The sequence below is a fragment of the Aricia agestis genome, chromosome 5 (assembly GCF_905147365.1).
Source record: "Aricia agestis chromosome 5, ilAriAges1.1, whole genome shotgun sequence".
In the NCBI taxonomy this organism is placed as follows: domain Eukaryota; kingdom Metazoa; phylum Arthropoda; class Insecta; order Lepidoptera; family Lycaenidae; genus Aricia; species Aricia agestis.
In genome coordinates this window covers 5042153-5145416 of record NC_056410.1, presented here as the reverse complement: position 1 = coordinate 5145416, position 103264 = coordinate 5042153, and the positions used below count along the sequence as shown (strand labels likewise).

The window sequence follows — 103264 nt, the reverse complement described above, 5'->3', positions numbered from 1 at the left end:
GGGTTACTAAAATTTGATTATTACTATAAAAAAGTTTGCTATTAGTAGCTATAGTAATTAAAAGAAGATTATTTTATTTTCTAAAAGGTGACAATCTTGATTTCGTCAGAAAGGGTACCTCTTACGCGATAGAAAGAGAGCGCATATGTAGGCAAATATAATTGTAGGCACCTAGCACTGCGCGGTCGGAATTTGAACTTTATAGTATCGCAGCAAGAGTTGTTATTTTTTTAAACGGGTTTCACGAGTTGGACTTCTGTTGGTACTACTAATATATATTCATTCTGTGCCGACAGATCACAATTAACGTTGAATTGACATGATCTGACCAAATGACGCTCGGTCTGTCAACTGCATAGGAATCAAATTCCTCGATGGTACATTCAAAACTTCATTAATGAAGCCTTTACCACAAACTGGGCAAGTGCGTGTCGGGCCACGAGCAATACAGGGTTCCGTAGTACCGCTAGTTACTGGTATTTTTTAATGGTCCTTAAAATATCCTTCATCATTGGATACATTTTTAGGGTTCCGTAGCCAAATGGCAAAAAACGGAACCCTTATAGATTCGTCATGTCTGTCTGTCTGTCTGTCCGTCCGTATGTCACAGCCACTTTTCTCCGAAAGTATAAGAGCTATACTATTAAAAATTGGCAAGTAGATGTAGTCTATAAACCGCATTAAGATTTTGATACAAAAATGGATTTTTTTTTTAAATTTTAGGGGTTCCCATAGGTACAACTGAAACAAAAAAAAATTTTTCATCTAACCTATGCGTGTGGGGTATCTATGGATAGATCTTTAAAAATCATATTGAGGCATATTAAGTCTATGTATTGAGGCCATTTGAGGCTTATAATATCATTTTTTTCTAACCTGAATAGTTTGCGAGAGAGAATCTTTCAAAGCGGTCAAATGTGTGCCCCCCCTCTCTTACTTCTAAAGTAGGGGCATGATAAGTCTAAAAATAATATATAATGTACATTACTATAAAAACTACCAACGAAATTTGGTTTGAACAATATCTAGCAAGTAGTTTTTTTTATACGTCGTAAATGGTAAACCTTAAACCAACAAAAAAAAAATTTCATCTAGCCTATGCGTGTGGGGTATCTATGGATACGTCTTTAAAAATCATATTAAATGTGTGTCCCCTCCCCCCCCTCTAACTTCTAAAGTAGGGGCATGTAAAGTCTAAAAATAATATATGATGTACAGTACTATAAAAACTACCAACGAAATTTGGTTTGAACGAGATCTAGCAAGTAGTTTTTTTACGTCATAAATAGTAAACCTTAAATTAATTTTCATTAAATCAACTGAAATATAGAAATAAATCCAAAACCTTTTAATTTCATTAAAATAAACCTTATTGCTGCTGCGGAACCCATCATGGGCGAGTCCAACTCGCACTTGGCCGCTTTTTATAAATATATTGTTTCACACACAATCAGCCGCTATAAGGCAAAATAAATGGCTTTAAATGCTTTGCACTTCCATACTCAGTTTACTTAGGTGCATCAGCTGTTTTAAACATAAAACCGGCCAAGTGCGTGTCGGGCCACGCGCAATATAGGGTTCCATATATTACCGCTAGTTTTTGATAATTTTTGTATGGTCAATGAATATACATATTTTATAACGTGTTTTACACTACTAACAACATCATCTCAGTTACGTGTTTGTGTGCGTTACGCTCTGGCGTTAAGATTGAATTTGTTATGTTCAAAAGTACAGCGCTATCTTTTAACAGAAGTTGGAACTAAATTTAGTACAATTTAAATGTTCTAATGAATGTTGAAACTAACTTAAACAGTAGTTTAAGCATTTTTTTAATGTTCAGCTGATGTTTCCATGCGCAAGTACTATAATAGAACGAAAGTCACAGAACTGACCTCTTATAGAGCCTAGATAGGTGTTTAAACATTTCATTTTCAGCATTGCTTCATAAACTCTAAGCATATTGAACTTTCATATAATAATGAGTTTTCATATTAGAAAGGTGTATCCTATGACCTATCCTGGATCCAAAGTCACTAAGCAGAACACATTAGTCTTTACAGAAAGCCTTATATATTATATACCTATCTAAAAAGAGTGAAATTATTATTTTTAACAAAAAATTAAAACCGACTTCCAAGTGAAAACAATAACATTAATTATTCTTAAATAAACTAAAAAGTACCTATTAAATAATTCTCAATCTTTAGTAGTGCCTCTTCTACTTTTCATTCTTTCAGAATTTGCCTAAACCTCAAATATTTCTGTACACAATCTTTATTATTTTGAACTCGGTACCAGTCTCAAAAATTGAAAATATTTTGTCATAGAATTCAAGATTCTGAGCTGGTAATTTTACACTATAGGGAGTAGTAACAAAATTAATTATCGAGTGTTACAAATCTAATGTTAAATGTATACCTATAATTTACTCAGGGCACCACTGCCACCTAGCTTAGCTAAAAGGATAATAAACAAAGGGAAGATTTACGAATCACAATACCTACCCTACTACCCCGGAGGTGAGTGGGTGTATTACAGGTAAGCGAATTTATTTTATACATCGATGCTTTAGTTTATACTAATTATAGTCTGGTACCATATTATAAGTTACTCTATGGTCTGGTAAAGCCCGGACATTGCATACATACAATGTACAAATTTTGCAGGGGAGCGCAAGTTCTACAATGTCAATAATATGGCATCTTAATATTCTAATAATTTTTATGTTGGGTGAATGGTGATATATATAATATTGTATATCAAATTGTTTAGTCTACATTTATTTTCAGAAACGCCTCGACAAACTTTCCACGACCAAATATCATACTCAATGACACAGAACCCGCATATAGAGATTGTAATCAAATCTGCATTAAAGCTTATTTAAAGTAAGTATGATTTAGCCTTTAATTAATTCTACTTATATGCAAGTTTAAAAACAATGCGTAACTATTATACTGTACTAGCTGTTGCCCGCGACTTCGTCCGCGTGGACTTCAGTTTATAGCGCGCGGTGTCAATAAAATTGGTGCCAAAAGCTTTTTAAGACCCTGGTACCCCTTAAATCAAAATACCCAAAACAGCCGTGTAGCGTGCACATAATATGTTTTTTTTTAATTAAACTTTTTTATACCTAAAGCTTATTTAGCGTTACACAACTTAGCTGCATAATGCATTACACAACTTTAGCTTTGCCCAACACCCATAAACTATTTAGTATTTATTATTGGTAGACTGTTGTTTCTGATATCTATGTTGGTACGTGAGTTAATTAATAACATGTATAACAATCGAAATATTAACTCAAGATGGTACCACCTTTTATAGAAATACATATGAGCAAGCGATAGCGCGATCTAGGCAACTCTTGGAGCCATATGTTCCAGTTTTTGGAACTAACTTAATTTGAACAAATTTACGCATAAACACCCCCTTACAACCCCTTTTTCCAGTAAGAAGTAGCCTATGTCCTTTCTTAGGCTTTAGACTATCTGTGAACAAAATTTCATTACAATCGGTTCAGTAGTTTTGGCGCTGTTGTTTTTGAGTTTGATATCTAAGTTGGTAGGTGAGTTATTAGTTATTATCGTGTATAACAATCGAAAGAATCGTAAAATCTAGCTCAACATGGTACCACCTCTTATAGAAATACGCATGAGCAAGCAATAGCGCGATCTAGAGGACTTTTGGCGCCATCTGTTTTGAGTTTTTGGAACTAAGTTAATTTGACCAAATTTACGCATTTTCACCCCCTTATAATCCCTTTTTTCAGTTAAAAAGTAGCCCATGTCCTTTCTCAGGCTTTAGACTATCTGTGTACAAAATTTCATTACTATCGGTTCAGTAGTTTTGGCGTGAAAGCGAGACAGACAGACAGACAGACAGACAGACAGACAGACAGACAGACAGACAGAGATACTTTCGCATTTATAATAATAGTATAGATAACTATTATACTGTACTCGGCGAAACATGGCGGTACCGGTCATTGACTCCTTGTCCTGTCAAAAACTTGTAATTTTCTATACAAAGCCACGATTGACAACATCTGACACTTCATTGTCAATCGCGGTTTATATAGAAAATGACAAGTTTTTGACAGGGAGTCAATGACCGCTTCGCCATGTTTCGAGTACTGTTGTATAATAAAAAAAAATGGTACTAATATCGGATTGCGTCTGACAGAGAAATTCGGTCATTGATCGAGTGCTACCTCGTTCCTACAGTAACGCAATATTAGTGCGATAGCAATAGTTTCCTATACGAGTAAAAGAGACAGCAGGCGCTCTGTCAGATAATATAAATATTACAGTTACGGGCAAATCTGCGCCAAAAGGTTGAATAGACACGACTGGGTTTACGAGTACAAGGAGTTTGACGATATATGCCAAATGGAGCTCGAGAACTGTAGGAGTGTTGGCAAACGTATGTCCTAGTCGTTAATATTATCTTAATTTTTAAATAATATAACCACGACAAGTATGAAGATCACTCTTAAGGAATATGTATTAGAACTTAGAAGCCTGGGAAGTCTGCTTACTTGGTACCAAATATCTATCCAATGTTATACCATTCAATCCAATGTTACGCGTAAACCGCTACCATTTTGAGGTCAGCTCATTTACTTGTCAGAACCTAACTTTTAATTCGTATAAGTAATTGATTACAACAGTTTCATGTGTTTTATTTTATTTCAGGATATGGTAAGTGAAAGTGTGGCGGCTGCGTTCTTAACTACTAGGTACTGTTGTTATTTTACAAAATTATATGTGGTTACCTGTTTTACGTCATTTTCAGATTGGTACCCGCTCCGTCAGGGACCATGTGCCACAACAGACTTCCCCATACAACCGAGCGATGGGGACGCAGCGCTCAAACGACTGGAGGAATGGGAGAAAAGATTTCTCGAGAACCCCGCCAACGATCACGTCAATCCGTTCATTATAACAACAACCACGATGCCCACTGCTAAACCTAAAAAGACTCCGAAGGAAAGATGAAGTCGGTTATAAAGTGCTACAAGTTATAACCCACATAACATGTTCTTTAATAATAATTAATCGTTATAAAAGTTGCACATAAACTTTAAAATCGCTTGAGGGAAGTAGGTGAATGTGTGCAGGTTACCAATAACCACGTGTACCAATAGATTGTATTTAGAATATTAATAATGCCCCTTCTTATATGCCTCGCCCACTCTACGCATCATCCTCAGACCAAATTTTTTATTTGGCCTGAGGCCCAGGGGCGGATCTACTTTATGGCTTTTTGGGCTGCAGCCCAGGGCCCCGCGAATACAGAGGGCCCCCAACCGAACTGAAACCAATAGACGATATTATCAATTAAAAATTATTAAAAATTATCTAGAATTTAAAAAAATCCGATCATAAGGTTGGCGCATTATCCAAATGCCGTAGACGAACATTTAGTAAATGAGTGCATTCAGTTAAAATCTTACTTACTGCAGTCAGAGACAGAGTCTTACACCTCTTGCAGTGAATTTTTTTAGCTAATTTATGAAAAGAAACTTGATGTTTTCCCAAACTGCTATACCATCTTAAAGATCTTTTAACGATGCCGATCACTAGCTGTGAAGCAGAGCCATAGAGAAATATAATACACGGGGAGCAGAGCGTTCTTTCTCCAGGATGTCGTATATAGAAAACAAATACAGGACAACAATGTCATCATCAATTATTATCAGTTATTTAACAAAGGACCTACAGTGCGATGACCAAATAAAAGAATTTGCAGTTTGTTTGTTTGTTTGAACGCGCTAATCTCAGGAACTACTGGTCCGATTTGAAAAATTCTTTCAGAGTTAGATATATTATTTGCTGAGGAAGGCTATAGGTTATATTTTATCACGCTAAGAATAGGAGAATATGGAAAAACGGGGGAAATTATTTGAAAGGGCTTATCTCACGAACTACTCGAGCAATTTTTATGTTATTTGGCACAGATAAGAAGTAGACCACGTGGAGGATCATAGGCTATTTTTTGTGGACTAATTTGTCTGTGAAATATCTAATTTACGTGGGCCGAATAACAGAAAAATTCCTCCAGTAGTTCGTGAGATGAGCCCTTTCAAATAATTTCCCCCGTTTTTTCCACATATCCCTCTATTTCTTCGCTCCTCCTTCGTAGCGTGACAAAATATAGCTCATAGGCTTTTGCAATAAATGGACTATCTAACACTGAAAAATTTTTTCAAATCGGACTAGTAGTTCCTGAGACAGCGTTGCCAGATTTTTTTTATGCCAAGTCGGGAGTTTGCAACTTTTTGAGTGAAAAAGCGGGATTTTTCAGTCAAAAGAGGGACAAAGTAAAAAAAGGTACAAAATCAAAAGATTTTTGAATTTTTATCTTTTTATTTGCGTTAAAATACCGTTTACGTGACAATAGATACCTAAAGTAGCCAAAGAAAATCCACCCCTCTACCTCCCATACTCTTATCTTCATCACGCACCTTTCTTTTTCAGCACGCTGCACGTAGGTTCGTACTTTACCCGAAAAGCGGGACTGAGCCTGTCCCGCGCGGGACATTTAATTTTGGTGACAAAAATCGGGACTTCCCACCAAAATCGGGATATCTGGCAACGCTGTCCTGAGTTTAGCGCGTTCAAATAAGCCCTTTCAAATAATTTCCTCCCGTTTTTTCAACATTTTCCTCTCTTTCTTCGCTTTTATTAGTCGTAGCGTGATAAAATATAGCCTTTCTCGATAAATGAGCTATCAAACACTGAAATAATTTTTTAAATCGGACCAGTAGTTCCTGAGATTAGCGCGTTCAAATAAGCCCTGTCAAATAATTGATCCCCGTTTTTTCTACATTTTCCTCTATTTCTTCGCTCTTATTACTGAAAGAATTTTTCAAATCGGATCAGTAGTTCCTGAGATTAGCGCGTTCAAACAAACAAGCAAACAAACTAACACACTCTTCCGCTTTATAATATTAGTATAGAATATAGACATACCTAAATCACTACAGAAAACTGTTTTTTGTCAAAATGGCAATTAGTTGAGTAATTAGGTAGGGCCCCTAAGCAGTATTTGCCCAGGGCCCCACAAATTCAAGATCCGCCCCTGCCAAAGATATTTAAAAATCGAACACTCCTGTTCCATTTTTCGATTGATCTTTAAGTGTCGGCAAATTTTTTAGTATGATGATTTAGCATCAGACCATATAAATAGTTTTATTTAGTCTGAGGATGTAGCAGATAGAAAAATACATCAATCTAAAAAATTCAACTGCCTACAGTTATCGCAATTCTTAAGACACCCTGGTAACACTTAACTTTTGTGTAAGTACTGAAAACTAGCCGGCTACTAATGAAAAACGTTTTTAAAATAAAACGAATATAAACACTGTATTGCACATTTAATAAATAATAAAAAAGTGTACAATTAAATTACCTAAAATAAGTAATAATTTCTTTAACTATAGGTATTTACATTTTCAGATAAGAAACGTACATAAAACATATATTTTTACTTACTACAAATTGTATGAGCGTCATAAAAACTATGTAATATAAGCATTATATTTTATTCTAAAAACTACAGAAATTTATACTAGGTAGACTAACTGGGACCGTACTACACTCGTAACTACAATATGAGATTATCTTCTTTTTCTTATTGGCTACTCAATATTATCAATGACTATTTTCGAAAAAGAATATTTTAAAATCAATTTTGAAATGTCAAAGATTTTAGTTTTTTTTAATCGGGCCCCTAGACGAGCAATTTTTTTGCGCAATATCACGTTATAATATTAATTGACCGTCTAGGGTTGATTTTGATTTTTGAACATCGCGCGCCTTCAATCTAATGTCGGCTGTACACTCTCGCCGAGACACAGCGAGGCGGCCCGAGTGCGAGATTGTAAATGGCTGCGCTCGCCTCGTCTCGCCTGTCTCGGACCCTCTCGGTCCGGTGTCGTTATTTGCGCCCGAGACAAAGGGTCTCGCGAGGAAAGCGAGCGCATTACTGTACACTCTCGCGTTTTTCACTACTAGTCGCGCCGCTAGACAGTGCAGAACAGAAAAATAACAATAATAAACGTCATTATCAGTCATTATCTGTGAGAAATAAAATTAAAGGCAAGGGGCTCTCGCACGAGACTCTCGCCCGAGAGCTCTCGGCGAGAGTGTGCAGCCGACATAATAGTGTACTCGGGAAATCGAGACAGTTGCGGCACAATAGACACAACTACCAGTAGTTCGACTGCAAAGAAACGGACAGGTTTCAATATCTGTCAAATTCGTCAGGTTTCACTAGGATAATGAACGGAATGTGCCTCGCGCTGGCTGATATAATTTATTTTTAAATATTTAGAATAAAGGTTTGAAACCGTTATTCTAAATATTTAAATTGGATTCTGACAATTTTAATCGCATGTGCCAATACACAAACAACAATACGACCAAAGACCGAAGACGAATACGTCCAGCGAATATGTCATAGTTTTAAATTCGTAGGTAACAAGTTAACAACCCTAGCGACGATTTTCGTCATAATACGTCAAATTTAAAAATTTCAACATCAGTTCTAAGTCGGCATACTCCTAGTTGCGGTCATTGCCCCCTGTCAAAAAACTTGTCATTTTCTATATCATAAACCATTGCATTGATATTTAAACCGCGATTGACAATGAAGTGTCAGATATTATGTACCTTGTCTAAGGGCGATATCGTATTTTGCATACTCGATGTGAACTGAATATGAAGCATATCACTTCGAACTTGAAGATTAATGATTATCATTCTAAGAGTTACCAAGAGGTTTTCCGATGAATCTGTAATAATCTCTGTCTTAATAAGAGGTCAATTTTATTCTTAAACGAGCTTTTGCCCGCGGCTTCGCTCGCGTTAAGAAGTATTATTATATACAAACTTTCATCCCCTATTTGAACCCCTTGGGGTTGGAACTCATCAAAATCCTACGTCATATATATAATATAGATATTCTAAATACAGTGCGAGCATATTTCATTTTTATTTTAGACTAAAAAGGTCAATGACCGCTACCGCCATGTTTCACCGAGTACAGTTTAATTGTCAAAATATAAACTATTCAATAAAATTGAAGCGTGATATTGCACGATACAATTAGGGTTGCCACCTTTTTTTTTGCAAATAAAGTACATCGGCTACTTTAGGTGAGAAAAAAAACGTACACAGTATAAAAATAAAGTACAATTTATAAAATTATCAGTAAGCATAAATAAAAATCAATTCTGTACTTTGTTAGTTTCTTTAAAACTCGAGAACGGATGAACCGCTTTGGCTTATTTTGGTTTTGAAACATTCGTCGAAGCCCAGGGAGGGTATATGTTGGGAGATAGGTGATAAGAGGTTCATCGGGTCATCTAGTTTGAAATAAAGTATTTTTGCGTACTTTATTATTTTCGTAAAGTACAAAGTACAATTGCCTGAAATAACGTACAATACTTTATAATAAAGTACGGGTGGCAACCCTAGATACAATTGTTCGTCTGGGGGCCGGCTGAGACAATAGAGGCTTTATCGATTTAAAACTGATTTCAAATTTGAATCTAGATTTACAATGAAATTTATTAAAAGTTTCAATTGTATTTCCTTTTAGAATTTCAAAATTACTTTCAACTACATACAAATTAATTTTTAGGGTAAAAAGTACCCAACTACCTACGCAATTTTAAGACTTGTTTTTGGTGTTTCAATTATTATAATGATTATTATTTGTCGAATTTACTCTACTTTAGAATAAAATTTTCGAACTATGCAGTTCTAACACATACATTAAGGGCCTGTATTCACTTTCATTAGTGCAAGTGTAGGTGATAAGTAATCAGGAGAAAGCAAGTGTGGATAGCGACTAGTGGCGCGCGATTAGTGCAAGTTCTTTATTTTCTCCTAATCACTAATTACCTGCACTCGCACTAATCAAAGTGAATATAGACCCTAAGACACCATTTACAATAACATTAATTGTTTCACAACATTCGCCTATACTCCGTTTCGACACATTTTGATCTAAATATAAACACAACTAAGTACAAGTACTTCCAAATTAATAATGCCCATGAAAATCTTCGCTAACTGTCGTATTCACGAATACACCCGAGTCTATGAAACATAAGAGCACCAAACCATGGTAACGTATGAGCAAAGTCAGACGCCTCTACGTCGCTGCAAAGCGCTGTTTTTCTTAAAGTTAAGTTTAAAACAGCGCTTGCAGCGACGTCTTCCGACCAGGGATGTTGCGAATATCCGCATCCGCATCCGTAAATGCGGAGCATCCGCATAGATTTGGAAATCCGCATCTGCATCCGCATCCGCATTAAATCAATGCGGATTTTTATGCGGATGCGAATGTTTTACACTACTACCAACATCATCTCAGTTACATTCAAAGGAATTTGAACGAAAAATTCCTTTATACTTCTCAATAACTTATGAAGTCTTTTTAGCCGTGATTTTTAAATTTAGCATATTTTCTAATCCCGTGAATTTTTCCACATATTTTTCAGAATCAACCGTTTAGCTAATAGCTGGTAAAAGGGGGAGACATGGACAGTAACGATTTCTTCCAATTCAAAACTTTGCATATTTCACAAATGGATCCCTAAATCGGAAAATGATCTTGGAATACTCGTAATATTTTTAAAAACCCTATCCAACGCACCCACTCCACCATATGTGGTGTACATATGGTGGAGTGGGTGCGAAATAAAAATAATTATCCCCGCTTGATGTGTAAGGGAGGTCCCATAATTTTTTTTAAAGGTTTTATATACCACGAGCTTTTGCCCGCGGCTTTGCTCGCGTTAAGAAGTATTATTATATACAAACTTTTATCCCCTATTTTAACCCCTTGGGGTTAGAATTTATCAAAATCCTTTCTTAGCGGATGCCTTTGTTATAACATCTATCTGCATGCAAAGTTTCAGCCCGACCCGTCCAGTGGTTTGGGCTGTGCTGACCATGGTAGTCAGATAGATTTTGTCGACATCGTTTATATGTGACATGAATGTGCATTCATGGCGAATTTCGGCTTTGTAGGCTATTCTCAGAGCGAAACAGCGGAGAAACAGACAGACAGACGGACAGATAGACAAAAAATATAAGGGTTCCTAGTTGATTACGAAACCCTAAAAATGGTGACAGGATCCCACGCGTTTATTGTCAATTAATCACTACGTGTTTGTTTGTGCTTCATACTTAATAAAAAGCGGCATTATTGTATTTAATAATTTAAGTATAATGCTTGATGCTCCTATTTATAACTTCGTGTATTTACTAACAAAAAAATTGTAGAGGTTAATACAGGGGAATTAATGTAATTTTCATTTACAAATTATTATCGCTTTAATACAAAAGTATTATTATAGTGATGGTAGGCATCTATTATATTAAAGAACATTTTTTTTATTACTATCAAGGTAATTTTTCGTAAGCAGCTTAATTTTGATAAAACGAACAACAATTTCCTCTGCGAAAGTGGTAGCTAACAGAGATAGGTAAATATGATTTAATATTTCGATTTGATCGTCCTAAAATATGGATTGTTCTTTAGAAAATACGCTTCAAAATGAAGCTACTCACGAAAAATTAGCTGGATATTAATAAAAAAATTGTTATAGGAAACCTGTACTATTATTTGAAAACACATTAAAAAAATTAAAATAATACTTTTTCATTTTATAAACATTAATTATGTAGGATCCGAAACATCCGCATCCGCGGATGTGAACCCCGAAAAATCCGCATCCGCATTCGCATCCGCGGATGTGAAAAAATCGGGATCCGCAACATCCCTGCTTCCGACGCTCGGGAAATACGATCGTTGCCGAAAAATTACGAAAATAAAAAAAAAAAACTTTTTGATATAAAAACGCCTTAGCGCCTGGGCACTTTTGTATAAAACAGATATTTTTATCTTTATGTGTATATCATAATATCTCTCCTACAAGTTTAGTGTTTAAAAGTTTTCCTGTATACTATGCTTTATGCCATGAGTTTAAATTTAACCTACAATACTTACTACAATACTACAATGACATAATATTAATTTGGTTGACTTTCATTGTTTTGTTATTTTTACATCAATATGAATTGAAAATTGAAACTTAATATAGTACCTAGTACAATGACATAATATTAATTTGGTTGACTTTCATTGTTTTGTTATTTTTACATCAATATGAATTGAAAATTATAACTTAATATAGTACCTAGTACCTACTATGCACTACAATGACTAAACATATTTTATTATAGTCCTGATTGCGAGTAGATTTAGTTATGAACAGCAGCTCCAACACAGATTCTTTTGGCGGTAGCTGGAGTCATTGAAGTTACTACGACTAGGAGTTATTTTATAGTGCCAAGTACATATAGCGCACAAATCACAATAAACGGTAGTATATTTTAAAACAACCAAAAGATTCAGGTGGGTGATTCCCACAATCGTTATGAACTTATAATACAGAAAATTCGATTAGTAAACTGTAAACTATAAATGAGATAAATAGTTAAAAGTTAGTAAGTAATTAGCAAACTAATATGCCTATTGCCTAACCACGACATGGTAGTCAATAGATAAATAAATGCATATTCTAAAATGTTGGCAACTTATCCGATATATAATTTACATACCTACTTATTAATGATTATTATAAATAAGCAAATGAAATCAGTCTGTTTCCTAGCATTCCATAAAGTACTTCAGTCCTATAATTTAAAATAACAGCTTTAAATATCTGCTGCAATATAATTATAATTTATTTTTTTATTATAAAATCGGGACATCATAACAACCGATGTGGCTTCATTCTTGTAATAGCGCTCGACAATTCTTTTAGAATCAGACGATGAATAAAAAATTGTCACCAATATCAAAAGAGTTTTATTGTACTCAAATATTGAGGCGAGACCGCACACCGCACATAAGCGAAATTACGCAGCAGCGGAGCACTTCACGTTTAATATTAGTTTTAACCGCTACCGCGAATTGCGACATCAGCTAAGTCAACAAATTACGTAAGGTATTTTTACAAATTTTAAATTTTGTCGACGGCCCCTAATACTATTTCATACCAAGAATATCTAGCCGTGACGTATCGCATTGCTGCAGCGTAGTGTTGCCTAGTGCGGCCTCATCTTTATTATAACAATTCGTACGAAACGAAATATACGTTAAATGCGTACACGACGCGTATCTATACGCACGCTCTACGTACAATGGCAGTTTTTAATGTTCGCTACATATATTTGTAATTGATTAACCCCCACGCTAAAAACATACGCACCGTTATAGTTATACAATGTTACGTCCATAAAGTTAATATACCTAGCGGAATAGAGCAACAATCTCGAGCTGTCAAACGAAACCGAAATTGGTTTACATCTGTGTGTTGCACTTACACCAGCATGATTGACCATGAATTCTATGAGATTAAATTGTCATCGTGCCGACTGGACGTCAAAAAAAGAGTTCTGCTGTCATGTATCACACGTCTCTTTTTACCACGCAGTGTTACTGATAGTGACATCTCGCTTGCTCAGGCCTTTGTCTCTATTCCGCTAGGTATATTAACTTTATGGTTACGTCCTTGTCTGATATTGAATCAGTGGCTTGACAGAAAAGGAAGAACATTGTGTAACTATAGCGTTCGTATATGCAGATATTTTTAAGGATTTGACTGCAATCCTTAAGAATACTTTCTATAGATACTCTAACAATATAGTTTATCAGTAAGGGGGTTAATATAAAACTACTACAGTCTACAGTCGGCTACAGTCCATTAATGACGTTGTCAATATAAACATTTTCGTACATTTCGTTGCTTTGTTATGAAAAACAACACGTTATAGTTCACTTTTATAAAATTAAAATTCTAATCAACGATTTCGTAGTCCATATCACCGCAGTAGTCCGCCAGAAAGTCCAAAAATAATGTAAACTTGCCTGTGCTAGCTCGAGACCACTTTGATGATACCGTCTTCATACACGTAGACAGATTTTTCAGGATGTTCTGAAAAATTTAATCATTTATCACTTAAAGCTATTGCCCGCGGCTTTGCTCGCGTTAAGAAGTATTATTATATACAATCTTTTATCCCCTATTTTATCCTCTTAGGGGTGGAATTTATAAAAATCCTTTCTTAGGGGATTCCTACATACAAACTTTCATCCCCTATTTTAACCCCTTGGGAGTAAAATTATTGATCAACATCCTTTCTTAGCAGATGCCTACATCATAACATCTACCTGCATGCCAAATTTCAGGTTAATCCGTCCAGTGGTTTGGGCTGTGCGTTGATAGATCTCTATGTCAGTCAGTCAGTCAGTCAGTCATCTTTGAGTTATATTTAATATATTCACTTATAACATAGTCCAAGTGCTAATATTATAAATGCTGAAGTGTTTCTGTCTGCCTGCCTGTCAGTCTGTTATACTTCTTCACGCCTAAACTGCTGAACTGATTGAAGATGAAATTTGGTAAGAAGGTATAGGTATATATTTAGTGACTGAAAACTACATAGGGCAGCTGTTTTCAGAAAAATGTTCGGTTTCTACGCTATAAGTATATCTTATTTAAACGAATTTCGGGGCAAAGAAGGAGTGAGCGTCATGTTTCATTATATACTTAATTTCACTTTACTTATCATTATGAAGTTACATACTTTATAATACCATACCTGCGGCCAGTCTTGTCTATACACGGCCAAGCATTGTTCAGTTAACGAGTCTTCACTCAGATAGTTATGTTTCAGTAGAAACACCATCAAAACCGACACAGCATCCCATACATCCGTGTCCTTGCATTTCGTCTCGCTGAGCAACACAATGTTGCGTGGACACAGTATTCGGTCAAAATATTCCAACAGTTCACTAGATTCTCCTTCTGATTTCGCTATTGGAGTGTCAGGAGCTAAAAGAGAAGGAGAAATTGTAACATTGGTTTTAGGAAAAATCTTCTAAAGAAGCTTCCCAATTACGGGGTACGGTACCCTAGAAAGTTGAGCTTGTTCTGCGGTGTTTGGAATAACATTCCAAATACCGCAGCTGAACACGCGCACGTCTGAACGCGCCCATATCGTATCCAACCGAAAGACGTTGACTTTGGTCGATTACTGATCCCAGCAATCGACAAACACAACAAGCTAAAGTTTTTTTAAAATCCCTTCGGATTGTCATTTATCGCCATGAGAAAGAAGTTGGAAAACTGTTTACCATGATTTTAATACTTACGTTTAACATCCTGTAGTCTCTGCTCATCATCAGACACGGGCGTGGGGGCTCGGTCGTCGACGCCGAAGTCTCGCTCGGGCTCCGGCTCTTCCCGTCTCTTTCGCTCCGGGCAGCACGTGTTCCACACCACGTGGAGTTTGTTCAGAAACCCTTCGTTTACTTCAGAGGGTTTGCGGCTCACTATCATAAATACCAGGATTTATATGCATGATTATTCCGAACCAGATTATGCCTGCAACTCCGTTGCGCCAAAACTCGTTTATCAGTTATCGCGTGGGAACCGTACATTTTTCCAGGACAAAAAGTATCCTATGTCCTTTCCCGGGACTCAAAGTATCTCCATGCCAAATTTTAGCAAAATCGGTCCAGCGGTTTGGGCGTGAAGAGGTAATAGGCTACTTGATCTAATTTTTTTCTTCATGCTAATCGCTTCATAAACATTCATTATTACAAAAAAGCTAATATTTTAATATTTTACACAGTAGTAACCCATAAAAATGTTAATTGAAAAATATGCCTTATAAATGTCACTTCCGAACACTGTCCGCCATAGTGTGACGTCATACGTTTTGTATTTTAAGCTCTCTTTATTGAACATTTTTTTATATGCTAAATGTACGCTAAAAGTGCCCAAAAATTATAAAAGAATTAAATAAGAAATTAGAAATTGATTTGTAATGTTGAAAACTTTTGGAGAAAAGTTTTGGCCATTTCATTTCCCAGCTACAATCAACGGAGAAAATATTTAAAACTGATGTTTTATTTGAATTATTCAAGAAAATATATTTTACAAATCTTTCTAGGCTTATTTTTATTATTTATGTACAAATAAACTTACATATAACGAGCGCGATAAATAAAAGATATTAAATTACGAATAGAATGACGTCACATCCAATTAGGAAGTACCGCAAAAGCGTTTTCGTCAGTACAAATCCTATTTTCATAAAATCATATTTTCAAATCGACTTTATTTATCAATCTTAAGCTTTCATTTGATGATAAGGGTGAAATACGGTTTCCTAGGCCAAGTTCTACTAGAAATATGTATTTGTTCAATGAAATTTAATATAGGTCAAGTAGCCTATTATGTGTCCATGTTTATTGAGGTTTAGGGTTTTCTTAGCGCGAAGACTATTCTAAAATACTCTCACGTGGTAAACACACAATATATTTTTTTATGCAAAGATAGGTTTAGACTTCAGAGGTTAATCTTTATAACACACTCACAGAACACCAGACAGAAGTCAATAGACAGTTGCAGCAACACCCTCTGTGCCGGCGGGCGCGTGAACACGTTGCGTGCGGCGCAGCAGTTCGCGCACGCCTCCAGCAGGACGCTCGGCTCGGGGATGTCCGCGTACTCCAGTAGCAGGCAGATTTGCTCCTGGAATAGAAGATACAAGGAAATTTATTTTTATGTTAATTAAATTTATATTGAAGCTCCTGGAATAATCTAGGAACCTTTTTTGAAGGAATAAGTGGCTTTCCTTTCATTTTCTACCGACATAATTGGTCTAACGACTCATGCCGTCGCTGCTTATAAAAGCTAGTGGCGTAGAGTAAAACCTATGTCATAAAATGGCATTTTATTTGATTTTTTTTTTGGTCGCGGTTACTCACGGCTGTGTTTCGCCGAGTGAGTTTACCGGAGGCCCAATCCCCTACCCTATTCCCTTCCCTACCCTCCCTTATTCCGTTCCCTTTCCATCCCTACCTTCCCCTATTACCCTATTCCCTCTTAAAAGGCCGGCAACGCACCTGCAGCTCTTCTGATGCTGCGAGTGTCCATGGGCGACGGAAGTTGCTTTCCATCAGGTGACCCGTTTGCTCGTTTGCCCCCTTATTTCATTAAAAAAAAAAACAGCAAATTCTTTACATCTACTACAATATAAAAGTCGTGTACTCAGTACTCACAAAACAATAATGACCAAAAATTACCTTTAGACTAATAATAGTCTCAGCCGGGCTACAGAACGTATGAAACTCATCAGTGGACAGTGCGGCGATACTCTCTGCTGTTTGCCCGGTAACACCCTCGCCAACTTCGAGAAGCATGATTAGTTCTGTATGTACGTTCTTGCACAGAACCGCTGGAAGTAAGTGGAGGAATCAGGGTATTTACGGTTACAGTCTGTATCTGATTAATGATTATACAGGGAACGGACAATAATTAAAGTTGACTTTAAGCAAGTACGGTATTTTGTTCTCCTAGTACCTAGTAGTCACCCTGCAGGTGAGACACGCCATTTTGTTGTGCAATAGCGCACATCAGTGTCAATGACAGATTAAATAGGATTTTTTTAATCATCTAGGTAACTTTACAGATGAAGTATGGAAAATCTGTCAAAAAGGTTGTGAATAGCCTATTCGGCACTTTATAAGAAAGTGGTGAAACAGGCCCTTAGTCAATATCCAAATTAAAGGTACAGTTACACATGCTCAAAACCAGCATTCTTATTAGCATACCTTAAAACAAGCATGCTGTTCGAACTCGATACAATATTTGCTTCTATTAAGCATGCTTATTATATAAGAGAAACACTGATCGATGCTACCACAAACCTGTCAACATGTACTTAAACCACGCCCCCCGCCCCGCGCCGCAGGTAGCATGCTCGAAAATCGCACGCCGGTCGATTTTTGAGCATGCTCGAAATAAGCATGCTTATTTTGAGCAGTGCATGGACACATACTCGTAATCAGCATTTGCTCGGTTTAAGCATGCTGCGTGCTTGAAATAAACATATTGTGTAACTGTAGCTTTATATTACTTACACTTGCGTAAAAAAAGTAACATGCACTGTACACAAAAACTGTTAAATATAATATTATTATATATTATACTAGATGTCCCGACTCCCGGCAAACGTTGTTTTGCCGTATAAAGTATTTTTATTTTCGCCCATATTATTTTATTGCAGTGACTAAATAAGTGGCACCATCACCACTATCACCATGGCAACATCCATCGCTATCCCGTCAGTCTCGAGTTGTAATAATTTACTATTATTTATTCAACAAATGCACTTATCAATATAAAAACTAAAAAGTAGATGTTGTCCAATTCTTAACCCTAGCCGATACGCTCGCTAAGATTCACGAAAATCGGTCGAGCCGTTTCAGAGGAGTTCAACCACGCACTCCGTGACACGAGAATTTTATATATTATAGAATTATCGACCATTTTAAATCATACATCATTTAACAAGGAAAATACTCACAACTGGATCTCCAATGGTGTTTCAGCCAGGCGGTCAGGCGCGTCCTACAAGCCCTCACCGCAGCGGCGCTTAGGGCTCCGCCCCCGGACCCTACTAGCGCAGATAGGGCTCCATCCACTCTGCCCTTCATAGTCGAAGTATACTTCTCCAGTGACTCAGTCCTCAATTGCTCCAAGAACTCTAAATACATGGTTTCCAGTGCTTGAACCAAGTTGGTCTAAAAAAAATGTCTAATTACTTAGGGACCATACAAAGTAATCTACCATCACAGAAATAGATTCATAGGTTGATTACGAATCTAAGTTATTTAGCCTGGTTATGTCAGGTCAATTTTAGTTGTTATCTGTGGGCTGAGCTGAACATAATACGATCTTATTATGGAATTCTACAGTGTGTTAGTGTAAACACCGTCATTTTTTTAGTTCCCAGCATTGTTCTCATAGAAAAAGACGGGCTCATTTGATGTTTTCAAGGATAACGGTGTTTACACTAACACACTGTATAATTCGCACATAAATTTCTGTTAGTACACATGTTACATAACATGCACAGTATAAATAGGTCTAGAAAAGCAGGTTGGAAAGTATTAACTTTTCAACCTAATACAAAATTATGGCTAATGGGCTTTAAATATCCTATTTTACTAGAGATATCAATATTAAGACTAGTGTCATTAAAGCGTGTCCTAAACATATTTCTGGACTGTTAAGTGATTTAATTAATCTTTCCATTGAAGAGGGTGTTTTTCCGGATATGCTTAAAAAGTTTATTATAAAACCCTTATTTAAAAAAGGTGACAGTAACGATGTAAATAACTATCGACCAGTAGCCTTAATACCAGTTCTGTCTAAAATATTTGAGAAGGTCATGCTTAAGAGACTGTATGATTTCGTCATTAATAACGGGGTACTAAAATCAGAACAATTTGGGTATAAGAAAACAGTAGCACGTCCCTTGCATGTTTTCACTTAATAAAACATGTTACAGAAGCAATTAACCGAAAGCTACCAGTAGCAGCAATCTTTTTAGACATGAGCATGACCAAAGCCTTTGACTTTGTCGATCACAAACTACTTCTCCATAAGTTGTACAAATACGGCATACGAGGAAAAGCTTACGAGTGGATCAAAAGTTATCTTAATGGTCGGGCTCAATGTGTAAAGATTGCTAAGATTGAAAAGGGTTCGAAAGTTATATATCGATCTATATTCAAAATTAATAAATACGGAGTCCCTCAGGGAAGTATACTAGGACCTTTTATATTTCTGTTATATATTAACGACCTTCTAAACGTCACAATGTATAAAACTATATTATTCGTAGATGATACAACCCTAATAATTGAATGTAATGACCAAAAAGCATACCAAAATGAAATTAATAAAAATCTTGACAAAATTCTAAAATGTCTGCATGATAATAATTTAAAAATAAACTTAAGTAAGACTAAAATGATACAATTTAAAAATCCTAGGCAGAAAACTATCGATCTTGACATTAATTATAACAATAATAAAATTGAAGAAGTAGACTCAATAAAATTCTTAGGTTTAATGGTAGACAAATATTGTGACTGGAAAGCGCACGTAGAATACATATGTAATAAACTGGACAGCTTCGTATTTGCTATTAAAAAAATACGTCTGACGGTATCCACTGAAGCTGCATTAAATGCTTATCACGGGTATGTCGCTTCAACACTTTCATACGGTCTCATATTATGGGGTAACTCCGTGGATTTTATTAAAGCTTTTCGTTGGATAGCTGTAAACCTTTATTCATAAAATCTAACATTCTACCGTTGGTTTGCATGTACTATCAGAGAAGTTGATTCCTATGCAAATCGGGGACCTAAGTAGTTTGGTTGCGTTACGTCAAACCCAGCTGACAGATCACAATTAACATTGAATTGACATATTGGACCAAATAACGTTGGTCTGTCAATTGCATAGGAATCAAGTTCCTCGATAGTACATAAAAGACATCTGTACTTTCGTGAAACAAAACTCTGAATTTTTTCCACTAAATTGTAATATGATTAACAGAACTGTCACTCCACGGAATAAATTCAAACTTTTTCTACCTCAAAGTAAAATGGTCATTTTCAAGCGAAATGCTTACGTAAATGCTATAAAAATATATATAATAAACTGCCTAATCGATTTAAGGAATTGCCTTTAAAAGAGAGATATCCAAATGGTTGCTAAAAAATTGTTTTTATTGTTTAAATGAATACATGTCTCATGCGTCAGAGCCAATGTAATGTACCAAAAATGTATCTATACTAATATTATAATTCTGCAGAGTTTGTTTGTTTGTTTGAACGCGCTAATCTCAGGAACTACTGGTCCGATTTGAAAAATTATTTTACTGTTGGATAGCCCATTTATTGAGGAAGGCTATAGGCTACATTTTATCACGCTAAGACTAATAGGAGCGAAGAAATAGAGGAAAATGTGGAAAAAACGGGGGAAATTGTATGAAAGGGCTTATTTGAACGCGCTAATTTCAGGAACTACTGGTCCGATTTGAAAAATTCTTTCAGTGTTAGATAGCCCATTGATTGAGAAAGGCTATAGGCTATATTTTATTACGCTAAGACTAATGATAGCGAATAAATAGAGGAAAATGTGGAAAAAACGGGGAAAATTATATGAAAGGGCTTATTTGAACGCGCTAATCTCAGGGACTATTGGTCCGATTTAAAAAATTCTTTCAGTGTTAGATAGCCCATTTATCGAGAAAGGCTATAGGCTATATTTTATCTCGCTAAGACTTATAGGAGCTAAGAAATAGAGGACAATATGGAAAAAACGTGGGAAATTATATGAAAGGACTTATTTGAACGCGCTAATCTCAGGAACTACTGATCCGATTTGAAAAATTCTTTCAGTGTTAGATAGCCCATTTATCGAGGAAGGCTATAGGCTATACTTTATCACGCTAAGACTAATAGGAGCAAAGAAATAGAGGAAAATGTGGAAAAAACTGAGGAAAATTATTTGAAATTGCTTATAATCTTAAGAACTACTGGAGCAATTTTTATGTTAATTGGCAAACATGAAGAATAGACCACGTGAAGGAACAAAGGCTATTTTTTTGCGGAAAAATGTACGGTAACTACGGTTACGTTAGGTACTTGCGCATGTGATGCGCTTGCGCAAGGAACTTGGGATGTGATCTAATATGCTAACGCGGACGAAGTCGCGGGCAACAGCTAGTTTATTATTTATTATAATATTATATTACGGAATTTAATAATTAACTTAAGACTTCCATTTTGACTTGCGCATTTTACTATTACTAACACTAAATTATATTTAACTAGCTGTCCCGGCAAACATTGTTTTGCCGTATATATATATATTCATGAGAATCGGTCAAGCCGTTTCGGAGGAGTATAGCAACGAAAACTGTGACACGAGAATTTTATATATTAGACGAGTATTCTAGGTGATGCTAATATGAGGGAGAACCAGGATCTGTTAAATGATCTGCTAGGGCGCAAATGATATAGGGCCTTGAATAGGGACAGTGGTTCCCTTGTTAATAGTGTTGATTGGAATTATGGAATTGATGCTTTATGAATTTAGAAGTTACTAGCTGTCCCGGCAAACGTTGTTTTGCCATATATATATTTTTTTTTTGTATGAAAAATAGATGTTGGCCGATTCTCAGACCTACTCAACATGCTCACAAAATTTCATGAGAATCGGTCAAGCCGTTTCAGAGGAGTATGGCAACGAAAACTGTGACACGAGAATTTTATATATTAGATTAATTAACTTTCTGACATTACCTTGACATTGTTATACTAATTTTGATAAAATAATAACATACTTAATTGAATCCTATTGTATTCAGTAGCTGATATTTTCGATGTTCAATTGCACGCCATTTGTATGGCAGAATGTATAAGAACAATATATTAATTAATGCTAAGACCTATGTAACACTACATTCTTGCAATATTATTAAAACAAAAAAGAAAACAAAAAATATGAATCTAATCTATCTAAATAATTTTAGTAGAACAAGCTGCTTTCGCCGTAGTAGGTTTATATATTATACCTTATCTTTAGTGTTGTTGATAAGCGCCAGCGCGTTGTTTCTCGCTCTAACTCTGGCGTCAGGCAGCACAACAGCAGTCAGCTCTTTCACCGCGGCCGAGGTCACTCTCTCTATCACCAGCTCCAGAACCCTCCTAGTAGACGACGGTTGACTCTTGATGAATTCTTCCTCTAAACGAAGCTTTAAAAAATTTAAGTACATTACAGTTTAACTAGATCGAAATAAACGTTTTAAAAATATTCTTCGTAAAATTTTTAGGAGTCAAATTAAGAAGATAGGCGTAACGCCCATAGACGACTTATGTTTACATTCAAATAACTCTCCCTCAGCAGGGATGTGGCGTAGTGACTATCTATATTATATTTAATTAATACGTGAGCCAAAAACTTTGTATCCCTTTTGACGAAAAATGGGAAAACATAGGTGAATGCACAGTTTTTGCATGAAATTTTGCGCAATTATAGTTTGTATGGTGAAGGAGTGCATCGAACTAATATTATTTTCAAATTATGCTTTTATCATACATTTTTGAACAAAATTTGTTTCGTAAAACAGTGTCTGAAACGAATTATAATTATATTCTTAAATAATATAACCACTAAACCGCTAAAAAAGTATTAAATTGACAGAGAAACCGGTTTTTGCCTCTACGGAAAATTTGTCCCGTGTGGAGTTGGCGGCTATTGGAACTATATGACTCAAATAAAACATTACACACACTACAACACAGATACTAAGAAAAATTACAGACACACACAAATACTAAGAAAAATTACAGATTTTTGAGTGACAAGCCTATACATACGAATTTTACGCTTTTATATTTTATGGTTAAGTCTGGTGACAAATTGGAAATGGATTATAGTTTTTTACACGGCCAGTCTGAGATCAGCTGAGTCCCAGAGACAAGAGTTGAAAAAATATGATAAAGTCAATATTTTTATACAAAATACAGGTAGTAGTCCTAATGTTGTTGAAATTAAGGTCGAATTTCGACCATTGGGCGATCTCTAGTAAGTAATAAGTGTACGTTAACATATACAATGTATTAGTATAAGAACCCATGTATTAGGTTTAAGTGAGGATTAATAAAATTTTATACGTGGGAGAGCCATGCTTCGGCACGAATGGGCAACGACCGGAGAAATACCACGTTCTCACAGAAAACCGGCGTGAAACAGCGCTTGCGCTGTGTTTCGCCGAGTGAGTGAGTTTACCGGAGGCCCAATCCCCTACCCTATTCCCTTCCCTACCCTCCCCTATTCCCTTCCCTTCCCATCCCTACCCTCCCCTATTCCCTCTTAAAAGGCCGGCAACGCACCTGCAGCTCTTCTGAAGCTGCGAGTGTCCATGGGCGACGGAAGTTGCTTTCCATCAGGTGAAGCGTTTGCTCGTATGCCCCCTTATTACATTAGTCTTCTTTGTCCCAACGTCATATGGCGACCCTGCCACTTGAGGGTGCCTGCCACACACACTGCTTTCTTAGAGATGATAAAAACATTTAAGTTGAAGAAGAGAGGGGGTTTTGTTCATGTCATCAAATTTTTTATTGTAAATGGCCTTATAATTTAATAACTTATAAGTACAAGAATTATTATATTAAAGTTGTTTTACCTGTAATTCCCTTTCTTTATTTTTCATTCGCTCCTCAGTATTTAGGTTCAAACTAACAGGAGTAATATGTCTGAAACTGCCCGAATCCTTCTGATCTCCGCCCACTTTCGACGTCGTTAGCAACACGTTCAAGTCTTTTAGACACGGACACAACTCTAGCAGCATTGTTTCATCGATAAAATCACTAGAATCAAGTACATCACTAGTCTCATTGACGTTAAATATAAACTTCTGGTAGAACAACTCTTGCGGCACATGAGGCAGATCAAATAACCAGCCAAGAATGGACTTTAGGTATACGATCATTATTCTTTTGTTATTAATCTTCAATTTATTTGCGTATATGTGGAAGAGTATCTGCAGAATCTCCTTGTAGTAGTGTATCCGAAGGCTGGTGAAATCTAACATGGACAAATAGTGGACTATCCAGGGAATAGTGACGCAGAGGCGTCCATTCTCATACGCAGATAACAGCATTCCTTTGATATTGATGTACGGTTGACTCTGAAATTATTTCAAACAATGTAAATTAAAACCTAATATTACCCCCCTCTACATATACAATGCTATGTTATTGTCTATCAAGCTTATTTTTTATGTAACAGGCAAGGACCAAACAATTTTATAAGTAAGGAAGAATGAAGTTGTAGCTATCTCATACTTACATAATTTCTAAGAGCGATATTATTTTCCAATACTTTGTCTTTTGGAGCTATGAAATTGTCTTCCTTCTGAGAGCCCATGTTGAGTGTTCCAGTTTTGAGGGCTAGATCTGGGGACACTTGGCAATACGGCAGGGCCGTCAAGTAGCCCAAAAACTTTGAAAACAATCCCAACTTCTTGGATAACTGAAGGAATTCCTTGCCCACATCAGCACTGTTTGCTACAAAAATTGACAGATGATTTATGGTGTAGACAAAAATCTCTATTCTATTTTTAAAATATCATTTATAAATTGTAGAACTTTGTTAATTGCAGAATTGTTATTTGTACAGTAGTGATTGTATAATGCTTATCCTGAATTAATATTATGGTTTGTATATTATATTCGTCATAAAAAGGGACATTACCATATGCTTAATTTTTTTTTTAAAATCCATACTAATATTATAAATGCGAAAGTATCTCTGTCTGTCTGTCTCGCTTTCACGCCAAAACTACTGAACCGATTGTAATTAAATTTTGTACACAGAAAGTCTAAAGCCTGAGAAAGGACATACAGGACAGGCTACTTTTTAAGTGGAAAAAGGGGTTGTAATGGGGTGTTTATGCGTAAATTTGTTCAAATTAAGTTAGTTCCAAAAATTCATAACAGATGGCGATAAGAGCCGCTTAAATCGCGCTAGCGCGATAAATAAAGTTTAATTTAAAATAATTAAATATTATGTACACACTGCACAGTGACAGCTGTGGGTGTTGGGTATTTTGATTTAAGTGGTACCAGGGCTTTAGAAAGCTTTAGAAAAAAACCAACCAGCTCTATTCTAATAAATATTAAGTTAACTAGATTAACTATTTTACAACTTGCCCCAGTGCGGCTACGCCCATGCACGCGGACGAAGTAGCGGGCAACAGCGAGTAAATAGTAATACATAAATATTTTTTTTATAAAAGTGACTTACATGTATCCCCTCCTATAGGTGTATTGTCCAAAATAATAATTTCAGAAGCCAATGCGTCACGCAGGTGCACTCGAAAACTTTCATTCTCCGCGTACATAATAAATTCCCTGGAAAGTAATGACCATAATATTTACATTACAATTTAAAGACAAGGACTATATTGTAGATAAGATTTTAGATTATTATAATATTGCAACGATCAATATCATAATAATCTAAAATCTTATCTATGTCTGTTATTTAGTCAATTAATGTCTAGCCCAGCTGACAGGCTGAGTTAGACATTACTTGGTGGTTCAGCAGTTTAGGCGTGAGGAGTGCAAGCTTTGGGAAACATATAAAAAAGAAGAGACATAGCACATATTTTCGCACTTATAATATTAGTAAGGATCGCAGTGTTTACTGTAAAAGGAATCGCACATTCATTATCACGCACGCGCCGAACGCGTCGCATTTTAGAATTCGTTGTATAAAATAAATAAATAAAAATTTGTTTATTTACCTCACCATACAAGATGTTTTACACACTCTACAAAGTTAGCTCAATTTATGTGGGAGTCACCGATCTCGCTCGTTTCGAGCTTGTTTTTCCAGCTAGTCGCACAGTATCAAATGATGTGAAACCTCGCACATTCGTCCGCACCGTACGAGCCGCATATTTTCGTGTACTATGCGGTGCATTCGACGTGTACGGCGCGTACAGTGCGGTCGAATATGCGATCAGCTTTAAGTAATGGTACTTACTTATAAAATATTTCTTTGTCATTAAAATATGGAAGACGATGAGACTCGGGCGCAGCTGGACACGTCAATCTTCGTTGCAGTTTACTCATTTTCGATTCCTACAAAAATAAAAATAAACTTATATGCTGTCCTTATTTGAGCTAGCCAGAACATTATCATGTCGCTCATAACTTAGAATAATAAACTAGTATGCAGGGGTAGCCCTGCATACTAGTTTATTATTCTGTTTACATCGTAATACAAATAATACATTAAAAAAAACAGAATAGATAAATTTTTTAACTAAGAAAGTTGACTGCATACTATGTTGCTTATTTAATAGGTATACTAGCTATTTGACCGAGCTTTGCTCGGTATTCGATAAAAAACGAATAAAATGATTCCTAGCTAGATCGATTTATCGCCCCCAAAACCCCCTAATAAAATCGTTGGGGCCGATTCCGAGATTCCAATATATATATACAAGAATTGCTCGTTTAAAGATATAAGATTCACTTCTTAAAGTTTCTTAAGAATCTTGTTTAAAAGAACATCCTGTATTACACCCCAATTTTTCTTCAGTAGGTACTACCAAATTACCTGTTCATTCGGAGGTATACAGTTGGCTAGCATTTGAGTAAAAAGTGCAGCTAGATGTGCATGGTTGGCAGCAGTTTGACCACAAGTTAGTAAAGCTTTTATCCTGGCTCGGAATGTCGATCTTGGGACACCAGTTGATTGTGTATCCTGGTACCACCTGTAAAGTTCAATAGACATGAAAAGTACTTTTATATCCAAAAAACCAAGTTTTCTTCCCTACTTATTACAGTACATAATATAGTAAAATAAGCAGTCTTTAGAAAAATAAATGCTTCAAAATATTGTTTTTGTATTTATCTACTACTGCAAAAGTTTATTTCTTTTTTTTTCACTTTACTTTAAGAGTCTAAACCTACGAATAATAAAAACGAAGGAATCGTAACTCCCATACTTTTACCGTTTTAAATTTGGTTCCTTTTGATCTGTCATGTAACGTCAGCCTAGTACTGCTCAAGGTCACCTAAATATTGCAAATGTATTGAAATGTGTACCTAAGGTACACTTTTATGACAAGTATTGTGGAGCATGTTTTTTGACGGAGTTACTTTCCTTCGTTTTTATTATTTTTAGAAAATATGCAATAATTTCATAAGAATTCTGACTCAATCTCTAGTACCGTCAAATTGACCGCTGCGGTCTTTGAAGGTATAGAATGAAGCCCGACCCTTCTAGTGTTAAGAGTGTTAAGAGTACGAACACATGAATGAGTTACAAGGACTGTATACACAATAAAAAAAGCTTGCCAAAAGAATAACATACCTTAATATTTCATAAAACATATCTCTTTGTTTTTTAAAATTCTGAAAACTCAAAAGTGATGGAAAATTATCAGCATTATCTGTTTCAAAGTTGAAGCATACTATTCCATTAGAAAATCTTTCGCTTCCAGTTTTTGTTTTCTCAGAATTTGCTTCAGCCTCACATTTCAATCCATAAGAGTTAAGTAGAAATTTCGCTAGTTCTGGAAAGAAGCCTCTAACTTTTTTATTTTCTCCCAAAATTTTCAAAGAATTCTTGTCCAATATTACTTCTAATGTTGTTCGTAAATGCCACAGTGATTTAACAGCAAAATAAGTGCAATTGTGTATACTCCTAAGTATAAAATTGTAAATATTACTTTCTACATTCTTCTCAAATAAATTATAGTCATCTTCGATTTGTTTCGATAAAAGAATCGTTATTAGAAAATAAATTTCTGTATTTATACTCAATATTAAATTGTTTCTCAGTAAAATGTCATATATTTGAATTAACATATCTAGTTTATCTTTAAACACTACTTTCGTACTATCAGCATCAATGTATACTATGTTTTTTTCTACTTTATCTCTTTGTAGTATTTTTATTTGTGGTACTGTCACAGTTTTTGGAGACAAAGATGTGTTTAAAATATTAAATTTTTCCATTAACTTATGTCTTTCTTCTCTTAAGATATTCCTCTCTGCTTCAAAATTTGTAGTAGATTCAAACACTTTTGGTTTAAACACAGAATTTTCCTCCATAGCCAGTGGGGATTGTTGAAATGTTTCTTGTGTGAAACTGTTCAATGAAAGGCTCTTTTTACTTTTATCAATACTAGTAGGTTTAATTCTCCTGCATTCAGATCTCAATGAGCTAGACTTTCTAGCACCAATTTCTGGAAACATTTCAGAGTTGCTGCAATCTAATTCAGATTTTGTTTCATCTCCATTAGATGAATTCCTTGATTGCCGTTTCTTTTTGTTGGAGCTCTTAGGTTGAACATTTACAAAATAATCTCCGAGACTAATGCTTTTATCATGAGATCTTGGATTTCTGCTCAGCCTTGGCGTATCACATCTCTCAACATCTTTGAACGACCTCGACTGAGGAGTAACAGGGCTGCTAAAGGATGGATATTCAGACTTAAGTCCATTTTTCATTGGTGTACTTGTTAAGGCAATTCTTTCTAAACCTACACTAATTCTAGACTCATCAGATGAATGGGACTGATTGATACTCTTCTCTTCGTGGAACAGCTTTGTTTTGACCTTTCGTCCTGTCTTTTTTTTATCATGGTATGGTGACTCCTGAATTTTCTTGTCATTCTTATTTGCATGTGAATGCTCTATGGATCTATCATTCTCATATGTTGGGTCACTGATAGACCTGTGATGTATTCTACCGATAGATTTCTCTGGTGTACATTGATGTTGTGGTATAGGTACTACATTACTATTTGTTTGTAAAATACTGAAAGTACAAAAAATATTGAATACTTGTTTTTTAAATTCATAATTTCCTTAAAAAAGAACTTACCTATCAGTGTGGTTCCTCAAAAACGATAAGAAATATGCAACAAATTCGTTCCGATTATAGCACTGTAAAATACTGTCTTCCGAAGTTCCCTGAAAATGTACAAAAACAATGAACGAAACATTGATCATCAATGAAATAATACATATACATAGGTAGGTTATATACCTCAATAGAGTGACCATTTAGCCACTGAATCATTAATTTAGAATCAATTTTTCCAGACAGAACACATTCTATTATTGTATCAGGCATTTTCACTACATTTAGACAAAAATTATAAGGTTTTTGGATCGATTGTTGATACTTGCAGGGTTGCCAGATGCAATTTTACGATTTCCCCCAAACTGATTTTAATATTTCCCCAAAATGATACGTTTTAAAAAAAAATCCCCAATCGCTTTGTTACAGAAAAAAAAAATCGAATATAAAATTGAAACTACTTTTATTCGATTTAGTAGTTTCGATCATTTGACAGTTAAACAGATACATAATTACATAGGGTCGCTCGCTCGACCAAAGAGAATTTTTTAAAGGGGGTGACAGACGTGCGAGTAAGTACGTGGACTTATGGCTCGACGATCTTAATCGCCTGTGTGCCGAGAGAGCCGCGAGCCGCAAGCCGCGAGCCTGGGGGCATGGTAATCCAGTGTGAGCGATTCTCGTGTGTCACGGGTCACCACTCACCACTCACCGACGATGCGAGCCGAGTAAGTTCGCAAACTTAAAACCCGCGTGATTTAAGTTCGTACGTCTATCAGGCCTTTTAAGCACTCGACCAAACAAACTAAAACAAACAACAAACCCAGTCAGAGACAGTCACAGACAAGACAGAATCAGTCATAGACTAGCTAGACATTTTTTTAATGGCTCTGAATTCTTGCATATTTGCCAGGATGTTAATCGAATGAAAAGCACGTTCGTTTCATTAATTGTTTGTTGTGTTTTTTAGAAGTGCTAACCCCAAAAAATCCCCATAGTGTATTTATTTTCCCCAAACATTTCCCCAAAAATACTGTTTCTCCAAATTTTCGCCTATATTCAAAGTTTTCCCCAGAATTGCGAAAAAAACCCCCAATCTGGCAGCCCTGGATACTTGATTGACGTAGCTGCGCGCTAATTGCAAGTTGACACTGACATTTCATTTTTCAATTTTTGACATTTGACATTTTTATTTTTTATTGTTCAACAATGTAGCATACTGCATAAAAAAGCCATTGTCAGGCTCATGGACTTGTCAGGCCGCAGGGGTCAGCCTCAAAAATATATGTATACTAGATGTCCCGCGCGGCTTCGCCCGCGTAAATTAGGAATTTTACAGAATCCGTACATTTTCCCATAAAAATATTTCCCCCGTTTTTCCCACATTTTCCTGAGTTTCTTCGGTCGTATTAGTCTTAGCGTGATAATATGATAATAGCCTATAGTCTTACTCGATAAATAATCTATCTAACACTGAGATAAGTTTGTAAATCGGACCTGTAGTTCTGAGATAGACGCGTTCAAGCAAACATACTCTTCAGGTTTATAATATTAGGTAGAGTATAGATTTTTTTTAATTATCACTTGACAAACTCGAGTCTCGATTTAAAAGACTATGAAATGGTATAATATGGTAGTGATGATGATGATGATGATGATGATGATGAATGTAATTTGCATAGTAGTATTGCTTTCTGTTCTTAAAACAACGCTGAAACTCCCAAACTTGTATCTATAAAGAATCAGGAGTTCTCTCAGCACCTTCCGAACCACGGTATACAAGGTATGTCTCGGTGCAAAATCATACTTGTTGGTAGCATATGCTTAGAATACTTCTCACGAAACCGAAGTCACCACATGTTTCCCTATAAGTTTTGAGGAGTTCCCTCGATTACTTATGGATCCTTCATCAGATCACCACTTTTGTGAATATAATACCAAATTGGGATGATACCCTATATACCAAAAGAAAAATTTTGAAAATCGGTTAACAAACGGCGGAGTAATCGTTGAATATAAGAAAACGAACATAACAACTCCCCCATTTTGAAAGTCGGTAAAAATTGGAGCCTATGTGTTATTCTGATGTATAAGCTATATTATTGTAAAGTTTCATTAAAATCCGTTCAGTAGTTTTTGCGTGAAAGAGTAACAAACATCCATACATCCACACATCTATACATCCATACATCCAAACAAACTTTCGCCTTTATAATATTAGTAGGAAGTAGGATATAATATTAGTAGGATAGGTAGGAAGTAGGAAGTAGGATTCGACTCCTGCCCCCCGATGCACGATCGTCGGAAAGATCTCACGTGAAAAGATTTCATCTGTCAGTATCACAGCGATTCACAAACTTTCCGTCGCCGAAATGAATCCGAAACCAAAGAGAATAATTGACACTAGTTTTTTTTTTGGCAATAAGTGCTACGGTATAACATTATATAGCCTTGGTTATTTCATCGCTGTCAGTATCAAGATCAAAGATGGGAAAATAATTATTGTCTCCAAATTTTCCTGCACCTCTTAATTTAATGAACAAAATTTTTAAGACTAAGACTAGTCTTACCATACAAAAAATATATATTTCAGCTGAGTTTTAATCAACGAATGATTTTGAGTATTTCATTGAATATTAAAAATTTGCTACTCATTAAAAAAATTAATACAAAACACTATTTACTATTAAGAATGTAGCCAATACATCTTCTAATCTCCAAAGATCTTACCTAATGAAACTTCTTTTAAATACAAAAGTACTCTGTAAGTCAGCGAAATACGTTACATCTTCTATACTTATAAAATTACATGGCCTGACTGACTGATTCATCATCGCTGAGCAAAAACTGTAAAAGTTACAGCCACGAAATTTGGTGAGTAGGGTTGTTTTATTAAGTAGACACCCACTAAGGAAGGAATTTTGAAAATTTTACCCCGAAGGGGGTGAAATAAGGGTTGAAAGTTTTAATGAAAGTCCGTCATTACTTGAGTTAGAAACATGAAACTTTATTTTTGGGTTACTGATTAAAAATGAATGGATACGTATAATTAAGCGTTTTTGGAAATTCTACCCCCAAGGGGGTGAAATTGGGGTTGAAAGTTTGAATGAAACTCGGTTATTTTTTTAGAAATTCTACGTGCACTCACAGCGTGCACTATAATTTCTGCACGGTCCCTATAGGTAATACATAATTATATTACAATTATATTATATTGGTAAATCTTGTTGTGTGAGAACACTTTTTATTTATGTGTAAAACAAACTTATTACTATTTATATTTGTTTTAAATTTGTTTTTCATTTAATATAAGTTTATATTAGATACTATGGAAGCTCCCGGGTAGTGAGTATGAACTTGGAATTATAATATTTACATAAATAACTATTGAAAATTATTGTAAAAGCACAATAATGTTTTAACATAATATACATATTACACAAGTATTAATACAAAATTTAAAAAATATTATATTTCTAAACCTTTAAGTACCAAATATTAACACAAATACTGCATTTTTAAATAAAAAATATTTATTGTTCAATGAACACTTCCTAAAGATTTAACACATAATAATTATTACAGTACGACATTTATTCAAAATGGTAAAAAGGTATACAAGACACGACTAAGTATTAATAATTGCTTTGTTTTATTCTTATCATTACTTAAATAATTCCATCTAACAATATCCGCCATGGCCCATGACACGGTTCTCGAAGTGAAAAGATTTCACGAGTCTCGGAGGTGCCAGGAAGATTCCGTAAAAACGGCTCTAATCCTCGGATAATTTTCCGACGTCGGTTGTCAAACTCCCTTCCGCGGTGAGATCTTCTCGAATCCGTGGCGGAAACTATTTCACTCATACAAAAGAAATGTCACTACTGTCAAAATGACAGCAAAATCGGAAAGTATTCACTTGACATTTGCTTGAAAGTGAAATAGATTCCTACATCACAAAAATTCCGCGCGGAAACGCTTAGTGAATCACCCAGTTAGACTCTATATAATATAATCCATACTCCATACTAATATTATAAATGCGAAAGTATCTCTGTCTGTCTGTCTCGCTTTCACGCCAAAACTACTGAACCGATTGCAATGAAATTTTGTACACAGTTATTCTAGAGTCTGAGAAAGGACATAGGCTACAATATGGGCGTACCGAGGGGGTGGCAGGGGGCAGCTGCCCCCCCCCCCCCCCCCCCCCCTGGATCATGTTGACGTTCCTACTAAGTATATTTTCAAGTACTTTTATCTATAAAAATTAAAAATTAAGAACGAATTTTTGCCATTTGTTTGCAATACAATATTTTTACAACTAACAATTATTAATTTTTTATTCTTTATAAACACCTAGCTTATGAAAAATCTGATTTGCCCCCCCCCCTGGCCCAGAACCTGGGTGATTTGCCCCCCCCCCTGGCACCAGAACCTGGGTAATTTGCCCCCCCCTGGCCCAGAACCTAGGTACGCCCATGGGCTACATTTTGATGTGGGAAAATATCTTATTTCCATGAAAATATCGATGAAAATTAATTCGCATTGCGCGTGGGCAGCGCTCATCCCGGGGGTCCTGGGTTCGAGTCCCGCAGGCGGAACAAAAAGTTTTCAATGTTCCTGGGTCTTGGATGTGTATTAAAATAATATTTCAAAAATCTTAAATATATTAATTTATGTATAATATTGTGTAATATTGTGTGGCAGTGCTCACTGAGACCCGGCCGTGCCGGGGACGGCTCGTCTCAGCGTGCCGGGGCTCATCACAAAAATCCGCCTCCATACAATCCGGGAGTTGACAGTATATTTAAAATTTTAAAATAATTACTAAATTTTATAGATTTATTGACAAAAACTCTAAAACAATACAAATAACGAAAAAAATATTATTCATTTTATTTTACATTGAACAAAATTGGATTTTTTAACTGTAAGTCACGTGATTGGAAACGCCAATCTGAAGCAGTGACGTCATCGTTCAGTGTCAAACAAAATTGACAGTTGTTAGTACTCACTTTTGCTCAGTGTGCCGAGCATCGATAAAGTATTATAGTATAGATGTAGTCTTATCCCGTCATCGCGTGGCCATTTTGTGCTTATTTTCATACAAGTAGTGTGCGTTTGTTTTCTTGAATATTTCTATTTGTCGATTATTTCGAAGCACAATATGATATAGGAAAGAAAGTCAATTAGTTCATAATATCGATTAACAATAGTTCAAGTGATGAGAATCCGTAAACACACGTAAAAAGCTATGCAATTTTTATAGCCAAACTATTAATTGATGTGACATTTTAGCACTAATGCCTTATACAGGAATACGAATAAGGGATTAATAAACTTATAAATTATCTTTTTAGCTTACAAAAATACCGATTAAAAAGCCCAAAAAACGTTGTTCAAAACTTACGTATTTAATGTTAAAATCAAAACTCAACAATATCTAGCATTAAATGATCACTAAAAACCTTTATTAACACTTTTATTACATGAAATATGCAGACCGACTCCTTTGTTATGTCCTAGTAAGTAGGGCATAACATTACACGCTTTTGACGCTTATACACTGATATAAGGCTCTCTCCAGTCTCCAGTCTTTAGTACCTCCCGTGTAAGCTTGTTTTGTTTCATGAACAATGACGTCACACACCATCACGTGTGACGTGACCATAATACCGCGTTTTTGTAACATATTTTGAATTCAGTATTAAAAATAATTTTTAACTCATTCTAGGGCATAATATTATTGAATAAAATATTAATTTACAGTGAAGCGCTTAAAACTATTTTTAAAAAGTTGTCAACTCCCCTATTTGTATCATAAACTTATAATATAAGTTTATGATTTGTATCATAAACTTATAATATACTGTCATATAAGTTTATGATTTGTATGGAAGCGGATACGCGTATCGCACACTGTGTCGGGGCGCAGCGGATTTCCGCTTCGATACAAATTGTATGGAGGCGGATTTTTGCGATGAGCCCCGGCACGCTGAGCCCCGGCACGGCCCGTCTCAGTGTGCTCACTCCTTAACCTTTAACGTCACGGGCGTGGTCTACGCCACAATAGACATTCTCAATAGACATTGACGGTATTTTTTTAAATTGGCAAGTTACGATCGAATATTTTGCTCTCAATGCAACGCGAGGTTTTTCAGTGAGTAAAAGTCCGTCGCTCCTCGGATAAGAGAAGTTACATTTTTGCTTATGTGGGGATACCTGCAGACCCCACCCGTGATTTAACGTATATACTTTTTTCACATTGGTTATGTGTTTATTTTGTTTGTTTTTTTGAATTGTCTATGTATAAATGGAAAATTTGTTGCCGACTAACAGAAAATCATATCGCTCAAATCATATTATACAATTTATTGTCTCTGTTTTTGGAAACATTTTGAAAGAGTTAGAGATAGCTAGACCTAGTGCACCAAAAATGAGGCGAAGATTGTCCCAGAACTAATTATTATTGTACGTAAGCCTTACTATAAAACTATTTGCAAGTCTCATTTATTACTTACCTAGCTTACTCAAGGAATTATTTTAGTTTAGGGTCGTACTTTTCACGGATTGTCAATTTTTTTCTGTAATGTTTAGTGTTAATTTTTATTTTGATTATTTCTTTCTAAGGCTTATTTTATTAGAAAAAAACAATGAATTAGTCAGAAGTAGACATTTTTGTTGGATTTTAGTACATTAAACATGTGCCCTACAAATTCTATGCACGAGATTGGTTAGTTCATAAAAATGTTCTTTACTGTCTAAATAATGGTTAGTTTATTATTAATAAATGCTTTTCATAAATAAAATATTATCTATTCTTATAATATAAAACGGGTTTTAAAAATTATTAGATCATTCTGAATTTATATGTATATTTATATTGGGGTACCTCTAGACCCCACGCGTGACGGAACGTTACCCAAAACAACTAAAATCTATGGTTTGCCCCATTGAGATTTGCCCCTTATTTAAAAAAATATATATTTTAAAGTAACGAATAAGACGAAGTCTGTAATCTTAAATTGTATTGTCGGCTGTACACTCTCGCCGAGAGCTCTCGGGCGAGAGTCTCGTGCGAGAGCCCCTTGCCCGAGTGCGATCATGTACATTCTCGCTTAGTTCAATTGCAGTTATGAACTCAGAGAAGATGGACCATTATTTTTCTCTATGCATCGAAAGATATCATTGTAATCCAAAGATCTATAATCATATTTAATTTTATTTCTCACAGATAATGACTGATAATGACGTTTATTATTGTTATTTTTCTGTTCTGCACTGTCTAGCGGCGCCACTAGTAGTGAAAAACGCGAGAGTGTACAGTAATGCGCTCGCTTTCCTCGCGAGACCCTTTGTCTCGGGCGCAAAATACCGATACCGGCCCGAGAGGGTCCGAGACAGGCGAGACGAGGCGAGCGCACCCATTTACACTCTCGCACTCGGGCCGCCTCGCTGTGTCTCGACAAGAGTGTACAGCCGACATAATGTCGGTTGTACACTCTCGCAAAATACCGACACCGGACCGAGAGGGTCCGAGACAGGCGAGACGAGGCGAGCGCACCCATTTACACTCTCGCACTCGGGCCGCCTCGGTGTGTCATTATCAGTCATTATCTGTGAGAAATAAAATAGAATTTGATTATAGATCTTTGGATTACAATGATATCTTTCGATGCATAGAGAAAAATAATGATCCATCTTCTCTGAGTTCATAACTGCGATTGAACTAAGCGAGAATGTACATGATCGCACTCGGGCAAGGGGCTCTCGCACAAGACTCTCGCCCGAGAGCTCTCGGCGAGAGTATACAGCCGACATAAGGTGTATAAGACTAACCCTAAATGTTTGTGTTTGTTTTAAATTTTTCAACAGACACCGTACGCGTCTCATCATACCGTAACCTTGTTTCTTCATAAAGCCATCTCATAAAGTAAAGTCTTTGCCAAAACACTCTGATACATATAATAAAGTACTCTGTGCTCTGATACTGGCGACTCACAAAGGAGCCATAATAAAAAAAAAGAAGTCTGTAATCTGTTGTTATTTTTGTTTGTGTTTTGGCTTTTGGTTTAATTTTTGATGAATGAATGTTTGTAATGAATTAAATTTTTTAGGGTATTATAAACTACGAATTTATTAGTATATGATTGATAATATGGAAGGAATATGCCGTTGTTGTCACAGTCAAGGAAATTTCAGAAGCCTTTACGATCAGATTGAATACGAAGGGCGCACACTAATTTACATAACTATGATAAAGGAAACTTATAATATTGCTGTAAGTTTATTATTACCCAGGAATTAACTTAGCACCTTTTCCCAGGACTTTTATAGAACGAAGTACCTACCCTTTCTCTTATCACATATCACAAAGAAACCTCTTGAACATATTATATAGTTCTGTTTTAATGTTTACTTTAGTTTCATCCAACGAAAGAAGTACCTGGAATACATGCAATATGTGAAATATGTATACCGAGACTACATGATGCTGCTAGATTCAAAAATCAAATTGCTAACTGTGAAAACTTATTTTACCAGTATTATAATCATCTTCTTGTTAAAGGTATTGTATTATGCACTATTTGTTTTGTACCTATGTGGCTTTTTCAATAATTTAAAAGGATGTAAAATTTTGTGTTTTGGTTATGAACACTAGAAATTAGTAGTTTTGCTTGTACCATTGAGAAAATTGATTCCTAGGGCCTAGGCAGTTAACGGACCTACATCATTTGGTTGGCTTATGTCAATTCAATGCTAGCTGTGATTGGTCAGATGGGTTTGACTTACCAAATTACTTAGGTCCGCCATCTGCCTAGGAATCAACTTCTCTGATAGTACACAAACTTTTAATTACATGTCTTGTTATAATGAATATTATTTTGTACTTTAGGAGAAAACACCTCTGACAAGCCAGTGAAAGAGGAAACACCAGAATACCTTTGTGGTGAGCTTAGTAATTTTTTATTTATTTATATTAGTTATTATGTTACAACCCTAATGTTCTTAAAGTCTTTATTTATTTCAGAGCTCAAAAAGGAACTCACAAATGATGAGAAAAGTGCGGATTGCCTAAATTATGCTGATAGTATTGGTAAGATATTCCCATGTCTTAATTACAATGAATGTCTTTTTGTTCTATGGTGGCCCTAATAATAATTTCAATTTACACAGAAAATGATTCATCACAAATAGGAATTGGGTTAGATATTGATGACCAACCACTATCAAAACTTAAATGTTTTGATGGAATGTGGACAAATGAACCCTCAGGCAGTGATGGTAATTGTTTTCATATTCCTTTATCTTATATCTTTAAACGAGCGATTCTTGTATATCTATATATATATATATATATATATATATATATATATATATCTCGGAATCGGCTCCAACGATTTTCATGAAATTTAGTTTATAGGGGGTTTCGGGGGCGATAAATCGATCTAGCTAGGAATCATTTCTAGAAAATGTCATTTTCATCGGATACCGAGCAAAGCTCGGTCAAACAGCTAGTTTCTAAATTATAGCTAATAGCTATTAAGCATATTAACACTTTGTAACATGGTTCTGATATCTTGCTTTTTTTAGAAGAAGACACAAAGCCAACAAAACAAAGAGACAAAAAACATACTTGTACAGTATGCAGGAGGAAATTTTCATATCTAGGCTCCCTCGAAGTTCACATGCAAGTACATACCGGGCAGAAGAACCATCACTGTCTTCTGTGCGAAAGTAAGTTTATTTCAAATAAAGACTTCATAAAACACATAGAAGAGAGCCACATTGTTGGTGATCAATTCCCATGCACAATATGCAAGAAAGCTTTTGAAAAGCCGAGACTCCTGAAAAACCATTTAAATACACACTTTGTAGACCAAAAATTCAAATGTTTACAATGCAATAAAGAATATCAGAAGAGAAAAAGTCTGAGGGAGCACATGAAGACGCACACCAAAGAGAAGAAGTATGTATGTACAATTTGTAATAAATCATTCGGCCATAATCAATCTTTGAAATCACATATGCTAATTCACACGGGTGAGAAACCTTATATCTGCGATATCTGCGGGAGGAGGTTTCTACAGCGTACACATCTCAAGAGGCATATATCTATAATACACACGGGCGCCAAACCCCACACTTGTACAGTGTGCAACAAAAATTTCTCAAGTAAAAGTTACTTGACGATTCACGAACGTCAACACACAGGGGAGAGACCATACACTTGCGAGGTTTGCAAAGAAAATTTCACAGCGTACACCACGCTGAAGGTTCACATGAGAATACACACGGGTTTGAAACTGTACGAGTGCTCGTTTTGTGATCGGCAGTTCGCGCAAATGGCTAGTTTCAAACTGCACGAGCGAACACACACTGGCGAGCGACCGTACAGTTGTAAGGTTTGCAAGAAATCGTTTTCGGATAACGGATACTTAAAGATTCATATGCGCGTCCACTCCGGGGAGAAGCCTTTCAGCTGTGAGATATGCAAGCGGCCGTTCCGGGAGACGGGGCAGCTGAAGCGTCACATGCGCGTCCACACCGGCGTCAAACCGTACACGTGTAAAGTGTGCAACAAGCAGGTCGGCAACCTCAGCAAGCACATGAAGGTGCACACGGAGGATAGGCCGTACAACTGCCACGTGTGCAACAAGCAGTTCTCGATCAACGGCAACCTCAAGCTGCATATGCGAATACATACAGGCGAGAGGCCCTACACTTGCGACCACTGCGACAGTCACTTCGCACAGAGTAGCGGCCTAAAGCGACACAAGTGTGCTCACGATAAGAATGATACTTGATGCTAGTTTTAAGAGTTACAGCTTTACTACATGATCAACAAATAATTTAGAAGGCTCTCAAACAATAAACTTGACTTTTAGGGTCATAGGCCACAGCACACATATCAACTCGGAAAGAAATCGTCACCGTTTCGCCTCGAGCCGTTTAATATTGTTTGTATGAAATTCCCTACTGCAACACACACTAAGCGGAATCGTAACGTAATTCGCCTCGCAACATGATCCAAACCGCAATGCAATGCGTGGTCAACTTCCGGTTCCCGCGCTTACGGCTCGTCGTCCGCGCGCTTACGTCTTTCCGTACCCAAGCTTACGATTCTTCGTCCACCCTCGCTTCAAACTGATCTTGGGCCAGCGGTCGGCGTGCCGTAAGCGCGGTGTCGCCAAGCCGTAGCAGAGTTGACGTACAGGATCGACGCCTGGTTGACGGCGTGGCGAAAGGCGATACGGTGACGATCCCTTTCCGAGTTGATATTATGTGTGCTGTGACCCTTAGTACCATGCCACACGATGCGGTGCGGCGTCTGACCGGTGCCGCTCCGGTTTCCTACATATAAAAATGTATGGTATGGCACACGGCGCCGTCCGGTGTGCTCCGGCGCTGCACCGCACGCGCACCGGAATCGAGACGAAGCGGGGAGGGCCGAAGGGTGTATGTATTGGTAGAGCTCGAGTTCGTCGCCGCTACAGTACTGCAAAACGTTGCGGCGTCGCACTCACCGTGTGGCCGGTAGTCCGGCGAGATAACCTCCGGTGCGGCACCGCACCGAGTCGTGTGGCATGGCTGTTAGTCTGCTGTCTATTCTGAGCCCCATCTGTTATATTAGGTTTATATAGATCCCAGAGGTAGTACATTTGTGAAAGTGTAACGGGGACCGGGGTACCGTTAATAAAATAGCTTTTCCCTTTATTAGTATAAAAGTAATATACTAATTCAGCTGTAAAATTTTCGAGCCAAAAGTTATTTTATTCCTTTCCTTAATTCCACATTCGAAACTTTATTATCATAAATCTCCGAATATATTTGTGATAATTTTTCAAGTAAATAAATTGGCCTACTCTCATAAAAAATAAAAATTCGGCACTGTCACGAAGTCACTGGAGAGTTGCAAATTCACACGCGGTACGTGTGACTCCGAAACCAGCCATAGAAATTATACCTTTCGTCAGAAATTATACAAACAAAAGACTGTTCTTCTAAAAGCTTCTATTTTCTGTCCTTGTATGTTTAATAAAGATTTATTTTATTTTATTTATTTATTTATTTTTTGTTTGTGTAATAAAATCCGTTACAATTTGATAAACTTATGTATGACATTAATAAGTACCTAGATCTCAACAATTTTTGTATATTTATAGTCTGTCAAAAAAAGTGAAGAAATTAACAAGTGGCAACATCGTAGATCATCCCTGTTTTCAGATTGATTTCACTACGATGTTGCCACTTTTTAATTTCTTCACTTTTTTGGCAGAGCCTGTATTCACTTTTTTAGTGCGATTAGTGATTAGGAGAAATAAAGGACTTGCACTAATCAGTCGCTGTCCACACTTGCTTTTTCCCAATTTGTAATCACCTGAACACTAATCAAGAGAAATTTTATTTGAGTTGCTCTGTATATACGTACATAACTTTTTTCAAAAACACTCCCTCACGAAACTCCCCCTCCCCCTGCTATATTTCTTCCAAGTGCCTTTTACTCCTCTCTCTATTTCTAATTCATTGTCGTTCCGTGTCAAAGAAATTTGTTTCCCGAGATATATTATATATGAGTCGACATGCTCTACAGTTTTAGATTTTTATTTCGTTTTTGGTTGCGTTTGTCATCACCTTGGTTTTATTAAAATTGATTTCCTGACCTGACTGTCTACTCAGTGTCAATAATTTATTATTTAGTTAACATACGTTCTAGCTCTTTGCTGTTTTCAGACAATAGGACTAGATCATCTACAAATCTTAGGCGGCTGATATATTTACCGTTGATATTAAGACCATTTCTAATCCAATTAGCTTTTCTTATTATGAATTCTAGCACAGCTATAAATATTCTAGGGAAGAGCGGGTCCCCCTGTATCACACCTTTTTTGATTGGAAATGGAGGACCAGTATTCTCCAGTCTAACTCTGCTAATATTGTTTTTTTACAAGTATTTTAGCAGCCTGATGTATTTAGTATCTACATTTTGTGTTTCTAGGGCTTCCCATATTGATTGGTACAGTTGCAGTACAGTATCAAATGCTTTTTGTAGTGTATGAAGGCCGCCTTCATACACTACAAAAAGCATTTGATAGAGTGGTCTTTGAAATTCTTGGTACATCCCGAAGATGATTTCTAATGAATATATGTGATCCACTGTAGAGTAGCCATAGCTGGGCATTAACTCGTTAATCCGTTAATTAACGAAGTTAACATTTTGATTAACGGATTAACTTTTATAAAAATATTAACGGACTCGTTAACTTTCGTTAATATGCAGAAGTCCGTTAATCGTTAATCCGATGCCTGCTATTAACTGCACGGAATCGCTGCGCGGCGCAAAAACAGGTTCAGACAGTATGAAATGACAAATCCTTCCAACTACAGACCAATCGCTATAACCTCTCTCTTCTCGAAGATAATGGAATCCATTATCAATAGCCAGCTTCTTCGATACTTGGACGGCCAGGGATTGCTAAGCGACAAACAATACGGGTTCCGTAAGGGTCGCTCGGCTGGTGATCTCTTGGCATACCTGACTCATCGTTGGGCTCAGGCAATTGAGTCGAAGGGAGAGGCATTGGCTGTTAGTTTGGACATTGCGAAGGCCTTCGATCGGGTTTGGCATAAAGCGCTACTATCAAAGCTTCCATCATACGGGCTGCCCGAGAAATTACGTAAGTGGGTCACTAGTTTCTTAGCAGACAGAAGCATAAAGGTCGTAGTTGACGGCGAATGCTCGGAAACTCAGTCTGTTAATGCTGGTGTCCCTCAGGGCTGTGTGCTATCGCCTACTCTATTCATACTGCATATCAATGACATGTTACAAACCAAAGGCATTGAACCATTTCGGCTCAATCGTCATGGCGAATCAGTTAACAGGCGCCAACGATGTCATCCTCATTGGAGATATTAACCAACTTCCGTTTATAGAGCGTGAAAACCTCTTTAAACTTAATTACACTCGTCCAAACCTGGTAACCAGCATCACCCAGGAGTTGTCTTGCACACACAGGAGCCCTATGGATGTGGCATACGCCTTAAAGTCTCCCATAATTACCATTTTTTCGTCTGCAAATTTAATGGCTCTACCAATGGTGTTGTAAAAGTACTCTATTTCTTCGTCAGGGGCTGCATCTGTCGGAGCATAAACTTGTATAAAGCTTGTTTTGAAGTTGTTTATATTTAGTTTTAATAGTGCCACCCTTTCTGATAGGCCGACGAAACTTGCTATATAGTTTTTTAACGATTTCTTTACAATAAATCCGACAGGGAGGGAACTAGCGCTGTTTTCATACAAAAACGTCATTTTTGACAGTTCTTTACCAGCAGCGCCCATTCCAAAATGATTGATTATAGTTTCCTTTATAAGGTAGTTGTTTAGGCTGTTACTTTTGTTGATTTTTGATGGCTGTTTTTTATATGTAGAGGTGCCCCGTGCCAATATAGTCTGGTGAGTCTGATATGTTTCGTCTTTTGTTTGTATATTTCCCTTCCTCAGGCTATGACTGGGTGGTTTGAGTCTTATTTTTTGTTTCCAGTTGTCCGTTGTTAGGTCAATCACAATTTAGTATGTTTTTGGTTCACTGTCCTTTGAATTAATGCAGATTTGGAGAAGTTTAAACACTTTTGACTATTTTTTCGATTTTTTGAACGCGGAGCCGATGTGAACCGTGGCACAGTGGCGCCCTCTCCTCCATATACTATACTAATAGTTTGTATACTCATCAAAATGAAAAGAAACTTCTTAACTATACCATACTAATATATATATAACTCAAAGGTGACTGACTGATCTATCAACGCACAGCCCAAACCACTGGACGGATCGGGGCTAAAATTTGGCATGCAGGTAGATGATATGACGTAGGCATCCGCTAAGAAAGGATTTTGATCAATTCTACCTCCAAGGGGTTAAAATAGGGTTTGAAAGTTTGTATATAATAATACTTCTTAACGCGAGCGAAGCCGCGGGCAAAAGCTCGTCATGAATATAAATGATAATCTATTTTAACGCATTTGTCGCTTTTTCACTAATTTTCAATTCTACAAACAAAAATTGTGATATCCTAATCGCTACCTAAGTAATTTTTTTTGTAACCAAGTAGTTAGTCGCCCATTTAGATTTTTAGTCGCCGCAAAAATAATTTACCTTTTAGAAATACAACCAATATAAAGTCAGTGATGGTAACCTGCATATCATTTCAGATCGGTGGGGAATCAATAGAAAATCTAGAAGTATCTATCGTTACGCCATCTGTTGCAGATTCCAAAAATTAAAAGAAAGAAAATGCCCTATTGAATGGTGAAATTCAATGACAGCGCGAGTCATTCAATCAAATCGCAGATTGAACCGGATGACTGCGAGTAGACATACAAAAGTAGATGAAATATTATGTTATTGAAATACAACATCAACAATCATTTTAAGGGGTACAGAATGATTATGTAGGGCAAAAATTGCGTAGTGTGCGCATGAATGCCCCCGCCAAGACGAACCAAGCAAAGCGTAAAGGGCACTACTTACCTTTTCTTGAAGTGTTACTTCGTTTTTTTTTAACATTTGAAGATGTAAGTTGATGAAGTTGATAACTATCACTAGTAGGGCAATTACTAAATTTTCCCTTATAATTTGTAGAAACCTTGTAACTTACATACTTCGTCATGTGGCTAATACAATTTCAATATATAAAATCCATTTTCTTTGTGTAGCGGTTTGACGCTCGGAATACAATAGCTTTGTCCACACTGTGTCTTTGCCTTTTTCTATTCGTCAAGGGTATGCGTTATAGCGCAGTCAACAGCGAACGTGAGGCATGCCCGCGACGCATGCCCTCTGACTCTGTATCCAAAACTTAAAAAAATGACAATATTGGCGTTGCGTTCCTTGACGCATTTAATTATTAAATGGGTCAATATGAAAGTTGATGACGAGAATTAAAGATGAAAGTGCACAGTGTGGACATAGCTATTGAATATTTAGTTTTGAGGATGTGTGCAGTGGCCTAATCCGCAGCAGTCGACTATATGCGGGTTTTCTGATTTCTCGCATTATTTTCCTTCATCGTCCAAATCCACTAAGCACTTGAGATCCGATAAAACCTCATATTTTGGTACACGCCAAGATCGGGGTAAATACTGCACTCAGGTCAGGGAGGTCTATATTAATGTAATTATTGCAGTTTCAATAAATTATTCCTACACTTGAGGTTATGCCTCAGTAAACCTTTCTTGGTGGTATATCTTTTACCACAAACGTCGCAACCGTATAATTTGTAACCACTGTGAACTTCCTTAAAGTGTCTCGTTAAATGGGCACGTTCCGAGTACAACTTGTCACACATGGCACACCTAAATCGCCTGTTATGTGTGTGGAGATGCTGCTTTAAACGGACGACGAGTTTTCCACACACTTTACACTCTGATTTTTCAACTGTTTTCAGGTGACTTTTAACGTGTTTCGCTAGCTGCATTTTGTACTTGAATTTCCTACCGCACGTATCGCAGGTGAATCGAGGTTGAGCGTGAGTTAGTCTGTGTCGCGCCAGAGACCTGTCGCAGAGCACCAAACCGCATTGATCGCAGACGGACGATGCCTCATGGTGAGTTTTTAAGTGGTCCATATAAAGACCTTTGTGGTCAAACTTTACACTACAGATCTTGCACTTGTATTCCATTACGCCTCCTATAACTTTCTTAATACCTGTCAATGAATGCCTCCTACTTTTATGCTTCTTGAGACCATCCAAAACGCTAAAACTCTTAGGGCATAATTTACATTTATAAGGACGCTCGTTCGTATGAGTTCTAAAATGTACTGTCAAATTTTTCTTGCTTGCGAAGGTCATCGCGCATGATGTGCAAGGGTAATTCCTGATACGCTCGTGCACGGCTTTAATGTGATTAATTAAATTTGTTTTCTCGGCGAATCTCCAGGAACACTGTGGGCACTCGTGGATTTTATCTAGTCGGTCTGGATCGTGTGTTGCAATGTGTTTAACCATTTTAGACTTGTATTTTAGTCTGCTGTGACATATATCGCAATCGAAAACCTTCTGACGAGTGTGTCTGTCGAGGTGACTGAAAAGACTCTTCTCTGTCTTGCAAGATTGTTGACAGAAATTGCACGTATACAATTTTTTAATCTGATTCTGTTTATGCTCCCTTTTGATATGACATGCTAAGGTATCATATTTTTTAAATTCCTTTTGACAATGTTTACACCTAAAAGACCCTTTGTGGGTTTCGAGGTGTTTGGGCATTTCTATTTTTGACAGATTTTTAAAACAAACACAACATGTTATGTTACTCTTAACTGCGTTTTTATTCTCTTTCTTTATGATCTTCTTTTTCATTGAATTCGTAATCGAATTTTTCTGACCTGTAAAAATAAATTGGTGATTAAGCTTTGTAGTCCATTGAACAGTTACAATTTATGATTACGTCCCCTAATAAATGCAATATTCGGTATATCTCTACTTAGTCTGGCCATAAATACTGTTACTAGCGATATTGAAATGGAGTGGGGTGATCAAAAGAACCAAATCACTGTGATTGCATCACACAAAGTAGGTATGGAGTCCAATGTCATTTTTAAATACGCTTGGTATTAGTAAAATGTTTGTGTACCGGGCCATTAATAAGTACAATGAGACCTCCTCTGCTTGTGGCAAAAAAAGATCTGGCCGTCCACGTAGTGTTCGTACGAAAAAGGTGGTTAAAGCAGTAAGGGAAAGAGTTTGAAAAAAATCGGTTCGTAAGTAAAAGATTTTATCTCACGAGATAAAGATAGCACCTAGAACCATGTCATGTATTTTAAATGATGACTAAGGACTTTCAGCCTACAAGAGACGTACTGGTTATTTCCTAACTGATAATTCAAAAAGAAAGGGGGGTCAAATTTAAACAAACTACTGAAGCGGTACGCAAATGGAGGTCACAAAAAATGTTTGTTTACGGATGAGATTTTTTTACAATAATTAAGCAATATTTTAACAAACAAAATGGTTTTATTTATGCTTGAAGTTCTAAGGTTCAATATCAAGTTCAATAATCAAGAATGGTCCTTCCAACCAGGCTCGGCGCCGGTTTATAAAGCTCGGTCGGTTTGGTCTTGGTTGGAAACGAAGGTTTCGGACTTCATCAGAGCTGACTGGTCGTCATCTAGTCCCGATCTTAATCCACTGGATTATGATTTTTGGTCGGTTTTAGAGAGTATGGCTTGCTGTAAATGCCGTGATAATTTGGAGTCACTAAAACAATCCATACGACTGGCAGTGAAGAATTTTCCCATGGAAAGAGTCCGTGTTTCTAATGATAACTGGCCACAATGTAAAGGACGTTATTGTAATTTTTTTCGCATTTTCGTACTGAAAATGCGATTTTTTTTTTAACAAAAAATTAAAACCGACTTCCAAGGTAAAAAGTAAAAACAATAATAACATCCTTATAATATGAACTAAAAAGTATTAAATAATTTTTCCTATCTAATAGTGCCTTTTTCCGAATTCGGCTAAACTTCAACTATTTCTGTACTCAATCTTCATCATTTTGAAGTCGGTACCAGATAGCTGAATCTTTAGTTCTCTGACAGAATATTTGAAACTTTTGGAACTGGCACCGACTTCAAAATTATGAAGGTTGAGTACAGAAATAGTTGAGGTTTAGCCGAATTCGGAAAAAAGCACAATTAGATAGGAAAAATTATTTAATACTTTTTACTTTTTACCTTGGAAGTCGGTTTTAATTTTTTGTTAAAAATAATAATTTCACTCTTTTTAGTTACCTACTAACCATCGCGTCAGAAAATACTTCAACCCCTTAATATTATCTTAATCTTGGTAAATGTTTACAAACCTTGGGGTAGGTTTGACAAACTACTACAAAAGAAAGTCGACGGATATATTCTGGACGGTATATCTATATCTGAGTGTTGTGGTCTAAGTTCCAACCTAACCTAACCTACTTTTGGATTTCTAGATTGTGTTTGTTTTTGTTTTCCTTCGGTATCCGTAGCTGAGTAGTTAAGTAAGACCCACTCATCACAGCCTTGAGATGCCTTAAAAATACTTCGTAAACATCAGAAAACAGATGATCTTATCTGAAGATTACGAAAGTCTAAAATGCAAATTTCTTCTAAACGGAGTTTACTGGCGGTGGAAACGGAAAGTAGGAGTTTTTCTCACCCAAAACAATCCTCCTTAACCCATGTCACCAACATTTAATTGACGTAGGTTCCTAAACCTTAGCCAAACTTTTCTAAGTATTTTCGCCATACTAACATATCTGCATACTGGCTGGCGTCCCCCAGGGCAGCTGCATCTCCCCAAGCCTGTACAATTTATAGGGGGCGAACATTCCGTGTCACAAAGACACCATATTCGCCATGTACCCGGACGACACCGCCTACATCGCTCTACCTCTCTAAACTGCAAAAATGCGGCTGTTAAAATCCAGAGATCTCTAGACCTCCTCCCCGGCTGGTTGCAGAAATGGCGTTTGTCCGCCAACCCAGCCAAGAATAATCTTCCCCCTGAACGCCAGCCAGCCCCCCCCCCCCCGCTCACGCTCGTAATATCATCCGCAAACTCGGCCCTCTACCTTTTGCGGCCAGTCATGGCGTCCCCCTCGCTACCCACCTCCACTAGGCTCTCCCTCTACAAAACTTTCATCCGGTCGCGGCTCACATACGCCGCCCCGGCTTGGTACCAACTAATTTCAAACACCAACAAGGACAGACTCCAAATGCTCCAAAATAAAAGCATGCGCCTCGCCGCCGGGGCCCCGCGCTCATCCGGAACGACGTAAAATAGCCCGCGACCTAAAGGTAGAGAGCCTAAAGGACTTCGTTGGCCGCCTGGCCCTAAAACTCTTTACGAAGGCAGACGCCTCCAGCCTGGACTCCTCCACAGCCTGGCCCCATGGCATGCCCGCCCCCTCAACTCCACTTTTTCTAGTCTTCGGCCAAATAAAATAAAAATACCGACTTAGTGGCGCATCATTTTTGTACGGCACTGCGGGCTCTCTTATTATTTTTCATGTGTCTATCGATGGTAAAAATGCCGTACAGGAACATATTATGACCAAAATGTACTCACCCTACATGCACTTTTGGATTCTCACCAGCACTCAGTTGGACAGCTTACAAGTGACGGCATAGTGCTAAATCTTAATATTTTATGCTCTAATATCGTCCTATATAGGTACGTCACCAGGTGGTTCATATGACCCTCCCATTTTCGACATGGGCCTGTAGTCTAATACTGAAGCGCGCGTGCGCCTGCGCGAGTTTTAGCGTTGGTCCATAAAGTATTGTAAACAAAAGTGCAAGGGTACAAGCGCACCAAGTATTCAAAATTAATTGTTTAATGTTTTGTATTCAGTGTTCATTCAATAAGTGTAAAAACTTGATAAAAACGAGGTATAGGTAGATAGAAGAAAGTTAGGGATTAGAACAATTTATAAGAAACGTGATTTTTTGTGTGTTGCAAGTTGCAATTTTTTCATGTATCGTACCCGTGAGTCGGGACTCTAGCGGCTTTTTTTACAGTGATTTAGCATTTTACTTTCGGTAAAAATTAAAACAGTACATTAATTAGGGTAAGTATATATTTAAGTAAATAAGTACAAAATCATATAAAATAGTAGCTTTTCGTTTGACATTAAAAGTTGTAGGCGTACGCCGAGGCTGTAATCGAAGCTGTAGGCTGTTGAGCTTAGAGAATAGGAATTTCGTATCAAACGTCAAAAAGTGATTCCATATCACCCCGCTTTCAGCCACACGGCGCTAGTGTCGAACAGCCCAGAAAACATAAGCAAGTGAACACCAATCTCGCTCTCACGGCTGTGACAGCCGATGCGATTACGGCTGTTTTGATATATTTTTCTCTAAGGCTGGTATAAATAGTAAGTACTCAAGATGCATCTCGGTCTCAAGACACGGTTCAGGCTCTGTGATTGGTTGGCTGTCAAAATTTGGACCAATCACAGAGCCGAACCGCGTCTTGAGACCGAGATGCATCTTGAGTACTGACTATTTATACCGGCCTTAGAGAATAGCACTGCAGCTTGTAGGTCTCTATATCGATTTCATTATTGCAGTTTTAGTTAATTATTTCTACACTTGAGGTTGTGTCTTACTAAACCTTTTTTGTGGGTATATCTTTTGCCACAAAAGTCGCAACCGTACAATTTGTAATCACTGTGAACGTCCCTCATGTGTCTCGTTAAATGCGCACGTTCCGAGTACGACTTGTAACACATGTCACACCTGAATCGCCTGTTATGTGTGTGGAGATGCTGCTTCAGACAGATGACGAATTTTCCACACACTTCACACTCTGATTTTCCAACTTTTTTAAGGTGACCTTTAACGTGTGTCGCTAATTGCATTTTGTACCTGAATTTCCTACCGCACATATCGCAGGTGAATCGAGGTTGAGCGTGGGTTAGTCTGTGTCGCGCCAGAGACCTGTCGCACGAGAGTACCAAACCGCATTGATCGCAGACGGACGATGCCTCATGGTGAGTTTTTAAGTGGTCTATATACAGACCTTTGTGGTCAAACTTTACACTACAGGTTTTGCACTTGTATTCCATTTCGCCTCCTATAACTCGTGTGAATGAATGGCTGCAACTTTCATGCTTCTTAAGTGCAGCCAAAACTCTAAAACTCTTGGGGCATATTTCACATTGATAAGGACGCTCCTTTGTATGAGTTCTAAAATGTGACTCCAAATTTTTCTTACTTCCGAAGGTCCTAGCGCATGATGTGCAAGGGTAGTTCCTGATCCGCTCGTGCACGATTTTTATGTGATTATTTAAGTTTGTTTTATTGGCAAACCTCCAGGAACACTGTGGGCACTCGTGGATTTTATCTAGTCGGTCTGGATCGTGTGTTCGTATGTGTCTAATCATACAAGACCTGTCTTTCATTCTGCTGTGACATATATCGCAATCGAAAACCTTCAGTCTAGTGTGCCTGTCTAGGTGTTTGAAAAGAATCTTCTCTGTCTTACAAGATTCTTGACAGAAATTGCATGTGTAATTTTTTTTAATATGTTTATGCTCCTTTTTCATATGAAATGATAAAGTACCATATTTGTTAAATTTCTTTTGACAATATTTACACCTATACGGGCCTTTGTGGGTTTCGAGGTGTTTGGGCAATTCTATTTTTGACAGATTTTGGAAACAAACGCAACATGACGTTATGTTACTCTTAACTGTGTTTTTATTATCTCTCTTTCTGATCTTCTTTTTCATTGAATTGGTAATCATCAAGTTTTTCAGATCTGTAAAAATAAATTGTTGATTAGATAAGATAATAAAGGCAAAGGTAAAAAGTAAAAAATATATTTTTTTACATTAACATTTTAAACTTTAATAATTTTATTTCATTGTTGGTTCCAGATTATGCCAAGTAATCATATCTCAGCAATCTCTTCACCAGTTGTTTGGTAGGTCATCTTCCCACCTTTTAAGTTGCCTTCATTGTCTCCGCTTTCCGTCTCTTGTTTACCATTTAGTTAAATTTTTGGTTTACTTTTCATGTCCCTGTCCGGGCACAGGTGACATGATGAGATCTACATGATGTGTCCAGTCCAGCGCCATTTAAGGGTGATAGCTTTTTCCATTACATAATTTAATTTGTTGCCTTTCGTAAAGTCAATCATTTTTTATTTATCCTTCAGTTTTACGTCCTAACATACTTTATTCCACAACTTTTAGTTTATTGATGTTCCCTTTGATTATTTACACCTCTAGATAGAGAGTTCGATCGGCTAAAGACAAAAAAAAAAATCAGCCAACTATTGGCTCATAAGCGCGACCCGTGAAACACGTATTCTCTGAGATTTAAAAAAGAGGATTTGCGGGAGTAATAGAAAAAGGCAACAAAAATACAGTAAAACATATCAAAATCAACTTTTTAATTTTAATATATTTTAGTCAAAACAAAATGAGACATTTTCTTATTTTTTTAATTTGATTGTCAAGCAGTTTTCATTTCAGTAACTAGATGGCGTATTTGTAGACAACTATCGGTGATACCATCATTGATTACCACAAAGTAGAGGAAAAGAATGTAAAACTTGATGCATTTAAATTTGATGAGACGCAATAATATTCCAATGAATAGGGTAATATAGCTGTTATGATAACTATGTTTTTGTTGAAAGTCATATAAGAAATCGCTCTATTTAAAGTCATTCACACCAAAATTTTAATGTCAGGGGAGTTTAAAATTTTAATTTTGACAACATCTTGCCTGCATTTGTGCACGATAACGAATATTTAATGGCTAATATTTTACCAATATTGCACATCAAAAACCCAAATAACACAATTTGGGGAAAAAAAAACCACACCATCAATAAAAAGTAGAAGAAGTATTAAAGTGACATGCCCGCCAAAACTCTTTCAGTTGTCAATTTTCAGTTTGACAAGTATCATATTATGTTAGTGGCTTCCTAAACTGTATACTGGCTTATGCGATTTGAACATTTTACATAAAATTTGCCACTACTTTTCAAAATTGATCAAAATAGAAAAAGTATGAATAAATTAAATTTGAAAGCGATGTTCGGTTTAATATATTATATTACAATAAATACTGATAAAAAACCAAAACAACATCATTTTTAAAGTATGAAAAAATTAATGTCCCATTTTAAAATAGTTACGTAACTTTTTATTCAATTTATTCATATAACTTACTGTCTCGTGTGTTGTTTCCTATTATTGTGTGACTGCTTTTACTAGTAAAGTCTAATTAATTACTAACATTTTACTTTTTTATATCCTACATAATATTATTATGAACAGGTTAATACCAAATATTGGACAGTTTTGCTAAAAAACGGTGGTATTTGGGTGTTGGGTTTTTAATCTTTCTCGATACCTTTTCATTTTTTCGGCTGCGGACATTGCCATTTTTCTAGCCTGTTGACAATATAAACTAGCCTTTAGTTTCTTTTATGTATACGTTACCACGAAAAAGTAACACAGTAAGAAGTAACACAACACGTCGTTAATGTTTTGTATGTTTGTTTTTAGGTTATTTTTTAGCAAAACTATTAAAAATTTGGTATTAAACTGTTCATAATAATATTATCTAGGATACAAAAAAGTAAAATTTTAGTAATTAATTAGACTTACCTAGTAAAAGCAGTCACACAATAGGAAACAAAACACGCGTCAGTATTGAAGACCCGTGCACTCGTGTATTTTGCCGAATGAAAACTAACGAAATAAACACTGGCCGCATAAACAGTGATAGCTGCTAGTTTTACCAGCGCAAATAATGCCAGTCTTTGTAGTTTTTATTTCTTGAAGTGTACTAAAATGGGTAACACAAGAGGAAATTCCTTTTTGGAACTTTTTCTGGGACACGGTTTATTTATTAATTTTACCGCTATTTACTGGTTTTATATTAACAAAGCAGTCGAAAATTGAATCTTATTAATATTGAGCAAAGATCAAATACAAAAATTGGGGTTGGTGGGTTATATGAATCAATTTAAAAATATTGCAATTCAAAGTTACGTATTTTAAAATGGGACATTCATTTTTCATACATTAAAAATGATTATGTTTTACTTTTTTATTTAATTTTCCATGAAGGGTTCCGCAGCAGCAATAAGGTTTATTTTTATGAAATGGCACTTTTTAGGCGATAGTGCATATTTCGGTATTTTATGACCTCGTAGTCTCCAAACTAGCTGTCATAAACTCATGAGTCATGAGTCATGACACACACCGAGGCCACATAACAGAGTGCAGAGGTATGATAGATTACTTCAAATAAGTGGCTCTATCCCCATTTAAAGAATACAATACACCCGATAGGTACAATATCTTTCTAGAAATAACATTTTTCTTTGTAGTTAGCAACATTAGTAAAAAAAAGTTATTAACGATTTAATAAACTTCCACAGGCATTATAGTACGATCCCCAATACCAAAAAAGTAAACTTCCGTTGAACTCATCTCCACCATACGAATTATTGGTATGTACTTATTTGGCATATTTTCCTGAACACGAAAAGTGCGGACAAAAACGACCGGCACTGGAAGACGAGATCCCTCTAATTACAGCGAAGAATATAAGCTAAAAAATTAAGCTTTACTCTTTTTCGAAGAAGAAAAATATTTTTTTGAAATTAGGTTTTTCGAAATATTTCCCTTGGTATTAATTCACATTGATATTTATTAGGAATAAAATGATGCTTATTTAATAACCTTTCGTTTGACATCCTATTTAAGTAAATCGGTTCAGTAGATATTAAATAATCCGCACAATAGAATAGGCCCGGCGGCCATCTTTGTGACGTTATAGCTACCCCCTCCATACACTTAGGAAGTGACTACCGCACTTTTAGTGTACAGGAAAATGTGCCAAATAAGTACGTACCAATGATTCGTATGGCGGAGATGAGTTGAACCAAAATCGTTATTTGAAGACTTTTTTGCAAATGGGTCTCGTACATTACTGCACAATAGACATAACTACCAGTAGTTCGACTGCAAAGAAACGAACAGGTTTCAATATCTGTCAAATTCGTCGGGTTTCACTAGGATTATGAACGGAATGTGCCTCGCGCTGGCTGATATAATTTATTATTAAATATTTACAATAAAGATTTCAAAATTGGATTCTGTCAATTTTAATCGCATGTGCCAAAACACAAACAACAATACGACCAAAGAGGAACACGTCCAGCGAATATGTCATAGTTTTAAATTCGTAGGTAACAAGTTAACAACCCTGGCGACGATTTTCGTCATAATACGTCAAATTTAAAAATTGCAACATCAGTTCTAATTCGGCATACTCTATCATTCTGTCTACTCTGATTACTGCGTTTCCAGCAGATATGTGTTGCGAGGAATGTGTTTTTAAGAATGCACCTGACCCTAACTTGACTACATACTTAAACCTAGATCACAAAATCAGTAAGGTCTAGAAAACTGATTTTTTTACACAAGTAACCTTAGTTCATGAAGATTAAATGCTCAAGACGATTACTAAAAAAATGCTCGATAGTTTATTTTTACAAAAAAACCTTGTTTTAGACACATTTTTGCTTGGATTTTCGAAGTCTTTTCTTTAATATTAATATTTTTTTCATGATCATTATAGTTCGTCTTTTAATCATAGTAAAACTATAGTTTGTGCGTTCTAAGATGATATGGGTGACAGTTTTCACGTTCCTTGCTACGGGTTTTTTTTTACAAGAAAATAAAAAAAATCAAAATGTAATAAATTATATTCCATCCACAAAAACAAATGTTTCCTATAATTGTAAATGAATAAAAATGAAAAGATGCTAAATGCTAACTTATTAATAAAAATTATAAATATTAACTGTGAAATAGGAGTGTTACGAAAACATTTGAAAAATGTCATATGCATGAAACGGAACTTATGTCAATGGAGATTGACTCTTTTGAATCGAAATCAAATCGATAAAAAAGGGCGGCCATCTTAAATCGCCGGCACCACTGAAATGTCAATACGAAATCGATAATTTCGATTGCAATTCCTTTACGAAGTGATGCGATATTTTTAAACTATCGATTAATTTTTGTTAGGTAACTTCCCTACTATTGTCAATTATAATGTGTCACGCATATCATCATAAAACGCACAAACTATAACTTGGCGATGATTCCGCGTCGTCCTTTTTCACTTGTCATATGAAAGAGGGTTTTGAGTGTGAAGAGAGAAGGACGATTTGATTTTTTGGGTCAGTAGCCCTGTTATGATCCAATAGCATCACCGCGCTGAGCGATGTCATGGCAAGCTCTGCGGGGCTAAAATGGTCGCTTTCTAGAATCATGATATGAATCATAATGTGATTCCTTTTTTTTTAAATCGCAAAATGCAACTCTGCTTGCAATTCAATTCTGCATTTTTTGTACTGATTTGACATTTGTCAGTTTGACAATTTATTTGCTCAATTGATTGAGAGGAATTGCTAAATGTGACCATCAACACATGTGTGTGTGTGTGTGTGTGTGTGTGTTTGTGTGTGTGTTGCTGCTCACGTCAATGAAGCGATTCTTTTTCTTCATCTCTGGTAGAAACGCAGTCTTAAGCTTAGGACAAACCTATGCGTCCAAAGTGACTGCGAAGCGGTAGCGTCTACCGCGCGGCGGACGCTGCCCATGTAATTTTATGGCGCCGTGCACACCTACGCGACCGCGACGCGAAATGTTCGCGTCGGCAAAGCGAAACATGCGCGTCAAGTTGTCAGACGCGTGTTTTGAAGTACATAACTAGACTTCTTTTTTAAAACCTTTTTTATATATTATTTTGTACAACTCTTTAGTTTATGATTTTTTGATTTGTTTACATTTTGATAGATTTTGTCATGAAATTAAGGCACCTACCACATGTGCATGCTTGAACACAGTTTTGCTAGCGCCTGCTTCTCGAATGAAAAGATGTAAGACTGACATATCTACCACATGAATGCGCAAGCCACATTCTTGCCAAGATGATCGGCGTATAAACAATGTTTCTCAATGAAGAGCTATTTCTTCTGCTTTAATTTTTCCAGTGTTTGCTAGTGACAAAATTGATAATGCATAAATAAAATATATTTTTTTCAGTGTATTTTTTTTTATTCCTGTCAGAATAATCTTTCGATTTGATCTTCCACAGAGCGAGCAGAGATTTTTATAATTCAATGAATTCCGTTGCAAACTGACGTTTATAATATGTACGTAAATCTGCCATTTTATAGCCTGCGCGCATTTTAACACCATATTTTGACTGACAAAGAGCGGTTTGAACACTGAACTTCCAACCACACGCGCAGACAAGTCTACATGAAGGCATGCCTGAATTTCAAGCAAGTTTAAAAAACAACAAGACAAACTTTGGGGCTTGCGCGTACTACAGTTTTACCAACTACACGCATAATGTTCAGTGTTCAAGCCGGCTAGCGCAAGCAAATCTGTAGCCAAGCATGTACGTGTGGTAGACGCCTAAATTAATTCAACTTGACCATTGTGGACGTGTTTTATTCTTCTGCACCTTCCAAATCAAAAGCAAGCTTAGCATCTCGCAACCCTCATGTCCGTCCGTCCGACGCATCGGACTCTGATATTAAGTATGAGGATGTCATTACCACAACAGTTAGCTTACACCAGATAAAGTCGCGCGTCTTCAGTAACTTTTCATTAACAAATGAAGTTTGACGGTTCGCGCCGTAGTCGCGCAGGTGTGCAAGGCCAGTTTCGCGTTGCAGACGCTCCCGTCTCGCGTACCGCGTCTCCTGTCACTGACGCGTAGGTTTGTTCTAAGCTTTAAGGTTGCAATCGGAAAATGTTGGTAGAAAATTATTATAGGTGCTGTATAAGAAATGAAAAATCCTAGATTCATTAACGGCACTACCGGAAAACTCTTAAAAAAATAATAAATTCTAATAATAAGTGACTTTGATTGTGCATATTTTGTGCATGTTCCGGCCATTTCTCCTGCATATTTGCATGGCTTCAAGAACGGTGATAGGTTGAAATTTTCAGATGATATGTACATAATATTGCGTTTCCCGCTATACCCACAAATACTAAAAACATAATATTAAATTTAATATTTGATGGGGCTCCCAATATAACAAACAGGATTTAAGAACCTACTGTCAAAACGCCTACACACACCGCTATCCTTCAATCGTGATACAATGATTCCATGAATCGTGCTCCCGGGCAAACTGCAGCGGGCTTGACGCTGCAGCTAATAGTGAACAATATCGCGTAACAACGGTTCTCGCATTATAGCACGAAAATAAAGGTCGTAAGTCCCAATACTGTTTTTTGATGATTACTTAAAAACTAATTAACATAAGTACAAATATTTCCTTTACCTATTATTTTACATAGTGTGTGATTGTAGTAGTGCAAGTTATTTAATGATAGTAACTCAATAAGTGTAACAGATATTTGTTGAAAAGCCCAGAAAGATTCATAATTATTGCGAAAAATAAAACTGTCGACTCAAAATAACTGAATCGTGTTTTCGGTTAGCCAAATATCAGACAAATAATTATACAATGATTAAATAAATCTCAATTTCATTTGAGTCAATCGTCTTCCTGGATCGTAATAAGTACTTATTAGAAAACACAGCAAAATTTGACAGCCCGCTCTTAAGTGGCCTTCTTTGCTCTTTATCAAAAATAGCAGCACTAAGACACTTAAAATATACATAAAATATTTAATTGTATTTGTACTTTAATAATTAATAAAAAAATTAAAACATAATAAATATTTTGGGGGGGCTCCTATACAAAAAAAATTGTCTATCTTTGCCTTATAATGGTACGGAACCCTTCGTGCGCGAGTTCAACTTGCACTTGGCCGATTATTATTATTATTATATTTACTTGTATGTTTCTATCGCATTAGGGTAAACCTGTAATGGTAGAAATAAGTATGGAAATAAATAAATAAATTATTTGTAGATCTTAATTCTTAACTAGGCATTTTTACAACTTTTTTGTTTTTGATTGTTATACGTCTGGCGAGCAGAAGAGCTAGCGTGCGACTAAGTGCGTTGCGGGCTACGGCCCAACAGGCCGCAGTTGAATGGGACAAAGCATTGCGTTGCGGTGTGAACTCTAGTAGGTATTTAACTGTACTTAAATCTCAATGAAGTTAGGGCAGTTTGAAACTCAAAGCAACGCGCCGACGGTGGCGCGGGCGGCTGGCGAGAGTGTGTAATGATTTTTTTTCAAGTCGAACGACCGGCTGAGAAACGTATTAGGAAGATCTCATCGAGTTCTTCAAATTTTTTTTTCAAAAGACAAATTTTTCCTATGTTTCTAGTAAAAAGTGGGCCCCGTGCGAGTTTCTTATGCCGGTTCTTTTCGCCTGGTTAGTTCCCCAACCGGTGGTGGGCATCATTGTAGACTTTCAGAGAATATTTGATTTTTTTTATTCTGAATTAAAAAAAATATTGATTGACTATGAACACCCTCTGCCCCTACAGCGCAGGAACTAATAAAAATGTGTCGTAACAACTTTTTCCGTCTAGCCTCCTTTCGCAACGCGCGATAAGGAACTTCGTTGGTTTCGAAAGCATTGAGTTTTCAACTAGAAATATAAAGAACAACAGCATACCTTTCTTGATTTCTTTTTCTTGAGGTGTAAGATCTAATTCAACAGTCATAATATTTTCATCAGGTGTGTAGCCTTCATCGTTATTATCTTGATCAAATGTATCATCTGCGTAAAAATGGGGGCAAATTAATTCGACGCAATAAAATTTACTTAACAGATTTCACAAGAATAAAAAAACCAACAAACAATTCTTATACAAACATTACTGACCTTCATCTTCTTCACAGATTGATGATTTTTCAATTTTTACTAACGAAGTTTCATCAAATTCACATTCTGAAATAAAAAAAGGTTAAATCAGTGGGATTGGTTATCTATACTAATATTATAAATGCGAAAGTATCTCTGTCTGTCTGTCTGTCTCGCTTTCACGCCAAAACTACCGAACCGATTGTAATGAAGATTGAGTACAGAAATAGTTGAGGTTTAGGCGAAGTCTGAAGACGGCACTATAATAAGGAATAGTAATTATTTGATTATTTTTAAGAATATTACTTTTGTTTTTAACTTGGAAGTCGGTTTTAATTTTTTGTTAAAAAATAATAATGAAAAAATATTATTCACATTCGACACCTCCCACAGGTATGTCATTATCAGCTTTCTATTTATGATCATACAGAGAACTGTTAAAAAAAGTTTCAGGGTGGTACAAATCGTTTGGCGAAAAAAAAATACACCTTTGCAGTGGTATGGCGGCCATTGCGACCTGTCGGCTGTAAGGGGGGGAATGAATCATATGTCTATATTACATTATCCAATATCATTGACTCAATGATCTCGGATCCAATTTATATGATAATCTAATATCCCCCTAAGCCGCACCCGACAAGTATGGCATTACGCTTTCGCCTACTTATTTTTTTTCGACTATCTGAAAATACAAGCATTTTTGTGGAACAAATCGTTCGACACTCGTTATTTATCCGACACGTCCGATTAACGCCCACGCGTTCGGGCTGCCAGTGCGAGCGCTATGACCATCATTTTTCCTTTTTGCCTTTACGTAATAATACCCCTGTAGAACCGCCAGCCTGGTACAAATGACCAAGAATTTTGTGTTAGTATCTCCAGGCCTAACTGTGTGGCGGCACGCGTAAGGGTTGATTCAGACCGCAACGCGACGCGTAGATGCATTTCTAAATTAGTATAGATTTGACAGATTCGCAAGACGTCTGACGCAATTGAAATCTGTCAAATCCATACAAATTTAGAAATGCATCTACGCGTCGCGTTGCGGTCTGAATCAACCCTAAGGCCGTTGATTTAGACCGCAACGCGACATACACTAAGATTTCAGATTCTAAGTACTTGATAGCAGGACTTTTTTGTAAAAATGTCTGGCCAAGCTGGTTGCTTTGTTTGGCTTTTCGGTTTAGCGACCTGGCAACCCTAGACGTGGCTAGTGTCTTAAAAAAACTGTGTGTTAAAACATACCTAATTTTACTCCTGTTTGATTATTTTCATCATTGTTTTCAACTTTGATACCTGAAACAAAATAAAAAATCGAACTACCTTACTAATAAAGACAAGCTAAATCCGTTACATACTTATGCAGATATTAATATGTGAACATAATTAAACATAATATAAACAAATAATTGAAGACATGAGTGGAAGAACACAATATATATACAGTAACATTTTGTAATGCACAGCTTTTTTATTTTAAAGAAAGAATGTTTGGGGCTCTAAAGCCTTCATTTAAGCCAAAAAACTGCAATTTTTTTACTGTTACTTATCATGTTCATCTATGTTCAGACATTCAATTATTTCAAATAATGTATCGTTTTTATGACGTGGGAACGCCATGCATGCAGGCACCACCAGCACACATGGGCTGGCTCGACCGGAGAAATACCACGGTCTCACGGAATACCGGGGTCAAACAGCACTTGCGCTGTGTTTCGCCGAGTGAGTGAGTGTATCGGAGGCCCAATCCCTTACCCTTTTCCCTTCCCTACCCTCTTCCATATTCCCTTCTCTACCCTCCCATATTCCCTTCCCAACCCTCCCCTATTACCCTATTTCCACTTAAAAGGCCGGCAACGCACCTGCAGCTCTTCTGATGCTGCGAGTGTCCATAGGCCACAGAAGTTGCTTTCCATCAGGACACCTGTTTACTTGTTTGCCCCTTATTTCATTAAAAAAAAAAGTGTATGTAAGCATGCATAAATAAATACCTAGGGGGAAAGAATCCTTGACATCAGAATCCAGTGTAAAGAATTCATCTGAAATCAAATAAATGGAAGTATAATATATAATTAAAATAACTTTTTATATCTATGTAACAAAAATATTGTATTTGCACATCATCATCCATACTAAGTTGCAAAAACTAAACTTATAATAATTAGTTATAACAGCAAATATTTTTCTTTTAAAATAAAATACCAAAATGAAAAGGTAAGTAGGGCTGTAAGTTTGTCAATATCAAATCTACATGTTAGATGCAGAAATTAGCAGAGAGACTAGAATGGACAAGGGTAGAAGAATAAACTAGGGCAGCGATCTTCACACTTTACTGGCCAAGGGCCACAATGACAATGTGAGTGCCAACAGCCACACATGACAATGTGAGTGCCAACAGCCACAGAGTGAGTGAGCGGAGGAGGGAGAGATGAGTGAGGCGCTCCAAGTGATGCTTTTCCACACTAATGCTTTGTTTTACACCTACCGAATAGAGTGGCTAGACAGTACTCTTGGCAAGTTTTAATGGTAGAGAACATTATCTCGTCACTCTACTGGGTATGAGTAATGAGGCCCTACCGAGTACCGAGTTATACCACACCCATGGGCATAGCCACACTGGGGCAAGCTGGGGCGCTTGCTCCACCCTGGCTCTGCCCTATATTATAAAACAAAAAAAAAAATTTTTTCAACTAACTACAATCATAATATCCGTAAGAAAGTTAAACAAAAAATACTGGACATGAAAAAAAGTGGGATCAAAACAAAAAGTCCGCACGATTGACGCACGCATCACAGCAGATTCATAAATGAAACTATAATATCAGCCCATGGCTGGCTACGTCCATGACCACACCATATAACAACTGGATTAAGTTATTATTATGACATATTTTGTTAACTAAATGTAACAATAACCGGCCATAATTGGGCGGTTTAACATTAATTATCGTTAAATGTGGTGTAATTTTAATCATTGTGTACTGTAGTTCACCATTGAATTTTGAATTTACTTTGTCATGGGCCACACAAATAACGGCCTCAGGCCGCAATTTGACGACCACCGGACTAGGGCAATTCAAAGTTCTTTTAGTACTAAAAAGGCAAAAAGATTCTTTCTTACTTTTAACATACTCCCGAAATTTGTTCTCACAAGCCAGAACCTTGTCTTTGAATTTGGCAGCGTCTGTTAGGCTCGATATACAGTCATCACATATCATGTTACTGGTATTCACCGCCTCAGGTATAATCATCTGAAAATTCAAGTTATTTTTATGTTAACTTTTAAAACAATATAGAGGTAGGTACCTAATAAAATCAAACAGAATATAATCACTATGTTTTAAATTAAATAAACGTAGACGTAATATCTAATGAGTAATGACACACTTTGTCATCCTTACTAATTAATATTATAAATGCCTGTCTGTCTGTTACCTCTTCACGCCCAAACTGCATAATAGATTTTGCTGAAATTTGGCATGGAGATACTTTGAGTCCCGGGAAAGGATATAGGATACTTTTTATCCCGGGAATACGTACGGTTCCCACGCGATAAACGCATTTTGGCGTAACAGAGTTGGAGGCGTCATCTAGTTTAACATAATTCAGGAGTCAGAACTATTTACTTTTGCCAGAATGAACTAAGTATAACACTTACAGTAATATTGAAAGTTTTTTGTAATATTTCTCCGTACGATTCGATTATTCCATTGTGAATATTTGGTAAAGTAAAACTCCTAAAGTTTCCATCGGTGTGACAGAATCGACAAATAGAACTTAAATTCAATATACCACCAGACATTATGTAAACTGAATAAATAACACTAGCTTGTGCAAGTATCGGTTTAAACCTTTGGTTTTAAGTAGTTTATAACCATTTAAACTATGTAAAGAAGAATAGGAAAACCGAAAAAGTAAAAACACTGCTAAATCAATTTTTTTCTTTGAGAGCTTTTTTTTTTCTTCTTCTTCTTTTTTTCTTTTTCTTATAATGGCACTTCGGCTATAACCATGGCCAGTGTCGAGTTTAAATAATATTAAGGCGGGAAAACAATATTCTTTATTACAATTTTTCTATATTATCGTCAGGTCAGTCAGGTCTAAAGTCTAGTCAAAGTCTAAGTCACAGAGTACTTTAATATATACTGGAAGTCTAAGTGTCACCGCAGACTTACAATTTAAAGTTGGCCGACTATCGTACAAACCACAGAAATAGATCAAGATAGAAACGCCATGTCGCTCCAATTTGTATTCAGAACACGAGCGTATGGCGCTTCTATCTTAATCTATTTCTGTGGTTTGTACGATAGTCGGCCAACTTTAAATTGTAAGTCTGCGGTGACACTTAGACTTCCAGTATATAATAAAGTACTCTGTGACTTAGACTTTGACTAGACTTTAGACCTGACTGACCTTTAAATTGTAAGTCTGCAGGGACCCTAAGTATAAAGTCTTGATAAGTCAAGTCGGTCGATTCAGTAAAGTGGTAGACGCTTTTTGAAACTTTCGGTGGAGTTTTGGAGGGAACACAAAAGAGCACGTTTCTGGTTATTACATCACTTTCCCACACTTGTGTACGATAACGAATATCTAATGGTTAATATCCTACCAATATTACACATTAAAAACCCAGTTAACACAATTTTAGGAAAATAATATGAAAACACAACATCACCATTTCACATTCCCGGCAAAACTCCTTCTTCTTCTTTTATTATGGCGATTGGCGGCCTCAGTAGGTATATAGCCGTGTTCGTTTCATTTTTTCGCAGTTTGGCAGCTGACAGTCAACTTCATGAAGTGTCATCTATCAATTATATTATATATTATTATATTAAACTAACTTATAATAAAATCGTAGAGGTAAAATTTTTGTACATTGAAAACAAACTTGAAAAAACGAGTCAGGGGCATGTAAGAAGAGTAGTAGAACACATTTTAACTGTTTTTGAAATTTTTGTTTCTCTGTCTGTTTGTCGGTATGTCTGTTTGTACAGGCTAATCTCTGAATCCACTGAACCGATTTCAATGAAATTTGGCATGATGATACCTTACATCCCTGGTTAACATCTTAGATACTTTTTAACCGACTTTCAAAAAAGGAGAAGTTAATGTTTACTTTGCTGTTTGTGGTCAGATTTTCAAAATTATTTTTTTGTTGTATAGAGTGCCCGAATTTGATACCATGTTTACTATAAAATCGGCCGAGTGCGAGTCGGGCTCGCGCACGAAGGGTTCCGTACCGCTATAGAGAAAAAATAGGCCAAAAGTTGTGTTTTTGTATGGAGCCCCCCTTAAATTTTAATTCTATTCTAATTTTATTATTAATTATTAAAGTACACATATAATTTATAATTCTGTGAAAATTTCAACTGCCTGCCTGTTGTCATTATTGATATCGAGCAAAAAAGGCCAAAAAAATCATGTTTGTTGTATGGAAGCCCCCTTAAATATTTATTTTATTTATTTTCAGAATTGTTTGTTATAGCGGCAATAGATATACACAATCTGTAAAAATTTCAGAACTCTAGCTATAACGGTTCTTGAGATACAGCCTGGAGCTAGACAACGGAGTCTTAGTAATAGGGTTTTTACCCTTTGGGTACGGAACCCTAGAAACGGTGACATGATAAATAAAATTAACAACGTCAACCAAAGTGATTACCAATTCTAGCAAAGGTCGATCTTTAAAACTTTTCCTAATATTCGTAAACGATGATCCAAACCCTGGATGGATAATGGATATTGACCACTGCGTATCTCAATTCGTTACTGGTCATGGAAATTTTTAAATCAAACTTTACGGATCTAAGTCACTAGCATCAGTCGAGCACATATTAGGTAGAAATGGTAGAATATGTACGACCGAAGGCAGTATGTTTGAATAAACCTCTCATCATGTTCTCTGGGAGAGTTTTTTCTGCCAAGACGAAATAACTACAATGCTAGACAACCTACAGTGTAAATCTGATGTCACTAACTACGGTGATATCGTGGACAGCGCTATAAGAACTTAATCCGTGCTTTCAAGCGTTTTTGTCACAATAATTATTATTGGCAACAGTCCACAACAAATTCCAATATTAATTTAGCTATACCTACTGTGGCCCCCATCCCCTGTCCACGCCAAGCGGTCTTCAAAGAAAGGATTTTTCAAAACGATAAGTACCTATCTGAGGTTCAAGTTTCCTGGGTCTTTGATGTAAATTAACAATTTCGTGTGTAATATAGATATAACTAAAATAGTCGTAGATAGGTGTTCAATTTTCTAAATCTCGATTTTAATAACATACATTCACGCGGACGAAGTTGCGGGCAACAGCTAGTGTTCGATAACATCCTAACAGTTCTGACCATAGACTATATCAGAAATTGTTAGGATTTCATTGAACATGACACTCAATGAGGGATTTTCCTATTTTTTTAATTTGATTGTCAAACAGTTTCCATTTTAGTAACTAGATGGCGTATGGATAGACAACTATCGGTAATACCAGGGAATACCATCAATAATTGCTACAAAACTGGGCAAAGAATGTAAAACTTGATACATTTCAATTTGAAAAAATGCAATAATATTCCAATGAATAGGATAATAAAGTTATTATAACGATGTTTTAGCTAAAATTCATGGAAGAAATAGCCCTATTTACCTTTTTGGTTTTGACAACATCTTACCTGCACTTGTGCAACATAACGGATATTTAATGGCTAATATTTTACCAATAATGAATATCAAAAACCCAAATAACACAATTTGGGAAAAAATTATAAAAACCACACCAGCAATAAAAAGTAGAAGAAGTTTGAAAGTGACATGCCCGCCAAAACTCTTTCGGTTGTCAAGTTTCAGTTTGACACATTGACTTTTATAAGTGGACGCGGCATAATGATCTCTACCAAATCAAAATACTGTGGCCAGCGTTGCCAGAATGTTACTTTTGTAACATTTTACGTTACTTTTGACCCTTGCATGTTACATTCATGTGACATGACTAAAGATGTTACTTTTACGTTCCTTTTGGTACTTAATTGAAAAAAAAAGATGTTTGAAACCAAAAATGCGAAAACGGAACTCACTAAGTTTTATTGAGTTTTGTCGTTACAGCTGACAAGGCTTTAAATGAACGTGGCAAAAAAGGAACTAACGCTGCCATCATACAAAAACGCCATTTTTGACAGTTCTCCTTTATCAGCAACGCCCCCGCCCACGTTTATTTAATTAAAGCCTTGTCGCACCTTGTTTCAGTTCATCTCTATATTTTTTATAGTATGTTTTCGTGCATTCTGGATCACCCTCAACCCCGCCCCCCCCCTCGGCATTTTATTATATATAAGTAATACGAAATGTTACTTTTCCCCTCAATATGTTACTTTTCGCATGACAATATGTAACTTTCGAACATACAGCTCTGGCAACATTGACTGTGGCCGGTCCGCCATTTTATGTTCCGGTTCTCCGAGGTACATAAACTGTCAAAGTGTCGTATTATAGGGATGTCGAAATTGAAAGAAAATATCGATATATCGATACATCGATATTTGAAAAAATATCAACATGGGTCTCGATATATCGCGAAAAAAATATCGATATATCGGTCAAATTTTTCGACCAATTTGCTTTTTTTTAAATTAATTTATAGTCCGTCAAAAAAGTGAAGAAATTTAAAAAAGTTTGTCCTTGGATCGGTACGTTTATATTTTTACTAAAATGTTTGTTATTTTACCGATGGCTTGACTTCGTATGTGCTAATTTAGTTAAAATACGTGGGAGAGCCATGCTTCGGTACGAATGGGCCGGCTCAACCGGAGAAATACGACGTTCTCACAGAAAACCGGCGTGAAACAGCTCTTGCGCTGTGTTTCGCCGAGTGAGTGAGTTTACCGGAGGCCCAATCCCCTACCCTATTCCCTTCCCTTCCCTATTACCCTATTCCCTCTTAAAAGGCCGGCAACGCACTTGCAGCTCTTTTGATCCTGCGAGTGTCCATGGGCGACAGAAGTTGCTTTCCATCAGGTCACCCGTTTGCTCGTTTGCCCCCTTATTTCATAAAATAATAATAATTAGACAGTAAATAAGATTTGTGATAGAATAGTAATATAACATAGCATGATTTTCCATATTATTTAATCAACATAGAAATTAGTAGATTTGACGTTTAGTGATGTACTATTTTATCGAATTTAAAAAATATAAGGTGAAGAATCTGATCATTTATTTAAAAGATTTTAACCTTAAGATGAAGTGGTAGGGTGCGCATCGCGTTTCTGAGGGGGTGAGGTATGAAGCGTGGCGGGAGCATGCGCGGGGCAACCATCTTCCGCCCCGCGCTTTCTATGCGCACGCCTGGTAGTAGGTGCGTAGCGTAGAGGCAGCGGCGACCGGGCATGCGAGTTCAATATTTTACCCTCTTATTATCTTGTTTTAGACAAAATTTTTCCTTAGTAGGCATAAATGAGAATAAGGGTCGTCGCACACTTGACCGGGTATAGTTTTTTTTTTTTTTAAATTAAATAAGGGGGCAAACGAGCAAACGGGTCACCTGATGGTAAGCAACTACCGTCGCCCATGGACACTCACAACATCAGAAGAGCTGCAGGTGCGTTGCCGGCCTTTTAAGAGGGAATACGCTCTTTTCTTGAAGGTTTGCAGGTCGTATAGGTAAGGAAATACTGCTGGTGACAGTTCATTCCAGAGTTTTACAGTGCGCGGCAGAAAGTTATGCGAAAAACGCACTGTGGAAGACTGCCACTCATCAAGGTGATGAGGATGGTATGTTTTTCGCGTGGGACGATGGCGAAAAGTTGCAGGTGGTATGATTCCGAACAATTCCTCAGAGCACTCCCCGTGATACAACCGATAGAGGATGCAGAGTGAAGCTACATCTCGGCGTAATTCCAAGGGGTCCAAGCTGTTTGAAACACTTTTACTTGTTATTGGTATTATATTGTTTTTGAAAAAAAAATTCCTTAGTTGGTATTGCATGAATAGAAATAAGGGTCACCGTACACTTGACCGGGTATCGGTATCGGTATTATCTTGTTTGAAACACTTTTTAACCTCAGTAGGTATGAATGAGTAAAAATGAGAATAAAGTTTGATGTACACACTTATCGGTTGATTGTACAAGAGAATACCGATACTTACCTCATTAGTTACCGATTCCAAATTGTCTCGAATGCTTCCGTACGCTCACAGATGCTCTTTAGTGCTGGGCCCAGACCCGTAGCCGTAGCCCATACCTATCCCTAATTCCCGACTTAAAGTCTATGCTAGTATGTATAGGCCGCGCATTGAACGTGAGTAAACTAATCCCTGGCTAACTTCAGGCAGATTCTTTTTACAAACAAACAAACATAAATAAATGAATGAATGATATTCAAGTACAAGCCTACTTGACATACGTTATGAGATATTATGTCATATTTATTAGGTTATTATGTCAGAGTATACAATAGTCAATTTATTTATAAAAATATAAACATTCCACGTATTTGTCGCGAGTCTAGTAAATGACTGTTGTTGCATTTAAATAATGATTCATGATCCATTTCTTTCAATTGCTTGAAAAAATAACCGATGTCCACGATTCTCCTGCCACTGCATTCCTCAAATTTTTGTCCCTCCTCAGGAAGTATGACAAAATCATCGTCAAAATTATCCGTGGACCTGAAAGGTAAATTCACCATATATATTTTAAATAAGTCAACAATAAAATATTATTGACTTGAGCATTTATATCTAGCTATTTTAATAATTATTAGTAAGACTAAATTGAACGTACAACACATACAATAAACTCCCACCTTTATCCCGTCGGGTTAGGCAAAGGATTCAAGGAATAACTACCGATATTTATAATATAAACAGGCTTTGACACTCACTCCAGAGGAGTTGCTGGACGTAAGGCATTTGAAATGGATGATAGTAGGTACTCAGGATCAGGATGAAGTTCCATTGGTGTTGTTTGGTCAGGTAATGTTTGATTTCTGCAATGTAAGTACATAAAGTCATCATTTATTTTAGTTAGCATCATAATATAATACATAATACCATCATTTATTTTAGCCATTGAAGCCTAGATTCATGAATTTATTGTAGTTTGTTGTGTACAATTTTCCGACGTTTCGGGTTCTTTGCAGACCCCATGGTCGCGGTAGTTCTGCAAAGTACCCGAAACGTCGGAAAATTGTAAAATGTTAAAATAAACGAGTAAATATCCGTGTAAAATATAGTAATAAAACATAATATTATCTCACCATCGACACCTATACTCATGCATTCTATGTTTTGATAAATGAGTTATTCTTACCCTGTTGAATGTATGCTAGACGTGGATGGAACTTGAACATGGTCCTCTGAACTCATTTTTGTAATTGCTCTGTTCCGATCGCAAGACGTGGATGGCATTAGGTTAGCACACTCGGGAGTAAGTTCCATTGGTGTTGTAAACGTTGTAATCAATATTATAAACGTTGTAATCAATGTTTTCTTTCTTTGTATATAATTATTATTATTTATTTATACACTATTTTTATTTGAATTTATTCGCCGTCGACACCTATATTAATACATAATAAATTATGTGTAAGTCTCACCCTTCTAAAACTTGAACAGAATTATCTGAACATTTTTTTAAATATTTTGTTGCACAACCATAGCTCGATATCTGTAAGAAACATAATAACATTCTTCTTCATTCTATCTCTTCGGTCTTCAAAAGCAAAAGACAAAGCAAAATACACATTACCATCCTATTTGTTAGGAGTCCCTAAATACTCATTCATACCTACTAAGGAAACAATTGTGTCAAAAAAATATTATACGTACCGATACCCAGTCACGTGTACGGTGACCCTTATTTCTACTCATTCATACCTACTGAGGAAAAAAATAGTCTAAAACAAGATAATACCGATACCGATACCAGATCAAGTGTGCGGTGATGCTTATTCTTATTTCTACTAATTCATGCCTACAGAGGAAAAGAATAGTCAAAACAAGATACCCAATACCCATACCGGTACCCGGTCAAATATGCGGTGACCCTTATTCTTATGCCTACTGAGGAAAAAAATAACGTCAAAAAAAAAGATAATACCGATACTCAGTCAAGTGTACGGTGACCCTTATTTCTACAAATTCATACCTACTGAGGAAAAAAATAGTCTAAAACAAGATAATACCGATACCGATACCAGATCAAGTGTGTGGTGATGCTTATTCTTATTTCTACTAATTCATGCCTACAGAGGAAAAGAATAGTCAAAACAAGATACCCAATACCCATACCGGTACCCGGTCAAATATGCGGTGACCCTTATTCTTATGCCTACTGAGGAAAAAAATAACGTCAAAAAAAAAGATAATACCGATACTCAGTCAAGTGTACGGTGACCCTTATTTCTACTCATTCGTATCTAATGAGGAAAAAAACTAACTAAAAAAAGATAATACTGATAAGTGCTCTGTTATTTTGAGTTATTCTTCTTTTCCGCAAAAGGGATATTTTTTTTCCTCTGCAGTTTTTATTTCCCATTTTCACATCAAAGTCTCGTAAAGAGCGGGTCGACGAGTAGTACGTGTCTGCTTGCGACGAGGCTCCGCGGCCGACTGAATCGCCACCCCGCATCCCCGCCGCGCTCATACAGTGCGAGCGTTATAGGTATTATTTTAATTTGAATGACTAACTATCATTTTAGTGAAAACCATAAATACTACCTTATGGGATTTGATAAAAGGTTTATGAAAACATAATTTTTTTACTAGAATTGTATCTAAATTCGCCGTAAAATCGAAAAATTGCAATAAAATGGCAATTTATGATGATTTTCACGATTTTTTTCTATCGAGACAAATTACTATAATCGTGTTTCGAAGAATATAACGTTATTAGGCATATCTTCACCCTTACGCCGGTATGAATAACATTGTATGAATTTTAGCGGTTGATATCTAAAAACAGGTTCAAAGATACCCTAGATCGCGATATTATACGCTTCTGGCCCTACCACTTCATCTTAATAGCTCACTTATAACATCTTACTTATCGATATCCTCGACAAATATCAACCGAGTGTCCCACCACTATAGACCGCCATGTTTAGTTCTTGGCAAAATGGCGCCGGCCACACTTTTTTGTAGTTATGTCGCTTCCATCTGTTTCCTTCATAGACTTAATATATACTGTCGTATTATAGGTTTATGGTTTCCTTATTCATTGGTTCGACAAGTTTTTATAATGTCAGCGTGTTCCTAAACTATTACCCGTGTACTGGTCTAATCGCTTAGGCCAATGATCGTTTAGGTTTAAAATATTTTGAGCTTAGTAATCTTAGGACTTAGGTACTAAACCCAACAATAGATGACATATTTTTAAGTACTAATGGCTGGTTTACACGTATTAAGTTGATAAGTAGTTAACTAAATTATAAATTCGGAAATTGTAAACACAAAATTTAGTATTAAATAGCAAGTTCAAATTTAGTTAAGTAAGTATAAAGTCATAAGTTCTTTAGTTGACCACTTAATATCTACTTAAGACGTGTAAACCAGCCATAAGTGAATGCGGTGTCGTCGTCGTCACTCGTGTGAAAACGTTCAAACGACAGACTGTGTGACGTCTGTCGTGCAATTTATATTTGTCTATGAATCGTGTCGTGTCGTGTCTCGTGTGAAAACGCCGTCATAGATTAAGACTGGGTTGCACCAGTAGTGCTAGCACGGCGACCAGCGGAAATGCGAAAGTATGGACAAACTGTGGAAATAAACCTAAGGTGCCGTTCCGATCTTTTTTCGTTCCGAAAAATTCAATTAAAATGCCACTTTATGACAGACTATAGTCACAAACTGTGGAGATAAACTTAAGGTGCCGTTCCGATCTTTTTTAGTTCCGAATAATTCAATTAAAAAGCCACTTTATGACAGACTATAGTTCTAAAAATTCAAATAATATCCTACATTATGACATATACTATAGTGTGTCATAAAGTGGCATTTTAATTGAATTTTTCGGAACGAAAAAAGATCGGAACGGCACCTTAGGTTTATTTCCACAGTTTGTCCATACTTTCGCATTTCCGCTGGTCGCCGTGCTACCGCTACTGAGGCGTCGGTAAAGTCATAGTTATAGTTAAGGTAAATTTAACTTTAACTTTACCCTTAACTTTGCCCGGAGAAATTGATAGATGACAGCTGATCCAACAAGGTTATAGCGCGTGGGCGGGGGCACTGCTGGTAAAGGACAACTGTCAAAAATTGCGGTTTTTGTATGATGACAGCGTTAGTTCCTTTTTTCGCCACATGCATTTAAAACCTTGTCGAGCTCTATGGTTATAGTTAAATATGGCGTCTTGATGGCGTCTATTTTTACTTTACCCAAAGATTTGACATTTTGCACTGTAGTCAAAGTTAAAGTTAAAGTTAGTTGGTGCAATCCAGTCTAAGTATAGCATTATGATATAAACGTTTAGTTCCTTTTCTTGCCACGTTCATATAAAGCCTTGTCGAACTGTATTTAATGTCATTATTGCAGTTTCAATAAATTATTCCTACACTTGAGTTTATGAGTTACTAAACCTTTTTTGTGGGTATATCTTTTGCCACAAGCGTCACAACCGTACAATTTGTAATCACTGTGAACGTCCCTCAAGTGTCTCCTTAAATGCGCACGTTCCGAGTACGACTTGTAACACATGTCACACCTGAATCGCCTGTTATGTGTGTGGAGGTGCTGCTTCAGATGGACGACGAGTTTCCCACACACTTCACATTCTAATTTTTCAACTGATTTTAGGTGACTTTTAACGTGTCTCGCTAATTGCATTTTGTGCTTGAATTTCCTACCGCACGTATCGCAGGTGAATCGAGGTTGAGCGTGAGTTAGTCTGTGTCGCGCCAGAGACCTGTCGCACGAGAGCACCAAACCGCATTGATCGCAGACCGACGATGCCTCATGGTGAGTTTTTAAGTGGTCCATATACAGACCTTTGTGGTCAAACTTTACACTACAGATCTTGCACTTGTATTCCATTACGCCTCCTATAACTGTCTGAATACGTGTCAATGAATGCCTCCTACTTTCATGCATCTTAAGACCATCCAAAACTCTAAAACTCTTAGGGCATAATTCACATTTATAAGGACGCTCGTTCGTATGAATTCTAAAATGTTTTTCCAAATTTTTCTTTGCTGCAAAGGCCTTGGGGCATATCGTGCATTGGTAATCCCTGATACGCTCGTGCACGGCTTTAATGTGATTAATTAAATTTGTTTTCTCGGCGAATCTCCAGGAACACAGTGGGCACTCGTGGGTTTTATCTAGTCGGTCTGGATCGTGTGTTCGCATGTGTTTAAGCATTTTAGACCTGTATTTCTGTCTGCTGTGACATATATCGCAATCGAAAACCTTCTGTCGAGTGTGTCTGTCTAGGTGATAGAAAAGACTCTTCTCTGTCTTGCAAGATGTTTGACAGAAATTGCACGTATACATTTTTTTAATCTGATTCTGTTTATGCTCCCTTTTGATATGACACGATAAGGTATCATATTTGTCAAATTCCTTTTGACAATGTTTACACCTATAGGGCCCTTCGTGGGTTTCTAGGTGTTTGGGCAATTCTATTTTTGACAGATTTTCAAAACAAACACAACATGTTATGTGACTCTTAACTGCGTTTTTATCATCTTTCTTTCTGATCTTCTTTTTCATTGAATTGGTAATTATAGAGTTTTTCTGATCTGTAAAAATAAATTGTTGATTAAACTTTAATAACCAGAGATTGATGCGCCCGAAACCAGTAGCAGGGCAAGACCTTTTGATGTAGGCAAGATATACTTTGTGAGGGAATCTAAATAGAATTTATTAGAGGACGGTCTATGCTAACTTGAAATTTTTAAATTTTTTCTTGCCATTTTTAGGTTTCCGTACCCAAAGGGTTTTACCCTTTGGGTACGGAAACCTATACCTCATCCCCATAGCTCGGTATCATTTCTAGTATCCATTTTCTGCAATAGTCCTACACTGGCCGCTGGCTCTCCTTGGGCGTACTCTCATAGTGCGGAGTGCGGACAGGGAGAGTCGCCGGGTGTCACGTTACATTTAGATTAAAACTATGTTACGGGGCATCTACGTATTGGCTTCAGCCCCACGGATGCCTTCCAAAGGTCTGGGATTTAATTGCACGTGAGCAAGGAGTGCTTAACACAAACATAGTAATAATAATGTCTATGGACGCTTCACACCACGTCAGTCTGGTCCCGTGCTAAGTACCCGAAGAACTTGTGTTACAGGTACCAGACAACGGAAATATACTTAATACTATACATATATTTAAGAATATATGTGTATGATGATATATTTAATAAATATACCAACATCAACAAAACTTGGTTGACTACTGAACCCTAAATCGGAACCCTTAGGGTTCCGATTTTAAGGGTTCCGCAGTCAACAAGGAACAATTATAGTTTCGGTCTGTCCGTCCATCTGTCTGTCAGACGGACAGACCCGTCTGTCTGTCCGCGGTTTTACTCAGAGACTGTAGGACCCACAAAGCTGTAATTCGGCATGAATGCAGTTATTAGTGATGCCGACAAAATCAATATCCATACTAATATTATCAATGCGAAAGTGTATCTGTCTGTCTGTTACCTCTTCACGCCTAAACCGCTGAATCGATTTTACTGAAATTTGGTATGGAGATACATTGAGTCCCGGGAAAGGACATAAAATACTTTTTATCGCGGAAAAATGTACGATTCCCGCGCGATAAACGAATTTTGGCGCAACGGAGTTGCGGGCATCATCTAGTGGTTTATAATATCTTAAAAAATTCCATGAATCGTGCCCCCGAGCGTTGTGCTTTGCATTGGAGCTAATAGTAAACAATATCGCGTAACAACGGTTCCCGCATTATAGCACGAAAGTAAAGGTCGTAAGTCCCAAAACTGTTTATGACGATTATCTACTTTAAAATTAAATACAATAATATTTCCTTTAGCTATTATTTTATAAAGTGTGTGATTGTAGTAGTGCAAGTTATTTAATGATAGTAACTCAATAAGTGTAACAGATATTTGTTGAAAAGCCCAGAAAGATTCATAATTTCGAAAAATATAACTATCGAGTCAAAGTAAGTGAATCGTGTTTTCCGTAAGGCAAATATGATAAATATACAATCCATACTAATATTATAAATGCGAAAGTATCTCTGTCTGTCTGTCTGTCTGTCTCGCTTTCACGCCAAAACTACTGAACCGATTGCAATGAAATTTTGTACACAGTTATTCTAGAGTCTGAGAAAGGACATAGGCTACATTTTGATGTGGGAAAATATCTTATTTCCATGAAAATATCGATGAAAATGAATTCGCATTGCGCGTGGTCAGCGCTCATCCCGGGGGTCCTGGGTTCGAGTCCCGCAGGCGGAACAAAAAGTTTTCAATGTTCCTGGGTCTTGGATGTGTATTAAAATAAAATTTCAAAAATCTTAAATATATTTTATGTATAATATTATAAAAAATCCAGAAATATATCGATGCAATGAACATTTTAGTTCTAATACGATTCAACAGATGGCGTTTTATTTTTTACTTCATTGTAACATAGAACTAATCATACTTATTAGTTACTAGCTGTTGCCCGCGACTTCGTCCGCGTGGACTTCAGTTTATAGCGCGCGATGTCAACAAAATTGGTGTCAAAAGCTTTTATAAAAAAAACCCTGGTACCCCTTAAATCAATACAGCTTTGCAGTGTGCACACAATAAGTATTTCATTTTTTTATATTAAACTTTATATTTTATGCCAAATTTTAAAGCTTATTTAGCCCCCCAATTACACAACTTTACCCATAAACTATTTATCATTGATAGGTTTAAAGTTACGTCACTGCACAGATAAAGTATTGAGTTATTTAATACAGACAGACAGAGATACTTTCGCATTTATAATATTAGTATAGATTATGTGCACACTGCACAGCTGTTTTTGGGTATTTTAATTAATAAAGGGCCGCGCTACACCGGAATGGCAGCGGCGAGGCGAGCACTTTCAGCGCTGCCATTCCGGTGTAGCGCGGCCCTAAGAGGGGTACCACTTACCAGGGTTTTTAAAAGTTTTTAAATTTGACACAAATTTTGTTGACACCGCGCGCTATAAACTAAAGTCCACGCGGACGAAGTCGCGGGCAACAGCTAGTGATTAAATAAAGGGGTATGAAGATTTTTGTATGGAGCCTGGCCGACCTACTTTCCGCCATTGTGTTTTTCCGCGTTCACGAATATTTTTTTAAAAAATGGAACGCGATAAAACACAATAGCGGTACGGTAGGTCGGCCAAAATCTTCGGACCCCTTTCAATTTCATTTAAGTCAATCGTCTTGCGGGATTCCTACCAATATAAAAAAAATCTGCTGGTTAGGGTTCCGTAGTACTATTTTCTTCAAACAAACATTTAAGTACCAAATTTGTTCCTAATTACTAACGTATAAAATAACTTTATAGTACCAACTGCTAATATAATATTTTGTAGTTTGTTTAATTTATAACCACCACACCTGTGAATAGGACTGTATCGCAGCATTGCACAAACCTCATTGGTTTTTAATGCTGTTTAAATTTAGTTTAATAACTGTATGTCTAATTTGATAAATAAATAATAATAAAAAAAATAAAAAAGACGTCGCACCAGTCCGATTGCATACGCCTACCTATCGGGACATCGTGTACAATCAAGCTCGTCAAGCGAAAAGCGCCCGTTTGCGCACAGTCAATTCGGGCGAAAATCGTACTAAAGAGAACGATGCACCGCAAACTTCTACGTCATCATCGCCTGATGATACCGATTTTGAAATCGTTGAACGTAAGAAGCGTAAATTCAAAAATATGAATATGAGGGGAACTTCAGTGGCGCAGTGTAAGATACAAGTTGCAGACCCTGTTTGTGCCATTTACGTCTCGCGAGTCTTAAAGTCGTCGACAGAATCCAATATCGAGGAGCATATTAAGGACATGGGGGAAGAATGCATCAGTGTCGAACGTCTTACACAAAATAGGGAGACCGATTTTAATTCGTTTAAAGTTAAAATACGCGCAAGTCAAATTAATACTTTCCTGGATGCAAAGTTTTGGCCCGCAGGACTTGTTTATCGACGTTTTAAAGAGCGCTATTCAAGAACCGTTGCAAATGAAAATATAACACAATAATATCATGGATACTGCAGATATACTAGTCACATTAGGCACTTTTAATTGCCGATCAGTTAAGCGTTCGGCGGAACAAATACGCGCGCTAACGGAGCATGTTGACATTTTAGCTCTACAAGAGACGTGGCTCCTTCCGCATGATTTGGGGTTTGTAAGTGAGCTGAATATAAAATTTGGCAGTTATGCAAAATCTGCGGTAGATACGTCGCAAGGTATTTTGACAGGCCGACCGTATGGAGGCGTCGCGCTCATGTGGCGTAAAACTCTGTTCCCCAACGTATCTATCATTGACTGTGCCAGTGATAGACTGGCAGCTATAATTATTAAGTTGGAGGGCCGTAACTTGCTTATCATGAGTGCCTATTTACCGTATGATGAAGGGACTGATGAAAGCCTAGCGGACTTTATAAGCTGTCTGGGTGACATCGAAGCGATCGTGAGTGATCACGACAGCGAGGCAGTTTTTGTGCTAGGCGACTTTAACGCCCACTGCGACTCCAGATTTGGACAAGAGCTATGCGCTTTCTGCTCGGATCATTCTCTTAAGTCCATCGACGTTCAGCTGCTGCCCTCAAACTCTTTTACGCACATCAACGATGGTAGTGGGGCGAGGCGTTGGTTGGATCACTGCATCGTGACGGCGGCCGCCCAGACGTCGGTGACATCAGCTGTTATCGACTACGGAGTATACTGGTCGGACCATTTTCCCCTATTGATTAAGTGTAAGCTACATAACATACAAAATAAACTCAGTCATACAAAAGTAAATAACCTTCTTTCTAGAGTGTATTGGGGTAATAGATCCATTTTTTTTTTATGAAATAAGGGGGCAAACGAGCAAACGGGTCACCTGATGGAAAGCAACTTCCGTCGCCCATGGACACTCGCAGCATCAGAAGAGCTGCAAGTGCGTTGCCGACCTTTTAAGAGGGAATAGGGTAATAGGGGAGGGTAAGGAAGGGAAGGGAAGGGAATAGTTGAGGGTAGGGAAGGGAATAGGGTAGGGGTTAGGGGATTGGGCCTCCGGTAAACTCACTCACTCGGCGAAACACAGCGCAAGCGCTTTTCACGCCGGTTTTCTGTGAGAACGTGGTATTTATCCGGTCGGGCCGGCCCATTCGTGCCGAAGCATGGCTCTCCCACGTTTGAGGAAATTAGTCTGTACAAGAAGTTATGCTGTGATAATTTAAGTAAAATTAGTTTGAATTCTAGTCATTGTATTGTAAATTGCACTGAATGTGATATTTTAAAATTTTATATTTGTAAGGAACATGTTTTAGAAATAGATAAATTGTATGATTATATAGTTAAAAGTTTACAAGATGCTGCAATACAAAGTGTTTCAAGTCGTGATGTACCGGCTAGGAGTAAAAAAGTTGTAGAGTGGAACCACCATGTCCGTGAATTTCACAAAAAGGCCAGATTTGATTTTAACTGTTGGATGTGGAATGGGAAGCCAAAATCTGGTACTTTGTACAATAATATGGTGAGTAGTCGGAGAAATTTTAAGAATAAGCTAAAATGGTGTCAACGCAATGAAGAGAAAATAAAGATGGACATCATTGCCACACACCGGTCGGACGGAAACTTTTCCAAATTTTGGAAAGCGACAAAACGCCTTAACTTTGAGCAGGGTCTTCCGGTCTGTGTCAATAATGTTCAGGACCAAAGTCAGATAGCCGAATTATTTGCACACCATTTCAAAGTAAGTCCCTTGCCCGTGCCACTAAAGTTAGTGTCGATAGGAATAACTTTGCTTGTAGTGGCTTCTCTCTTAAAGAGATATCAGAAGTTATTCTTAAAATGAAGAAAGGCAAAGCGCCTGGTTTCGATGGACTTAGTTCAGAGCATATTTCACACGCGAAGGAATTTGTGATGCCTATGTTGGCAGATCTCTTTACAATCTGCGCCAACATAGGCTACTTGCCGAAAAACCTAATGAGAACAATGGTGGTTCCCGTACCCAAAAATAGAACTGGCGATCTCTCGAATCCCAAAAACTATAGACCGATCTCTTTAGGAACCATTATAGGAAAAATTTTTGAAACATTAATCTACCCTAGCATAAGAAATAATATTAGGATTGATGATGCACAGTTTGGCTTTCGTCCCGGTCTCTCAACAGCTTCAGCTATATATTTTGAGCTCAAATCAACGGTTCAGTACTACATAAAAAGAAAAACATCCGTATACGCATGCTTTTTAGATCTTAGCCGTGCTTTTGACCTGGTAAATTACAATTTACTTTGGCAAAAGCTCCTACAATATAGTATACCCGACCAAACAGTAAATCTGTTGAGGTACTGGTACGAAAATCAAACGAATTTCGCAACGCAACCTCTAATGATTTTAGATTAGAGTGTGGGGTGCGCCAAGGAGGGTTAACCTCGCCGGACCTGTTTAGCCTGTACGTCAATGGTCTGATTGAGGAGCTCAGAGGCACCCGTGTGGGTTGCCACATAGGTACGACATGCATTAATAATTTGAGCTATGCTGACGCTATAGTGCTTCTGAGCCCCTCAATCAGAGGCTTAAGACGTCTTCTCGGCATTTGTGAGACCTATGCTAGAAGCTATGGCCTCAAATACAATGTTGCTAAAACGCAGATGATGGTGTTTAGGGCTGACAAGGGTCCGGAGAGGGTCCCGCCGATTTATTTAGATGGAGAAGTAGTGCAGCGAGTCAAGCGTTTCCGATACCTGGGACACATTTTGACCGAGAATCTGTCTGACAATGAAGACATTGTTCGTGAGAGACGGGCGATGGCCGTTCGGTGTAACATGCTCGCGCGCCGTTTTGCACGTTGCAGCGCTGAGGCAAGGCTGACACTGTTCAGGGCATACTGTCAATGCCTGTATACGTGTCAGCTTTGGAGCAACTGCTCTAAATCTGTAAGGAGTAGCATCAGGGTACAGTATAATAACGCATACCGCATTCTTATGAGACTGCCTAGATACTGCAGTGATTCGGGCAAGTTTGCCGACGCCAGAGTTCCCGATTACTTCGCCGTTGTTAGGGCACGAGTTGCGGAATTCTGGGCCCGCGTGCGATGTTCTAGGAACGAAATTCTCGGTGTGTGTGCCGGGTGTCCGGAGAACTCGTTTCCAGCCTACTGGTTATCGGTACATCGCGACAGAAACCAGAAATGACTTTTAGAATTATTTTTAAACGATATTTTTGTAGCATTTTATTTTATTTGTATTATTATTTAAAATTCACAATGTTTATGTACTATTTAATTTTAACTTTTAATTTAATTTAATAATTTAATTTTATATATTTTATATGGGTTTATTGCCTGCAATATTATTATTTAAGCCACATACGCGTACGCAATAGCGACGATATACGTCACGAAACGTCAGTTGCATGGTACGTAAAGTGTCGCGTTGCGATGCCTTCGCGTAGTGTCGCTTAGTGCGGTCTCACCGTAACACTTTACTTTAAAGAAAAAAATGGTCCCCATATTGTTGTACAGTTCGACAAGGCTTTATATGAACGTGGCGAGAAAAGGAACTAAACGCTTCTATCATACAAAAACGTCATTTTTGACATTTGTTTGACAGTTCTCCTTTAGCAGCAGCGCTCCCGTCAATGTCACCCACGTTCATTTAAAGCGTTGTCGAGCTGTACTACACACTTCAGCTCTGATAAAGCCTCATATTTTGGTACACGTCAACATCGGGGGTTCTTACTGCACTCAGGTTCAACAGGTCTCAAATCAAAATCAAAATATTTATTTCTAAATATGTAGTACAAAATTATATATATATATATATATATATATATATATATATATATATATATATATATATATATATATATATATATATATATATATATATATATATATATATATATATATATATATATTTCTAAATACATGAGGTCTCGATATTAATGTCACTATTGTAGTTATAGTTTATTATTTCTACACTTGAGTTTATGAGTTACTAAACCTTTTTTGTGGGTATATCTTTTGCCACAAACGTCGCAACCGTACAATTTGTAATCACTGTGAACGTCCCTCAAGTGTCTTGTTAAATGCGCACGTTCCGAGTACGACTTGTCACACATGTCACACCTGAATCGCCTGTTATGTGTGTGGAGATGCTGTTTCAGATAGACGACGAGTTTGCCACAAACTTTACACTCTGATTTTTCAACTTCTTTAAGGTGACTTTTAACGTGTCTCGCTAATTGCATTTTGTACCTGAATTTCCTACCGCACGTATCGCAGGTGAATCGAGGTTGAGCGTGAGTTAGTCTGTGTCGCGCCAGAGACCTGTCGCATGAGAGCACCAAACCGCATTGATCGCAAACGGACGATGCCTCATGGTGAGTTTTTAAGTGGTCCATATACAGACCTTTGTGGTCAAACTTTACACTACAGATATTGCACTTGTATTCCATTTCACCTCCTATAACTCGTGTGAACGAATGCCTGCAACTTTCATGCTTCTTGAGTGCAGCCAAAACTCTAAAACTCTTGGGGCATATTTCACATTTATATGGACGCTCGTTTGTATGAGTTCTAAAATGTGACTCCAAATTTTTCTTAGTTCCGAAGGTCCTAGCGCATGATGTGCAAGGGTAGTTTCTAATCCGCTCGTGCACGATTTTTATGTGATTATTTAAGTGTGTTTTACTAGTAAATCTCCAGGAACACTGTGGGCACTCGTGGGTTTTATCTAGTCGGTCTGGATCGTGTGTTCGCATGTGTTTAAGCATAACAGACCTATCTTTCAGTCTGCTGTGACATATATCGCAATCGAAAACCTTCTGTATAGTGTGTCTGTCTAGGTGATAGAAAAGACTCTTCTCTGTCTTACAAGATTTTTGACAGAAATTACATGTATACAATTTTTTTATCTGTTTATGCTCCTTTTTTATATGAAGTGATAAGGTATCATATTTGTTCAATTTCTTTTGACAATATTTACACCTATACGGGCCTTTGTGGGTTTCGAGGTGTTTGGGAAATTCTATTTTTGACAGATTTTCAAAACAAATGCAACATGCCGTTATGTTACTCTTAACTGCGTTTTTATTCTGTCTCTTTCTGATCTTCTTTTTCATTGAATTCGTAATCATCAAGTTTTTTAGATCTGTAAAAATACATTGTTGATTAGTATTTAAAGATAATAAAATATTAAAAATGCGAAAGTGTGTCAGTCTGTCTGTTACCTCTTCACGCCCAAACCGCTGAACCGATTTTGCTGAAACTTGGCATTGAGATACCTTGAGTCCCGGGAAAGGAAATAGGATACCTTTTGTCCCGAAAAAATGTACGGTTCCCGCGCGATAAACCAATTTTGACGCAAAGGAGTGGCGGGCATAATCTATAATTATATAAAATAAGATAATAAAGGTAAAGGTGAAAGGTGTAAAAACAACAAATATTTTTACATTTACAATTTAATTTTATTTAATTGTTGGTTTTTTTTTAAACAGGCTTTGGCCCACCACATATTCCCACCACTGTATCTTCTGTGTCGCCAGGATCGACAGCGGTATCCAACCACGAAAACCCTTTGATATGATCTCAGGGAGCCCGAGGGACATGCTAAAGCTGTCTTGGGACCCGCAACGAAATTAATCAGAAGAAAATAGGAGGAGTAGGAAGAATTCCAGATTCCCTCCCCATATAAAGCGGGAGACAGCACAAAGTTGCAGTGACCGAAAGTCAAAGAACTGGAAGGGGGAATAAACGTTAATAATAATAGTGACTACTACGCTAGAGCTAAATTAATTTATTGTGTTAGACTGTTGCCAGTAGTAATTGTGACAAAAACGCTTGAAGGCACGGAAGTTCCTAGCGCTGTCCACGAGATCACCGTAGTATGCGACACCAGATGTACAGAGTAGGTTGTTTAGCATTGTAGTTCTTTCGTCCGGCCAGAGACTGCACTCCCAGAAAACATGATGAGCTGTTTGTTCAAACATGTTGCCTTCGGTCGAGCACTCGCACATGGGTGATGCTACTAGATTAAATCCGTAGACTTTGGCCTTAAAATTTCCATGACCGGTCAGGAATTGAGAAACGCAGTGATCAATATCCAACCAATGTTTGGATAGCCGTTTACGAATATTAGGGAAAAAATTATAAAGATGTCGCCCTTTGGTGGAACAGTCCCATCGCGTCTGCCATTCGGAGATTAGGCTTTGCAAAGAGTTTTCTAAAGGTTCAAACAATCTTGCTATTTTAATTTTATCCCGAACGCTTAAAAAGAACGGGTTGTCAATGTTTTTATTATGATAGTAAATTGTCGCACGACGCTGAATCTTAAGGTCAACGGGTAAAACTCCGGCTAGCACGGGCAAGGCTTCGGTGCTTGTGGTTCTGTAAGCTTTGCACAAGAATATAAGGGCAAGACGTTGGCTTTGTAGCAACTTGTGACGAGCTTAATTGTTAATTTTAAACTTAATTGTTGGTTGTCCTAAGTCCTAAGACATAGGCCTCCTCAAGATTATGCCACGTTACACGTAGTCCTGTCTCTGCAGTTCTTTGGTAGGTCATCTTCCCACCTTTTAACTTGGCTTTCTTGTTTCCGACAAATCTGAGGTGTGTTACTGTTATGTTTTGCCATTTTGTGCTGACGCCATTCATTTCCCAGTCTTAATTCTTAAAAATGTCTTCTAGAACGGCCATAAATAATTTTGGAGACGACGGGTTTGGATTTTAAACTCTTCGCCTATCCATTGACCTTTCTAACTGTATTCTAGCTGTGTCATCGCGGTACTCTTTAAATATTTTGAACTAGATGACGTCCGCAACTACGTTGCGCCAAAATTAGTTTATCGCGCGGGAACCGTACATTTTTCCGGGATAAAAACTATCCTATGTCCTTTCTCGGGACTCAAGGTATCTTCATGCCAAATTTCAGAAAAATGGGTTAAGCGGTTTGACAGTGAAGAGGTACCAGACAGACAGACAGCTAGACAGACGGACAGACAGACACACTTTCGCATTTATAATATTAGTATGGAAGTATGGATTGCTTGGTTTTGTAAGGCTTTAGTAATGGAAGTGTGAATTAGCGAATTTTGTTGTAGTTTTGCTTTGTTGTAGTCCACGAATCCGATATAACATGGCCACCCATATTCGTTCTGTTTTGTATTAATTGTTTTAGATCATGAACATGATCATCAGGATTTCTCTGTATCCTTTTAGCATTTTATGCGCTTACTTTACTCCTGTTTTTTCTATTTCTTGTCTAGTAGCTACGTGTAAAACTTAATTATTTGTTTTGTTTTCTTATATTAATCTCTTAGATGAATGATGGGTCTCGCGCTCGCGCTACGACTAGATACCGTTGCTCGTTTGCCCCCTTATTTCATAAAAAAAAAATACGGCAACAAATAATACGCCTCATCGGGCGTAACCGCGCCAGTCGCGCCACAAGCTTCGGGTGAGGTAGATGTGCGAAAATTTTCGAAATTTTTAGTTACGCCCGTAGCAAAATGCCAATTTGCGTAGTGAGACTATGCAATAATTACACTACAAGAAACAAGAAAGGTACTGGCATCACATACCATCAGTAAATATTATATAAATCGTCATAAACACAGAAAAATAATATAAACCTGAAAATTCGGATCGGAGTACCGCTTGATGTTCAGTGTTGCCAATTACCATAAACTAAAAATTCCCAAATTTTTCTGAGATTGTGATTTTTATTTATTTATTTATTATATCTTATTTTTTTATATATACATAGTGGATGAGTGGATGAACGCATTAAAATCTCTAGCTAGGGTAGCTGGTTCGAATCCCTCCAACGGAACAAAAAGTTTTCAAAGTTCCTGGATCATGAATGTGTATTAATAAATATGAATTATGAGTATCATATTATAATAAAAATCTTAAATGCAGTTTATATTTTATGTAAGTACACAATACAGTAACAAATGAGAAAACAAATTTAACATTTGCTTTTTTATGACTCATTCTTAACTTTCGTTAAACTTCCTACCATTGTTTTTGTATTGTTTTCTCATCAATATTGTATCCATTATATTTCGTTGACCTAAACAACGTTGTTATTTTATCGCATTCTTTTCGAATGGACTTTATTCCAATGGTAAAGTTACTATACAATAATAATAAATTACAAGACCACAGCAACTAATTTTTCCCCATTGATTGGGCACCAGTCACGTATCTGGCAACCCGATTATCTACGCACACAACAATATTTGTGCATTGTTTTACACACACTACAATATTGAGGTGCCGCATTCGGGAATCTGTGTTTTCTATACAGCGCGGTATCTAGTCGAACGCGCGCGCGTGACCAATCATTTATCTAAGATTAATCTAATATATCTTGAATCTTCTATTCGTTTCAGTTTGTTTTTCAGGGTTCCGTACCCCAAAAGGTAAAAACTATTTTTTATTATTTTTTATTTTTTTTAGATCAAATATTGGGAACGCTCAAGGCGGACGCGACCTTGAGCGTACGGACATCCGAACACTGATCTGGATGGCTGGATGCAAAAACATCGCGTTTCGGGCATAGATTAGTGACCGACCGAAATTTCGGTTTCGGCCAGTTTCGGCCAAAAAATCTAGTTTCGGTTTCGGCCAAAAAATCTAGTTTCGGTTTCGGCCTTAGTTTCGGTATCTGCCAAAATATAGCCGAAACTTTCGGCCCTGCCGAAACTCGAGTGTTCGTAAATTTACGTGCGCTGTTGGGTAAACTACGCATACTTTAACTCGTGCTTGCTCGTCGGTATTAAGGCCCCGGCTTAGTTCGCCACCGTCCATTTAATCGTGTTTTGAGGTTATGTTTTGCAAATGAGTGCCAAATCACTAAGTATTTATTTTGTTTTTATTCTATACATTTTCTAAACTTATTCTTATCGAACATTCGTAGGCATAGAATCATTTCCATACGTGACACACAGACAGACAACACAATACTTATCCGATCGCTAACATAACTAAAGTTAAGGGCCTTCCCTACGGAGATTCCGTAATTTACCGTATTTAGAGCCTTATAAACTGATAATTTTAAAGCTACGAAGTTATAATACAAATAGCTCCCACACCGGTTTCGGTGACGGTGGCCGGCTTCATTGAAACCAGGCCAACTACGCAGGAGTCATTTTATAGTGCCCAAGTGTGTGCGCAGTACACAAGAGCACTCTCTATTTCTGTACTCTCATAACCCAGTGGGACGGTAGACCGGCGGAATAAAAATAAAGCATTAATCTTCAGTATATCAACATTACTTTTAACCAGTTGGCTAAGCGTCGTCTAGCTGTAGTGTTGAACGTTGCAGTCCACAAGTCGGCTAAACGACGTATAGCCGTGTGATTGAATGGCGTTGTTGATTAAACGGCTATTTTAACCAGTGGACTGCGACATGTACATAATATTCCTATATTGTTATCATTAATAAAGATTATTATTATTATATTGTTGAATTTTATTTCTAAGCGACAAACGCACGTTTATTTAATATAATGTTACGGTACATGGTATACGGACACGTGGTGCGCAAGTACATACTCGAACCTTCTGGGAAGGTCCAGTGTTTGTTTACGTGTTTACCCTTTATTTGTTAGCGTGTTTGAATTTAGACCTTATGACTGAGTACATAAGGTCTAAATTAAATTCAACTTACTGCACTTATCGCAGGGACGGCAGTTTTATTGTGGTACATTCCCGGGCCTCCTAGAAATTTCCCACGGTTGTTTACTTGTTTGCGTAAATCGGGAAATTTCTGGAATTCGTCTCGCCATATAAAAAGAGCCGCGGGCGCGCCCGGCTAGTCAGTTTGTTTCGAGCTTTCATCAAGGCGATTTCGGAGTGAACACAAGTGATCAATAGTGAGTGAACCAGTGAAACCTGCGACTTGGCTACGACCTAGGACAGTGATAGTGCTTAGTGATTGGACCTAGTGCTAAGTGTTGTGACCTAGTGTTTAGTGCAGTGTTAATAAAGTCTTCAAGAGAGTCACCAGGTCTTTCTCTCCAAATCCTCGAACCCTAGCACGTAACAACTGGTGTCAGAAGTGGGATTTGGAGATGCCATTGACTCCGAGAGAGGACTTCAAGGGGAGTGTCAGGACAAGGGCGCAGCGAGCTGCTGCCATTGACTCCGAGAGAGGAGTTGCGGAGGCCACACCCACTGGGGACCAAGCTCCGCCCACTGAGGGACAGGCCCCACATACTGGCCCCGCCCACATGGCTCCGCCCACTGGCCACGCCCACCAGGATCCGCCCACTGGCTCCGCCCACCGGGACACGCCCACTGGCCACGCCCCTCTGGCTCCGCCCACTTTGGACATGGCCACGCCCACTGGCTCCGCCCACCAGGCCACGCCCACTGGCCCCGCCCACCAGGCCCCACCCGTAGCTCCTACAGCCCCCCAAGTGGCCCTTCATTTAGAAAGTTTAATTGAATTAATGGAGCTGCAAAGGGCTGAAATCAGAGCGATTCGAGAGGCACAAGACCGCAAGTTCGGCGCTTTGCAGGAGTCACAAGACCGCAAGCTCGGCGCTTTACAGGAGTCTCAAGAGCAACAAAAGGACCTCCAAGAGAAAGCGCTTTTGGCCATAAAGGATGTCAGTGACACGGTGACTAAGCTTCGTAAAGATGTCGACGTAATGGACGAACGCGTTACCGGGTTAGGAGTGGATGTGGAAAATGTGAAAACCGGCCTCACTGAACTACAGAAGAAAGTAGTGCGCCTGGAAACCACAGGAATCGCGGCGTCTAGTGGAGCTTCCGTAGTGGTACAAGGACCAAGAGTTAAAGTGCCACCATACGACGGTACTACTTCCTGGAACGCTTATCGTCAGCAATTCCAGACGGTTGCTTCTGCCAACGGGTGGACTGACGAACAATGCCTGACCGCTCTCACTGTCGCGCTCAGAGGGCAAGCCTTGTCAGTCCTGGAAGCACATACAGGAAATGGGTTCAAAGACCTGATGGAAGCCCTTGAATCCAGATACGGGGAGCGACACCTGGAGCACGTGTTCCGTGCTCAACTTCGTGACAGAGTCCAACGCTCAGGAGAAGGATTACAACAATGGGCGTTGGAAATTGAAAAACTCGTCAAGAAGGCACACCCAGGAGCTGACGCCAAGATGGTCGACACGAATATTGTGCAAGCATTTGTCGACGGAATCAGGGATCTGGAGGTCAGAGCGGCGGTGAGGCTTCGTCACCACACCTCGCTTAAGGAAGCATTGGCGCATGCTTTGGAAGTCGAGGCTGTTCGCCGTGACATACGACAGACCCATAAGATCCACGAGGTCTCTGAGGAAGTCAAGGAGGTCAAGGCTCCCATGAAGAAAAGTTTTGGAGCCATGTGCTACAAGTGCGGCGAGAGGGGCCATCTTCAGCTCAACTGCCCGCAGAAGGAGACCCAGATGGCAAGAATGAAAAGGCTCGAGGAACAAATGGAGGAGCTGAAGAAGCAAGGGGCTTCGTCCCCTGTCCGGGAGCAGGGAAACGAATAAAAGCCAGGACTAAGGGGCGAGTGCTGGCTGACACGGAGGAAGCCCCAATAACGGTTGTCTCCCAAGCAAGTAGCGGGAATAGTCTGGTGATTCAGGGGACTATTAACGGGATGGACTGCAAAATGACTCTAGACACAGGAGCCTCTAGAACAATAGTGAACCCAAATTTGATAAAAGCCGCAAGGAGGCACAAGAGGAGAATTAACTGTCAGCTTCTTACCGCCTCCGGTCAGCCAATACCCGTCCTGGGAGAAATGTCAGTTACGATGAATGTGGGGGAGTCCTCATACCCTCATGACGTTATCGTGGCTGAGATTATGGATGATTGCATCTTGGGTTTGGATTTCATGAAGAAGCACAACTGCAGAATTAATGTCGCTGACGGAGTTTTCAAGTGTGGTGAAGAAGAAATTTTCATCCTTGGAGGCGCCTGCGGGAAAGTTGAATGTGTAAAGAAAGTCATAATACCTGGACGTGCGGAAGCTCGGGTGCTGGTGAAACTACCGCCAGCTGGAAAGAAGAAGTTGAATAGATGCGTGTTGATCGAAGACACACCTACCAAGACATCAGCGCAAAAACTGATGACGGCGAGAACCCTTGTTAGTGGAAGCAGTAACGCTGTGGTCAGAGTTCTGAATCTTGCTGATCGCGAGATCTGCTTGAACAAAGGTGACGTCATTGGAAAGTGCGAGGAAGTTGTCTGGATGAGAAAGTGTAGTTCGATCACAGGCTTAGACTCAGCAAACACCAGCAACTATGGAATAGTGACTGAGCTACTCGATGACTGCAAGAGTAATCTGACTTATTCGCAGGGCATGAAAGCTAAGAAGTTTTTACAACGCCACGCGAATATCTTCTCCAGTCAGGAAGGCGACCTTGGAAGAACGTCGATGGTTCAGCACAGGATAGATACCGGAAGCGAGAACCCAATTCGTCAACGAGCAAGACGGATACCCATTGCAAAGGAAAAAGAAGTTGAAGGCCTTTTGGAGGACATGAGAAGGAATAAGATAATTGAACCGTCTGCAAGTCCGTGGTGCTCACCAGTTGTATTAGTGAAGAAGAAAGATGGCAGCACAAGATTTTGTGTGGACTACAGACGTCTCAATGATGTCACTAAGAAGGACAGCTATCCATTACCTCGAATCGACGACACTCTGGATACCTTGAGTGGCATGAAATGGTTCTCGACCCTGGACCTGAAATCTGGATACTGGCAGGTGGAAATACATCCAAAAGACAAAGAGAAGACAGCGTTCTCCACCGGTAAAGGTCTATGGCAGTTTAACGTCATGCCCTTTGGATTGTGCAACGCACCTGCCACATTTGAGCGACTCATGGAGTGTGTACTGGCAGGCTTAGTTGGAGAGGCTTGCTTAGTCTACTTGGATGACGTCATCATTGTTGGCCGCGACTTCGAGGACCATTTGCGAAACTTAGAACGAGTTTTCGCCAAAATAGAGGGGGCCAAGTTAAAGTTGAATCCGAAAAAGTGTCGTTTATTCAGGAGTAAGGTGAACTATCTCGGCCATGTTATCTCCAGTGATGGAATTCAGACGGACCCGGAGAAACTAGAAGCAGTCCAAAATTGGCCAACCCCTAAGAACAAAACCGAAGTGCGGGCATTTCTCGGCCTATGCTCCTACTACAGGCGTTTTGTTAAGGGATTCTCAGAGATAGCCAAGCCATTACATCGGCTGACAGAAGATAAACGACAGTTTATTTGGGACGAGACTTCCGAAGATTCTTTTCAGAAACTAAAGAAACATCTGTGTGAAACACCAATCCTGGGGTATCCACAACCTGAAGGTCAGTTTATAGTCGACACGGACGCAAGCAACACGGCCATTGGAGGGGTGTTATCTCAAAAACAGGGTGAAAGAGAAGTTGTAATTGCATATTTCAGCAAATCTTTATCTAAGCCAGAGAGAAACTACTGTGTGACAAGAAGAGAACTCTTGGCTGTCGTAAAGACGCTACAACATTTCAGCAAGTATCTCATCGGCAGACAGTTTCTACTGCGAACTGATCACGCAGCCTTGAAGTGGCTACTACAATTCAAGAGCCCAGAAGGCCAAGTAGCTCGATGGATAGAACAACTCCAGGAGTATGACTTTAAGACGGAACACCGCAGCGGAAAGTCGCATGGGAATGCCGACGCACTCTCACGAAGGCCGTGTTCAGAAGACTGCAAACATTGTGTTAAGCAGGAATCTAATGAAGTAACATTAAAGTTAACGAAAACAAGTCCTTTGGGTCCATGGGAGAATGATGGTATGAGAGAGGCTCAAGAAAGAGATGACGACCTTCGACACATCATCACATGGAAGAAACGGGATGACGTAAAGCCAATCTGGAGTGAGGTTGCACCCACTGGCGCTGTCACTAAGGCGTACTGGGCGCAATGGGACAGTCTGATTCTTCAAAACGGAATACTTTACCGGAAATGGGAGAAGACCAACGGCAGAGAGTTCCATCTTCAGATAGTTGTCCCAAGAACGAGAGTACCGGATGTTCTCCGTGAAATGCATGATGGCGTATCAGGAGGTCATCTAGGAGTAAAGAGGACGTTAACGAAAGTGCGAGAACGATTCTACTGGTTGCATTGTCGAGATGATGTACAGGATTGGTGCCGCAAATGCACTACTTGCGCTGCAGTGAAGGGACCACTGACAAGGAGCCGTGGGAGCCTGCGCTTGTATAACGTTGGCGCACCGTGGGAACGAATCGCAGTTGACGTAGCTGGGCCATTTCCTGTAACGGAATCAGGAAACAAGTATTTCATGGTTGTCATGGATTACTTCACGAAATGGCCCGAAGTGTTCGCCATACCAAACCAGGAAGCTACAACAGTTGCTTCTAAGCTAGTCGAAGAAGTAATATCTCGCTTTGGTGTGCCTCTAGAAATCCATTCCGATCAGGGCAGGAATTTCGAATCGCAGGTCTTCCAGGAAGTGTGCAGAATTTTGGGAATGCATAAAACGAGGACCACCGCGTACCATCCACAGTCTGATGGAATGGTTGAGAGATTTAACCAGACCCTTGAGAGGCATTTGGCGAAATTGGTAGATGACAAACAAAAGGACTGGGACAAGTATATACCACTCTTCCTTCTGTCGTACCGTACCGCCGAGCATGAGAGCATAAAAGCTACCCCGGCGTATGTCAATTACGGTAGAGAACTACGAGTACCAGTAGACCTTTTGACAGGAGGATCACCGGAAGAACCAAAGACCGTACCAGATTATGTCTGCGATTTAAGGGAAAAGATGCGTTATATACACGCCATGGTTCGGGAAAATGGGTTACAGTCAAGTGAGAACATGAAGACCAGATACGACCGGAAATCGAATACAAGCGGCTTCGAAGAAGGGTCACTGGTGTGGCTGCATAACCCAACTCGCCGAAAAGGCAAATCTCCAAAGTTGCAGACCAAGTGGGACGGCCCATACAAAGTGGTTACCCGATTGAATGACGTGACTTACAGGATTCAAAAGCAACCAAGAGGGACATTCAAAGTGGTACACATAGACCGTCTGGCGCGTTACCATGGCAGTAACAATGATGCTCGGGACGAGCATCTCTAAGAGGGGAGTAGTGTTACGGTACATGGTATACGGACACGTGGTGCGCAAGTACATACTCGAACCTTCTGGGAAGGTCCAGTGTTTGTTTACGTGTTTACCCTTTATTTGTTAGCGTGTTTGAATTTAGACCTTATGACTGAGTACATAAGGTCTAAATTAAATTCAACTTACTGCACTTATCGCAGGGACGGCAGTTTTATTGTGGTACATTCCCGGGCCTCCTAGAAATTTCCCACGGTTGTTTACTTGTTTGCGTAAATCGGGAAATTTCTGGAATTCGTCTCGCCATATAAAAAGAGCCGCGGGCGCGCCCGGCTAGTCAGTTTGTTTCGAGCTTTCATCAAGGCGATTTCGGAGTGAACACAAGTGATCAATAGTGAGTGAACCAGTGAAACCTGCGACTTGGCTACGACCTAGGACAGTGATAGTGCTTAGTGATTGGACCTAGTGCTAAGTGTTGTGACCTAGTGTTTAGTGCAGTGTTAATAAAGTCTTCAAGAGAGTCACCAGGTCTTTCTCTCCAAATCCTCGAACCCTAGCACGTAACAATAATAATATTAGGTATGTAACTGTTGGTGAATTACGTGCTATGAGTTATGACTTATGACATATTCTTAAAGTGCGATAAGGCTTTAAATGAAAGTGGGCGGGGCGGGCGGGGATATATTTCTGTCGTCTGGTACCTGTAACACAAGTCCATAAATATTATTATTATTGTTACTCGGATAAAAAAAACGGAATATGAGTACTGAAAAGTTTCTGGGGAACATATTCGAGTCTAAGATTAATAATATTTATTTTAATCCAATTTGGCACTTTTTCTAATGTATTAATAAAATAAAAAAAAAGTAAATTTCAGTAAATAATTGTAATTTTAAATGTTATCAAATTTTGGTTTCGGTTTCAGTTTCGGCTGAAAAATCAGTTTTGGTCGGACACTATAGGTAATACAATGTAGAGTTTTGGGTTCATAATATCAGTACTGTCAACTACTATCATATTATATTTCTTTATGGTTCATAAGCTTTCCGAGCGTGCTTTCTTTTTTTTGGCGGACAACACAGCGCAGCTACCGCTAAATAATCATCCTCATTCCTCACTGTCGCTGCTTGACAGTTGACATCTATAGTACCTCAATGGTTGACATGCTTCCCGCTAACAATTTGAAATGACTTGAATGTGTCATGTGCTAAAATCTGACAGAAATTGATGTTAATTTCTATTACTGCACATGCGCATAAAATGAAACGAATACGACTGAACGTCTGCGGACGAGTCCCCGCGCTCCACCATGTCCGCGGATGAAAAAACATCTCGCTAGCCAGATTCTTTTAAGACGTCCGAACGCTCAAGGTCGCGTCCGCGACTTATGTCAGACAATGTGCACAGTTTAGTGTATTTTGTATTAACCAGATAGAAACAAGCCGCATCTGAGGAAAACGTCCGAGGACAACGTCCGATAATTTGTTCCCAGCTTTACATTACTTACTCAAAAGTCATGATTGATGGTTGCATGACATAAAAACCAAAATATCCAGATAAATATCAATCAATTTCATGCAACCATCATTCACTGCATAACACGGCAGGTTATTCAACACTCACAGTCATGACTGGTAAAACTGGCAGCAGAACCTACCGTGTAATGGATGCCTAAAGAATAACAGCATACCTTTCTTGATGACGTCGACTTTTTCTTGAGCTGTAAGATCTAATTCAACAGTCATAATATTTTCATCAGGTGTGTGGCCTTCATCGTTATTATCTTGATCAAATGTATCATCTGCGTAAAAATGGGGGCAAATTAATTCGACGCAATAAAATTTACTTAACAGATTTTAGCAAGGATAAAAAAAAACAACAAATAATTCTTATACAAACATTACTGACCTTCATCTTCTTCACAGATTGATGATTTTTCAATTTTTACTAACGAAGTTTCATCAAATTCAAATTCTGAAAAAAAGGTTAAGTAAATCAGTGGGATTGGTTATATTTCGCGGTTAGCCGCGGCAAAGATCGGAAAGTCACCTTGCGACGACCTACGCTGCAGGCTGCAGCGGAACGACGCGACATTTTATGTTTCATAGAACTGTAGCTCTACCATGAGTTTAAAGCTATAGTATTTCTCGATACTCGATACCGAGTACCGTAAATTTTTAGTATGGCAAATTTTACAGCGCCTCTAGTGGTTACTTGCGGAACTAAAATCACCATACTAAATATTTATGTAGTCGGTATCGATAAATACTATAGCTTTAAACTCATGGTAGAGTTACTGACGTTTGGTCATTGGGTGTCAAGCATAAAGTGAACATACCTAGCGGAATAGAGCAACAATCTCGAGCTGTCAAACATCAGGCCTTTGTTTCTCTACTCCGCTAGGTACCGTATATTAACTTTATGGTGTCAAGTTGAGGCTAGCGCTACTGCCGTGTAGTGCGGCTTATCGAGTACAATTCATACTTAAAATGCGAAAGTGTGTCTGTCTGTTACCTTTTAACGCCCAAACCGCTGAACTGATTTTGATGGGTATGTAGATACTTTGGAGTCCCGGAAAAAGGACGTAGGATACTTTTTATCCAGGAAAAATGTACGGTTCTTCTGTTGGTTGTAAATTTTGGCGCAACGGAGTTGCGGGCGTCATCTAGTTTTAGTATAAAAGTATTTAGGCTGTGAGGTGTCGCGTCACTTCGCAGCAGTGTAGTTAAGCCCAGTGCGCTCTCTCCTTTAGAACACTAAAAATAAGCATGAGCCAGAGTAAAGAGACAGTTACACATGCTCAAGAATAGCATGCTTTGACAATGGACTGTTTCAGGGCCGTAGCTAGGGGGGGGCATAGTGGGGCAATGCCCTACCTTAAAATCACAATGCCCTACCTTAAAAATACCAATAATCGGCCAAGTGCGAGTCGGACCCGCGCACGAAGGGTTATACCGCGCACGTACCGTTATAGAGCAAAAATAGTATGGGACCTACCTACCTAACCCTTAATTTTTTATTTTAACTTATATTATTAGGTATTTATTAAATTACATATATTATTAAGGCCTTTGTGAAAATTTCAAGTACCTACCTGTTGTCATCATTGATAGTTAAGCAAAAAATGTTAGAAAAATCACGTTTGTTGTATGGGAACCTTAAAAATTTTGTTTCTAGTATTTGTTGTTATAGCGGCAACAGAAATACATAATCTGTGAAAATTTCATTTCTCTAGCTATTACCGTTCTTGAGTTACAGCCTGGAAACAGACGGACAGACGGACAGACGGACAGACATCGAAGTATCAATAATAGGGTCCCGTTTTTACCCTTTGGGTACGGAACCCTAAAAAGGAAGACCTAAAGGACTTGCATTACAGGTATTAGACAACAGAAATATACTTTATTCTTATATAAAATATACATTATATAGTTAAGATTTTTATTATACCTTTAAAAACTTTTTGTTCCGTTGGCAGGATTCGAACCCGCGACCCCCGGATTAAGCTGCCACACGCCCAACCATTGGGCCACAGAAGTCGTCGATAATAATTCTTTGTTCTGTGTATAGATATCATTTGAATCACGATTACATGAAGCGATGCGTCCATTTAATTAAAATAGTATCTGTGAATACCATAGATTGCAATATCGGCAATCTTTCGTACGGGGAATCCCAGTTAATAAACATTTTACATTACCGAAAGGTTGTTTATGATTGTTGGTTGTTTGGTTCAAGTGAAGTAAAGTAAAGAGTGTTTTCTTCAAAAATAAATACAGTTCTTTTTTGTATTGACATAATATTAAATTGAATAGGTATTCTTTGATTTCGCGATGGATATACGGGCTTTCTTTGGAAAAAAACGGAAGGTTGAAGAGCAAATTGACGACGAAAAACCTCACTGCTCAAAACAGGTGAAAGCGCAAAATACAATCGCTACTCGTGGATCACTACATCCAGAAGTTTAACCATATTGTTCGCTTGTTCTTCGTAATTGAGGATTTAATAATAAGTATGTAGTTCTTAGATATAGTGCTCATGCTTTGTCACAGAATTTTTTTAAGTATCTAAGAATAACTATTGAATGAATTGAATACATCATTGACCTAGAGATAAATCAAAACAACAAATACTACAAACAAAATAAAATCAAAACCTTTTAATCCCCAAGCGGCCGGATCCGGCCGCCACAGATTATACTGCAGCCATTCCGTCTACACCCAAGCGGCCGGATGTGGCCGCGCTCTTTCGTTCGATTGAATTACGTATTTCGTCGATTTAGAGACTACTTTTGTATGAAGAAGTTTGGTTAGTTATGATCTACGATAAATTTGCCACATTCTGCATGCAAAATATTATACAATCTGTGGTCGACGAATATTTGTCAGTCATTTGAAAATCGTGAATTTTTCGTGTGTGTTCTGCCATGTTGTGTTGTTTGTTTGATATTATTGATGGATTTAACGAATGTAAGTAGTAAAATAGTTTAATTTATTATTTATAATTTATAAATAGTTTTAGATAATCATTTGAAAGAAATACTTATATCGTAATAACTTCTAGTTTACACGAGAAAATTTGGTTTTTATTTATGTGATTTGAACGCGATTTGTTTAATATTTTTGTAAATAATTGACGTTAAAAGCTTATATTATCGTGTACAAAACGATTTAGATCCTAGTAATAGTATATAATAGTATCGTTTTAGTAAAACAATCAAGATAAAAATTACCTATTTATAACGGCTTTTGCCGGTCGCGGCCATTTTGAACTTTATTTGTATTGCACTAAGGACGAAGTTTGCTTGTGTATAATACCAAAACCGGTTTTTATTACTCTTATCTCTTATCTGTTTAATGATAACAAGTTAAGTTATTTCAAAGAATTGTTTACATAAACAGTTTGTATAGCTCTGTGTTATTGAGATTATAATAATGTATTATTATATTTGTTGCGAAATAGTTAGAAACATAGATTTCAAAGTTTACAGTGGTGAGACGAATATCACATCTGACTAAATACTATATTATGATGGCTTGATAGATAGAAAATTTAACATATATTATAATATTTTTCACACAAACATAAAATATGGATTAGATGTAAGGTTATTACATTATTTGTACAAAGAGGGTAGGCCGAGCGCCATTTTTTTTTTGCAAACCACGTACCCTACATTTTTGCAAAGATTTTGGCACTTACTGAAGGGTGGATTCGTGTTTTTTTGGCCTTTTTTGCTGCATAGTGATATTAATGGCAACAGTAGGCACTGGACATTTTTGCGAAATCACTTAATTAATTAATAATACAATTAAAATAACATTTATATTTAAAGGGGGCTCAATTACAAAAAAACACAATTTTGGCCTATTTTTTATCTATAACGGTACGAAACCCTTCGCGCACGAATCCGACTCGCACTTGACCGATTTTTTTGCTTCCGCCCTACCTGTAACCGACGCTGCCCTACCTCAAATTTGACTCTAGCTACAGCCCTGGACTGTTTTGCTAGTAATAAGTACATATATGCTAATTTATCTTTTGGAAGTAAAACTACTTTACACACTCTTGACTGTAGAAGGCTTGAAGTAGGCTGGCAAATGCGTGACAAGAACGTTACGAAAGTGTGATCGAACGAGGTGAACGGAGAGGTGCACGCGCTCATTTTCTTTCTTCCTTTCTCTCATGGCCCATGCATGCTCAAGAAGTTTTATATCAGTTGTGTAGTGAAAAAAAAAATTTTTTTTTTGTTTATTCAAGAAACTTCTTTACGCACGCTTGACTTGGGGTGTAAGCTGGCAAATACGTGACGAGAGCGATACGAAAATATGTGTGATCGGGTGAGACGAACGGAGGTGCGCACGCACATTTTCTTAAATTTCTGTACGCGTGCTTGACTTGGGGAGTAAGCTGGTAAATGCGTGACTCGCACTGACCTCTATAATACACTGGACAGGCGATCGCTATCAATAAAATGTTCTAATTTGAAAGTCGCCATATTGGCGCTGATTGCTATGTGAAAGCAGCAGTGAGTGTACTTGGAACTACTATTTTGCAAATGGCGATTGTAATTTTCTATGTAATTAGTTCACGGCAATTTCCAATCAAATCGGCACAAAAAATAGCTGTCACTGCATAGCCTGTCCAGTGTATTATAGAGGTCAGTGGTGACGAGATAGTTACGAAAGTGTAATCAAACGAGGCCAACGGAGAGATTATTCTTCTTTCAGTATACATACATGTAGATGGAGCTCAAGAAGTTTTACTTCAGGTGTGTCGTATAAAGCACACTCGTTTTTACAATGCTAGTATGCATGATATGTAAAGTACCTGTTCACACGCGCTAAAAGCACGCTCCCTTTCACCCTGTCAGTAGCATGCCCGAAAATAGCTCAAGCATCTATTTTTGAGCATGCCTATTCAATACAGCAACGTTTCAACACACATACTAAGAATGTCCCACTTGGGATGTTGATTTCTGTACATTATCACTGATGAACTCACATTGACTCTCGTTAAATAACACTAATTGTTAAAAAATCAGTGTGTAAACCCATACCTAATTTTACTTCTCTATGATTATTTTTATCGTTCTCTTCAATTTTGATATCTGAAACAAAAGAAAAATTCAAACCCCCTTACTAATAACTTGACAACTAGGCAGCCTAAACAATCCAAGGTATCTTTGTTTGTTATGTGACTTTTCCGATGTGTTAGAGAAAGACATGATGCTGAATCTGTTACATATGCAGTTATTAATATGTAAACATAAATTATTATTCTCAAATAATGTATGATAAACACGCATGAATAAATACCTAGGGGGAAAGAATCCTTGACATCAGAAGCCAGCGTAAAGAATTCATCTGAAATCAAAAAAATTTAAGCATCATGTAAATTAATGTAACTTTTACATCCACTGAACAAAAATATGTATTTGCACATTATCATCCATACTTAGTTGCAAACTAAACTTGTAACAGCTGTTATTTTTATTTTGTAATAATATAAAATACCAAAATGAAAAGGTATGTATCTCTGTAGGTTTATCAGTAACATGCTCGAATTTGATGCAGCAATTAGCAGAGAGAAATAGATTAGGGCATAGCATTTTAAAGTTCTTTTAGTACTATAGAAAGCAAAAAGATTTTTTCTTACTTTTTACATACTCCCGAAATTTGTTCTCACAAGCCTGAACCTGGTCTTTGAACTTGGCAGCGTCTGTTAGGCTCGATATACAGTCATCACATATCATGTTACTGGTATTCATCGCCTCAGGCATAATCATCTGAAAATTCAAGTTATACATTATTATAGAGGTAATTATATACCTAAACTAGGTATATGTTTAGGCTAAACATAGACCTAATATATAATGTTGAAAGTAATAAGTATTTAATGTTGAAACACTTACAGTAATGTTAAAAGTTTTTTGTAATATTTCTCCGTACGATTCGTTTATTCCATTGTGTTTATTTGGTAAAGTAAAATTCCTAAAGTTTCCATCGGTGTGACAGAATCGACATATTGAACTTAAATTCCATATACCAGACATTATAAACTTAAACTTAATAAATAACACTAGTTTATGATAATAATGGTTGAAACCAGGTTAAGAAAACACAAAGAAAAACATATAGATTTCACATTTCCAAATTCTAGGAAAAAATACTGTTGTAGAGTTCGACAAGGCTGTTGCCTGCACAGATTACGTTGCCTGTTTATGAACGTGGCGAGAAAAGGAACTAACGCTTCTATCATACAAAAACGTCATTTTTGACAGTTCTCCTTTACCAGCAGCGCACATTGACTGACATTGACACATTCAATATGACATTGACACATTCAATTAAAGCCTTGTCAAACTGTATACCATGGATTTAATATATACTAGTTATACGTAGTATATATTAATTCCATGCTGTATACAGTTCGACAAGGCTTTAATTGAATGTGTCAATGTCAGTCAATGTGCGCTGCTGGTAAAGGAGAACTGTCAAAAATGACGTTTTTGTATGATAGAAGCGTTAGTTCCTTTTCTCGCCACGTTTATAAACAGTAGGGTTGTTGAGGAAGTGATTATGAGAAAGAGGAGGAGAAAGAGGAATTTTCACGCGCAAATTTAGAGGATGCGGATGAGGAAGAGGATATTTTTTTGAGAAAGAGGATGCGGATGAGGAAGCGGAAGAGGAAGTACGTCCATATAGTACAGCGTTTCCCAATGTGGGTGATTACGCCCCCTTGTGGGCGCTGAAGATCTAAAGGGGGGCAGTGTGGGACTCAGAAAAAATGGCGGCGTTTTGTAGAGGCTGTGGGGGCTAATATTACCGACAAATTAAGAGGAGTCCACACCGCCCTTTTTTCCATACAAACGTTGTCCCCTGTTTCCTCCCTGGATAATGCTAGTAGAGTTATAATTATTTTCCTGAATATCTATGGCCACTAATACAATGTCCCTATGTTTTCTTTTTTTTCATAATTTAATTATTAAATAAGATATGATACGTTCAAAAACCCAAAAAAATGGCCAGATTTTCCGCTGTGTTCAAACGTCCAGAAAACAGATTTGGCTAGATTATACAAAAAAAGCAAAACATAGGAACACAGCTCAATCCTTTTTTTAATCTTTAATGAAAAAACTACTTAAATCGGTTAAGTTTTGGAGAAGGAATCAGGGGACAACGAATCGTTGATTTTCTGGATTTTCTGCAGTTGTCTCTATCGCGTTCTGCGGTATAGGCTTGAGGTAAGGGAGACAGCTATAGATATTACACGTACTTTTTTTTCATTTCTCTAGCCCCTGGTGTATCCTCTTAAGGGGCAAAAGACCCTTAATTTAAATTAGGAAAAGAAAGTAGGTGAAACAATGGGGGCACTAAAACATATTTTGTTCTCAAAGTGGGCAGTGGACAAAAAAGTCTGGGAACCCCTGATATAGCACTACACTTCGGTATCATTTCGGTTTTCGATAGAAATCAAATTATTAGATTATTTGCACTGCGTACGTAGCTGCGTAGTGCGTACACGCGTAAACAAAACAACGCTTGCTATATTATGTCAATAAAATTAAAACAAACAAGCAAGGAACAGCGCGGGTGGCGAGAGAGACAAGGAACAAGGAACAGCAGCGCCCGTTCGGTCCGGCATCGCGCTCTGGCGTGTGCGTTGCCATGATTGGATACGCGACGCGCATGCGCAGTGAAATTCCTCATAAATTCCTCCTAAATTTTGAGGAAGCGATAGCGGAAGAGGATTTTTGTATTTTTATTTATGAGGATGCGGTAACGGTTGAGGAACCCAAATTATTGCGGAACTTCCTCATTATGAGGAAGAGGAAGAGGAATCCTCAGCAACCCTAATAAACAGGCAACAGCCTTGTCGAACTCTTTTTTTTTTTCATAATATGGCGCTCGGCTTTTTAACCATGGCCAGTGTCAAGTAAAATATGGCGGGAAAAATCATTTTTCGTGAAAAGTTTACAAAATTTAAAGTCGTTTTTCCACATGATCGTCAAGTCGAAAGTCTAGTAAAAGTCTAAAAAAGTAGTCAGTAAAGTCAACGAGTCAAGTCTGTTGCAGGGCTTCATATATATTTTCATAACGTTACTGCTTCAAGGGCATAGATAACGGTATGAAAATTTACCCGATACTAGAAAATATAACTAGTTTTTATTATTCGTAGTATTCGGAGCGTGCGAAGTGGGTGGAGGGGGTAAAGAAAGCGTTCGCCGCGCTTGCCGTGGCAAAAATATGAAACAAAAAGGGCTTAGTCCGTAGTGAAACAATCTTGTCAATCTTGTTTTGAAATTTTAAGAAATTTGTCCTAATTGTTTTTGTATCGTAGACTGCAAAAATAACAGCAGAAATAGGTAGTCAGTAGATATAACTATTGTTTTAGTGTTGATGGATCACCATGGTCTCCAAAACTCGACGACAAAACTTGCAGTGATAGTTTCATAGAATATTTCATTTAAATCCAAAGTATCAGGTGGAAGAAACAGTGACTCACAAATGACGATAAACCAGATACCACATCTGGCTTAACTGATCTTTTAGAAGCTGGAGATAGAGTTTCGAATCAAAAAGGATTTCCAATAAAGCAAGTTTTAGATGAAAGGGGTAAAAAGCTAAAATTACAAGGTAATTTTGAACAAAACAAAATGAGTACTCTCAAGAAGAAACCGAAAGGGCTTATGAAAGAATCCATATTGAAAGAGCATTAATGCATAGAGTAAAGACTCAGAAACATGAAGAATGTTTGCCGTGTTTTAGTAAATTTAGAGACTCCAATCTTCTTCAAGAGTATCAATGTTGTAAAAAATAAATAAAAACAAGA

The 103264-nt window shown here is 37.6% G+C and overlaps 4 protein-coding genes and 1 long non-coding RNA gene across 8 annotated transcripts; 2 read left to right on the top strand and 3 right to left on the bottom strand.

Annotated features, from left to right (window-relative positions):
* Positions 1–13549: 13549 nt before the first annotated feature.
* On the bottom strand, positions 13550–29680 carry LOC121727477 (codanin-1). Its single transcript, XM_042115352.1, has 15 exons — positions 29543–29680; positions 29378–29466; positions 27860–29311; positions 27101–27257; positions 26522–26619; positions 25778–25884; positions 24821–25038; positions 24156–24659; positions 22542–22721; positions 18471–18687; positions 17188–17339; positions 16477–16633; positions 15247–15426; positions 14694–14926; positions 13550–14026 (listed from the first exon to the last, which is right to left on the bottom strand). Exons 1-15 carry the CDS (start codon positions 29627–29629, stop codon positions 13889–13891), a joined length of 3969 nt encoding a protein of 1322 aa, XP_041971286.1. The 5' UTR covers positions 29630–29680; the 3' UTR covers positions 13550–13888.
* A 7773-nt stretch (positions 29681–37453) lies between these two features.
* Positions 37454–40612, top strand: LOC121727480 (gastrula zinc finger protein XlCGF57.1-like). Its single transcript, XM_042115359.1, has 6 exons — positions 37454–37637; positions 37781–37925; positions 38253–38306; positions 38388–38453; positions 38534–38641; positions 38951–40612. Exons 1-6 carry the CDS (start codon positions 37503–37505, stop codon positions 40162–40164), a joined length of 1722 nt encoding a protein of 573 aa, XP_041971293.1. The 5' UTR covers positions 37454–37502; the 3' UTR covers positions 40165–40612.
* Positions 40613–45312: 4700 nt separating this feature from the next.
* Positions 45313–63618, bottom strand: LOC121727479 (zinc finger protein 883-like). Of its 2 annotated transcripts, none has more exons than XM_042115357.1 (7): positions 63336–63618; positions 62799–62928; positions 61669–61716; positions 60923–60973; positions 59699–59764; positions 59489–59593; positions 45313–46739 (listed from the first exon to the last, which is right to left on the bottom strand). In XM_042115357.1, exons 1-7 carry the CDS (start codon positions 63477–63479, stop codon positions 45532–45534), a joined length of 1752 nt encoding a protein of 583 aa, XP_041971291.1. In that variant the 5' UTR covers positions 63480–63618; the 3' UTR covers positions 45313–45531. The 2 variants fall into 2 exon arrangements, with proteins under 2 accessions (XP_041971291.1, XP_041971292.1); XM_042115358.1 differs by lacking the exon at positions 45313–46739 and adding an exon at positions 50362–51651.
* A 9557-nt stretch (positions 63619–73175) lies between these two features.
* On the bottom strand, positions 73176–100625 carry LOC121727478 (zinc finger protein 883-like). Of its 3 annotated transcripts, none has more exons than XM_042115353.1 (7): positions 100344–100625; positions 100088–100217; positions 99748–99795; positions 99489–99539; positions 94838–94903; positions 94620–94730; positions 73176–74417 (listed from the first exon to the last, which is right to left on the bottom strand). In XM_042115353.1, the coding sequence occupies exons 1-7, from the start codon at positions 100482–100484 to the stop codon at positions 73204–73206; spliced, it is 1761 nt and encodes a 586-aa protein (XP_041971287.1). In that variant the 5' UTR covers positions 100485–100625; the 3' UTR covers positions 73176–73203. The 3 variants fall into 3 exon arrangements, with proteins under 3 accessions (XP_041971287.1, XP_041971288.1, XP_041971289.1); XM_042115354.1 differs by lacking the exon at positions 73176–74417 and adding an exon at positions 81754–82993; XM_042115355.1 differs by lacking the exons at positions 73176–74417; positions 94620–94730; positions 94838–94903 and adding an exon at positions 95663–95685.
* On the top strand, positions 75685–103005 carry LOC121727481. The gene is made up of 3 exons (XR_006035681.1): positions 75685–75698; positions 77212–77214; positions 102802–103005. It is a non-coding gene; the product is annotated as an uncharacterized LOC121727481 (long non-coding RNA).
* Positions 103006–103264: the final 259 nt, after the last annotated feature.

Coding starts and splice junctions, on each gene's coding strand:
- LOC121727477 (XM_042115352.1), bottom strand. CDS start 29,629: ATGCCTGATACAATAATAGAATGTGTTCTGTCTGGAAAAATTGATTCT. Junction 25,885..26,521: donor GACAAAGAAATATTTTATAA/GTAAGTACCATT, acceptor ATTACTTTCCAG/GGAATTTATTATGTACGCGG. Junction 22,722..24,155: donor ATAAAGAAAGGGAATTACAG/GTAAAACAACTT, acceptor AATTTTTTAAAG/CTTCGTTTAGAGGAAGAATT.
- LOC121727480 (XM_042115359.1), top strand. CDS start 37,503: ATGATTGATAATATGGAAGGAATATGCCGTTGTTGTCACAGTCAAGGA. Junction 38,307..38,387: donor AACACCAGAATACCTTTGTG/GTGAGCTTAGTA, acceptor TATTTATTTCAG/AGCTCAAAAAGGAACTCACA. Junction 38,454..38,533: donor AAATTATGCTGATAGTATTG/GTAAGATATTCC, acceptor CAATTTACACAG/AAAATGATTCATCACAAATA.
- LOC121727479 (XM_042115357.1), bottom strand. CDS start 63,479: ATGTCTGGTGGTATATTGAATTTAAGTTCTATTTGTCGATTCTGTCAC. Junction 62,929..63,335: donor AAAAAACTTTCAATATTACT/GTAAGTGTTATA, acceptor TTGAATTTTCAG/ATGATTATACCTGAGGCGGT. Junction 61,717..62,798: donor ATTTCGGGAGTATGTTAAAA/GTAAGAAAGAAT, acceptor ATTTGATTTCAG/ATGAATTCTTTACACTGGAT.
- LOC121727478 (XM_042115353.1), bottom strand. CDS start 100,484: ATGTCTGGTATATGGAATTTAAGTTCAATATGTCGATTCTGTCACACC. Junction 99,796..100,087: donor ATTTCGGGAGTATGTAAAAA/GTAAGAAAAAAT, acceptor TTTTGATTTCAG/ATGAATTCTTTACGCTGGCT. Junction 94,904..99,488: donor TCATAGAGAAGTAAAATTAG/GTATGGGTTTAC, acceptor CCTTTTTTTCAG/AATTTGAATTTGATGAAACT.